The sequence below is a fragment of the Gossypium arboreum genome, chromosome 11 (assembly GCF_025698485.1).
Source record: "Gossypium arboreum isolate Shixiya-1 chromosome 11, ASM2569848v2, whole genome shotgun sequence".
Classification (NCBI taxonomy): Eukaryota; Viridiplantae; Streptophyta; class Magnoliopsida; order Malvales; family Malvaceae; genus Gossypium; species Gossypium arboreum.
The window spans coordinates 116,634,943-116,779,121 of NC_069080.1; the positions used below are offsets into that span (position 1 = coordinate 116,634,943).

Below are 144,179 nucleotides of genomic sequence, written 5' to 3' on the forward strand. Positions count from 1 at the left end.
CACGGCCATGTATCGCCACACGGCCTCTACACAGGCAGTCCACACGCCTGTGTAGCGTCAACAGTTTCAGTTTTGACTTTCACCGAAATTCGATTTCTGTGCAATCGTAGTACACACCTAGTATCGTTTAGAAGCTAATACAACCACGAGCACTCCAGAACCTAATATTAGACATTACGCCACTTCGTTAGTCATTTAAACTGAGTTACTAAAGACGGACAATTCCAGAAAGTTACCGATAACCTTACCTTTAACGAACAACGGCAGTTCCTCGTTGATTAGAACACCGTTTTAGCAACCCACAGCACTTTGGTTGTCTTCTAAACAAAAGAACAGTCTCTTAACAACCCCATAATCAATAATGAGACCCAAAAGTATCCTTACACTTACCAAATTCGCACCAACCGCAGAGATGAGTACTGATAAAGGAAAACACCCAAAAACCAATACTAAAAAGGAGTAAAAACGGCAGCAACAAGGGATTTTTGACTGGGAAAGAAAAAGAAAAGAAAAGAATATGGATAAGGGAAAAAATTACAGAGAAATATCGGTAAATGGAAAAGACTAAAATCTTGATAACTTCCTTATCCCAATCCCTTAATTTTCTCCACAAACGTCTTCACTATCAGCATTATAGTCCATCTCAAACTCTCACATGGCACAAGCAACAAAATAAATCATTTGCGCGTGCAGGTATTTGAACTCCATACCTCCCTCACTCCAACACACACCTTAACCACCAGACCAGCAGGCCCATTCTGATATAGTCCTACTAGCATTTAAACTTAAGCCCACTGAACAAGAGTAAGGCTTTATTCAACAAAATACCAAAATTTTCCAAACCTAAGGCTTGAACTTGGGACCTCTCATACACACCCAAAACCCACAACCACTGAAGCAGATACAGATTTTTGTGTCATATTCAAGCAGGATCAAAAACATAAATTTCAGGGCATTACAACTCTACCCTCCTAAAAGAAAATTTCGTCCTCGAAATTTACCTAATTACAAAAGGTGAGGATATTGCTGGCGCATCGAATCCTCCGACTCCAAAGTAGCCTCCTCAGTGCTATGATTTCGCCACAACACATTTACTAAAGGAATAGATTTCCTACGTAGAACTTTAACGTCGCGATCTAGGATCTGAACTAGCTCCTCCTAGAAAGTTAGATCTGGTCTAACCTCAATCTTCTCCACAAGCATAATGTGTGTGGGATTAGAGCGGTAGCGTCTCAACATCGAGAAATGAAACACATCATGAATATGATCTAACTCTGGAGGTAGCTCCAACTGATAGGCGACTGGTCCTACTGGCTTCACAATTCGGTACGGCCCAATAAACCGATGGCTCAGCTTACCCTTGCGACTGAACCTCAGAACCTTCTTCCATGGAAAGACCCTAAGGAAAACCATGTCCCCCACAGAATACTCTATGTCCTTCCTCTTCAGATCAGCATAGGATTTCTGTCTATCAGAAGCCGCTTTCAGACGATCTCGAATCAAGTGGTCTTTATCCTCAGTTTCTGATACCAACTCTATACCTAGAACTCGTCTCTTACCCAACTCGACCAAAGATAAGGAGTGCGACAAGTTACAACCATACAAAGGCCTCATAAGGTGCCATCTCAGATACTAGATCGGTAGTTGTTATTGTGTTTAACTTTGCTAAAGGCAAGTACTCCTCCCAACTGTCTTGGAAGTCGATAATACAACCCCTCAACATGTCCTTTAGTATCTAAATCACCCTCTCTGACTAACCATCCGTCTGAGGATTCTCGAACCCAGAGCCTCATGAAGTTTTCCTCAAAATCGAGACGTAAAACGAGGATCCCTATCAGAAATGATCGAAACAGATACCCCATGCAGCCTTACTACCTCAGAAATGTAAAGCTTGGCCAACTTCTGTAAGGAGAAGTCTGTCCTAACAGGAATGAAATGTGCGGTCTGGGTAAATCGGTTCACGATGACCCAAACAGAATCCTTCTTAGTGGGTGTTAGGGACAACCCACTAATGAAGTCCATCGTTACTCGCTCCTATTTCCACATCGGTATCTTAACCAGCTGTAGCAAACCCGAAGGTAACTAATGTTCAGCCTTAACCTGTTGACAAGTCAAACAGCGAGCAACAAAGTCAGTAACCTCACGTTTCAATCCTGGCCACCAGTACAACTCTCGGAGATCTCGATAGATTTTGTTCCCATCGAGATACATAGCATAAGGGCTACTATGCGCCTCCCTCAAAATCGATAGTCTCAAATCTTCATCATTCGGTACATAGATCTGACCGCGGAAACACAATACCCCATCACTGTTAATCCCAAAATTGGCCGTAGCACCGTCCTCTACCTGATGAAAGCGCAACTCCAAAGACTTACCCCCATTTACTTATCCCTAATCTGATCAACCCAGGTCAGTTTAACTTGAAGTTTTGCCAACAAACTTCCATCGTCAAAGAGACTCAGTCGAGCGAACATCTCTCAGATCGATCACAGCCCTATGACTTAATGCATCGACCACCATATTGGCCTTACCAGGATAATACTCAATAATGCAATCATAATCCTTAAGCAGTTCTACCCATCAACGCTGCCCAAGGTTTAACTCCTTCTGGGTGAGGAGATACTTGAGGTTCTTGTGATCAGTGCAGATGGTACACTTCTTATCGTACAGATAATGCCTCCAGATCTTAAGAGCAAAGACCACTGCTGCCAGTTCCAAATCGTGCGTCATATAATTTTCCTCCTGAATCTTAAGCTATCGAGACGTATATACAACCACCTTACCGTCCTACAACGCAACCCAGACCCACATGGGATGCATCACTATATACTACGAAGTCCTTACCGGGTTTAGGATGAATCAGTACAGGTGTCTAAATTAATACGGTCTTGAGTTTCTCAAAGCTCTCCTGGTGTGCATCAGTCCACACGAAAGGGACTCCCTTTCGTAGTAACTTAGTCATCAGAGCAGCAATCAAAGAAAACCCCTCTACGAATCGACGATAATATCCTACTAGCTCTAAAAAACTACTAATTTTTTACACATTCTTCAGCTGTTTCCATCCCATCACAGCTTTAATCTTACGAGGATCCATTCGAATCCCCTTAGCAGAAACCACATGCCCCAAAAATGTCACTTCACGAAGCCAGAACTCACACTTGCTGAACTTTACATACAACTATTTCTCACGGAGGATCCGCAGAATCACTCTTAAATGCTCGTCGTGCTAGCCCTCAGACTTAAAATACACCAAAATGTTTTCGATGAACACCACCACAAACTGATCCAAGTAAGACTGGAATACACGGTTCGTTAAGTCCATAAATGCCGCTGGTGCATTAGTTAACCCAAAGGGCATAACCAGGAACTCGTAATGCCCATAACGAGTCCTAAAAGATGTCTTATGCACATCGGCCTCATTTACCCTCAATTGATGATAACCTAACTACAGATCAATTTTAGAAAACACTGAAACCCCTCTAAACTGATCAAATAAGTCATCTATCCTCGGACGTGGGTTTTTATTCTTAATCATCAACTTGTTCAACTGATGGTAGTCGATACACATCCTCATCGTACCGTCATTCTTTTTCACAAACAGAACCAGTGCTCCCTATGGAGACACACTGGGATGAATAAACCCATGATTCAACAGTTCCTGAATCTAAGCCTTAAGTTTTGTCAGCTCCTTTGGTGCCATTCGGTAAGGGGCGATAGACACCGGAGCTGTGCCCAAAAACAACTCAATCCCGAATTCTACCTTACGATTTGGAGGTAATCCTGGCAGTTCCTCTGGAAAGACATCTGGAAAGTCCCTCACCGTTCGGATATCCTTAACCGAAGAGTTCTCAGAATCAGCAACACTGATATACGCCAAGTACGCCTCGTACCCCTTCCTTACTAACTTTTCTACCACTAATGCAGATATCACATTAGTCAGATAATCTCGTCGTTCCCTAATCACGATTACCTCGATATCCTCTTTGATTCTCAAAGCAATCTTCTTTTTAGAGCAATCCAGACTTACTCGATGCTTAACCAGCTAGTCTATACCTAAAATCAGATCGAACGCACCAAATGGAACCTCCATTAAATCAGCTAGAAATACAGTCTCTTAGACTTCTAATGGTACGTCTCTAAACAGTTTGTTAACCCCAACAAATTGCCTCAACAGAATCACCGCTGTTATCTCACTATAAGTGCTCTCAAACGATAACCCCAAGGTCTCAGACACCGCACTAACTACGTAAGAGTGTGTAGAGCCTAAATCTATCAATGCATAGTAAGATACATTAAAAATTAATAACGTACCCGTGATGATGTCTAGAGCATCTCCATCCTCTCGGCGATGAGCAGCATAAACCAGTGCAGGCTGCCTCGCCTCAATCAACCCGGCACCTCTGCCCGGTGCTCTTTGTCCTCGGCCCATGCCGTCACTAGCCCTAGCCTGACCTCGGCCCCTAGGTGGGGCAGACCTACCTTTGGCGGGTGTGCAGTCTCCATAGTCAGAGCTTGCATTTGATTAGTCCTCAATGGACAGTCCTTAGCACGATGCTCAGAAGACCCACATCTAAGTCAAGCTCTAATAGACCTCCAACACTCGCTCAGATGGCTTCTATCACAAAGCTGACAAATCGCCACCCCAGTAGGTGCAACAGTAGGCCAAAATATAACGAGCCCATCAGATCTGGCCTTTTTTCTATACCTTATCCTAGCATTCGAAGGCTCTGTACTAGCGCTCAGCGCGCTTAACCTCCTCCGATTTCTTGGCCTTCTCGACCAACACAGCAAACTCACGCTCCCTCTGCGGAGCTATCAGGACCCTCAAGTTATCCCTAAGGCCGTCCTTAAAATGGACACAACGCTCATACTCAGTCGCCACCATGCCTCGCGCATAACGGCTCAGTCTCAGAAATTCAGCCTCATACTCGACCACTGAACGATCTTCTTGAGGAAGATTCAAGAGCTCACACCTCCTAGCGTCGATATAGCTGGCTCGCACATACTTGCCCAAGAAAGCCGTTTTAAACAAATCCCATGTTAACCGATCGGGCTGAGTATCATCCTTAGCCATCAGCTACCACTGATACACTTCATTGTGAAGCAGTGAAACAGCCCTCTTGAGTTTCTGTTCAGCAGAAAAGTCCAAATCATCCATAATACGCAGCTTGGCCTCCATCCAGTACTCAGCTACATTAAGAACAACTTCAGCGATGCCCTTAAATACCTCAGCCCTATTGGACCAGAGTCATTTCGTAACAAACCCACGGCTCCTAGAACTGATGTTGGATCCAGTGACCCTCTCCAAAATCCGCAGCATAGCTTCAGACAGTGCGTCATCTCCAGCTGCACGATCATGAGACTTCGACCCTATATCAGTAACAGGTAAAACCGGCGTCTCGCTAGCTTTCATACTTGGAATCGTATCAAATGCGAAAGACTCAACTTGAGCCCTTCTACGGCCTCAACCTCGACTTCTGGTACCCCGTCCACGAGTACCACGTGTGCTCATTGTAATTTAGAATTAATCTATATTAAAAAATTTATGCAAATTAGTTTACAGTTCGATAGTTGTTATCAGGTATTTTATGCAAAAGAGTTATCAGAGTATTCAGAGTCTGTTATCGTAAATCGCAGTTTACCACGATTTTCAATTTACATTACCTAAAGTGTTTCGGTAGAATCTACTACCTACAGTAGTTTTATAGCATACAATGATGTTTCAAACAAATTCAAACAGAATTCTAAGCATGCTTTCAGACAATTCTAAACAGAGTTTCAGAAACTTACAAGATCGGCGCCGGAGACTCGATGAACCACATACTTAATTAGAGTATTTGAAAAAAATTTGAAAGTAATTCTTGAGAACAAGTTCTGGAACCCAAAATTCACAGCCGAGTTTTGAACCTAGTTCTGATACCACTAAATGTAACACCCCAAACCCGACCTAGACGTTATGGCCGAATGTGACGATGTCATATGAGAATGTTTTTAACCAAACCATTTCGATTCATAAACCATTTCATTTATTATCTTTTACTTATACAGAAAACGTTAAAAAGTCGTATTGTTTGAAAACGTTTCTTTATAGCAGAAGCTTTTGAACCATTTGTTGATTATTATTTTAAGAACCTATTTTTATTTACGAAAAGTCTTAATTTATTTCAAGAAAACCATAATATTGATATTGTAATTTATAGTCCTTTTCGGCAATCCAGAACCTAAATTAAAAGCTGAAAATCCAAATCCAAAGTCACATTAAAACCCCCAAAAGAAATAATGAATAAACCAACGTAAAAAGTCATAACCAAAATGTATGCAGACGTGGTCACCGTCGAGTCCACCACTACACCGATCCTCCTACTGCTGGGGATTACCTGAACAGATAAATAAATAAAGAGGTGAGTTTTGGCAACTCAGTGTGTACATCCCCAGAGTATAGCATGCATACAAACAGATAACATAATACAGTCATAATTCGGGCCTAAGCCTTACAGAATCATGGGGCCCTTGGCCCTCTCAGAAACAGAATTACATACAGTCTTAGGGCCTCAGCCCGTCTCATGCATATCAAATCAGAGTACATAAACATGCCCTCCAACCCTGCACACCAACTCGATCCAACCCGACACACCATGTGGGGATAAAATTGACCCACACATCCTTGCACACCATATATGGGGACAAAATCGATCCATCCATCCCTACACACCATAAGGTACTGCAATGCAGCACATATCATAAGTATGCAGCTTAGCTGCCAGATAGCGGGCTTATGAAGCCCTTCAGTACTTCCTTCACTTCATCAAATGTAGCCCGATGCAATGCATCATACAAAAATGACATACTATAATGCAGAAAAACAGATCATACATTTATTCCAGAACAGATCAGATATTCATGCTAGGTATAACATGCTAAAACATACATCACAACATCACATCTCAGAAATAGGGCTCTAAGTAAAGCTTACCGACCCTAGGACAGGTCATAGTCGACTTGGGCGACCCCTGCAACCTTACAATACATTTTAGAAAGATGGGCTCACACGCCCATGTGACCTGCCCGTGTGCCAATCACGGCCCAGATTGGCCTTGGCCGTGTGGATCACACGGCCTGGCCTAGATTTCCACACGTCCGTGTGGTTCACCCGTGTGGGCCCACACACCCATGTAGCTCACATGGCCCAATTGGTCTAGCCCGTGCCTCACTCACGGCCTAGCCAACCTCACACGCCCGTGTTTGTCGTGCTCGTGTGGCACGTGCACGGCCTGGCTCGTTGATCACACGGTCGTGTATCGCCACACGCCTCCACAAGGATAATCCACACGCCCGTGTGGAGTCAACAATTTCGATTTTGGCTTTCGTCGAAACCCGTTTTCTATGCAATCGAAGTACACACCTTGTATCGTTTCGAAGCTAATGCAACCACGAATACTCTAGAACTTAATATCGAACATTACACCACTTCATTAGTCACTTAAACCGAGTTATTAAAGATGGGTAAATCTAAAAAGTTACCGACGACCTTACTTTTAACGAACAACGACAGTTCCTCGCTGATTAGAACACTATTTTAGTAACCCACAGCACCTTGGTTGTCTCCTAAACAAAAGAACAGTCTCTTAACAACCCCATAATCAATAACTAGACCCAAAAGTATCCCTACACTTACTGAATTCGCACCAACCGCAGATATGGGTACTGATGAAGGAAAACGCCCAAAAACCAATACTAAAAAGGAGTAAAAACGGCAGCAACAAGGGATTTTCGACTGGGAAAGAAAAAAAAAAGGAAAAGAATATGGAGAAAGGGAAAATTGCAGAGAAATTTTGGTAAATGGAAAACATTAAAATCTTAATAACTTCCTTATCCTAATCTTTTAATTTTCTCCATAAACCTCTTCATTATCAGCATTATAGTCCATCTCAAACTCTCACACGGCACAAGCAACAAAATAAATCCATTGCTCGCGCAGGAACTCGAACTCTATACCTCCCTCACGCCAACACACACCTTAACCACCAGACCAGCAGGTCCATTCTGATATAGTCCTACTAGCATTTAAACCTGAGCCCACTGAACAATAGTAAGGCTTTATTCAACAAAATACCAAAATTTTCCAAACTTAAGGCTTGAACTTGGGACCTCTCATACACATCCAGAACCCATAACCACTAAAGCAGATACATATTTTTGTGTCATATTCAAGCAGGATCAAAAACATAAATTTCGGGGCATTACAGAGAAATCGTCCAACAAAGAGGAACTAAAGCCTAGTTTCAGCACAAGTAGATGGCTGCCCAAAAGCAAGCTTTGGGGCATTTAATTGAAGGTCCTTACAGTTAGAAAATAATCAGAAATTAGCCCAACAACTTGTTGTTGAAACCGTCTACCCTATGGTTATTAATAGCCTTGATTTGAATTCAAAATGAGGAGACTAAGTCATCTCCTTCTCCTTGAAATATGATTGGCCATGTGTGATAGAAAAAGAAGGAATTCAAATTCTATTTTTAGCAAAATCTACTCCTTACCTTCACCTCAAAATACCATGCACCTACCACTTCTCAAATCATCCTTCAACATTCCTCTCTCATTCTCACTAGTTTCATCTTAATTCTTTTTCCCTTTTCCCCTTGCACAGTCGTCCATCCCTCCTCCATTCTTTAGCCTCAAAAGCTTGTCAAAAGCACTCATTAGTCGGCTACCCCTTAAACACTTAGCAAACGAAGCGTCATTTAGAATAGATGAGTGACTCAGTTAGAATAGATTCGAAAGGCTGCTGAACTGAGTCAGTTAGAATAGATTTGAAAGGCTGCTGAACTGAGTCAGTCAGCTAAACTGAATAGCGTTTACTCTTTCCTCTTGTTATTATTTTAATCATGTTTGCTTTGAGTTTATTGTTTTTGACATCAACAATGATACTTTAAATCCTATTTGCTAGGATGATTATGTTAATTTAATAAAATTTATTTTATTCATGTTTAACATGTTTAGGCCTCAATCAATCATGTTTTCAATTAATATCATGATGCATTTCTTTCATACGTGATTAGGTGCACTTAGATTAGTTGAGTGATCCCAACCAGACGACGGCTAATAGACACATAATTGAAAAGTGCAATGCTCAATTTAAATCCTTAAACTTGACTAAGTTGAGGTTCATAATATCTTTAATTAGCTCTATTGCCTTGCATAGTTTTTAGGTTTATGTAATTAAACTGTTTTAAACATAAATGTCCCTGTAACCTTACATAAATGCTAAGAAACGCTTAGTTAATATGATCAGTAAAATACATATTTAACTAAGTAAAAGATCTGAGAGGACTTAATTTGGTTTCCAAACTCATGAAAGATCGAGTTACCGTGGAAGTATTTTTGAACATTGTTAAGCATGATAAAGTAAATCGAATTGATTAATATAATTATCCTAGCCCATCTAATGTTGATTGTTTTTGTTGCTAAAGCCATTCATTCATACATTTAGGTAAATTGCATCTAGATTAGAATTGCATAGGAATCAATCTTTGGATCTAATTAATTTTACTTAGTTTAATCATCATCATCAAAATTATTGAGTTTTTTCATCAAATTGTTAATTATAATTTTGAAATTAATCGATTAAGCTTATACAGTCCCTGTGGAGATGATAACTCATTTAACTTACTTATTACTTGAACGACTGTGTACACTTGCATAAACCCCGTTACACAAACCTTTTCATTTTTAGGGTGGGCCATCGAGCTCATGAATAAGTCTACATCGAGGGATAATCCATTATTCTTTTTCTTTTCCTCGATTATCTACAGCTTGATTCAAATCTCGATCAATCTTTAACTCAAAAGTTTGAAAACTCAAACCCTATTCTCACTTCTTTGTTTCGTGAAATGAAGAAGATGATAAGAGAAAATGTTTGTTTTTTTCTTTTTATTTTAACTTATGTAATTTAATTAAAATTAATTAATCATAATTTATTAACTAAAGCTTAATGAATTAATCACTAATCTTAATTAACAAAATTAGTGGAGTACAATGGCCATCCACCACCGTTTGGCCATTTAATAATGGTCTATTTGCTCATTTGGTCTTCCAATTAATTAAAAATTCATAGTGATTAAGTTTTACCACTTTTATAATTTAGTTCTTGTACCTTAATTAATTACCCAAACAAAAAATTAATGGACCAAACTTTAATTAAAGTTTGTACTAACCTCGTAAATATTAAATAATAATATTTAAGAACTCGATCATTGGAAATAGGGTTTCGAAACCACCATTTCTAACACCACTAACTTTCGGGCTGTTACACGAGGTTCATCTTGGTACATAGTGCATAATCCCGTACACAATCCAATCTTATAGCATGTCAATTATATCCAACTCAGCCCAACTAGTAATAGGGAACCCATGTTCTATTTCATTTTAGAATTCAATACATGTACCATTTCTCAATCATATTCATAATCACAATTCAATTCATCATCTATACACATGTATTTCTTATCATACAACATATTTCTATCCAATTTCCATTTCACATAACATAATTAAAGTAATTCATGTTATTTCCCATTTTATTCATTTTAGTCCTCTATATAGATATTCCATATCAAACTCAATCAAAACAATTCATATTATCACTATATACTCACTTCAATGATCAATCATTCAATAAACATACATATACAAGCAAATATTTCTATCCCAAATAAAAAAAAGTACAAACTAGAGTTTCTGAGTCACTCGTCGACAACTCTGGTTTTTCATTTCCCTCTCGAAGGTTTCGCGTCGACGTTAGCTACGTACGATACACAACATAATAAATAATATCAATTTCCATCAATTTACATTCAAACACAAAGTCATGCATATTTTACAATTTATTCAATTTAGTCCCTAAACTCGAGACAAAGATAACTTTCGATCTCAAGCTTTTGATTAAAATCCGATTTCACATTTACTCATTAAGGACCTTCTACTTTCTATTCTTACCACAATTTCATAACAGGTTTGCATTTTATTTAATTTGGTCCATAATATAACAAATCTAACAATCAAGATTGTTTAAGCTTTATAGTTTAGTCATTTTTATAATCTAAGCTTAATTTCTATCAATTTTACACCTAATTCATTCAATTCTCAACAATGGAAACTTATCAAAATCTCACTAATTGAATAAATTGATACATGGGTTAGCTTAATCAAGCTCCCATGAAAAAAAATCTATAAAATCAAAGAAAAATGGATGAGGACTTACTTAAAATCTTGGTCGAATATCAAATAGATGATGACTTTTTCATCTTTTTCCTACTAATTTTACTTATATAATTAGATTAATTTTAATTAAACATAATTAATTACTTTAGTCATGCTCGATTAAACATAAATCCTTAATTAATTTAATTTAGTGACAATCAACATCACATCCGACTATCATCTACTTAAAATTGGTCTATTAGCCATTTTAGTTCCTTGGATAATTGTTATTTAAGCCCCCGAGCTTTTTCCTAATTAAAATTTATAGCGATTAAACTTGTACAATTTAGTTCCTAAGCCTTAATTAACCACATTTTCGCTATTACTTAACCAAATTTTAATATATTTTTATACTAACTCCTTAAATATCTCTATTTAATATTTATAGATGAGATTTCAAATCATATTATTCGATACAATTAAAAATCAGATTGTTACAAGATGAATTATGTATCATCTCCAATTTATAACCAACCACTAAAATTGGATATGAGACTTAAATTAAAATGTTAGAAATAATTGGACAAGATTACACAAGCACATGGTATTTGAAAAATACTTCTAACTAGAAGTGTTTTACTGGAAAAACTGATAAAGTATTTAAATTGTGTGTTTTCCTTTACGAAATTATTGAAAATTTTGTGATAAATAAAAAATACCTTATAATTAAAAGTACTGCACTAAAAAAATCATAATAATAGCTTTTCTATTTTAATTATACAAAATAAAAGCTACCTACAATCTAATAGCCTAAAGTTTGTTACTATTTAAATCCAACAACCACGATTTAAGAAGAAAATGAAATGATTGACGAAAAGTTTGTGTTTGGCAAAAACATGCACTACACAAATTGTCTTGTCAACCAAATCACACTAATTACCTAAATAAAAATTGGGGTATGATATATAAGCATTTTTTTTCAACTGTGATATTAGTCAAAAAATATTCTAACATTTTATTGTATATTTTATGATGTTGATTGTATTTTTATGATGTTGAGTTAACTTTTAATTGGGTTTTAACTTGATTAAAAGAATTATAAAATACCCTTTGATGTATAAATATATTATGTTATTGCGAGGTACTTTTATCTTTTTATTTTTAAATAAAATTAATAAAAATTTACTTATGATTTGATTTAGACTCATACCACCAACACTTTTAAAATAATTTCTTTACAAATTTAACCAAAGTTTTATTTTAATTCTTTTTATACATTTCAATGTTATTGTAGAAATTGTTTCACCCACATTGTTAGTATATATTACATATATGTGTGATAGAATTTTCAGATTAATAATGTCATTGATTAAGTTGGTGTTACTTAATTAATTCGATATCAACTTATGAAAATAACAACGCTATAATAAACAATTATAGTGTATTTAATTATTTATTTTGATGTATTTACCCATTTAAAATTTTTTATTCATAATTTAAACTATTTTTAATTTTAATTTCGTACATATATTATTGTTATTAGTTTTAAATTGATGTTTTATTATTTATTTTTGTTATTTTAAAGGTAGATGTGTATTTTAAATTCGATATTACCACAGTATAGTATTGAAATTTTATGTTATATAATTTTAGAATATTTATATATTTAAATATATTATTGTCGTATATAATATTATTGGATCTTAGGGGAAAGCCTCTAAAACCCTAAAAACAAAATAAACTAATCCGTTTATCAAGACATCTTTTGAACAGTCAAATATCAAAAGTCAATCATCTTACCTTCGTAACTTTCATCCAACGGCTCAGCTTACACGACCCCAGATTAAAATAAATAAAAAAACCTAAAACAAAAAAACAAAAACAAATTATAAACTAAAAATAATAAAAAATAAAAAAATCTGCAGAGATTTTCCTCTTTCTCTCTCTAAAACCTCAAAAATATTGAAAAACCAATGGAACGCAATGAAGCCCAACAACACTACTTCACCACCAACACCTCCACCACTGTCAACACCACTCCGTCACCGACTAATGGCCTTCTGCCGCCAAACGAGAGTGGAGGTTCCCACCACATGGTATACCCTCACTCCGTGCCTTCGGCGGTGATGTCACCCCTGGAGCCTGCGAGGCGGAAGAGAGGGAGGCCTAGGAAGTATGGCACCCCGGAACAGGCGATGGCCGCTAAGAAAACGGCGTCATCGACCTCTAAGGAAAGGAGAGAACATCAGCAGCTGCAGCAGTTGGCTCTTGGTGGCGCCGGTGCTTCGCTTTCCGGGTCTTCTAGGAAATCTCAGTTGGTTGCTTTAGGTAAAAGGTTTATTACTTTTGGTGTATCCTTTTTGGTGAATTTGATGGTTTTGGGTTTGGGAGTTGCAAAATTATTGAAAGTTGAGAGGCTTTTGGTGCATGCGATGGGACACCATTAGCTTTATATACTCTCTAGGTGTTTTTGGAAAAAAAATCAAAATTTCTTCTTCCGGTGCTTTTTTGGTGAAATTCGAGAACCTTTTGTTGCAAATTTGCTGGAATTGGGATTACTTTTTGGTGCATTACGTGAGAAGCGAATGCTTGTTTGCTGTGGTTGGGTTTTTTCTTGTTAACGAAAATTACTTTCTTTGTGGTTCCTATTCGTGCATTTGATGGTTTTGGGAGTGCTTGTGTTGCAAATTTTTTGAATTTGCGTGTGTTTTGGGTGCATTGTTTACGAATCGTTGCCTTTGTTTGCTCTAGGTGTGTGTGCTTTTTGAAAAATATTTTCTACTTTCGTCTATCGTTTTGCCAGTTTAATCATTTCTGGGGAGCTTATTGCAAATTTTTTGAAATTTATTAAGAATTTTTTTGATGTTTTAAATTATGATCCTTTGCCCTCTGTTTGGTTGTTTGGGGTGAACCCCGCTTCCCCATCTACAAATTTATTTTTAGTTGTTTAATTGACAACTTCTAATTTTAAAGAACTTTTAGCTTACGGTTACCTATAGGTTTCTCTATTTGTGTATGGTCATTGTCTTTATAATTTCCTTTGGCTTATTTATTTTGTTCCGTATCTGTTTTTGGTTGTAATATTTTTGAAATTTCTGATAATTTTTGCTGCATTTTTGGGCAGATTTGCATTTCTTTTAAAACCTTTATTTGTGTGGGGAAAAAGAAAAAAAGAAAAAAAATTCAATCCATTTGGAGGACATTTTTTCATTATGTGCAAACCTGATTTTAGATTTCCACATTACTTGGTGGCAGTTCATTCTTCTGTATTCCTTTTTTTCTGTTCCTTTGCGAGGAGCCTTTTTTGTTTAACTTATAACTGCAAAACTGACTTGCATGGTTGCTTTGATTTATTTTTCGAAGCTCCACGGGTTTGCTTTTGGCTAGAAGATGGTATATCTACATGTATCTATGTAGCTTTGGTTTCATAACCAAAATCCAGATCACAGTTGAGTTGTGTGTTCTACATGTTGATTGCTAGTTACTGGTGGTGGATAGTGCCATAGACTGAGCAGATTGGTTAAATAAGAAAAAAAATATGGGACTAATAGAGAAAAGGAAAGAGAAAAATCAATCTTTGAGTCACATGAATAATAGAGAAAAAGAAAATTTCCTTTTTCCTGTTGTCAGTAGGAAACTGGGAATGAGCCTTTTTCTTTTGTTCTTCAATTTGGATGGTAACCTTGTGTCTGTTATTTTTATGTCAAATTCATCAATACACCAGATGACTGTTCTGGCGTACACCTTTTCAAGAATTGTGCAATGTTGAATTAGGACAGATGAATGCATATTTTTAGTTAACCCTCTCCTAGAATATCATTTATATGAATCAAACTTTCGTTTTGTTTCATTTATGAATGTGCTTTTACCCCCACATACATTGTATGTTTCTCGTGGCTGTGTGATGTCTGGTACTTTGGTTCTTTAGTAGGTTTAGTTATCATTTGCTTCTAGTTGGTTCTGAGTTTCAATTAGATGCTTAATTCTTATTCCTGCTTCTTTCTAATTGGTGCAGGCAATGCTGGTCAAGGTTTTACTCCACATGTTATCAATGTAGTTGCAGGAGAGGTATGATGCTTATTACTTTTACAAGTTTTTTTAATATTTTAGATAGTCAGTTCTACACATCCTTGAGTCCTTGAGTCACAGATATTCATGCATACCAATCCTGGTGCTTTTGAATTTATATAATCTGTTGGAACTATTTTCCTGCATTGTCTAATTGTTTCCAAAAGCTGTGCTCTCCTTTTTTGTTAAAGAATTTGGTGTAGTTTTACATTTTTTTCATACCTTGAAGCAAGGTTTTGAGGCATGGTTCGATTTATAAAATGTCCCATTGATTTTGCCTCATCTATTGATAATAACATATTTCAAGTTCAGAATAGCAGTGCTTTAGTAAAGGACTAAATTGTCAAAGAAGAGAAATTTGTAAAATCATCAATGGCAAAAGTCTGTTATGAGAAAGTTTTGTGTGCGACTTTCTGTTTCTGATATGAAATCCTTAAAAACTTTCAAGGTTGTGGTGTTTTACTACAAGCAAGTTGAAGCCAATATAGCCAGTGTGGAAAGTTTCATGAATCCTGAGGATATTTGTGATACTTCCTGTTATGTTTCATTTTTTATTTGGATTTTCCTGTTTATACTTGATAGTTATAAGGGGATGGCAGTTAAGGCATTTTGCATATGCAATAATTTTAAGACATGGCCCTTTTCCCCCCCTTTCTGCATTGATTTTCTCGATCATTTTTCCTATGAAGAGGATAAATGAGTCCTTTTACGTTGAAAAAGTATACTAGTCTTTTGATCAAGCATACTTATTAAATTGGATTTGGTAATTTGTTATCTCAAGAAGAGAGGAAAGGAGGAAAAGGGATTGAGTTCTTTCAGTTCTCTTTCTCTCTCTCTTAGAAATGATTGAGATGAAGCACCAGTATGTGTCTTCACTCATCTGATAACTGATCCAACATAGGAATGGCAATATATGGTGGTTACATTCAGTTAACATCTTTTAGTTTTTGGCAAGTTGAGTTATGCCATTTTTTTTTTTTCTTTTCCTAATGTTTTTGCCGGTAATGGGATGTTGCTGCACATTCCATCTGCCACCTTTGTGAAAGAGTCCCTTATTCATTTGTGCCCCGCTTGCTATTGTTGGTGTTAAATGTAGTGGTTTTGTGCCTGAAACAGTGCCATGAGAGTAGATTTTTCTATTTTAATATTTATGAATTTCATTTACAACAGTAGTCTTATAGTGTTATATTAACTGTGCTAGGTCAAGATGCAGTATTGTTTCTATATGTAAATCAAGTTATTTTGTTCCCTTCTTGACATGATATATGGATCCAAATAGGATGTGGGCCAAAAAATAATGCTATTCATGCAACAAAGCAAGCGAGAATTATGTATATTGTCTGCGTCTGGTACAATCTCTAATGCATCCCTCCGCCAGCCAGCAACATCAGGTGGTAACATTGCTTATGAGGTAACCACTTGTTTCTCCCCTTTTGTTATAATTATTTTATACAAACTAGATAACTCCTTGTTTATTCTTCTGGGATCTTTAAATTGGAACTTCATTTCAAAAATAATAATAATAACACTTATAAGAATATAAATAAAGTTTTGTTAGTAAAACCTGAGTTACTTCTAAATGCTGGGAGAGGATTAGGTTCTATGATCTAAAATGGTTTAGGAAATCTGTTGTTACTTGTCAACAAAAAAAGAATAGCCTAGCTTTTTACTTAAAAGAAATTTATACAATCTAAATAATGGTCTAAAGAATGCTATATAAGTTCAAGTGTTACTGGAAGCTTAGACCTATGCTTCCTTAGGGCACTAGTCCAGTAATATTGGGTTGCTTATAACAAATCATTCTCCTAGTCGGAGAAACGAAAATAAACCAAGCGGTTAGAATCTGTTGTTTGCGTCAGCTGATTATAAGTATGTATACAATTTCTAATGTCAGACATACCTTAGCTATGCCATGTTACTTAGTAACAGGTAAATGTTTTCATGTATGAGATATGGAAACAATTTAATATGATGCCATTGTAATGCCAATATACCTAAAAGGTTCATATCCTTACGTCATTATTGGTTTCCTTTACCACTTTGTCATTGCTCGTATCACTGAGAGAACTTGTGGAAACGTGCTGATCTTTTTATTTTTTGGATAACTAGAATAACATTTTTAGTACTACCAAAAATATGATTTCTTTCCTGGGTGATGATATCAGGGCCGGTTTGAGATCATTTCACTCTCTGGATCTTATGTTCGGACTGAAATTGGCGGGAGGACTGGCGGGCTCAGTGTATGTCTATCAAGTGCAGATGGCCAGATTATTGGAGGAGGAGTTGGTGGACCTCTGAAGGCCGCTGGCCCGGTCCAGGTATTAGTCTTGTTATTATTTAATTTAGGGAAAAAAAGGGGGTATTTGAGCCTAATTCGTTAGCAGGGGATACTTGTATCCATTATTGATTAAGCAAAATAAACATGTGAATTAAAATAAAAAATGTACAATTGATATGAATAAAACTTGTTTAAGCTATCTGTATATGATGGAATTTTATGCTTGGTGTTGGCATGAAAGGAAATAAGAAAGAGAGCTTGCGGATTCTTCTCTTGAAGTAGGTGTTATTGTCCTTTATTTTATGTTGAAGAGACGATAATTTATTGCATCTACAGGTAATTGTTGGTACATTTATGGTTGACAACAAGAAGGATGGTAGTGCTAATGTAAAAGGTGATGCCTCTGGCAGCAAGTTGCCATCGCCAGTTGCAGGAACTTCAGTATCTAATATTGGCTTTCGCCCAGCTTTTGAAGCTTCAGGAAGAAACCCAATTGATGGAAATGATGATCATCAAAGTTTTGGAGGAAGTCATTTCTTGATGCAACCACAGGGCCTGCATTTAGCACCTCGGCCAACAGATTGGAGGACTGGTCTAGATGATAGAACTGGTTTTGAGTTGACAGGTTAGAGTCTTGCACATGCATATATGCATGCACGCTTACACTCATGCGGTAGGAAATACTGAAGCTAAATATCTATTGCAGGAAAGACAGGTCATGGAGCTCATCAATCGCCAGAAAATGGGGACTATGATTAGAAGGGAGATTAGATATTTGTTTTGTCAATGAAGCATCTTTTGTCGTAGGTGTATTTAAGTTACAGCTTTTTACAAGAGCGAATAGAAACAACTCTCCTTGGCCCTTGCACCCGGAGTGTAATATGATATACCTGTACAGGTTGGCCTGATACTCTTTCGTTAGTTGATGCTGATTAGATTATGCACCATAAAGTAAGGAGATGGCTTGTGAAAAAAAATCCTAGTCCTTTGTTTAGTTGTTGAAATGCTTTCTATGGTATTGCTGCTGATAATTTTATTGCATTGTGTTATAAATCCTCACTGTTTGGGGTATGAGGGGACACTGTAGTGATAAAACATAACAGTTGTGCATTTAGTCTTTGAAATTACTGATTGTTGAAAGCCCTTCTAATTAAGTTGTGGTTCCCATGATTATAGAAGATATTTTTGAAAATTTACTGGGAATTGTGGTGTACTTCTCATCATATTCATGCACCCAAGTCAATTGATCTTGCAAGAACAACTACATTTAATAATTTTTTTCTCTTCCCCATTCTTAATCATTGTGTTGGATATTGGGATTTTGTCTCGTGTGAATTTTACCTCAAACTGAGATCATTCGGTGCATGTGAATGTAATAATTGTGCTTTGACAGGTTCTTGTAAAGGGGTATGAAAAAGAAAGAGGGGTTTGTTTCAAAGTAAACAAACAAATCTTTAAGTTGACTTATGCAATGTAATGCAGATTCTGGGACCAAACAATTGCCTAATTTATTTATTTATTTTTATTGTTTCATTTATAGAACATTAGTCTGGATTCTCTATGTTTCATCCCTTAACTATGTCTAAAAATTTTCTGGTTTGCTTAGACATTTTTAACTGCAGATTGCAGCATGCCATGGAGGATTACCCCTCTAACTTGATTTGATCACCTTAATAAACCCCCCTCCCCCTTTTTTTATTGAATAAAATGTGCTAACGAAGAGCATTTAAGTAAGCATATTTTTTCCAATAATTGATGCATGCATGCAGGCCTCCTCTCTCTCTCTCTTTCTTTTTTTAATACGGAAAGGTGTTTATGGGTAGGGTTTTTCTTAAATAAAATATGTTATATGGGAAGGTGTCATATGGGTATGATCTTTTTCTAAAATAAAAAAGTGCTATACTGGTGTATATGGCATGGTTGGGTTCGGCAGGATTTAGGTCTTATATTAATAAATATATGTTTTCCACAGCAACTCTATTTTTTTTCCCAATATATATAAGGAGATAGATTCTTATTTTCACTTTCCTATGTAAAGGAAAAAAAAGAAAATCCCCCCTAGAATTTTATTTAGTAATTGTAAGATTCGGATGGGTAAAATTTTAATAGCTGAATTCATTTTTTAAGTTTAAATATGTAATTAATGCCTGTAGTTTGACAAAACTCAAGATTTAGTTTTGTGCATCAAAAGTTAATTTTTTTATTTAATCATCTTCTAGTTCAATTATTAATACAATTAGTAATTTTCATCAATATTTATCATATTTATTTTTCATCAACTATATATAGGTCATATAAAAGTAATCTAATCAACTTGTGAAGTGTAAATATAAAAAAATTAGTTTTAAAATAATGACTTTAAATCTTTAATTTTACCAAAGTATAAGAAATAATCTATTTTTAAATTAAGATTTTTTCCCTAAAGTTGGTCTTTGGTTATTGTTCGATTTTATGCATGTATCTTTTTTTCAAAAAAATAAAATCATCAAAATAGTAAAAAATTGCAGGAATAAAAAAGGAAATTGTTGGCCAAAAGAAAAGTCCAATGGCTTCAAATTAATAAAAATTAAATGCAGAAGCAGTAATATTAATGTTCTAGTGTCATGGGTTGCGCATGGGAGTCCGCAACCATGACACATCTGCGTAACCCATCAAGAAGGAAGGAGGTCATTTGGCCCAATCGAATTGGTCCGTTGCTTGAAGAGATTGAAGACCCATCTACAAGTTAGACAAATATGGAAACATGATTTTAAAAGATATGATTTTATAATCTTAAAGATCTTAGATATGATATGTAATCTTATAAAATATTATTTTATAAGATTACATATCTTATCTAAGATATGTAATCTTAGAAGATATGTAATCTTAGAAGATATGATTTTATATTCTTAGAGATTTGATTGTAGATACCCTTTAATCATAGCCGTTAATGTATTTGATTTTGTCCTGTTGGATTTGGAGAGGCTCAACTATAAATAGAGACCTCTTCCCTCATTGTAAAGCACTTGAGTTTTGAACAATAAGAATTCTTGAGAGCATTCACTCAAATTTCTCTCTCCCTTGTGTTCTTATTTTCCTTGGCTTGTTCTTGTCTCATTCTTCTTTCATCTTGTTTGGCTTTGAGTTGTGTTTTGGGAAGAATTCTGTTGAATCCTTCTTTTGTGGAAGTTAGGCTGACTTAGGCGTTTTTTTAGAGTAAGAAACTGCCTAAGGCCGCACGGATTGTGAGGCAAGAATCCTAAGTCCGTGACACTAGTAGCAGTTATTGGTATTTTAAGGATTGACAAGTTAAAATTCAATATATTCAGAGAGATCATAATAAAGCTGTAGATCATTTAGTTAAATTGGATGAAAGTAGAGTTAATGCTCGGTTATCTTTGAAGATCCATCTCACTTGGTGTAAAATTTATTGGAGAATGATATCCATCAGTTCATAATAAATAATGATAGAAGATGTTAAGCCTGTATATTTGGACATGGTCTAATTTATTTTTTATCAAAAATAATAATAATAAAATGTTAGGTGTGTTTTAGATCTAAAAAATATCCAATTATAGATTTTTTATACATACTAAGTTGTATCAAAGAAAATCAATTCACGCTTACATCAGCCTCACGTGCGCCACGTGCTTAGTGTTCCATCTTCTAACTCGCTCTGAGTTAATCCGCTGTGTCTCTCTAACTCTCATCAATAACTGCCCTCACCAATAAAGCTCCAACTGTCAATATTGACATGTCACTAAATCATCCAACGTTATTCATCGCTTGATCAAATCTTACCGGACGATCAAATTTAAGAATAAAATTAAGGAATATACATAGGAAAAAAAATACATATACTGTTCTTATTCTTTATCCCTTTCTTTGTTTCTAGTGAAGTTCTTCAAAATATCAAATGAAATTTACTTTTTGAAATTTCACCGTAAATCCGATAATAAAACGTAAGTACACAAATAGTTGACATTATAAGATATATTTTAAATCTTTCTTGGAAGTTAAGTAAATTATATATATTTTAATAAAAAAGTACTATAATAAAAATAAGATTATTTTAGCATGTGTTTGATACAAGTGACACATTTAAAAAAAAATCTCAACAATTAAGTATTATACAATACTAGTGATTAAAAAAAAATCTAAAAATAATGATTTTATTATGTGACTGGGGAAGAAAGGGTGTCTAGGTTCTCTTAACATAGAACTTTGGTCTTTGTGGGGGTCCCTTACTTTTTTAAGCTCCTTTCATTTCTTTTTTTCTTTTTGGGGTTGTGTTTTTCTTGGTTGTTGCTAGTATTTTCTTTAATTAACTTTAAGACAAGTCCTCTCTCTTACTGTGTCCTTGTCCTTCAAGTCGGTTTTTCTAAACATTTCTTTCAATCTAAAGTGCCGAGAGAGAGATTTTATTTTTTCAGTCTTAAAACCATCTGCTAAGGGGTTTCTCTAAACAAGACCTTTTTTTTAGAGTGTTCATTTTTTTGATCTTGCTGAAAAAGAAAAAGAAAAAGTAAAAAAAAAAAAGGTGGGGTATTTGATATTTTCTTGATTGGATTTGGGGAAAAGTGCAGATTTGGTAAAATGGGTAGTGGTTATTTTCACTTGGGAAGTTGAAAGCTATATATATAATATTGGTGTTGATTGAGATTGGTAGTGCTTTTTTTTCTGCCAAAGGTTTGTTCTTTTTAACTTTGCTCTTTGATTCTTTTTCCTTGTTATTTCCATCTTGCTTTTGAGAGAGGTTAACAAAAAGGTTGACCTTTGATTCTTGTTGTTGGTTCCCTCGAAGTTTTTGTTATTCAATTGAAGAAAGTCGCAAGTGTATAAAAAGATCATCTTTTTTTTTTCTCGATTTCTTTCTTCTTTTTCCTTGTGGCTATATAATAAAATCTTGGAGGACTTTCAATAACTACTTCTTGATCGTAGGGGCTGAACAGAAAGGAAATTCTTGAGTTTAGAGCAGGTGGGGGTGTTTTAGATCTTGAAATCTAGGAAAATGATGTTACTTGCTTACATAGAAGAAGCTGTGTAGTTTTAGATCTTGGATTGTGGCATATGGGATTTTATTGTGTTTGCAAAGGAATTGGCTTCAGGAAATGAGTACTAAAGCTTTAAGTTGTAGTTAAAGGAGTTGCCTTTACTATATTTGGTTGAGTACTAAATTTTATATATTGGGGGTGTGGGAAGTTTGACATTTTCCTTGTATGGATTGAACTGGTAGTCACCTGAGGGGGCAATGTTAAGAGCAGTAGCTCTTGGCTTGTTGATTTCTCTTTTTGTGGTCTTGGTTTCTGGCACAGATAATGAGTTAGCGAGTTGTAATTGTGATGATGAGGGTCTTTGGAGTGTACATAGCATTTTAGAGTGCCAGAAGGTGAGTGATTTCTTCATTGCTGTGGCTTATTTTTCGATACCTATTGAACTGCTTTACTTCATTAGTTGTTCGAACGTCCCCTTCAAATGGGTCCTTGTTCAGTTCATAGCCTTTATAGTGCTTTGTGGATTGACTCATCTTCTCAATGGATGGACTTATTATGGTCCCCACTCATTCCAATTGATGCTGTCTCTCACCATTGCCAAATTGCTCACCGCCCTTGTCTCATGTGCCACTGCTATAACACTATTAACTCTGATACCTCTCTTGCTCAAAATAAAAGTGAGGGAGATTTTCTTGAGGCAAAATGTATTGGAGTTAGATCAAGAGGTGGACATGATGAAAAGGAAGAAGGAAGCCAGTTCTCATGTTCGTATGTTAACACAGGAAATCAGGAAATCCTTGGATAAGCATACCATATTGTACACCACTTTGGTTGAGCTTTCTAAGACCCTGGATTTGATCAACTGTGCCGTGTGGATGCCAAATGAGAATGGAACGCATATGAACTTGACTCATGAGTTGAAAGCAAGTTCTTCAAGGAGTAGTTTTCACCAGTCTATTCCGATGAGTGATCCTGATGTGAAGGAGATAAAGGGGAGTGAAGGAGTGAGAATCCTGAGACCAGACTCTGCACTTGGGCTAGCAAGTGGTACTGGATCAGAAGAGGCAGGTGCTGTTGCAGCAATCAGGATGCCAATGCTTCAAGGTTATAATTTTAAAGGGGGAACACCAGAATTGGTGGAGACTTGCTATGCCATTCTGGTATTGGTTCTTCCAAGCGCGAACTCAAGGAATTGGAGCTATCCAGAAATGGAGATTGTTGAAGTGGTTGCTGATCAGGTAGCTGTAGCTCTATCCCATGCTGCAGTTCTTGAAGAATCTCAACGAATGAGAGAAAAATTGAGTCAGCAAAATCATGTATTGCAGCAGGAAAGAAAGAATGCAATGATGGCCAGCCAAGCAAGGAACTCTTTTCAGAAAGTAATGAGTAATGGTATGAAGAGACCAATGCACTCAATTTTAGGCTTACTTTCAGTGTTTCAAGATGAGAACATGAACTTCAAGCAGAAGACTATTGTTGACACATTGGTTAAAACAAGCAGCGTCCTTTCAACTTTGATAAATGACGTGATGGAGATTTCAGCGAAAGATAATGGAAGGTTCCTGCTAGATATGAGGCCTTTTAGCTTACATTCCATGATTAAAGAAGCTTGTTGCCTTGCCAAATGTTTATCTGTCTATAAAGGCTTTGATTTTGAAGTTGGTGTTCAGAGCTCTTTGCCTGACCAAGTGATTGGTGATGAGAGGAGGACTTTTCAAGTGATTTTGCATATGGTTGGCTATCTACTGGACATCAATAGTGGAGGAGAAACGGTCTTATTCCGGGTTCTACAGGATGTTGGTAGCCAGGATAAGGACAAAATAAATGTATGGAGATCAAGCACACAAGATAATTACCTGCACTTAAAGATTGAAATTGATATTCGTGGGGGGAGTTCTGTGGCTGATGCATCAGTCTCAACCAAAAATTTCTCTGGTGAGAAGCGGAATAAGGATGAAATCAAGGAGAGCTTGAACTTTACGATGTGTAAAAAGCTTGTGCAGGTGAATATTAGAGTCCTTTTTCTATTTTCTATTCTTGATTTTATACCTTGATTTGGCTACCACTGCATTTTGCATGGAGTTTGAAGTAACCATGCATCCAATGAGATGAAATTAATAGATTATTTGTGTTGCCTGTGTATGATCATTTGTTGCTGAAATCTTTCAAGAGATGTGAAAGATTTCCAGCTATTTTACTGCATTTTTCATTTTGATCCCCAAGTCTTTCATGGGACATGATTTGCGGACATGGCAAAGACAGTATAAAAACTCTTGTATGAATGTGGCAACTGCTTTTAGCCTTTTAAGCTGTTTGTGCAATTGATTTTCAAGTTCTGTACATTTAGTGTCTTGAGCTGTTTGCTCAGAGCCGTTGCGGTAAGTTGTTTGTTTCATCAAGCTCCCTTCATTTGGTTTAGGTAACTCTAAAAGGTCTGGATTGGATACAGAAAATCAAGTGAAATAGTAGCTTTTGCCTTTAAGCTTTCTCTAGGGTCAGCTAGAGTTATAATGTGGTCTCAAGAATTCAATTGTGGATATCTTTAGCATTCAATCATATTTTTAAGGACTAAACTTAGACTTTCTATTAACAGAAAATAGAGCATACTTTCCTTTTAGTTGACTGATGCCATTTGACAATATTGACACCATATATAGAGAAAAGGGATTTATATAACAATTCTTTGAAATAGTTTAATGTCAATGGTAGGGTATATAGAAATTTTGAAAGGGATTGTTCTTTGAGCTACGCTGATGTGCTTGAAGCTGTTTTCTGATTCTTTATGTTAATAATGTGTTTGTCTGTCTCTACCTGTTGTCCTTTAACCATTCTTTCCTTCTACGTAAATAGAAGTATGATGACCTTTGCATTACTTGTATTAATTGTAGATGATTTGTTGGGTGTATGCAGATGATGCAAGGTAATGTCTGGATATCAACAAACTCTGTGGGCTTTGCACAGAGTATGACACTTCTTCTCAGGTTTCAAATCCAGTCATATGTCCAAAGAACCATGTTCGCAGCTGGAAACTCTGAGCGATCAAATTCCTACTCCAGGTTCAGAGGTCTACGAGTTCTACTAGCTGATGACGATGATATAAACAGGACTGTGACCAAGAAGCTGCTAGAAAAGCTGGGTTGTGAAGTGACAGCTGTTTCTTCTGGCTTTGAATGCCTTAGTGCAGTAAGTCATGCTGAAAATTCTTTCAGGATTGTTGTTTTGGATCTTCATATGCCTGAAATGGACGGATTCGAAGTGGCAATGCGGATCCGTAAGTTTCGCAGCCGTAATTGGCCATTGATTATAGCCTTGACAGCTAGTGCTGAGGATCATGTGCGGGAGAGATGCCTACAAATAGGAATGAATGCAATCCTTCAGAAACCTGTTTTATTGCAAGGAATGGCAGACGAGCTTCAAAGAGTTTTGCAACGGACAGGGGAAGGGATTTGAGGAGCCGCTCATACTTTAGGCCAATGGAGACTGTATACTTATTCAACCCCGGGTAGGCAGGACAGGCCTTTTGATACTTGGCCTGCCGGTATGAGGTAGTCGGTCAAGTTTTCTGCCATCAGTTACCTATTTGATTTCCTTACATGTTCGCAAACAGCTTGCTGTCCACCTGGTTAGAGCAGAGAGATCTTCAACATAGCATTTGCATTCTGCCATTCCATGGTATACCAACATGTAGGCATTAAATTTTGCTAACCATTTTGCTCATTGAACTTCATTACCAGAATTTCATGGAATGACTGGGGGTAAAATTACTTGTACACTTATTTAATACCAAAATCAAAGTTAGTGTGAGATTTATGAAACTGAAAACGTATGGAGATTAATGTATACTGTCAATTCCTTTTCTTTCTATTTCATACAGTATATCAGCAGTGTACCATGCTATGATGATAAATTGAATTTCTGAGCCTGGAATATCTTTGAAGGTTTCTCAAGCTGCTATCATTCATATGTTCAACTTCAATCTTTCTTTTCCCATTGATGCATGCTATTGTGATATCACTGCTGTTGAATATGATCTAGAAATGGTTGATGTTTGTTTGTTTTCACCCATTACTGTGATATCCATGGGTGCTCTGAAACCCTGGCTTCATATGCTATCACTGGTGCGTATACAGCATTTGACGGCTAAAAGATTTGGCATTTTAGTCTGTCCTCGTGATTCAGTTTTAGAACAACTTGTCAATGTTATAAACCTTGGCATCTGAGCATGCAAGCTGAAGCACCAATTTTGGAGCATAAATTCGAGGGACAGGATGCTGAAAACCCCCATAGAAAAATTCTTTTACCAATTCTACATGCTGTCCCCAGTCTCCACAAATTTGTTCACACAAGTACCATCAACCCCTCAAACCAATCCCAAAGGATCTTTAAATTTATACAAATGCATAAAAAATCCGGTAAGAATACAAATATCATTTCTCCAAGGACTGTACCTAAAAGTAAACCTGTTGAAAGTGGGAAATGTGTGGTTTATTAGTTAATTATTTACTTTACTCTTAAATCTGTGCGGGTTTAGGTTGTTTGATTCAATCGATTATTGTTAGAAGGTAGATTAATTTATTTTATCATATATATTCATAAAAAGAAATAAATGTTTTAACAATGCAATGTTAAAATTTTTGGTTGGGTTGATGTCACGATTCAACTTAACATCAATAAAAATAAAAGTTATTCCTTTTACAAAGTAAATTATATTACTATGAGAATATTGTCTTTTATAAATCAACAAAATTCACAATGTTAATATTTAACACTAAGTTTTAAATATTAAACTTTATCCTTTCAATCAAAGCTTTATTTAGCTTGTATATGAATTGTTAATAAATATATTTATTAAATAATTCTTTTCCCATATTATGCATGTGTATAATTTGGAGATATCAAATTTGAGCCCCAACATGTGTAATATAATGTGAATTGGAACATAAAATTCTTAAGTTTAAAGTTGATAATATGTAGGATTATTGGTTTATAATCTATAGAAAGAAATTTTAAGGGGTTCAAGTTGACTGGTAGCGAACAGTTCATTTGAGATCATCAACTCAACATGTTTTCTTTTCTGTTTTGTTGACAAACATAAATTGAACATGATGGTTCATATGAAATCCGAGTTTAGTTAAGGTAAACTACAAAAATAGTTATTTTTGTTTGTCTCAAGTAACATTTTAGTTATTATGTTTGAAATGTTACGTTTTAGCCACTTATGTTATTATTTTGTTACGAAGTGATTAATCTTCCGTTAAGTTCTGTTATCTCCCTAACGATAACCCTACGTGGCAGTCCAACTAGATTTTATAGTAAATGAAAGTTGGTAATATTGTAAAGTTGTTTTTAATACTCGATTTTATAACAAGCAAACACCTGGAACAAGAAAGTCCAAATTTTGCCCTCAACATTTGCACATTTTTGCATGTAAGTCCTTATACAATTTACATTTGTAACCCGGAGGACTTATGAGTATAGTTGTTAATGCATACTTTACATGGCTAAATTGTCTGTTAATAGTAAATCAAATGCATAATTTAGTTGGATGATGTATGTATTAACAGATGAACTTAAAATCTAGTTAGACTGTCACGTAGGATTACTGTTAGGGAGATAACGGAATTTAACGGAAGAGTGATCACTTCTTAACAAAATAATAACATAAGTGACTAAAACGTAACATTTCAAACATAAGTGACTAAAATGTAACCTGAGGCAAATAAAAGTGACTATTTTTACAATTTACCCGTTTAGTTAATGTTCTGTTTTTTACTTGTAACCTAAAGAAAGATAATTGAATTGCAGAGGGCCCAAGTTGGGCTGGAGGCGAACATTTAATTTGAGACCATCATCAACCCACCATGTTTTTTTCTTAATAAACATATACCCAACATGTTGGTGGTTTGAGAACTCAAAACTTTGATCCGACTAGACATTTTCGAAGACAAATAAATGAGTGCATCGGCGGCTGAAGCTTCAGAGTACCATTCCAAAGACTTCAACTGGGACACACTTCGACTAGAAATAGAAAACGACCCTTCTCTTAACTACCATGTTCTCCCTTTTGTATCCCCACAACCAGAACAACAACTTACAAAAGATCCCATAAAAGCATGGAAAAGTTTCCACATTCAACATTCTTCTGGCAAATTTTTCAAGGTTTGTCTATAACCCTCCACCCCCCCTCCCCCCAAAAAAAAAAAAAAAAAAAAATCCAATCTTTCCTTCATTCTTTTTCTGGGTATTCTGTTGCTTTTTAGTTCTTTGTTGTGTAAGCTTAAATGGGTACTATGTTTGATACAGGAGAGGAGGTACTTGTTAAAAGAATTTCCAGAGCTGGTTTCTTGTGGAGATGGTTGTAAGGTTTTGGAGGTTGGGTGTGGAAATGGCAGTACTGCCCTTCCTATATTGCGGTAACCCCTAAATTATCTTCGTTTTTAATTTTTTTTGGTTGTTATAATTTAAATAAAATTTGATAGTTGTACTATATTCTTAACTGTCTAGTGCAGTGAAAAATGATGTTTCGTTGTGTTGATGATATGAGAAAAGCGTTGGTTTTCTTTAGTAATTATATTAAAGAAAGATTAATGGTTTTCGAATATTGTTGAAAGTATGGATTTAACAACGGACTAATATTGTCTACTTTTAACTTGTTTCGTCTTAGGTAGCTGCTAATCTTAATTAATCACTTTGGTTTTGTTCTACCATCCAGTTAGAAGTGAACTATATTCTGCAAAAGTTTATATCATTATTCAGGATAAGAGCCTGAGAGAACTTTAGATGATATTTATGAAAGTTGAGATTGTTTGCTTTGAGCTTTTGTTGTGAAGATTAATATTGAAGTATTGAGAAATTGTAGATGGACAGTAATATCAAATAATGTTGAATTTTCGTTTCTTGTACTTATACCTTCAATACATTTATCCAGTGGCAACGAGAAAATTATTCTATACGCATGCGATTGTAGCAATGAGACCCTACAGAGAGCAAAAGAGTTCGTAGCTGCTAGTAATGTAGCATCAGTTGAGAATCGTTTCAGGCCATTCTATTGTGATTTTGCAACAACGGGATTTCCAAAGTGGTTAGCTTGTGCTAATTGCAGAGAAAATCTTGGACAAAAGGACCAAATTTGTGTTTCAGGTAGCTATCTCTCCTGTGTCTTACATTGCTTTGCTTCCAATTATTGGCTTTTCTTATATCATGGCCTTAATATCTCGCTTTTTCTTCCCAGATGTTGGAGAAGAAAGAACCCTTGAAACTGGTTCATGGTCAATGGAAGAAAGAAGCTGTTGCGTTGGTGGTGTTGACTTTGTTACCTTGGTATGCATATTGTATTTCATGAATTCCTTGATAGTCAATGTTTATAGAAATCTTAATTTTCTTGGAAATGTAGGAAAATAATTTACTGCATAGTTCATGCTTGAAAGTTATCACGGTGATTAGGTGATGCAGGTGCTTTATCATCAATATTTTATTATTTTCAGTTTTGTTTCAGTTTATTTTATAATATATAGTTTTCAAGTTTTAGATATATTAGTTTTCTTCAGGGTTAAGTCTAGGGTTAAGACTAAAATTTTAGTTGCAAGAATGTCTAGTAACTTTACTTTTAAAAAAGTCTATTGCAAATATGCTGTAACAAATTTACAGCCATAGCATTATTATTATTATTTTGAATTAATATAAAGGAAACTGAATGTTTTTTTTTAAACCCCAAGTTTTTTAGAGTTCCAACTTCTAACTAGTTTTACAGTCATAAATCCTAATTCTCTTGTTTGCTACTGTTTTCTTCACTAAACCACATCAATTTTGGCATTAGAGCCTAATTAGATCCTAGGGATTATATTAGTATTTGCTTTTAAGCCATGGTTGGATGCATTAGAGATCGAGGAAGAGGAAATCAGTGTTGAGAAATGAAATTAGCTACAATACGTCATGCGATTGAAGAATTTTCGCATGCAGTTTATGCTTGGCTGTGATAGAAAGAAGTGGAACCCTGATGGGGATTCTGGAAGCTACCGACAACCAGTTTGACATACTGGAAGGTAGTCTCACTGATTAATCTGATTTCAATGACGAAGAAAACCCCTTTCATGACATAGGAGCTGCCAACCTTGTGGTATGAGGTGGACGGAAGGATCGATTGGTGCATGCCTTTGAATTAAGCGAGGGTGGAATTAATGTTAAAGTTGCTGATTTTCTTGACAAGATGCATGTGGAAGAACAAGAGTATGATTTATTATATCTTATTTATGATGAGTATCCTGAGGAAAGTGAAGAAGGAAAGCCTGCGGTTGTGTAAAGAATGACAACCACAATCTCAAAAGAAGGGGGAGGATTGGAAGCGAATTGGAAATCTCCTAGTATGTCAAAGGACACAACGTCAGATGATGATTCTGGAGTAAGGAAAACTGACAGGAAAACTTGAAGACAAGTTATTGTGTGTGGGGAGTTACTTGCACTCAACCTGAAAGCTGTTTGTGAAAATAGAGTTCTAGTGGTTTCTAGAGAAGATCAGTTGCTGGTGGATGAAATTCATGAAAGAGGTAAGAATGAGGAATAGATTGTGTTAGATAATAAATATATTGGTGACCAGCTGGTGGAAGTCAATGTAGCCAAGGATCAAAATAAAGGGGAAGCATTACAATACAAAATCATATTTAAAATGAGGCTATTTTGGGAGTCAGATGATGTTGTAAAGGATCCAATGCTTGTACAACTTTCTTATTTTCAATTACAACATGATTACATTGTGGGCTATTATCCTGCTGGAAGAGATGATGCTATGCAATTGTCTACACTACAGATCTTACCTGAGATTGGATTTGTTGGTAGCCTTGAATTGTGCATTGACTGGAATACTCTCCTACACAAATATCTTTAGAGACAAATTACAATTACTTGAACAAGATGAGATTGGGAATTGGATGTTTTCTTGTTACCATTCAATGAAACATCTTACAAAAGATGATGCAAGTCAAAAGTTTTTACTTTTGTGGACACTTCTTATAGGATTTCAATTTCTTTTCATGTTTGCAAAATTAATGATCCAATTGAACTTCTACATGGACAGATAATTTTGGTTATCAACAAGAATGGGGTTTATTTTTTTTTCATGCTGTTCCTAAGGAGTATTTACAATCATTTCAATTAAGAGACTCGTTGCAGTTTGGCAGCAGCAATACTTCTGTATTTTTCAAGATGTGAGTTTCTGTTGTTCGTCAATATTCCAACTTCAAACTAAACAAGGGGGTGGAATTTGTGCTGTTATTCGGGCTGCTTTTATTAGAGAAGACGATGATGAAGTTAGGTTAGGGAACAAAGCCAAAAGGGAACATGGCTGAAGCTTAAAGAAGATTCGATTTTGCATTATGGGAACGATACTTGGAGCAATATATGCCTGTATATGCTGTTTCATCTTCACTTGCTTGCTTAATTGATTTGAAGTCATCCATTAGAAACTCAACCACCAATTTCCAGCATTGTCCACTTCTGAGTATAACTTACTGGCCTGTATCAAAAACTGACCTGTCTCTTGAAAGGAACTTGATTGTTGTGATCTACAATTCTTCGGGATGGAAAAGAGAGGATGTAATACATTTTATTTTTGTTAATGAAGATGTTATCGATCATGATTATTAGGGAAGAGTATTTGAATCACAGCTTGTTCCAACATTAGATGCTTATATGTACCTAAGCTATTATGCTATAGCTTATTTAGGATCTGGATCAACATGAATCGAAGCTGATAGTGTAAAAAAATCTTCAAGAGTTGAAAGGGCATCTATAAATGCGAAAAGAACAGCAGAAACTGCTCTTTTGCAGCAAAATAAACCGACTTCCAGTGTGGAAGCTGATACAACAGGTGGTTCTTCACTGAGCTCCTATGCTTTGCCAAAGCTGGAAATATCTACTTCTCCATCTAAAACTATACATTTAAGAAAGGTGATACTGTTAAGTTTGTAGGTACCACATCACCTTTTGGACTTTCCTCTCCACAACTACTTTAAGGAGGCCAATGACTGGTGTTCAGAGCAAAGTAGTCCTTGCTTTTGAAGCAAATGGTTCCTCAAAATTTGGGGTCAAGTATGACAGATCTGTTCTCTAGAGCAATGACCTTGGTGATCTTTGTGAAGAAGATCCTGGTTTCTTCTGTGTTGCTAATTCATTGTGCTTGGATAGTTTTGGAGGTGCAATTGACAAGCTAGTTGTTAATGAACATTTTGAGGTTGCATTGAATGAAAGAAAAGGCAGTCCCTTGATACTGTTTGTGATGGACATAGAGAAGTCTAGAGCTGGAAATATAGATAGGAGACTCACTACAGCAAAAACAGACATGGGAGATCTTATATCAATGTTGAATCAAGAAGTTGCAGTTAGACAATTCCTTGCAACATAGTTCAAGGATTTGGAAGTGGAACTTGAAACCACTAGAGAACTGTGAGAACATGCAGCAAGTTGTTTTGTTTGAAAGAGAGGTTTAGTCAAATACAGTGGGATTTGGAGTTACTTCAAAAGCAATGTTCGGAGATGGATTTCAAATTAGAATGAACAAGACAAAAGGGCACAGGTTGAACCAACAAAGTTATTAAATCATGAAGAACTACAAAGAGCTGGTACATTGATGCTGAAAGTGGTGAAAGTTTTCTCACCGGAGCTGAATTTTCCAAGCCAGGGAGAATGATGCAGAAGCTTTATTATTTATATTGTTTTTCTTGAGGGTTAACTCTAGGGTTAAGAGTAAACTTTATTTGTAAAAAGGTCTAGTAACATTTCTTGCAAGAGAGTCTATTATAAATATGCTGTAACAGATTTACAGCTATAGCATTATTATTTTCTGAATTAGTATAAAGAAACTAGAGGTTTTTTTAAACCCTAAGTTCTTTGGAGTTCCAACTTCTTCCTAACTAGTTTTATAACCCTAATTATCTTGTTTACTGCTGTTTTCTCCCCTAAACCACATTATTAGGTACAACATCCAATAATTATTAGTAAACGATGGGGAAAAAATGAAAGAGGATTGTAACCTACTATGCTGGAAGGGTAAGAGTGTAAGCTTCTAAAGTGAAGATAGTGCTTCAGGATGTGTAACAGGAAACTAGCCTGGAAAACAAGGCATGCCATCATTTAGAAGTGGTTGAGTGTATTCTTCACCTCTTCGTTTAAATTGGTGCTAGATTGACGTGTTTTGGTACAGAGTGTCATGGTTAGTCTACAAATTGAATACATGGTTTAGGTAGTGGTGGTAGAATTTCACTTATGTTTTGTTCTTCTAGCATTTCAAATAGCTGCGAATTGCATTGATTTTCCAATTTCCTTTCCTTTGCAAGTCCCTTTTTTTTCTGCAATATTCATCCCCCCTCCCCGCAAAAAAAAAAAAAAAAAAGCATTATCCTGAAATTATTATACTATATGAAAAATAGATATAAAATACTATTGAGTCTACTATATATGGATTTTGATATGTTTTCTCTGCTACATAATGTGTCAGATATTCACTCTATCGGCAGTACCGCCCCAAATAATGCCAACAGCCCTGCGAGAGTGTTTTTCTGTCTTAAAACCGGGCGGCATGCTCTTATTTAGGGACTATGGTATTAATCAACAAATCACAATGCTACTGCTTTCAGTTTTTGTAAAATGCTTGACTGTAGTTTCTCATCAGACCTTGTATTTCTAGCTAAATTTAGTGCTTTTGAAAAGAATAAAAGGTTGTTTCCAGAATCAGTTTACAAAAGTTTCAGTTTGATGGAATCCAGGTCTCTATGATATGACAATGCTGAGATTTGAACCGGACCAAAGAGTTGGGTTCAGGGAATACATGCGTGCAGATGGCACCCGTTCATATTTTTTCTGTTTAGATACTGCCAAAAATCTCTTCAATTGTGCTGGCTTCATCGAGGTACAAAATTGGGTATTGGGAAAAATTTTAAGTTTGTACTTCTTATAACCTGGATTTGTGCGTAAGATATAAGTTGCTTCACCACCATTGGTTTGACTTTTACTGCATAAATCTCACTCTGGAATGGTTTCTAGCGCATTTGTGTGTGGTTTGCCTGATTCTTTACATCAAAGAGAGAACGAAACCTTCTTGGAATTTATAGATTTATATTTTATAACTACTTTGTCATATTTGAAGATAGAAACTCTCAAGAAGTTCGCGGTTAATTTGACTGCTAGTGGTGTTGAATGTTAAATTATTTGCACTTGCAGCTAGAGATTGAATATTGTTGTGTGAAGTCAGTGAATCGCCGAAACGGGAAGAGCATGCAAAGAGTATGGGTACACGGTAAATTCCAGAAGCCCACATAAATTTATTGGTCAGCAGCACTACTTAAGGTACGGTTGGAAGAGGGCTTCTTTTTTTCGGTGAATGACTAGATGTGCATATTTTTCTCTCCATATAGCTTACGGTGACAGATTTTTGTCTTATCAGAATGCCAACAAAAGAAAATTGCTGATGGTCGGCTTACAATTTCATGTAGAGGACATTGTACAATGAATGGAAAATTGCTATTCAATAATCATTTTTCCCATAAGACATCCTAAACAGTTATCACAGCTCTAAGCCTGCGGAATGGTATCATTCAGTCCGATCGCATGGAGAAGAACAAAAGATGGAAGTTATTTGGACCTTCAGCGTATCATAGAACTAATGTTTTGTACTGTTAATTTATGTCAACTAAATAAGTCCTTGGTCCAGACAAGTCCGATTTTAGGGCCTTGGACACATATATGTACTGTCATAATCATTTCAATAACCCTAATCTTGATCATTCCTCTTGAATATCTGTCAAGATGGAATAGGTTAGTGAATGCTAAGCTTAGACTTTCGCATGTAGCATACTGCATAGATACATGCTATCATCTTCAACTATGTAGATACATGAATATGGTGATGCAGAATTGAATTTGGTTTGTTTCTCACTCATCGTTTGTATATTCAAAGGCCCTTGACCAATAATCCAGGAGGCCTTACAGTTTGCGTTTACTTATATCCGCTGGCCATGCCGTTTACGACTCACATTGTTAAGAAATAGGTTAGCAAATACTGGCTACCTTTGGAGGTCGGTCAAGTAATTTTTGGAGCAGGCACACCGTGTAGAATTCTCTTTCATTTCTAGCAAGCGAATGGGAAAGATAAATACTTTCATAAAATTAGCATCAGAATATATGTTGCGGTTGAATCATTACAGGTTGTGTGTGAATAAACTTCTTGCTAAATTGTGGAAATGAGTGCAGAAAACTCAGCATTCCTCTATATATAGGATTTGGCAGGGTATGCTACTTACTGGTAATGCTTCCATTTGATCATGATTTCTCTCTTGGTCTAGCTTTCAGTGGTTTCGTTCTTCAGCATGTTGCTTCTGTAACCATAAAAACTGTTAAATTATAAGTCTCACTGGTTAATTATTTTAATGTTTAGGTCAACGTTATTAAATGTTTTTAATACTGAAAACAAATGAAAATGTAGAAAATATTAAATGTTCCCAACCAACAAAAATATTGTCTCCTTTTCTTTGTAGCAGTTCACTCATATTAAATACTTCACTTTCATTATTGACATGTCAAGACTCAAGATGAATGCATATAGAGAATGTGGCAAGTTAACCTTAGTTTCATGCATAAAACAAGATATGAATGTCCCATCACTCTCTTCCCTCAAAAGAAAATGCATATATGCAGGGGAGGGGTTGATGGGGCATTCATATCTTGTATCATGCATGAGATTAAGGTCAACTTGCCACCATCTCTATATGCATGCATCTAGAGCCCTGATGTCAATAATTGAATAAAGTCTTTAATATGTTGCGCGTAGTCTTGTCCCATGCATTTATTTTTGTATTGTGTGCATAACGCCTTCTTAAGTTTTGACCATGGATTCTTTTTGCATATGTTTGTTTAAACTTGAAAGAGAAACGTATGAGTGCTAAGTTTAGAAATGTACATGGCAAACTCAAAGAAGCATTGGACAGTGTTCACGCTAACCCCAAAATCCAGGCGGAATTTTAGGGTTTCTAGCCGCTAAGATGTTCACATCATGATACATGTGGTAGGCAAAATCTTAATCAGTCAGATTGTCAACTAGATCTGGTTTCTGGAGTGGGACCCTTTTCCTTGAAATTGGTACCAATAGCCCATCTTTTGTCTTCTTCTACAATTGTCCATTTCTGCACTCTTATCTTTTATTGTAAATTTACTGAAAATGGAAAAATATCAATATGCCCCCTTACTTTTTGATATATATGTTAACGGTCCCCCACTCCCCCTTCTGCCTGCATTCAATTATTTCCGGCATGCATAATGATAAGCAGAGCTCCACAATTCCAGCTTATCAAGCAACAGTAATTTGGAGACTGCAAGAGCAAAAGATTGAAATCGCATCCTTTACTTGTGCAGACGTTGGTAAGGTTTAATATGCCATTATTGTTCCAATATGATGGTTTTGATTCAGTTCTGTAGAAGTTCATAAATATATATATATATATCTTGAATGAAACCTGCTTATTACTGTAAAATATTGGTTTTTGTTTTGTTTTAATTAATTGTTCGTCTCTCTTTTCTTCGTATTTCTAATGGAAGTGAGATGGTATTTAAATGAAGATTGTATGCCCACATGCAACACATGTAGCTTTCTAAGGTTTAAAATCCGGGATTGAAGAGCCATATGAACTTCCCTTTTGACTTTTCTAAGTTTTAGTTGAGAAAACTGCTAAACATTAAGATCAAGACAAAATGGATATTTATTTGTTGTAGATCACTTGCCATATAGCACCCTAAATGCTAACAAATGAAAATTAAACTAATCTAGCTTAATTGTTGATGTGCATAATAGGATTGAAGAGAACATTTATGGCTCATAAACCGATAGTCGGTCACCGAATTAAAAAGGCCTTCCTCCTACTTATCAATATGGACTATGAAAAATTAATTATTATGACGGTTATCAAATATTAGTTTTACATATATGTGATAGCCTCTCTAGTGCCTTAACCTTAAGGTTTGGCATCCCCCAGCTGCATAATCATCCATGTATCAGGATTTAGTGATCCATAATCTGCTGAAGTAATCAACAGTAGGGGAGAGAAAACAACTTCATAGTTATTGACTTCAAAATTCTGACTGTATTGAGCTATAGATGGAAAGAATCTTGTAGGAAGTGAATATGAAAGTACCTTCACATTGCAAACTCCAACATGATCTGATCCCATCATTGAATTCATACAAATATATGGGTCCCATCGTGCAACCCTCTAATTAAAACTAGAACTAAGAAACTTTGGAGAAAAACATAAATGACTCATTTAACATCTAGAGAATGCTAGTAACTACAAAAATTATAGCTGTCCCCTTGTTTTGTACATTAGTTGAAGACGTCTCGATAAAATCATAACCGCAGTCCTTTCTTTCCTTTCATTTTCTGTTTTTGTTTAGCAACAATCTTTAGCCTCCATACATGAGGAGTTGATGAATCATTTATTTGAATCTTCCATCCGTGTACGGATACTGAAGATTGCTGTTCAATAAAAATGACAGGTTGTAGCTTGGTGAGCGGTTGTCACGTTTGGCTCTTACTTTGAGTAGACTCTTCTTTAGTTTTAACTTGCTTTTCTAGTTTGCAAGTTCCCTTCAGGAGATGAATGTTGGTAGCTGGTGACCATTTTATAATTTAACGATTGCATCACGAATAATGATCATCAGGGAACTGAAACAAGTGAGTGCATTAAAGTACTCCTGCTTTAGTAGACTATGTTAAAATGGCCATCAATGGGATGAACGTGGTGTTATTTGATTGGAAAATCGAAATAATTTGAGATTATCTAAACGGATAGGAGGTGCAACCTTTTGAAAGTTAGGTCAAATGGCACCTAATTCGCTGAGAACGCCATGTACCCCACGGCAGGTACATGCAACGAATAAAATAATTCAGCATTTTAGACCTGGAAAGTGAACTTGCTCTCAAATTTCAATTGCTGATGCATGATTCTCCATTATCAATATATAAATTAATCGTTAGCAATTATACAGATTAGGCTTTATTTGGGTGGACCACATTTCCATAATATCGATTTTCCGGATTCCCTCTTAAAAGTATTATAGTTTAATTACCTTGTTCAACTTTTAAGAAGAGCCAGGGCTGCAAACATTGGTAAAACTACACTCAGAAAGACAACTAGGGCAGATAAAGGAATAGCTATTTGTTGTTTGGCTTTAGTTGAAGGTTATTTTAATAAAAAAATTCATTATTAAATCCAACGTGGGTTCCACCACTCTCACTGCTTTGCCATTAGAATGTTGTGCAAGTAACTAGGTGAAATTACTAAGGTGTTCATTAACAATGTCATCATCATGTGAATCCATGTGAAGAGGGTCCTTGATGTTTGCTAAAACTCTAGAATCCTTTTGACTGTTTAGAAAACCAGCCTTTTTATGGACATCATGCTGATCTTTTGCCATTAACTTGATTTAATACCTTCCTTTACCTTAATAGATTGAATAGGATGAGGATGATGACTGTGCAGCCCTTGTTGTATACTTTCAAGTTAATCCATCAGCCAAAGCTTAAGATTCTTGTAGCTGGAGGACAAATTCAAAAACCCGATTTCTGAAGATTCTTGCTGCTGGAGGACAAATTCAAAAACGTTACTTCAAGAAACTGGATTCTAGTTTCATTTTATTACATATCTATGTATAACATCTTTAACATTGTTCCGTCATATCGAAATCATTCACATTCATGGTCCTAAAAATTTATGCCAATACAACTGTTTCGGAATTTATCATTACTTCTGAGTCTGACATTTGCTCATGTTGTAGATGAAAGGGTTGCATGAAATCCATGGTTTAAATTCTGCAGCTATGCCAGTAAAGATGGAAATATACCTAAATGAGCATCTGGAACTTAAGGAGCAACGACTGTGATCGAACTTTTTATCGATCTAGTTAGTTTTAAGTCTCATGATGCTTTCGTTTCTTACTTCTGCAAATGTGAATACTGAAAAACAGTAGTCTTACATGTAGTAATGCCTTGAAAGATGCTGTTTTGTGCAAGATTCAATGCACATTCCATCATGTTTTCATATTTTTTAAAGAATGTTTGATTTGCTGCCATTTGTGTTCCTTCTGCAGACTGCCATTTAATTTCACTGCTGCACTTGGAATTATTTTAAAGGTAAGCCAAGAAGCATGGCAAAACTCATGAAACTTAACGTTACCCCCAGTTTAGTTGATTCATTTATGGACCTTTCAAAAGGGTGTTAATTAGGTGGATGAAAGGGTTTGGATTTTAGCATTTGTAGTTGTTTTTTTTCTCAGATTTCGATTTACATGTGTATACATATGAAAAAAAACTCAAGGTTCAAGAATGATGCACAAAAATTAAAAAAATAATGGTGAGTACGAGAATTTGCATAGCACATGGCATGGCATGAAGCCAAGAACCATTCTTGCTTTCGCACTTCCCAGCCGAAAGCACCCCATTTCATTGCATTTCATATAATATTGGCGGAATAAGAGAGGTAATACTAATAGTTGAATTGTATTTTATTTGTTATACTTAAAAATTGGTAAATTTGTGTATGTATATTAGATTAAAAGGTAATTGATTTTTATGTTAAAATTTTATTTATTTTTGTTGTTAAATTGACTTTTATATATTAATATAAATTTACTTTTTATCTAATGTACATGAATTGATTTATCCTTTTTTAATAAATGTGATAAAATATAATTTTACTTTTATATAAAAACTTTCATACGACTATTATTGAATTAACGATATTCTAATATTATATTTATTCAATTAAATTAATACTTAATAAAAGTATTACTCATGAATTAAATTAATACTTAATTAATTAAAAACCAATTTAATTAAAATTTTGCCTATAGCTTACCTCATTACCTAGTTTGAGGCACAAACATGATAACTACTAATTTTACTTTTCTTCCAAAACTTATTAAATCCAGCAGAAAATAAAATTAATTCATGCAATCATCTTAAAAAAAAAAAGTATTTGATATATTTAAACTTTCAATTTCACATTTATGATCCTTTTATTTTATATAAGTAATAATAACTTTATGTAAACAAAAGTTAATTGAAATGATCAGGATGAAATAGGTAATTAATAAAAATTAGGTGATATTGCTGTTATCAACTGTTTGAATTGATAGATGATGTATAAATGTTAAATAAATTCTCAAGTACCAACATCCCCTCACCTAAATTACATCAAACCAAACATAAGTAAAATCAACATGAAAAAGAGAAGCAATCTTGTAAAATGGAGGTATGTTTTTGAAGTTGAGCTTTAGCTCCCAGTCAATCATTTTATGTCTTTTTAGTTGATTATGAAGGAAGTAGGAACAGAAAATGCATATAGTCGTATAAAATGCAGACAAATCCTTCGGAACAGAAAATTGATATTAAAATCATGACATTAACTATAGCTAATTAAATTCCTTCCTCTTCTGCAACATAGTAGTAAAAATATGGAATTCAAACCATTTTTGACATAAAATGATCCAAAAACAATTAATTGAAAATATTCGAGTATGTGAAAAAAGAAATGAATTGTATGCTTGTGAATTGCAATGAAAATGGAGGTTTTTTTTTTTTTAAATAATTCATGGAAAAATTCACTAAATATATAATTAATGATATACCTTTTTATGCTGTCTTATGATCTAACAAAGAAAGAAAGAAGAGATGAAAGGAAGTTCGTAAGAAACTAAACATCATCTTATTATGCAAAGTAATGAAAGTGAAAGCATATATCTAAATCTCTCACAAGCAATGTTTTTTCTTTTTCTACTCTACTTTCTCTTATGTTTACTGATATGGTGGCCTTCCACCATGTGCCCAACCATAAGCCTCATGGTTCAACTGTCCACCGTTAGGAACCAAATTTGGTGGCAAATTATTATAAACTTGCAACCCTGGAGCATCACCACCACCGCCACCTATTCCGCCTTGTTGATGTCCTCCACTTCCACTTCCACTTCCAATCCCTGGTGGGGATCCACCGCTTCCACCACCACCACCACCAAGCTGACCTTGAGCTCCACCAGCTCCTTCTTCTTCCTCCTCCAAAGGCAGCCTCTCATATGTAGCGTTAGAAAACGTTGCTGCTATAACCATGACAGGCCCTGATGCCATCAGTGACCCTACTACACTACCTCCAACAACCTGTCCTTGACCACCGGCTAGGTATATAGTTAACCCGGTTGACCCTGGAGGAGCTGGACCAGGCAGAAACGCACCAGTTAAAGACAAAATCTCGAACCTACCATGAAGAGCTATCACTGCACCAGGAGCTGAAGGTTGTCTGAGTGTAACGTTAGTGACGGTTCCACTCCCACTAAGAACTGAAACCCCTCTTTGTCTCCTCCTTGCAAACTGAGCTAGGGTTTCAGCTACATCAGAACCATTAGCTATTTCCATAACGTGACTCCTCAGTGCATTAGGGCTATCCCTGGTGACAAAGATAGGTGGTTTGGGCTTGTTTTTGGAGCCTGCTGGTCGACCTCGGGGACGACGAGTGGAGACTTCTACGGCACCTTCTCTGGGTTCATCGCTATGCTCTTTGTCTTCTTCTTCTTCTCCGGTTCCTCCACTGCCCGTTTCTCCATTGTTTGCCATGGATATACCCAGATCTGGTTTCTTCATTGGAGATGATGAAGTAGCTGATGTTTCCATTCCCTGTAGCCCTACTTGCCCCGCCCACCATAGATTAGCCATGGTTTTCAAGTTTTTGAGCTCACGAAAAGAAAGAAAAAAAGATTATAAACAAAGCAATAGAAAACTGGGTTTGGATCTTGTTTTGGGTAGTGATACGACCGAATCAAGGCTTTGAACAACAAGAGAACAGATGGAAGAATTCAACTCTCTAGAAAAGTTGGCCGAGAGAGAGAGAAAGAGAGAGAAACTAGTGGTAAGCAAGCAAGTATGATAACCGATCAAAGCTAAGGAATTGCTAAGGGCACGAAATGAAACCCGAAAAAGTATATATTTTTATTTCCTTCTTGTTTAATTATGCCCCTATCTCTATACTCTTTCAATCTTTTTATATTTAGTACTTATGCTATCCAATTGATAATGTCATTAATGAATTTGCTTAATATGTAATATTTTAATATTTAAAAGTTTTATTTTATTTAAGTATTAAAGTTTAATTGGTAACATATATTTAAAATTTAACAAAAGTTAATTTAACTTTAATTTTTAAATCAAACTAGTAGAGAGATTGAATTTATTAAATTAAGTGAACTAAAATTTAAATATTTAAAAATACAAGGATTAGGGGTACAATTAGACTTTTTGATGTGTAGTAAGTACAAGTTCCTTTTTAAAAATTTCCAAGAAATTTGTTGGATTTATATTTGCCTTGGTTTTGGGGGTGTGGACTGTCAAGGCCTTGGGGAGCTATGGTTTCTTTGTATTTTCAATGAAAAAACTTTTTCTTTGGAAAATTTAATGGGAGGGAGTGATGGGAAAATTTAGGGTTTATTTTATTTTGTTGGAAGGTGAGAAAGTGGGGTGCACGTCTTACTTCTTGCTCTTGTCCCGACGTTACATGTACTTCATTTATGTTATAAGAATTTTTTAAAATTTTTTATATGATTTTATGAACATAAAAAAAATTAAAAATAAAATAAAATATATTCCTTCAAAAAAATATATATATCTTTTTATCTACGACCCTACTTGAATTCGAATACTATATATTATTAACACATGCAAACATATATGTCATTCCATGCTGAAAATGATATATAGATAAATAGACCATCATATATAGTAGCAAATTTGACAAGTTTTTAGTTGTAAACATATATACTAAGATTGCTTAGGATTCTCATTATTGTAACAAAACATGTAATTTAAAATGTGTAAATTCTAAAGAATATCATATTTATTTTTATAGTTTATAAAAGTTGTACTCCTACTTAATATTTATTTTCAATTTTAGATAATCTAAAATTATGATTTTTAAAAAATTAATTATATAGAATCCTCTATTAATTAAAAAAGTAAACAAATATAAAATACTTGACATTATTCCAAAAATTAGTATTAATAATAGTTGCAAAACCCTCTTTGCATGACCATCCTTTTTACCAGCCCATTCGAAGCTTACTCTAATTGCACTCAACACATCAACCTTTTTTTATGGAATACGGATATCTTCATTCTTTTTCATGTTCCATCAAAATACTTGAATTTCATGAAATCATCTAAGTTCAGAATTGCATATATGTTTTTTTGCAACCTTAATTTTTAATTAAAAGGGTTAATGTTAAATTTAACCTTCTAAACACCTAATGCTCTTCTTGGATATACACACTAATCAATAAATTAACTGGTTACACTTGTTTTTTTGCAACAAGTTCATTGTAGAGAATAGTCAAAGCATGATGTTGTAATTAATAATTAATATTATCAAGTAGCTGGGTTTTGATTAATTTATAAATAAAGGTTTCCAAACGATTATTTTAAGATTATTTTTTAAAAGGTAAGATATTATTCATAATACATTATATTAAAAGTTATATAACCGATAAATTTATTCAACACATTCCAGTCCATTGAGTAGAAATATAATTATATTTCCGATACATGATAAGCTACTACCTAGTCGTTTAACAGGTTGAGTAGTTGAACCTTCACTAGGAACTATATATTATTTTAATTAATCTCATAATTGATAGAATAAAATAATTATTCATGTTGATAGGAATATGTGGCAACATGAGAGAAGGGGAAAATATCAATTTTATTTAAAAGATGATAAATTCTAATCTACTTCAAGAAACAATGCACCCATGCTTTGGGTGTAAGCTTTTCATAGTACCATATTGGAGAGGAGAAAGGAATTGAAAGTGTTTAAATCCATATCACTTGGCATTGCTTTAATTGTTTTGTTTGGTATAAAGAATAGAAAAAGAATGATGATGTAAAGTTTGTTAATCAAGTGGTTAAGATATGTTGGTGATTGACTTGATTAAGCAACGAATAAGTAAAAATAGTAGAAGAAATTGAGAAATTGAATATACAAATTTAACGTGAAAAAATCGCTCCAAAGAGGATAAAAAATCACGGGTAAATATAATTTTACTATAATGGTAAAAGAACGAAGAGTATAAAAGATGGAGATAAAACTAAACTCTAAAAACTAAAAAACAAAGAACCCTCAAAACATAAACATAATATTCTCCAAAAATGTTATGAGTTCTAATATCTAATGGATGTATTTTCTAAGGTTATAAAAGAGTCTATTTATAAGCTAAATTTGTTGGTCAAATAAATTATGCTAACAAATGCTAAATATATTATACTAATAAATACTAAATCTTCTAGAAAGAAAAAATATATTTTGTTTAACTTGACTTGCAAGCAATCTCTTATTTGACTAAAATATGAGGCATACTTAACAAATCTCCACATTGACTCGTATTTCCACAACGTCATCTTTACCAAAGCCCCTACCCCGGGCCCATCTTGAACTATACAGGGAATTAACTAAGTCGGATCTATGCTTTGAAGCTGGAAGACGTCTAGCCTTCAACTTGTGCACTGCCAAATCAAACCTAACCTGGGTCTAATTTTCATGAACATAAAGTCCTAACTTTTTAAAACCTACATCCAAAAGAGAACCTCTTTTCAACAAAACAGTCATACATTTTTCCTCCTATAACCAAGTTGCCTCCACTCCAAATGAGTTGACTTCGACTTCGTAACGAACGAGGGACATCTGATTTCACCGGTCATTGTAGAACCTTCCAGAATATAAAAGCTGTGTAACAACCCAATTTTCAATGGAATCGGAAACAGTGATTCGAGTTCACTAAAATCTGATAAGTGAGTTTGAAAATTTTATTATTTAGTGTTTATGAGCCAATTGTGAATTTAGGAAAGCTATGAAATAGTGATTTGTGCTTTAGAAATAATTATTAGGTTAATTAGTCTTGAAAACGAGGTATCGAGACCTCGATTTTATAAACCGAGTTGTAAATATTTTTATAAATGTTTACGGAGTGTCATTGGGTTAGTATTAAAGTTTTGTTAGGAAATTTTAACGTTTTAATAGTTAATTAATTAAAAAGGACAAATTGAAAAAGTGTAAAATTTGCTAAAGTGATTAAATAGCACAAATGCTAAATAAGAGAGGACCAAAAAGGCAATTAGACCTCCATTAGAAGTCTTAGACGGAACAAGTAGGAAAAAATCAGGAAATTGAATGAAATAAGGGCAAAATTAAAAATTTTGTAAATTAACCAAATAAAACAAAGACTAAATTGAATTTCTAAACATTTCTTCATCAATCTTCAGCCAAAAACAGCCATAGAAGAGCCCTTAGAGCTGGTTTTTCATATTTTTACTCCATGTGAGTTTAATTCTTGCTTTTTGCTTGAAATTTTTATGTTTTTGAGACTTTTACAACTAGGTCCAACTATATGTTTCATTTGTTTTTGATTTCATGGGTATTTTGAAAGTTACCATTAATGAGTGTTGTATATTTATGATGAATTAAAATGGAATTGAAGCTCTAATTTTGTTATGTGATGATTTTATTGAGTGATTTAAATAGAAATTAATTTTTAGGACTAAATTGTGAAGAATAAAAGAATTAGAGTTTTTTATTGAATTTCTATGAATCAAAGGCTAAAAAATAGCTTATAATGATGGAATAACTTGTTAATTGAGAAAAATTAACTCAATTGATGGGTTAATTGATCAGGAACTAAATTGTAAAAACTGAAAAGGTTGGGTGAATGTGTAAATTCAAAAATTGAAAGGCATAAATTGTTAAGTGAATTAGAGTTGAATTTGATGTTGATGAATGGAAAATTTTATATTATAGATCAAGAACCCGAAGATAAACGTGGAAAAGAGAAATTAACAGATTAGTCCCTGAATTTCTACAACTTCTACAAACTACCTTAGGTAAGTTCATATGGTTGAACTTTCATGATTAATTGTTAATTTAGGAATGATATAATGTATTATTTCATATTTTGTTATTGAATTATGATTATTGTAAATATATGAAATAATGTATTATTTCATATTTTGTTATTGAGTACAATCGTCTCATGACACAAGATGAATTGATGAATAAGACCATGGTTGGACCATGGCAATGTTTAAATATAAGACCATAGCTAAGCTATGGCATCTTAATGATAAGACCATAACTGGGTATGGTACTACGAGTGTAAGACCATGGTAGGGCCATGGCAATATATGTGTAAGACCATAGTTGGACTATGGCATCAATAAAATGATGTACTCAAATTCGTAAGACGTTTTCTAATTTGAAAAAGATTGGTAAGTGTAATGTGATACTAATGTGATAGAATTTAAATAGTTATTGATATTGAGCTCAATCAAGGGAATTCATCATTTGAAGTTGTGAATGGTAGGAATCATTAATGAAATGTTTGTTTAATGATATATATATGTTATAGTATGTTCGGTAAGATTTATTTTAAAACCAATGAACTTACTAAGCTTCATTAAGCTTACTTGTGTCATCGAATGTTCTTTGTCGATTTTCAATAAGTTTGGAGGATCGGATCAACACATCGAGCAACACTATCTAGATTACTCCGGTAGACTTTTTTATACATCTTATGGTTTATATGGCATGTATAGGGCTGAATTAGAAAATTGCTAAACTTGCAACATGGTTATGAATGATATATATGTATATGTTTGTATGCATGTATTTAGTAGTAGTTTTTAGTAATCAATGAATGGAGTATTATGGTAAGTTTATGCAAATAAGTCTTGTGATTACATATTATGTTTAAGACATGGTTTTTGCTTGTATTGGTTGCTTGGTTGGGATATATTGATGTATATCAATGTTGTGTGTAGGTTAATATTAAAAAGGATGAGAAAAGTGGCCATAAAATGGCTTATTTTTGTCTACACGGGCATGTGTCTCATCCATGTGTGACATATGGCTTGGCACATGGGCATGTGTTCGGCCATGTGTCCCTTACACCTTGAAATTTCAAAAACAGAATGCTCAGGTTTTTGCACACGGCCTGGCACACAGGCGTGTGACCCCTGCACTTAGCATACGACCTAGCACACAGACGTGTGATTGGCCGTGTGTCACAAGTCAGAGAATTACACGGGTAAGGACACAGGCTGGGACATGGCCGTGTGTCTCATTTTGAATGTCTACATGGCCTAAGACACGAGCGTGTCTCCTGGTTGTGTGAACCACACATGATTTGGCCACACGGGCGTGTGTCCCCTGCTCCTAAGAAAAATTTTGAGATTTTGGAAAAAAATTCTTGAGTGTTCAGTTTCGTCTCGATTCATTTCTAAAGTGTATATTGGGCCTCAATGGCCCATCTAAGAGACAATATGAGTGTTTTATGATTGATTCTTGATATGAATAATATTGGTTGTGAAATGTCTGTAATTAATCTATAAAGTCTGGTAACGTTCCGTAGCTCTATTTCGGCGACAGATAAGGGTTAAGGGTGTTACATTTATTGGTATCAGAGCTTTGGTTTAGCCAATTCTCAGAATGAATGTAACGTGTAAAGTGCCTAGAAATACATGCCATATAAATCTGTGATAGTGTGATGTGTATGATCCGATCTAATTTTTATTTTTCTTATAGATTGTAAAGATGTCTGATAGATCCGAACATACTGAACATGATGAAGCTAATATCATAGTACAAACATTTGAACGTGGGACAAGTAATAATGTCTCAATTTCTCCGGTGCAAGAATAGGAACTCAAAAATATGTTTTATGGGTTTATGAATCAATGGTTTAATGAGTTGATGCAAAAATGAAATCAGGCTTAGCAACCTCCCCTCCTTACTGTACCATCTGTAGCACCCCTGGTTGTACCTCCAGCTATTTCTGTAACTGAATCAAGTAAGCGTACTCCGGTAGAAAAACTTAAAAAGTTTGGGGCTAAAGAATTTCGGGGCAAGTCAGATGATGATCCCCTCAAAGCTGAGTATTGGCTTTGGAATACAGTTAGAGTTTTTGAAGAAATGGCTTGTCCTCTATATGATTATTTGAGATGTGTTGTTTTCTTACTGAAAGAGGAAGCATATAATTGGTGGATGACCATTGTGGTTATGGCACCGAAAGAGAAAATCACTTGGGAATTTTTCCAGAATAAATTTAAAAAGAAATATGTCAGTAAGAGGTATCTGGATAAAAAGAAGAGAGAATTTCTTGACTTACGTCAAGGAAATTGAATAGTAGCTAAATACGAGAGAGAATTCGTATACCTCAGTAGATATATTTGAGAAATTGTATCAACCAAAGAAGAAATATGTATTTGGTTTGAGGAAAGGTTAAATGATGAAATCAGAATGATGATTAGGGGTACAGAGATACGGGAATATGTTGTTCTGTCAGATCGTGCTCAAAAAATGGAAGAGGTGTATAATAGAAAAATGCAGCGGGAGAGAAAGAATAAAGAATCCTATAAGAGAAGCTATTCCAAATCATTTTCAGCATTTCTGGCTAAAAATTCTATAGATGATTTCAATCGACCCAATTCAATGCCGGAAAGATCAAGTAAGAATAAGGTGACTCAATAGGATTTTGGGGTAACTATTAAACCTACAGCTAGAGTGGGCAGTGTACAGAATGCTCCCAGGCCTAGATGCAAATATTGTGGGAAAAATCACTCTGGTGAATGTAGGGGCAAGACATGAGCTTGTTATAAGTGCGAGGCTGCTGACCATTTTATTCGAGATTGTCCTCAACTGTTAGAAGATGAGTGAGAACAAAAAGAAAAGCGATTAGCCACTTCTCAAAAAAGTAAACGTTCGAGTCAAAGCAGTGCTACTAGGACTGCTCATTCGTGTATGAGAGATTCAGCTGCCCGGACAAAGGCTAGGGCACCTGCACGTACTTATGCTATCCGTGCAAGAGAGGAAGCAACAACTCTAGATGTAATTGCTGGTACTTTCTATCTTTTTCATTTTACTGTATATGCATTGATTGCCCCTGAGTCTATGCATTCTTATGTTTGCATTGCATTAGCATCAGAAAAGAAATTGTCTGTTGAACCTACTAATTGTGATGTTCAAGTCACTAATCCATTAGGCCAAAGTGTAATAGTTAATTTAGTATGTCGTGACTGTCCACTGAAAATAAAAGTTTGTGAATTCCTTACTGATTTGATGTTACTATCCTTTCAGGAATTTGATGGTATTCTGGGAATGGATTGGTTGACAAAGCATGATGCTATGGTAAATTGTAAAGAAAAACGGATTGATCTAAAATGTCAGACATGAGAGATGATTACTATTGAGGCTGCAAATTCGAAAAAAATTGTCAGAATTATTTCAGCTTTTTCAGCTCAGAGATTAATGCGGAAAGGTAATAAGGCATTTTTGCTTACATTCTTGATACTCGGGGTTCTGAATCGAAGTTAGAACGGTTACCAGTAGTTAATGAATTTACTGATGTGTTTCTTAAGGAATTGTCAGGTATACCACCAGATCGTGAGGTTGAGTCTGTAGTTGATGTAATTCTAGAAACAACTCTGATATCAATAACACCGTATAGAATGACACCTACCAAATTAAGGGAATTAAAGACACAGTTGCAAGAGTTATTAGACAAATGATTCATCAGACCGAGTATGTCTCCTTGGGGTGCACCTATCTTATTTGTGAAAAAGAAATATGGTTCTTTGAGACTGTGCATAGACTACAAACAGTTGAACAAGGTCACAATTAAAAATAAATATCCTTTACCTTGTATTGACGACTTGTTTGACCAACTAAAAGGCGTTGTAGTATTTTCAAAGATAGACCTCAGATCCGAGCATTATCAGGTGAAAGTTAAAGAATGTGATGTGCCGAAGACTGCTTTCAGAAGTCGGTATGGTCATTATGAGTTTTTGGTAATACTTTTTAGTTTAACTAATGCTCCTGCTACTTTTATAGATTTAATGAATCAAATTTTCCAATTATATTTGGATAGATTTGTGGTTGTGTTTATTGATGATATACTGATCTATTCTAAGATAGAATTCGAACATGCACAACACTTGATAATTGTATTACAGACTTTGAGGGAGAAACAATTGTATGCAAAGTTCAGTAAATGCGAATTTTGGCTTCACGAGGTTGGATTTTTAGGTCATATTGTATTAGTCGATGAAATTTGAGTTGATTTGAGTAAAGTTTCTATAGTGGTGAATTGGAAAACTCCAAAGAATATAACAGAAGTGCGAAGTTTTTTGGGCTTAACAGGATATTATCTCCACTTTGTCTAAAACTTTTCGATGATTGCTTTATCGATGACTCGATTGTTACAAAAAATGTTGAATTTGTTTGGTCTGGCCAGTGTCAACAGAGCTTTGATCAGTTGAAGAAAATGTTAACAGAAGCTCCGGTTTTGACTCAGCCAGAATAAGGTGTGCTATATACTGTATATAGTGACTCATCTCTAAATAGATTGGGTTGTGTTTTAATGTAGTCAGGAAAAATAGTGGCTTATGCTTCTTGGCAGTTAAAACCATATGAGAGGAATTCTCCCACATATGATCCGGAGTTGGCTGCAATTGTATTTGCTTTGAAAATCTAGAGGCATTATTTATATGGTGAAAAATGTTATGTGTACACATATCATAAAAGCTTGAAGTATTTGATGACTTAGAAAAAGTTGAACTTGAGACAGAGACGGTGGTTAGAGTTGTTGAAGGATTATGATTTTGTTATTGATTATCACCCGGGAAAGGCAAACTTGGTTGCTGACGCACTCAATCAAAAGTCATATTTGTTTGCACTTCGGGCGATAAACACTCATTTGTCTCTTAATGAAGATGGTTCTGTAATAACAGAATTAAGAACAAAACCTTTATTCCTTCAACAGATTCGGGAGTTGCAAGACGATGACCCAAAATTAGTGTTGAAAACACAGATGGTTCGGGACAATTTAAGTTCAGAATATAGCATTGATGATAGCAATATGTTACATTATCGCAATAGAATTTGTGTTCTGAATAATTCAGATCTGAAAAATGATATTCTTTCTAAAGCTCATAGTAGCATGTATCCCATTCATCTGGGTAGCACAAAAATGTATTGTGATTTGAAAAGAATGTATTGGTGACCGGGTATGATATCGAAAATTTGTGAGTTTGCAGCAAAGTGTTTGATTTGTTAGCAAGTCAAAGTAGAACATCAGGTACCAATGGGTTGGTTACATCCTGTCATGATTCCTGAATGGAAATGGGGGCATTTCACGATGGATTTTGCATTTGGGTTACTTATGACTCTGAGAAAGAAAGATTCGATTTGGGTAATTATGGATAAATTGACTAAGTCAACACATTTTATTCCAGTTAGAACAAACTTTTCACTTGAGAAGTTAGCAGAATTGTATATGTTTGAGATTGTAAGACTACATGGGGTTCCCACATTTATTATTTTAGATCGAGATCTGAGGTTCACATCGAGGTTTTGGAATAAAATACAAAGATCGTTGGGTACTAAGCTAAATTTCAGCATAACATTTCATCCTCAGACTGATGGGTAATTAGAACGAGTGATTCGGACTCTAGAAGACATGTTGAGATATTGTATACTTGAGTTTGGAGATAGTTGGGAAAGGTATTTCCCCTTGGCCGAATTTGCATATAATAATAGTTATTAGTCCAACATAAAAATGGCACCGTTTGAAGCTCTTTACAGAAGAAAATGTAAAACTCCATTGTATTGGTCTAAATTTTGTGAATCCAAGTTAGCTGGAGTCGACTTGATCCGAGAAACTGAATAAAAGCTCGAACCATCCGGGACAGTTTGAAAGCTACTTCAGACCGTCAGAAATCATATGCAGATTTGAAAAGAAGAGATATAGAATTTGCGGTTGGCGAACGAGTGTTCTTAAAAGTTTTACTGTGGAAGAAAGAGTTACGGTTTGGCAAAAAAGGGAAACAGATTCCAAGATTTGTTGGACCGTATAAGATAATCGAAAGAATTGGCCCTGTGGCTTATCAATTAGCTTTACTTCCAGAACTTGAGAAAATTCATAATATGTTCCATGTATCCATGTTGAGATGTTACAAATCAGATCCTTCACACATGATTCCTCATAATGAAATTAAGTTACAACATGATATGACGTATTCAGAAGAATCGGTGAAGATTTTGGCTCGAGAGGTTAAAAAATTACAGAATAAACGAGTATTGTAACACCCCTCACCCGTATTCAATACCGGAATAGGGTTACGGTGTAACGACCCAAATTCCAGTGGTGTCGGAATAGTAATTCGAGATTGCTAAATCTAAAAAATGAGTAGAAAATATTGATAATTTAATGAAAATAAGTTATATGTGAAGTTAGAAAAATGATTGAAATAGTGAATAGTATTTATTATATAAAAACTAAATAATTTAGAAGTGAAAAATGAGGTATCGAGACCTCAAAATATTAAACCGAGCCATAAATATTTTATAAATATTTATCGAGTGTTAGTAAGTTAGTATTAAAGTTTCGTCAAGAAATTTTAAGGTTTCGGTAGTTAATTGGGTAAAAAGGACTAAATTGAATTAAGTGTAAAATTGTGAAATGTGATTAAATAGCTCTAGTAATAATTAAAGGAGGACTAAATAGGCAATTAAACACCTATTATTGGTCTGGACGGCATGTGTGTGCAGGAAATATTGAAATTAGGTGTGAAAAAGGGATAAAATTGCAAAAGAAGTAAAATTGAATAGTTAAAAAATGGGATGTAATTGGAAATCTAGAGATTTCTTCAATTTTCTTCATCCTCTTCAGCTAAAAACAGCCATTAAAGAAACCTTAAAGCTGGTTTTTCATATTTTTACTACAAGTAAGTTCAAATCTTGATTATTTCTTGAAATTTTTATGTTTTTGGGACTTCTACAACTAGGTCCTATTATCTAATTCATTAGTTTTTGATTTCATGGTTGATTTTGAAAGTTTCCATAAATAAGTGCTGGAAGTTTATGATGATTTAGCATGGAATTAAAGCTTTAATTTGTTTATATGTTGATTTTATTAAAAGAATTATATAGAAAGTGAATTTTGGGGACCTAATTGTAAAAGAGCTTGAAATTAGGGTTTTATGTGAAATTTGAAATTTAAATGGTTTTAAAGTAACATAAAATGTTTAAGAAAAGTGTTAATTGAGAAGAAAATGTTCTATTGATGAGTTAATTGGTTAGGGACCAAATTGTGAAATTGTGAAATTTGGGGTAAAAGTGTAATTTTATAAAATTAAAATGAATGCTAATTAATGAATGATTTTGCAATTATAGATCAAGAGATTGAAGTGAATCGTGGAAAGGAGAAAATAGTCGAATAATTTTCTCGAACTTCTACAACTATTGCGAATTACCTCAGGTAAGTTCATGTGGCTAAATTTTAGTGATCATTGTTATTCTTATGAATTTTATAATGAGTTATACTATATGATTATGATAAAACCATGAACAATGTAAAAATATGAAATTCAAGAAATGATCAAATTGAATGAAACATCGGACTGAGTACTTCTGTCAAGTGACAAACGATGAATTATGGAAAAAGACCATGTTTGGACCATGGAAACAAGTGATAAGCGATATTTGTATAAGACCATAGCTGGGCTATGGCATCAAAAAACAAAGGATAAGTGATTTCCGTATAAGACCATAGCTGGGCTATGGCTTCAGATTAATGTGATACAAGTGATCCGTATAAGACCATAGCTGGGCTATGGCATCGGAAAATAATGATAAGTGCTCCCGTGTAAGACCATATCCGGGATGTGGCGTCGGTATGATATATGACTTGTGTAAGACCATGGATGGGTCATGGCTTCGAAAAGTGAAACGTGATCATATGTAAGTCCATAGTTTTACTATGGGAAAGTGAAGACGAAGTACTCAATTTCGTATAGTTTCTTAATTTGAAAAGAGATGGTAAACGATAAATGGGCCCATAAGAATGAAGCTTAAGTGTGAATAATATTAAATGGAATTAACTTGGTTTGTGAATGACAGGAGAAATTAGTAAATTTTAAAATATACAAATGCTTTTCCATATTTGGTAAGTTTACATTCTAAGCCTATGAACTTATTAAGCTTTCACAAGCTTACTTGAATGTGTTTGACATGTCTTGTAGATTAACGTGGAGTTGGAGGATCGGATCATCACCAAGAATCACACTATCCACACGTTCTCCGGTAGTTTTTGGATTATTATCTTTTGATTTATATGGCATGTATAAGTATTTAGTTGGATAAAGTTATAGATGGTTAAAGTATACAAAAGGGATGATATATGTGTATGAAACTAGTTTAATGGTTAACTAGTAGTGTGTTAATACATAATGCATGTTTTGGGCATAAAATGATTGATTGGTTGGTTGGAATTAGTATAATTGTGTTTAAATGCAGGTAATGGATGAATGGGTGAGAAAAGTGGCAAAAAACGGCCTATTTTCGTCCACAAGGGTAAACACACGGGCGTGTGTCTAGGCCGTGTGTGACACACGGTAAGCCCACGAGCGTGTGATATGACTGTTTTTCCCCTGTATCCTTAAATATGAAGTCAGGATAGTACACGGGCCAAAGACACGGCCGTGTGTCTTGGTCGTGTGAAGAACACGGGTTTTAAGAACGGTCGTGTGTCAAAATTGTGTGAAAATGGCTGAAAAACGGTGAAAATCAATTTACCACACGGTCTAGTCACATAGGCGTGTGCCCAAGCCGTGTGCCCCTTTGATACTTAAGAAAATACAAGTTAGAATTTACACGGGTTGGCCACACGGTCATGGGATCCCCACAGGCTGGCCACATGCCCATGTCTCAGGCCACACGGGCGTGTGCGCCTATCTTCAAGGAAAAAATTCCAACATTGCCATTTAACCCTGAACCACTTCCAAAGCATGTATTGGGCCCCATAGGCCCATATTAGGGACTTTGTGGTAAAATTTGAAAAGAATTGACGTGGAATGCAAAATTTATGACTCAGTTTTGTATAAATGTTAGTGTATAAGTCTGATAATGCCTCGTAACCTTATTTCGGTAACGGATACGAGTTAGGGGTGTTACATACGAAGCATTACAGGGCATATTATTCAATTAAACATACATTTCACATACATTTTCAAATTTCATGTAATCATCATTCACATTGTCCCTAATACGAGCCTATGAGCCCCAAAATATACATTAGGAGTGGTTTGGGACTAAATCGATAACTCAAAAAAATTGGCAACACTTAGAATTTTTTTGCAAAATACAGGGGACACACGCCCATGTGCCCGGTCGTGTGTCTCACACGGCCGTGTGAACATTCAAGATGGGATCACATGGCCGTGTCCAGCCCGTGTCTGACCTCGTGTAACTCTTTGACTTTGGTCACATGGCCAACCACATGCCCGTGTGCCCTTCGAAATGGCCACACACGCCTATGTGCCAGGCCATGCCAAACCTGGAGGGTATACTGACTTATGCCACACGGCCAAGTCACACGCCCGTGTGCTGGGCCATGTGGAGCATACTGACTTGATTTCTAATTAAATACCAGGGGACACACGGCCGTGTAACGTGACTGTGTGTCACACAAAGCTGAGACACACACCCATGTCTTTGCCCGTGTGGACAAAAATAGGCAATTTACCAAGCCATCTTGCCACTGAAATTTGCATACACCTACACCAAACCAAATGGAACCAAACATGACATAAATAAGCATTCATCCAATCTCAAATAAGTTTAATTCATGCCATTTCAATACCAACAACCCAAGGTACACAAATACCACAATGTGCCATTCAATTTCATACCAAACCTTACTTTCACAAATCATCAATGTGGATACTTCCAAGTATGCATCATTTTGCCTAAACTCATAAGCATACCAATTCTCAAATATCAACCATTTACCACAATCATTTGCGTAACAATTATCAACACAAGACAAAGGCCATTTACACATATAAATATAACCAAATCAACCAAAATAAGCCAACTCTCATGGCTATATACAAAACCAAACACTAAACATTTACAAGCCAATCCAAATGGTTAAATTCATTACCAAACTATATACCAAAATAACCAAAGCTCTTATACATGCCATATATCCCAAAAACATAGTTTCGAAAGTACCAAAGTGATATCTTGATAGTGTGATGAGGTCTCCAACGATTACCAAACCTGAGCTAGCTTTGATTTCACTATAAAACACGGAAAAATAAACAATGTAAGCTATAAAGCTTAGTAAGCTCGTATGAAATAATAAGAAAAACTCACCGTTCAATTACCATTCAATAATATGAACATAACATAGTACAAAAGATTTAATCACAATGTTAACATATACTCAAACACATAATTCACCATGAACTCATCACTTCCATAGATTCAATGCTTATATAGTTTCCGTACATACCTGTACTGATACATATCTATTTCTTATCATTTCATATCTACAATATACCCATCAAACCATTCAGAATAATATTGGATACCTGGGAATCTCGCACCCTAAGTGACACATACATAGCCAAAGCTATCACAATCTCATATCATATATAATACTCACTCTCGAGCTATTAACGGGTCTGCTTACACAAGCTGACGGTCATGACGAAGCTACATAGTGCTGCTCACACAAGCTGACAAGAATCCGTAACACATACTAGATAACTCAGCCACTGGTAGTACGTACGGACCAACACCCAAATCACATAACCCCTAATGACATGTCATTCATATCCTAATCTGTTCCTAAGGTTCAACTGGGATTTCTCATTTGTCGAATCGTCGTTGAACATATCGGCAAGGTTGTATACACAATTTATTCAATATTAAATCATTTAAAACACAATTATAATAATGCTTATTAACATACGAACTTAACTCGATTGCAAAAAGGGCGAAATAAATTGATTAGTCCGACACTTTGTTTTTCTCCTGATCTAAATGCGAATTTAATTTTTCTTGATCTAAATGTAGTCAAAATTAACTTATTTAATTATAATTATATTCAATTTAGTCCAAAATACACATTAAATCAACTTTACATTTTTACCCCAAATATTTCAAAATTTTTACAATTTAGTCCTTATCTCTTAAAAATACAAATTCATGCAATTCAACCTATACCCATACTAGCCGAATTTAAATTAAGTCCCTAGCAGCCCATATTTTTCATTTATTTCACAATTCAACCACAAAATTTCAATATTTCTCAATTAAATCCCTAAATGACAATTTTGTCAAAAATTACTTTACAAATGTTGTTTATCTAGCAACAAGCATACATTGTCTATCATAAAACATCAAAATATACGTATATTCATCAATGGAAAAACCCTAAAACTTTAACAGTTTTGCAAATTAGCCCCTAGGCTACTAGATTAAACTGCAACAATTTCAAAAATATAGAAATCATTAAAAATGGGACAAAAATGAACTTACATGCACTAGAAAACCTGACCAAACCTTCAAGCATCATCCATGGAGTTTATTTAGGTCTAATTTTAGTTAGGAGGAAGATGGACAAAGAAAATTTGGTTTTATTTTACATAATTTTAATTTATAAGTAATTTACTTATTTAACCTTAATTAAATAACCTTCCAAGCCATTAAAAGATGTCCATATTTGTTCACTAACTTTATAAATGGTCTAATTACAACATAATGACCTCCAATTTAAGGTTCTATAGCTATTAGAAACCTTTAGCTAATAGAACACAAGTTTTATACTTTACGCGATTTAGTCATTTTTATCAAATTAAACACTCAAACGATAAAATTTCTTAACGAAATTTTCAAAAAATCATATTATCATTCTTTAAACATTAAAATAATGATAAAATAATTATTTTGACCTTGGATTTGTGGTCCCGAAACTACTATTCCAATTTGACTAAAAACGGACTGTTACAAGTATTGTTAGTTAAAGTGTTGTGGCATCGTCATGGTTCGGAGGAGGCAACCTGGGAAACTAAAAAATCAATGAGATCATAGTATCCAAACTTATTCTCAAGTAACAAATTTTGAGGACGAAATTTCCTAAAGGGGGGAGAGTTGTAATAGCCCAATTTTCAGTGGGTTCGGAAACAGTGATTCGAGATCACTAAAATCTGATAAGTGAGTTTGAAAATTTTATTTTTTAGTGTTTATGAGCCAATTGTGAATTTAGGAAAGCTATGAAATAATGATTTGTGCTTTAGAAATAATTATTAGGTTAATTAGTCTCGAAAACGAGGTATCGAGACCTCAATTTCATAAAACAAGCCATAAATATTTTTATAAATATTTACAGAGTGTAATTGGGTTAGTATTAAATTTTTGTTTGGAAATTTTAACGTTTTAATAGTTAATTAATTAAAAAGGACTAAATTGAAAAAGGTGTAAAATTTGCTAAAGTGATTAAATAGCACAAGTGCTAAATAAGAGAGGACCAAAAAGAAAATTAAACCCCGATTAGAAGACTTAGATGGCACAAGTAGGAAAAAAAATCAGGAAATTGGATGAAATAAGGGCAAAATTGGAAATTTTGTAAAGTAACTAAATAAAACAAAGACCAAACTGAATTTCTAGACATTTCTTCATCAATCTTCAGCCAAAAACAGCTATAGAAAATCCCTTAGAGATGGTGTTTCCTATTTTTACTCCATGTGAGTTTAATTCTTGCTCTTTTCTTGAAATTTTTATGTTTTTGAGACTTTTACAACTAGGTCCAACTATATGTTTCATTTGCTTTTGATTTCATGGGTATTTTGAAAGTTACCATTAATGAGTGTTGTATATTTATGATGAATTAACATGGAATTGAAGCTCTAATTTTGTTATGTGATGATTTTATTGAGTGATTTTAATAGAAATTGATTTTTAGGACTAAATTGTGAAGAATAAAAGAATTAGACTTTTTAGTGAATTTATATGAATAAAAGGTTTAAAAATATCTTATAATGATGGAATAACTTGTTAATTGAAAAAACTTAACTCAATTGATGGGTTAATTGATCAGGGACTAAATTGTAAAAATTGAAAATATTAGGGTAAATGTGTAAATTCAAAAATTGAAAGGCATAAATTGTTAAGTGAATTAGAATTGAATTTTAAGCTGATTAATGGAAAATTTTATATTATAGATTAAGAACCCGAATATAAACGTGGAAAACAGAAATCAAAATATTGGTCCTTGAATTTCTACAACTTCTACAAACTACCCTAGGTAAGTTCATATGGTTGAACTTTCATGATTAATTGTTAATTTAAGAACGATATATTGTATTATTTCATATTTTTGTTATTGAATTATGATTATTGTAAATATATGAAAATTGAATTGAAAGTTCAAATTAAGTGGAACACAAGATTAAGTACGATCGTCTCGTGACACAAGATGAATTGATGGATAAGACCATGGTTGGACCATGGCAATGTTTAAATGTAAGACCATATCTGGGCTATGGCATCCTAATGATAAGACCATAACTGGGTTATGGCACTATGAGTGTAAGACCATGGTCGGGCCATGGCAATATATGTGTAAGACCATAGTTGGACTATGGCATCAATAAAACGATGTACTCAAATCCGTAAGACGTTCTCTAATTTGACAAAGATTGGTAAGTGTAATGTGGTACTAATGTGATAGAATTTAAGTAGTTATTGATATTGAGCTCAATTAAGGGAATTCATCATTTGAAGTTGTGAATGGAAGGAATCGCTAATAAAATGCTTGTTTAATGATATGTATGTTATAGTATGTTCGGTAAGATTTATTTTAAAACCAATGAACTTACTAAGCTTCATTAAGCTTATTGTGTCATCAAATGTTCTTTGTAGATTTGTAAGAAGTTTGGAGGATCGGATCAACACATTGAGTCACACTATCTAGATTACTTCGGTAGAATTTGTTTTACATCTTACGGTTTATATGGCATGTATAGGGTTGGTTTAGAAAAGAGTTAAACTTGTAACATGGTTGTAAATGATATATATGTATATGTTTGTATGCATGTATTTAGTAGTAGTTTTTAGTAATCAATGAATGGAGTATTATGGTAATTTTATGCAAATAAGTCTTGTGATTACATATTATGTTTAAGACATGATTTTTGCTTGTATTGGTTGCTTGGTTGGTATATATTAGTGTATATCAATGTTGTGTGCAGGTTAATATTAAAAAGGGTAAGAAAAATGACTTAAAATGGCTTATTTTTTTCCACACAGGCAAAGACATTGGCGTGTGTCTCAACCGTATGTGACACACGGCCTGGCACATGGGCATGTGGTCCGGCCATGTGTCCCTTGCACCTTAAAATTTCAAAACAGAATGCCCAAGTTTTTGCACATGGCCTGGCACATATGCCTAAGTTTTTGCACATGGCCTGCCACATGGGCATGTGACCCCTACACTTAGCATACAACCTAGCACATGGGCGTGTGATTGGCCATATTTCACAAGTCAGAGAGTTACACGGGTAAGGACACGGGCCGGGACACAACCACGTGTCTCATTTTGAATACCTATACGGCCTAAGACACGGGTGTGTATCCCTTGCTCCTAATAAAAATTTTGAGATTTTGGGAAAAATTTCTTGAGTGTTTGGTTTAGTCCTAATTCGCTTCTAAAGTGTATATTAGGCCTCGAGGGCCCATTTAAAGGAAATATGAGTGTTTTATGATTGATTCTTGATATGAATAATAAAGGTTGTAAAATGTCTGTAATTAATCTATAAAGTCCAGTAATGCTCGGTAGCCCTGTTCCGACGGCGAATAAGGGTTAGGGGTGTTATAGGTTGTCGGTCATTTTACCTTTTAACAAAATGACAGCCCCACGAGACACCTTAATGCTGCTCGACTCAATGTTGATTTTGCAACCTTTCAAGTCTAAAATATTCAAATAGACGAAATTCTTTCGTAAATCAGGTACATACCTAACATCTAAAAGTGTTCTAATCGTCCTATCGTGCATCCTAATTTTAACAGTATCAATACTAATTACCTTATTGGATGAATCGTTTCCTATGTGCACAACTCCACATTCAACCAAACTATATGTGGAGAACCATTCTCTATTGGGACACTTGTGGAAAGAACATCCTGAATCTAGGATCCACTCGGACGTAAGCTTGGAGCTTTCACTTGTTGACACTAACAAGAAATCACCACCACTTTTATTGGCTAAATTAGCACTAGCTACATCTTTCTTGATACTCTCAGTAGCATTTTTATTTCGCAATTTATAACAATCTGCTTTGACGTGACCTAACTTTTTACAATAGCGACACCTTTTGTCTCGCTTCTTTGATGCTACAAAAATAGAAGCTTGCCTATCTGCTTTGCTATCCGAACCAAACTCATTTTTGAGTTTTTTTTTTTTACTCAAAAAATGACCCTTTACATCTTTGAACGAGAGTTTGTCTCTGCCATAAATCAGGGTCTCCTTGAAAGACTTGTATGTAGGGGGTAAAGAACACAATAATAATATAGCCTGATCTTCATCGTCAATGTGAACCTCAACATTATTTAAATCATTTAAAATGGTAATGAATTGACTGATGTGATATCTAAGAAAATCACCTTTATTCATGCAAAATGTAAATAGACGTTGTGTCAATACTAAACAATTAGCTAGAGACTTAGTTCCATAAAGAATTTCTAACATTTTCCACAAGGCGAATGAGGTCTTCTCCATCAATACCTCCTGCAATACCCTATTAACGAGGCACAACTAGATTGCAGACATGGTCTTTTCATCTAGCTCTTCCCATTCTGGCTGATCTAGATTCTTGAGCTTTTTCCCAATAACGACCTTCTTCAGGCCGATTTGAACTAGAAGGTCATCATCCAAACTTGCCACAAATTGAAATTGTGACACCATCGAATTTCTCAATGTCAAACCTTGTTGTTGTCATCTCTGAACTGGTTGATCTACGAAAATTGAACTAACTCTAATACCACTTGTTGGTAATCGACCTGATTAAACAAAGAACAAGTAAAAATAGCATAATAAATTGAGAAATTAAACACACAAATTTAAGGTGAAAAAACCCCTTCAAAGAGGATAAAAAAACCACAGGTAAAGATAATTTTACTATAATGGTAAAATAACGAAGAGTACAAAAGATGGAGATAAAACTAAATCCCCAAAACCCAAAAACAAAAAACCCTCAAGACATAAACACAAAATTCTCCAATAGTATTATGAGTTTTAATCTCTAATGGGGTGTATTTTTCTAAGGTTGTAAAAGCCTATTTATAAGCTAAATTCATAGGTCAAATAAATTATGCTAATAAATGCTAAATATATTATACTAATAAATACTAAATCTTCTAGAAAAAAATATATATCTTGTTTAATTAACTTGACTTGCAAGCAATCTCTTATTTGACTGAAATATGAGGCATACTCAACAAGATACAATAATAGGTTTTTGTAACACCCCTAACCCGTATCTATCGCCGGGCTAGGGTTAAGAGGTATTACCGAATATATTAGATTATTTAGCAATCAAAATTCATACATCATTATTTCATAATAAAAAATCAACATAAAGTCCCTTTCTTAGGTCAACGAGACCTTAAACATACATTAAAAAGAGGTCGGGACTAAACCGAACACATACAAAAAATTTTCTGAAACTTAATATTTTTCAAAGTTACGGAGGTCAATGCCTGTGTGGTCAGGCCGTGTGCCTCACATGGCATTAGCCACGCCCATGTGTCTAGGCCATGGCAAAACAGAACATACATGCTGACTTATCCACACGGCCGAAAGACACCCCCGTGTGTCTAGCCCGTGGTCGAAACTGACTTGGCCACACGGCCTAACACACGCCCGTATGTGCGCTACTGTGTGATCTGCCCAGGCTTACTTCGAAATAGCCCTCGAGCAACACGGCAGAGACACATGCCCGTGTCTCTGCTCGTGTGGGCACAAAATAGGCCATTTACAAGGCCAAAATAACACCCAATTTGAGTCTCCATACAAGCATCATTCAAGCATCAATATACCATATTTTCAGCTAATTTCAATCTCAAAACATACACCATTCAAGTCATGTAATCGTCAATCTATTTCATGCTCAAAATCTATACCAAAAATACCAAAATCATAAGCCAAATTCATTCAATCATACATTACCAACATCTCAATTTCTTATCTATCTTCATGCCAAACTTATACCAAAATTAACAATTAAGCACATACCAAATTGACCATTTCATTTAGTCATTCATATGCATCAAATCATACTATTTTCTCATTGCATAAACCATAACAAAACCAAACCATATTCACATTCATTATCAGGTCATATCACTAGGCAGAACATATATTTACATCTCTAAACATATTCACATACTTCTAACTTATACATGCCACATAACCAAATCTCAAAACATCATTTACCGAATGATAAACGAATAGTGTAATGACGTCTCCATCGACTTCCAACCCGATCAGATCTCCGAATATCTATAAACATAGGAAAAATACACAGAATAAGCTTTGAGAGCTTAGTAAGCCATAAGCAAATAAATTTTCACAAGATCATATATATAATTCAACTTGAATACGCCAAATTTAGTTAACTTCATACATATATTCAATCACCTATCTTATATAATCCAACGTCACCACATTAAGTGACTTCATTAGGTTTATTTATCGGTGAACATTTAAACCATGCTTTCAATTTCAAATAACGGCCATTAGACCATTCATATAAATTAAGCTTGCACAATTTCATTACATATCCAATCGAAACATGGTCATTTATTACCTTTTATACATAGAAATATACCAATTTCTTTTTATGCATTTCAAAACCCGAATAACCATAACAAATACACATCCAAACCATGTTCCATTTTTCATAATTCTCATGTCCGAAACATAGGATAAAAATTTCATATAACGAGCATATATAACACATCGTTCATTGTCATATATTTCACATATCGTCATTTGAATCATACTCACATTTCATATACAAATCACATGTACCTGAATCATATATGGCAAAACACAATTGTAATTCCATATTTCTCATATAATTCATTTTATCATAGTTCACTTGCTAGTATCCACACCTCATTTTCACATAGATTATATCTCAACTAATCATAATCATTCTCACTTTCATTGCTTAATTTCATATACATCGCAACATACCTGATTCAGATGCACATTCATATACTCATTTATTTCTCGGAATGTCCATTGAACCGTTCAAAATCAATAAGGATACTCAAATAGCACATAAGCTCGTACAATGCCAATGTCCCAGACGTGGTCTTACATGTAATCAATATCGATGCCACTGTCCCAGATATGGTCTTACACGAAATTAAATATGATGTTGATGTCCTAGACATGGTCTTATATGTAATCTTTAATCGATGTCAGTGTCCCAGACACGGTCTTATACGATATCTCAAGTCGATGCCAACGTCCCAGATGTGGTCTTACATGAAATTATATCTCAGAATCCTATGTCATGGCATATGTATCCTCTACTATTCCTATGGTTCGTACGGGGCTTTCAAATGTCATAATTCTATCGATTCAAGCTCGTAACTAGTTCTTCAACTCCCAATTCAATTTGACATATACACATATATTTATTATAATTCAATTCAGTACATATAACACATATACAATTGAATTTAACAACATTTATTTACTTATGAACTTACTTCGTACTAACACGAACGGACTGGAATGACTATTCTATAATTTTTGACTTTCCCCGATCCAATTCCAATTTTCTCATTTCTTAATCTAATTCAATACAAATTCAACTTATTTAATCACATATTCAATCAAATTCATCTAAAAACACATAAATAGGTTAATTTCACTTTTGCCCCATATTTTACATTTTTTGCAATTTAGTCCCTATTTCAAAAAACACAAAATATTCACAATTTAGTCCCTAGCAGCCTATTCCTTTCATTTATTTCACATTTTAACCCCTCAAAATATCATTTTCACAACTTAGCCCAAATTACTCAATTTCATCAAAAATTCAAAGACAAAACTTAGTTTCATCAATGGCATAACTCATAATCATCAACAAAATCAGAAATTGAGACATAGGCTTGATAGTATGTAGAGCAACGATTACAAAAACATAGAAATTATCAAAAATCGAACAAAAACGGACCTTTAATCAATCTTGGAAGTAGCCAAACCCTAAAACACCAGGTAAGCTTTCTTTTCTTTCTTAATATTAGGCCAACAATAGGATAATGAAGTCAATTTTTTATTTTATTTTATTTAATACATAATAATTATACTAATTACTATTATATCCTTAATGAATTTCATTTATAAACATAAAATAAATAGCTATAATGGGCCACTTACACCTCAAATGGTCTATTAACACTATAAGGACCTCACAATTAAGAAGACATAGCAAATAAGTACTTTAACAAATAGAAGGCCACTTTTACATTTTACGCGATTAAGTCCTTTTATCAAATTGAGCACACATTTGATTAAATTTTCATACGAAATTTTCACACATACTAATTCACATATAATAAGCACGAAAAATACTATTAAAATATTTTTTGACTTGAATTCGTGGTCCCGAAACCACTGTTCCGACTAGGGTCTAAACCGGGCTGTTACAGTTTCGTACTTTATAACTTAATCATTAGAATGGAATTCTCTATACCAAGCAAAGCCCTAACACTTAGCGTTATTTGAGAGGCCAAGTGCTATGGTGATGGTAGCCTTGTGTATTGGATGGGACGGTTTGATTTTGGATTAGATTAACTTGATTAGAGCTAGTTTCAAGTTTAAGTTATTTCAAATTCAAGTTCTTTTGGGTTTTGACGATTTTGGTTTAGAGTTTGAGATTTTCAAATTGTGTCATTACAAAATTGGATCGTTTGAGATTTTGGTCATTTCAAATTCAGATAATTTCATATTACTTCTCTAGGTATTATGGGTTTGAGTTGTTTCAGTTTCATGTGATTTCAAATATGAATAATTTTGGGTTCAAGTTTGGGTTTGATCAACTTTGGTTCAAGATAGGCTAATTCGGATTGTTGATTTTTTATGATCAAATTGAATTGGAAGAGGTTTGCATTAATTGGATCTATTTTTCATATTCAAATTAAAATTGCACATGTCTTGATGGATGTATATTTTAAGTGAGTTTAATATGTTTAGTATTAGTCTTTACTTGAATGGAGTGATGGTTAAAGCTCTTGCTAGGTACTTATTTAGTACAAATTTGAACTATATTACCCTCATTCCTTACCCCTTAATGTTGTATAAAAAAATTTCTATATTAGTGTTAGTAATTTTGGACATAATACCTATTAATACAAATGTGATTTTTTCTTTAACTTAAGCGGGCAAGACCCTAACTACCCTAATGATTACATAGCAATAGTTTAAAAAGCTATCGCTCTATTTAGATATTTTTGTAATATTGGCATAACACTTAGAGGTGGTGTATCAAATATAATATTGGATAAACTAAATTTATCATGTACCTTGTTTTTTAACTCAGAAAATATAATTTTATTGCTCCATAATTATTGTTCTAGAACTAAAAAAATGGCTCCAAAATTGTCTTTATTACCAACATGTGCCTTATTTTTTTAACAAAAAAAGTATCTTATTAGTTGTTAGGATTTCGACCCGATTAAGCAGCAAACAAGTAAAATAGCGGAATAAATTAAGAAATTGAACACACAAATTTAACGTGGAAAAACTCCTCCAAAGAGGATAAAAAACCACGGGCAAAAATAATTTTACTATAATGGCAAAAGAACGAAGAGTACAAAAGATGGAGATAAAAATTGAACCCCCAAAACCCGAAAACAAAGAACCCACAAAACGTAAACACAAAATTATCTAAATGTGTTATAAGTTCTAATGGGAATATTTTTCTAAGGTTGTAAAAGAGCCTATTTATATGCTAAATTCATAGATCAAATAATAATAAAATAATCTAAACTAATTAGTATTTGATTGAAACAAGTAAACAGAGTTTAACTGAAAGATTATTTCTCAAATTTGACTGAAAATAGGAGTCATATTTAACAAATCTCCACCTTGACTCATATTTTCACAACGCCATCTTTGCCAAAGCCCGCCACGAGCCTATCTTGAACTGTGTAGGGAATTAACTGAGTCGAATTTGTGCTTAGAAACTGGAAGACTTCTAGCCTTCAACTTGTACACTGCCAAATCAAAACTAACCCAGGTCTGATTTTCACGAACACAGTGCCCTAACTTTTCAAAACCTGCATTTAAAAGAGAACCTCTCTTCAACGAAACAGTCATACCTTTTTCCCTCCTATGACCAAGTTGTCTCCGCTCCAAACAAGTTGACTTCAACTCCGTAACGGACGAGGGACGTCCGATTTCACCGGTCACTGTATAACCTTCCAGAATATAAAGACCGCCGGTTCTTTTACCTTTTAACAAAACGAGAGCTCCACGAAATACTTTAATGTTGCTCGACTCGATGTTGATTTTGCATCCTTTCAAGTCTAAAATACTTAAGGAGATGAGATTCTTTCATAAATCAGGTACATACCTGACATCTGAGAGTGTCCTAATCGTCCCATTGTGCATCTTAATTTTAACAGTACCAATACCAATTACCTTACTAGATGAATCATTTCCCATGCACACAACTCTACCTTCAATCGAACTGTATGTGGAGAACCATTCTCTATTGGGACACATGTGGAAAGAACATCCTGAATTTAGGATCCACTCGGACGTGAGCTTGGTGTTAACTCTTGTTGACACTAACAAGAAATCATCACCATTTTCATCGGCCAAATTAGCACCAGCTACATCTTCCTCGTTACTCTCAGCAGCTTTTTTATTTCGCAGTTTATAACAATCTGCTTTGATGTGGCCTAACTTTTTACAATAGCGACACCTTTTATCTCGTTTCTTTGATGCTACCAAAACGGAAGCTTGCCTATCTGTCTTGCTATCCAAATGAAACTCATTGTCGAGTTTGTCTCTACTCAAAAAATAACCCTTCACATCTTGGAATGAGAGTTTGTCTCTGCCATAAATTAGGGTCTCCTTGAAAGACTTGTATGAAGGGAGTAAATAGCACAATAATAGCATAGCCTGATCTTTATCGTCAATATGAACTTCAACATTCTTTAAATCATTTCAAAGAGTAATAAATTGACTGATGTGATCTCTAAGAAGCTCACCTTCGTTCATGCGAAACGTAAATAGACGTTGTTTCAACACTAAACGATTAGCCAGAGACTTAGTCGCATAAAGAGTTTCTAACCTTTTCCACAAGGCGGATGAGGTTTTCTTTATCAATACCTCCTGTAATACCGTATTTGCGAGGCACAACTAGATTGCAGACAAAGCCTTTTCATCAAGCTCTTCCCATTCTGTTTTATTTAGATTCTCAGGCTTTTTCCCGGTAACAACCTTTTTCAAGCCTGATTGAACTAGAATTGCCATCATTCAAACTTACCACAGTTTGAAATTTGTCTCACCATCGAACTTCTCAATTTCAAACCTTGTTGTTGCCATCTCTGAACGGGCTGATCTATGAAAATTGAACTAGCTCTGATACCAGTTGTTAGGATTTCGACCCGATAAGTAGCGAACAAGTAAAATAGCGGAATAAATTGAGAAATTGAACACATAAATTTAACGTGGAAAAACCCCTCCAAAGAGGATAAAAAACCACGGGCAAAGATAATTTCACTATAATGGTAAAAGAACAAAGAGTACAAAAGATGGAGATAAAAATAAACCCCAAAAACCCGAAAACAAAGAACCCACAAAACGTAAACACAAAATTATCTAAATGTGTTATGAGTTCTAATCTCTAATGGGAGTATTTTTCTAAGGTTGTAAAAGAGCCTATTTATAGGCTAAATTCATAGGTCAAATAATAATAAAATAATCTAAACTAATCAGTATTTGATTGAAACAAGTAAACAGAGTTTAACTGAAAGATTATTTATCAAATTTGACTGAAAATAGGAGTCATATTTAACATTAGTTATAGAATTAAGTTTAAAGGCAAATTGTTCTTAGTAAAGAAATGGGAAACCAAATAAAATGGAATAGACTTGGGTTGGGTTGGTTTAGGGTCAAGTTCTTCAAAAGAATTTGGGGTCGGGATTAGAGTGTATCTTTTCTTCTTAGGTCGGGATTTGGGTTGTGATAGCCATGCATCGGGTATGGGTTAGGGTGGGCAAAAATTTGACCTACAATTTTGCTTATTTCTTCACTACAATCAATAATCATTTGCACCACCAGCAAATTGTTGCATTCGAGTAGGACTTTTTTTGTATCCTACTTCTTAAGTAATGTCGAGATTATCATATATTGCCTATAGCTTTACTTGTAAAATAGTACAAGTACCCAAATATCGACAAAATCCATCAATTCAATGTCTACAACTGTCATGGAATACTCTCTCTGTTGTAGCATGATGATTACTAGTATCCATTAGTCCATGGCAATTGATCTTTATTTTGCCCTTTTCTAGTATCTTGTTGGGATTTTGTGCTATTGGTGCAGTGATTTCGTCATTATGCTTATAATTTTTTGAACAAATTGAAAAAATACAATTCTATATTTTTATTATTATCTTTTTTTGTATAATTTGTTCTCAATGGTTTTTGCACGAAAAACAAATTGAATAAAGAAAATATTAGATCATTGATTACCTAAGATTTAACTAATAATAAGTTACACCATAGGGATAAATTATTATGTGGGAATACAACTTATATTAATAGGTAATCTAATTACTCCATAGTTTGAGGAATTAAAAACGAGCAATTGATTCAAGACACTATGATGTTGTCTATCAAGTCTAATTGAGGAGATACCTTACCTTGGGTATTGGAGGAGATGTCTCTCTAAAAGATAGAGACATAAATGTGATCGTTTGGATTGACAATATATCGGACAAGATCCAAGTTGAATTTATCCTAGATTTGTTTATGGATTTATTCACTTGTAACGTTCATAGTGTAACTTACCTTAGTCTTGAGTAAGTGATTGACTATGTGTATGTAACTCATATACTTTGATATATTGAAAGTTTGTGCTCAGTTGGTATCAGAGTAAAAAATTAGTATGTTGGGTATATGACTTGTGCATGACATGGTTTCACCTACAATAGTAGAATTCATAGCTCATTTAAAGAGTAAATGATATCCTCTCACTAGCATTATATGACTTAAGAGATAAAATAGGATCATATTGGGTGAATGGATTTAACCCAATGAAATTAAGGATATCATATAATGGTAACATACTAATGATACGAGACAAAAAAATCTAAGTTGCTTTTGTAATGATATATAATGAGGAGTTTAGTCATGGTACTTTTAGTGTATTGACTCCATTACTAAATAATGTTGTAATTAATAGACAAAGAGTTGGAACTTAATTACAAATTATTTAAGTCCTAATTATATATGTTCGATTGGTCCTAATTCCGCTAGCTCAGTGCAACCTTGTATGATTTCAAATAAGAACCGATACGATAAATGAATGAAAACGTAAGAAGAGAAATAGATTGCATGAATTACTAACTGCAATAAATGGATTTTCTTAAAAGGGACAAGATATGGCTTAGAATTTAATTTAATTTCTTTGGATTGTTATTTAATTGATTGTAATTAAATAATTGAAGTTCAAACTAAAATAACTAGCCATCGCAAGTTTTATTAGACATGACAATTTATTTACTTATAGATTCTAATACGGTAAAAATCGTAATAACTTTGTTGAGATTAGAATTGGTTTAAGGAAAATAATTCAATAGAAATATTTAATTTTAAATTAATTAGATAAATAATATTTTGGAATAAAAACTAATTATTGGGTTGGTAAATATATACAATTGTTTTAATTTAATTTAAAATTAGATTGTACATATAATTGCACTTAATGCATGAAAAAGCCCAACAAACTTATATGTAATAGGGGTGGGCAACACACTAGGAATCTTAGAGTGTCTCTACACAGTCCTAGAGGAACTCCGGATTTTCTATTAAAATATTATTCTTCCCTCTCTTCTTGTTCTAGTAGAGGTCTTGTGATTTTCCCCATATATAGAGACTATGAGGTAACTAAAAATACACATAATTGATATGTGGATACTCTATCGAAATTTAGGGACAATTTATTTAGCTGTAAATAACTTTTATTTTTTATGAATACTTGTGATAGAGAATTTCGATTTTGGTTCTTTATAGAGAAAGTGAACTTTCCCCACTAGAAAGTTTTAGTTTTCATTCTGTGTTCGGTTCATGATAAAAGTTGACTCTCTTAGAATTAAAGTGTACGAGAATAGTGGAGAAGATTATTGAGTCAAAAGCCATGATTTGATAGAACTCCTTAAGCGGAAACATAAGTATAAAATTTGATAAAACTTATTGCTGTAGATATCACCACAAAGGTTCAGTTTTATGAAAATTTTTATAATACTATCGTGCAATAGAACACTTTTCATAAATAATTGTTCCAACACCTTTTCCATCCAACCACAACTATGCTTCTATAATCTATCACTTGTTTTGTTTTAAAAGTCGTCATAATCCTTCTTGACCAAGCTAGACTTTGAGTAATTATAGTAAAAGTATAAATTACCAATCGAGATAATTTACGTGTTTTCCTTTGCTTATGGGTCTCATAGATAGTTCCTTAACCACCATCAATTATTCGTTATTCTCGCTTTCAAACATGATCACTGCTCCTTCCTGACTAGTTCATTCTACAACATCTCACTACTTTCCTCCAATGGTAATATCCTTGGAAATGCCTCATTCAAATGACCATAAGCATCACAACAAAAATAAATATACGACAAGCTTTCATACACTCTTTGTAAAAAGTTATCTTCACTTTAGAAATCAACCATTTACATAGATACATGAACATTGCCAATATAACATAATGGCCTCTCAATCTTCTTTTTATCTTAGCATCAACTTGAATAACCTTACCAATAGTCTCCCCAATAGTGCTTAAAAAGCTTCTTTTTTTTTTTTTATAGAACTCACTAAAGAGATCCGATAGTCTAATCTAAACAAACATTATAAGGTTGTGATTGTAAAGTGGAGAATGATAGAGACTATGTTGAATAGTGAGAAAATGACCAAAGATAACCTAAGGCCCCTTTAATAGTACCTTATCATAATCCATCATGGAACTCAATCTCGCCATATAATCATCGTTTTCCAAATCCATAACCTACACTATTTTGCATAGGTTTTCCAACGCTAAGATTCAATTTGAGAGCATGTTATAACTAATTCTCCTAACCAATTGCTTGATGATTACTATCTAAGACATGCTCTTTTCAATCTCAAAACTTGGATTGACGGAACACCAACCACTATCCCAATTATTCACTGTCGACTAACTCTCTATCCTTGCCAATCCCATTCACATAAGTGATTCTACCCCTTAATATTGAATTCATTAAAGTATCCTCGAATGATGCCTTCTTACCCTCTAATGGCTCCATTATCGATTCTCTATTATCAAGAGGATTTTTTGTTTATTTTCGAAACTTATTCATAGTCCTATCGGTACCATCTAGTGGCAAAGCCTTCCTTCCGAAATCTTGAAAGTCTCTTTCAATCTCCATTTCCAAGCTTCTTTACCTTTTTTTTTTTTTTTGGTCAAAGGTCTAAAATACAAATGTGATATTTTTAACTAATGAACACCAAAATAATAAATATGATATAGTATATTTAAACATGATTAATGTAACATGTTTAATAAGCATATCATATAAATATGTAGAGATATTTAAGTTTTAGAAAAGAGGCTTATAAGTTGATTGTAAGGGTGAATAAAAAATAAAAGCTTAGTGGGTTATGCCTATATAAACCTAAAACGCAAATGGGCTAAAAGGATGGTATTGGTTCCATTTACATATCAAAATCCAAGCCCAGTAGAGAATTACTTTAATTTTTCATTATCCTACCAAAAGGAAAACGAGGAATACTAGTTACTACTGAACAAAGATAATACCCCTTTTTATTTCTTTTTAGAGGGGGAAGAAAGAAAAGGGAAAACTTTCCCCTACATAGTTTCCTTTTCTACAAAACTAAAATTCTTGAAAGCTCCCAGTTATACAAACAGCACCAAACGTTCGAAGAAAGAAACAATTGGTGATTAGTTGAGAGAAAATGGGTGACAATCTATTTGAAGGGTTACCACCTCCATCTCATCACCAGCAACTACAAGGAAAAGAAAATGAAGAAGAAGAGGGGAAAGAAGGCAATCAAATTAGTTTCTCTTTGAAGACAAGTAGTAGCAGCAATAACAAGGAAGCTTCTCCAAAACCAGTTCTTAAAAGTGCTCTTAAGAGACCTAAGCCTACTGAATCTAACCCTGAAGGTGAACCCTACCTACAATTTGCACAATTCTTCTTCTTTTTCCCTTTTCTTTCTTTTCTGGGTTCGTATAATTTTATGTCTTTGATTTGATTTTGAATTCTTGTTGTTGCAATTTTCCTTATTTTGAAGTGGAATTTGACATGGGCTTTGCTTTTTGGATGGAATGAGACTTTTTTGTGATAATTTTGGGATTTTGCAGCAATTTTCAGTTTAAAATTTCGTTTTTTTAGTGGGGTAAATTTATTTCCGGGGTTAGGGGTTATTGGGGCTTGAACTTTTTAGAGTAATTTTGTTCTTATGCATGAGGTTAATATGCATTGCAGTTTGGAAGAAATTGCTTTGGGAATGATACTTAAGTATGGCCTTGGCTATTGTGAACATTCACTTACCTTGTTATTTTATTCTTTGGTATATGAGAAACTAGGAGCAAACAGAGATGAAATTTTGAGTTCCTGTGTTTAGTTGTTTCGAAAATTGAAATGGAAAGGAAGAATTGTAGTTGGGAGGTTGATTTGACTATATTTAATGACTTAAGATAGGTTCTAGTCTTATGTATACGGCGGTGTATGCACTTTATGATTTGGTCTTTTTCTTTTTTATCTGAATGATAAAATAGTACATGAAAATGGTTTCATTTTCATTCGGGTGAAAGGAGGACGAGGTCAGGAGAATGAAGAAACTGGCTTTTTGTGTCATAATATTTTAAATATATTTATATGAGACTTGGATATTGAAATGATTTGTTTTGGCATAATATAACTCAAAGGGAAAGTTCTTGTATGCTATTTTTGTTTGTTAGTTTTACGATTTTGCTACTTGACAACTTCTCCCTAGAAGCCTTTTTTTGGCTGAACTCTCTTTGCAAGTAGCTGATTATTTATGCATTGTATTACCCAGCTGCTGTACAAGAAAAGCGCTTGAGATTTAAGATGACAACAGATGCCTCAGAGACACAAGTTATTGAGGCAATGCAGAAGATTGCGTCACATATCAAGAACCCCACCAAGTTTTCTAAGGCTTCAAAGCTTGCCATACAGTTGATACAGGCTGGAAGTGTGAAGGGGGGGACTAGTGAACATTTTTTTGCTATATTGGAGGCTGCAATGTCATCCACAACTTCTTGTACTGATCCTTCAGTACGAGGTGATTATCATTCACTGTTCTCAGCAGCACAAGATGCAGCTGAGGTATGATTTTTGTTTGCATTACAAATATAAGGCTTTCTCCCTTGAATATTTTCTTACTTTATCTTTCCTTGCAGTGCCTAAACAAGAGGCAGAAGAACCAACTGACTGTATGGACATTTAGGGCGGTGATGGCAAATGACTTTCTAACTGATGACAGCTTTGTGGTACTTACTTTATTTTTACTTTTAGTATGTTTTGTTGCAATAGTACTGTCATTCATGAGTTATTCCTTTTTCTGAGTACATCATGTTGACAAACATAGAGACAATTATATGCTGTGATGCTGGTGTACGGTATTTTTTTTGGTTGGGGGGGGGCAAAAGTGGGGATATTGTAACAGTTTAAATGGTGTTGTAGTGTATTTTTTAGCATTAGTGAAAAGCAGATATTGTAAACATCATGAGTTTTCCATAGTGAAGGTTGTTTGCTTGACTAAAATGCTTTTCGACAATACTGTTTAAACTGATTCCTTTTTCTTAGTCGTACAAAATATGTTACTGATGGTGTCTTTATATGTTGTTTCTGAACATTATAGTTTTCGAAAACAGCTAGTAAATTAAAAGATGCAATATGTAGTCTTCCATTTGCGACTGAGGATGATGACATAGATGAAGCTGCTACCCTGAAAGATGAGACTGAAACTGGTAATGATGAAGATGACAAGAAACAAACTATAGTTGAGTCAGCTGAAGAAAATAACAAGGATGAGTCAGATCCTTTTGGACTTGATGCTCTGATTCCTAGTTCTGGCAAAAAAGATGATAGAGCAAAAGGAAGGAAAGATGTGGCAACCAAGAGCAGGAAAGATGATGAGGAGGACACTAAGATATTTCTCAAGTCAAAGAGAGAAGCCTTGATTTCTTGTTTAGAAATTGCTGCTCGACGTTATAAAACACCATGGTAAGCGTTCACTGTTTGCTGCTGCTAATTAAAGGATAAGAAACTCTGCTTTTATATAGTTGCTTGTGTTGAGTTTTATTTAGTAGATTAATTGCATGTTGTATTCTTCTTAGGTGCCAGACAGTTATAGACATCTTGGTAAAACATGCATTTGACAATGTAGCAAGGTTTACATCTCAACAAAGGGATGCCATTGAAAAACTATGGGCTTCTGTTCGGGAGCAACAAATACGTAGGAAGCAAGGGAAATCAGTAACTGGGAAACTTGACGTGAATGCTTTTGAATGGCTTCAGCAGAAATATTCTACTGAGAAGATCAGCATTCGGCATTCTGTTGGTGCTAGTGGAGACCGTCGATGTCAACAGTGGCTTGGTTAATCACTTTTTTTTTTCATGTTCTCAAGGAGTATTGTGATCCAACTCTTATCCAGAAAACAAGTTGAAACCGTTGATTGAACATCTGTTCATCCGAATGTAATACTCTTCAAGCGTGTAATATTTTGAAGGAGACAATTCAGAATACTTGTTTCTTCTCAACATTTTCCCTTCATCTGGTTTAATTCTTCAAAAATAGCCTTAATTTATTCTGGGATGATTGTTGATGAAACACAATGGGTTTAAGACCCTAGTCATTTGGTTATGCTTCCAAGTCGTTGAAAGAAGGGTCTAAGGTCTGAAACTGACAAATCTTTGATATTCTTCACTTCACCATATGTGGCGAAAGTAATAATATTCACTTTCTAGCTGATTAATATTACTGCAGTAATCTCAGGAAGGTAACAATTGAAACTTGGAAGGAAGATAATCAACTGCTGATCTAATGATGCTGGTTTAAGCAACAGGTAAAAATGAAGAGTGAGAGAGAGAATTTTAATCCTTTTCATTAACTTTTAACTGTGGATATCCTCACTGTGTTCTTAGAACATACATACACAACTAGGGTGCTACCAGTAATCTCCACAGGAACAGGTTCCGTCTCTGAAGTGGTGAAAGCGCTTTCGATCACGTACTATTATTACTCTCTGATATATTTTAGACAGCAGCTTAGTTGCAGTGTGACAGTCTTTACAAACTCTCAGATTTTTTACAACCTGAATTGGAGTGCCTGGAGCTGTGCTAATGAGGCCAAAAGCGATAGCCAATTTTTCGCTGTGATAATTGAGTGCCGTTTCTTTCTCTTCCTCATCTATATTTCTTAAGACAGCAGAAGTGTCTGCCATGTACCCTGCCTCCTTTAGCTTGTTTCCCATCTCAGACACCATATCATTTATCTTTTCTATTTCTGGGTGTGCTTTATCTCCCATTATGAACTCATAAACATATCCATTTACTTCGATACAGCTGAGCCCTGGTTCTTTTCTCATTCCCTTGTTCTTCATTGCTTTTCTCACCTCTGCAACGTCATTCCACCTATTTGCCACTGCATATATATTTGAAATAGAAACATTATAACCACAGTTTTGAGGTTCCAGGTAAACAAGTTGCCTAGCAGCCATTTCCCCTAATACAGTGTTGTGGTGAAGCTTGCATGCAGCAAGAAGAGCACTCCATATAATGGAGTTTGCCCTTATAGGCAAGCTTTTGATAATCCCATAGGCCTCATCAAGCAGTCCTGCTCGACCAAGAAGATCCACCATACAACCATAGTGTTCAATCTTAGGAACCAATGCAAATGCATGAACCATTTTCTCAAAAATTAACTTCCCTTCTTCCACCAATCCTGCATGGCTACAAGCATTTAGAAGTCCAATAAATGTGATATCATTTGGCCTAGCACCCTCTCTTTCCATCTCGGAGAATAGCTCCAAAGCCTCCTTACCGCATCCATGCATTCCTAATCCTGCCATCATCGTATTCCACATACCAATATCTCTATCTTTAACTTCCCTGAACAGTTTCCAAGCCCCATCAATGTCTCCACACTTGGCATACATTTCCAATAGTGCGGTTTTTAATATTGTATCCATTTCAACAGCTTGCCTGTCTATGACAGTATGAATCCATTTACCCATATCAAGGGCTCCAGTCTCTGCACAAAGTGAAAGCATCGTAGTCATTGTTACTTGGTTAGGTCTCAACCCATATTCCATCATCTTGACAAAAAGATCAAAAGCCTGATCTATGCAATGTTTTTGTGCATGAGCTGCAATCATAGCACTCCAGATCATAACATCTTTGTCTTTAACTGAGTCAAAAACTGCTCTAGCATTCCTTATCTCTCCACATTTCCCATACATATCAACCAGAGCAGTAGCAAGAGCCAGAGACAAACAAATCCCGTTTCTCAAAATATAAACGTGTAATTGTTTTCCCAGTTCTAAAGCCCCCACAAAACTACACTCTACAACTAAACACAGCAAAGTAATCTCGTTTGGCTTTATCCTTTCTTCAATCATTCTAGCAAAAAGCTTCATTCCCTCTTCTAATTTATAGCAATGAATATATCCGGCTATCATAGCAGTCCATGAAACAACAGTTTTCTGGTTCAATCCATTGAAAAGCAGTCTTGCAGAAGCTAAATTTCCACTTTTTGCATACATATGAATGAAAGCAGTAGTTAACTGAACACTCATTTTCTCAAGATTCCTTGTAACATAAGCATGCATTGCTTTTCCCATTTCAACATCCATGAGGTCTGCAAATAAAGTAATCATGCTAATCATGGCAACTTCACTAGGTCTTATCTGTAAAATTTGCATCTTTCTTATCATCTCCAATGCTTCCATGTAGAATTTGCTTCTAACATAGCATCTAATCATTGTACTCCAAGAAACAGCATCTCTTTCATACATATTATCAAACAACAGTCTGGCAGAGACAACACTGTCACATTCACTATACATTTGTATCAAAGCATTACTTACAAAAACATCTTCAGTCAATCCATTCTTCACAGAAAAACCATGTATTTCTTTGCCCAATTGGGTGTTTGAAACAAAACTACAAGCTTTCAGTACTGCAGGGACCATGAAGTTATCAACTTCATAATCCATTCTTCTCAAATAAGTATAGATGTCAAGTGCACTGTGGGGTTGGCTGTTTTTCGTGTAAGATGTAATAAGGAAATTGAATTGTGCTGAAGGGATGAACTTGGTTACATTGAAGTGAGTTTTCACCGTTAGAGCATGGGTTTGCCTGGTTTGTTCAAGGGTGGGTTGAAGAAAAGTTTCAGATTTTGGAATTTGGATGAATTTGATTGTTGAAGCCAAGGCAGAAGGAGAAGAAAGTGACGGTTTCTCTGTTGCAGCTACTTTCATCATGTCCATGGCGTTTTGTTATCTTAACAAATAAAATATCTGGTTTGCAAAACTTCAGTTCTTTTTCCCACTGATAGTTCGCACTATGCTGTTTTGTTCTTTTCATAGAATTTTAGAGGTTTTCAAGCTTCCCCTTCGGCCCAAAATTATGTGGGCCGAAGTACACCTAATATCTCCACTAAAACCCTGAAATTCTCCCATCCTTTCATGGTTCTCTGCTATAGGGTTTCACATAAACCCCCTAATTCTTCAATCTTCCTTGTGCAGAACTCCAAGCCCTAAATATCAGCAAAAGACAACATTTTCATGTTCTACCTTAGTGTTTTGCTTGATTTTTATGGTCATATAGCACATATCGAAGGCTTGCAGGTGACTTTTATTGTGAGCTCAAAAGTTGTGCAACATCATAAATATCATCCCCTTCAACAAAAAAAAAAAAAAATCTGATATTTCTGATAAATATTAAAGGTGCTCATGGGCCGGGTTTTTGTAAGGTATTTAGATCATTTTTCTAAATTCAAGTTCAATTCGGATAAAAAATGGGCTTATTTTTTCTCAAGGCTAGCCAGATTTAAAAAAAGTAAATCTGAAGTCGACTCGATCCACCCATATTTAATTTTTTAGATTAATTTTTATTTAAAATTAAAATTTTTAAAGAATATAATACACTAAACGCATTAAAAAGATTAAAATAAAAGTTTTGTAACATATTAAAATATATTATATTAAAAAATACTACCACAAATATAATAAATCTTTTATTATATAAAAAATACAAATAAATATAATAAATATTTTATCGTATTAAAATAAATTTTATATTTTAGGTTGAATTATTTTGTTGGGAATTTCTTTTAGGTATTGGACAACGGAAATAATTGTTATTAGATTAACAATTTAGTATAAATATTAATATAATTCAGTTGAGTCAAGCTTAAACCCAAAAATCTTATTTAAACCCGACTCATAAAAAAAACGATGATCGTATTTTATCTAAATCTTCTCCTAATAAATAATGATTCCCGGCTTTTAATGGATGGATGATGACGTTTTCTTAATACCCATTTGCTAGTCTATGGTTATTAGAATGAGGTGTGGATTTGTTTTGTTAATTTGATGAGGTTTTCAAGTTCCAGTCCAAGAAATGGGCATTTTCAATTTCATTATAACCTTTTGTTTAATTTAGCAACTTCTTTTCTGTTAAAATCGTTCATAAAAAATATAGACTTAATTGTTCTGTGGTGTTTTACTTTCTACAAATTTTGTGCCTTAGCCGGCTATGTATTTCACCGAAAATGATTTCCATAAAAATTCATTGTTTTTTTTTTTTTTTTGAAAAACTAATGTTTTGGAAAATTCTGAGTAAAATCATTTTTCAATGTTTAATAATGATTAAATTACTTAAAAGGCCCTTTTCCATGCATATTTACGAAAATAGACCGATTATACCATTATTTATTGGAAAAGGTTAATTTTTACACAATGCGCCTATGTGGTCGCTTTTTAGGGAGAAAAAGTCAGAAAATCGCTTCTTTGAGGAAGCGTTTTTCGCCACGTCAACAAAACGCATCCACGTGAAAGAGTTTTGTTGACGTGGCAAAAAACGCTTCCTCAAGGGAGTGATTTTCTGGCCGATTTTTAAATTCCAACGTTAAAAAAGAGAGTATAAAACCCCCACCACTCCTATTATTTCATATATAAATTCTTAACAATTTAGCAAAAACTCTTTACAATTTCTCCCTAAAACTCTCAAATTTCTCATTAAATTTAGAAAATTATAAATAGTTATTTACTTTTAATTTTTTCTAAATTAGTATTATTTTTTATAATTTCAAAAATATCTGATTGTGTTAGCAATGGTCGGGATTTAATTAGTCTCGATTATAAACATATCTCCGTCGAACAAATGAAAATGGTAACTGTTTGTTTTAAACTTTGAATATTTTTAACATTTTTTCATTTTAATTAATTTTAATTTTTAATATTATTTAATATTTTTTCATTTATGTAATTTTAATTTGAATATTATTTAATTTTTTCATTTATGTAATTTTAATTAATTTTTATTTTATAATTTTTATAACAGTATGTAAATCGGGCGTTATAATGTTATATTCGTATCATGTCTGGTCCGCCATCACCGTTGATAGAAAATTACTTGAGGGAAGCAGGTTTTTAGCACGCGATCATTATAGGTCGGGGGTGCAAGTTGGACCCAAAACTTATCAGCGCATTAATAGAGAGGTGGAGACCGGAGACGCACACATTCTATCTTCCATGCAGAGAGTGTACTATCACTTTGGAGAATGTCCAGTTACAATTAGGACTGCCGGTGGATAGGGCCACAGTCATCGGGTCCGTTCAATCTGCTGATTGGGGAGCCATATGCTACGATCTTTTGGGTGCTATTCCGGATAATATTTACGGAGGTCGGATCGAGATAGGCTGGTTACGAGACACATTCCAGGAGTCGGGGAATGATTCGACTGAATTAGAAAGAATATGATATGCTCGGGCATACATCCTTGAGATGATTGGAGGTTATTTGATGCTGGACTTGTCACAAAACCTTGTACATCTGAGGTGGTTGCTGAAACTCATTGATTTGAGAGCAGTTGGCGAACTTAGTTGGGGGTCTGCCGTGTTGGCAACATTGTACCGGGAGTGCGGGGCGACGCCACCAAATAAAGTCAAAATTAGAGGTTGCCTATCACTACTACAATCATGGGTTTGGTTTCGCTTTCTATTTTTACATCCTCAAGTGAACCACCAATATACATTCCCACTCATAACAAGGTAAAATTTTTATTTGATTTTACAATTATTCCATAAATTTAAAATAAAATTGTATGCTGACAATTTATTTAATTAGGTGGAACCATCCGGCGAGTTATGTTGGAATACCTACTGCTCTTGATGATATAATGCTTCTATTAGACCAATAGTCGGAAGCGCAAGTAAGTATTAAATAATATATATACATAAAATAGTCGTTTCATATTTAGTATTTAGTATTTAGTATTTAGTATTTTGTATATAACTAATATTTTTATCCCATTTATATAGTTTCAATGGACACGATATGAGGATCCGACAATACGGGCAGTAATTCCGGAGGAATTCTTTTAAAATATGAACATTTGGCATGTTAAGGTCCCATTGGTAAACTATTCTATTGTCGAGATGCACCAGACTGATAGAGTGTTGCAACAATTTAGATTCCGACAACCGATTCTTGAGGAACCTGAGGTGCTCGATGAGCAGCACAAAATCGACTTACGTCTAACGAATACGAGTTAGCCGTTATTCTGGTAGGAATATATCGAAATTTGGGAAAATCAGTATGATCATATACCTGATCGTGAACTGATCACCGTCCTAAAGTTAGCGTGCACCTTGGATTACATGCCATGGTTTAGGATCTATGACAAGCTATATTTGCTATCGGAAGAGCAGAGGCGTTGGTAAATCCGTATAGAAAGGGAACGACAGGGCCCTTTAAATCTAATAAGAAGGGACGATGGGACGGGCCCATCAACAGTGCTCACACAATCACCGGGCCCAATACCTCAACCAACGACACCCAAATCATAGCCCCTTCAGATTATGCCAGGTGCGTATCCTAGCCCTTATATGTTTCCTTCTCCCAGTCCTAAGCCAGGTTGGAATGCATGGCCTGGTGTATCTCCTTTTTCAATGACTATGACTTAATTGATGATATATAGGCCATCGTCATCAGAAGGATCTCCCGGGGCACCGTCAACGAGCTCATTGCATTACCATTCCCCATCGCCTTATGGGATTCAAATACCTCTGCCGTGGGTGATACAAACACCTCCACATTCTTTATTCTACCAAGGTGGGTCATCTTCTCAACACTCACAACTAGAGCAACCACAACCCCCACCGGAGCAATCAAGGAGAAATCCAGGGCGTAATCGTCGTCCACCCCTATGTGGCACTAATTCCGACCATTATATACATTGATTTTTTTTAAATATATTTGTAGAAATTATTTCCATATTGTTTCATTTAATAAAAAATAGTTATTTTTATATTTTAATAGTAAATTAATTTTATAATTTTAATAAAATATAAGTTCTTTTGGATAAGGCAGAATAGAAATAATGCAACATCGTTTCATGACAGCAATTATAAACTATTTCGATTTGGACGTGATCGAATTATATGACCTGGGTTCTTACACCATCCACACAACTTTTGTTGGTTCGTTCTTTCTCGGATATCTGTATTATTACGTATTCTACTCAAGCAAGATCGATCTTTTGGTTTGCAACGCAATTCTCTATCCGGTAACAACTTAAATGGAACAAGCGATATAGACATCAATTTACGTTCATCTGGGACTGGTGGGAATACGCGTCTCTACACATTGTACATGTTTTCTACTTTCTACACTTCGTCGACATATCTCATAGGATCCAAATGAAGATCCTGACAAGCTGCAATTGCATGAGCGCATGGATAACGAAGTGCGTCAAAAGTCCCACAGTCGCAAGTCATATTTATCAAGTGTACATGATATTGCCTGTCAGTAATACATTGAGTCGGTCTGTCAAACTCTGTCACATGAAACCATAGGTTGTCACGATCATGACACATAGTGTGAATCGTGTTGGCCCGCGCCTTTGCCTTGTTAATTTCTTGCAATACCTTCCGTAACCATACATGGCCTCCCTACATTTGATCTTTATAACTCGCTACTCGTTTTGGAAATAGTGCCACCAAACAAAAATATGTCTTTCGCACAACCGAGGTTATTGGTAAATGATGCATTCCTTTTAGAACAGAATTTATGCATTCAACGAGGTTTGTGGTCATATGACCATATCGTAGGCCACTGTCGTATGCTTGTGTCCACTGTTCGAAGGGTGTGTTACAGAGGTAATCTGCGCCTTGATCATTAACTAAACACAAAATCCCCAACATCTCATAAAAATGGTCCTTATTGATCTCGTACCCTTCCAATATAAGTTGATAGCAAAAATTGCATATCAATATTCCATTCAGAATAAATTGAATATTACAACCAAAAATATATTAATAGAGATTAAATATCCATGTTGGTCACTTGCTTTCATTTAGTCGTAAACCGATATTGCCCGTAGTAGTTGGACGCAACGTGCTTTAGACGATACCGATGGTGTATGCAATCCCATAGGCTTCCATGTCACTCAATTGCAGCTAGTATTCCAGTGCCCGATCCGATATAACGCAAATATCAAGTTGGAGACATACATGCCACCTTAACCTAGAAAGAAAGAAATCCCAATCATCAGCTGACTCACCTAATGTTATTGCAAACACAATTAGAAGGATTCTCCCACCGCCATCCTGTGCCACAGCTAGCAATAACCGATGGATATATCTACCATACATAAATGTACCGTCAATCTGTACCAATGACTTGTAGTACACAAATGCATCCCGACATTGCTTAAAGCTCTAGAACAGACGTTTGAACACTTGGCGTCCACGGAGCAATCGGTCGTTGTAATACGTAGGGACCATTTCAAGGTCTGTTATGTATCTTGGGATGTACCTCTCTAGCACCTGACACCACTGTCAAACCTAATTATATGAAGCATCCCACCCACTATGCATATTTTTCAACGCCTTTTGCTTAGCAATCCAAGCCTTGCGATAAGAGGGCGTGTACCTCATTTGGCTATGAATACTGGCAATTATGCATGACAAAGAAGTCCTGGGATTCGCCTTCAAAATTGGTAGTATTAAGCAAGCTATCATGCCTGAATCCATCTTGGGATGATATTATAAAACACCTGTCAACGAAGTACGTTAAATAATGCAACATTAAGTAATAATATTATTATTCAAAACCCTAAACACTTAGTGATACTGTACCGACGACACATGTATGTGGACCTTTGTATTTTTTTATCTCCCACAAGCCTATCTTTTTCCTTAAAGAAATCATTATTTTCCATGAACATGTACCGTCTTGCACTGCACATTTGGCCTCAAACTTCTCGGATTTAAACTTAACCATGTTGTAGTTAACCCCGGGATTGATGCTATGTTGTTTCAAAGCACCAAGAAAACTATCCTTACTGGAAAACTTCTTACCAACTTCCAAATCACCAAAATCCAATGTCGAACCTGTACAATCACGCATTCTATGTGGTAGATCTGGAAACTCCAACGTATCATATGTCAATATATCGACATTATGCATGTGGGCTGGAGGCGAGTACGTCCTAAATTGCGGATCTTCTTCTTTTTCATCTGAACCTCTTTCAACGTTTTCAGGTTTGGATGGAACAGACTCCGGTTCAGAAAAAAATGCAACTTCTGCGTCACCGGTGCCAGGCTCTCGAGGTGGATCCACATCGGACTCATCATCCAACCTACCATCATCTACAATGTACGAGGTCCCATCGCCGGTGGACGTCATAGGGAGTATATTATCCCTTATTGTATACGTTTTGTAACATCCCCAATCATATATGGATTGTCAACCACTAAAAGTTGATGTTGTTCCCCAATACGTATTTTCAGCACCAAACATCAACCCATCGATGTGCATATCCCATCCATTAACCAAGTGTCATGCAGGAGTTATGTTTTCCATACTGCCACCAAACACGGGTGCTTCTGTGTTCTGTCTCCCACTAACAGAGTGTCGGGTAGGGGTCGTGTATTCCTCTCTAACAACAGTTGATATTGAAGTCGCAAATGTTTCATTTGGCAATGAAAATTGAACATATAACTCAAGATAGGGTGACCCACTATCAAGATGAGTTTGCACCATCGCCTCAAAGCTACTAACACATTTGATATCAAATGAGTCATATGTCACGGGATCAATCGAAGCACAAAATCGATACTTAATAGAAGAAACCCTACTTAGAGTCGTTCCGAAGATTTTGTGCCCAATTCTTTTACGAAATTCTATAAAATCTATACTCTAGTTAAAAGCCATTCGCGCTGTGTTCTCTAATAAAAAAACAACGTCTTTCTCAGTGTCACGGACCTCACCATCATAGTAAATAACAACACTAATACGTACATTCATCTTCAGTTTCTATTCTGCTTAGCCTCTTTAATTTTTCTTGCTGAAACTTATGCAACCTGAGAATGATATTTGCCTCCTTTATAGCCTAAGGCCAAGCATGAACTATGTAGAAAAAGAGCGTACACATTGGAGCTTTTTTTTAGAAATTTTGCTGACATTGCATCCTACTTGAAGCGTTTTTGACACTATTTGTTCAGAAACGTCTTTTCAAAATTATTTTTTCAGGAACAACTGTAGCAAAAGAGCGTCCATGTAGGAGCTTTTTTTTTTGTATTTTTGCTGACATTGCATCCTACTTGAAGCGTTTTTGACACTATTTGTTCAGAAACGTCTTCTCAAAAATTATTTTTTTAGGAACTACTGTAGAAAAAGAGTGTCCACCTGGGAATTTTTTTCAGAAATTTTGCTGACATTTCATCTTGCTTGAAGCATTTTTGACACTATTTGTTCAGAAACGTCTTCTCAAAATTATTTTTTAGGAACTACTGTAGCAAAAGAGCGTCTACGTGGAAGCTTTTTTCTGTATTTTTGCTGACAGTGCATCCTGCTTGAAGCGTTTTTGACACTATTTGTTCAAAAACGTTTTCTCAAAATTATTTTTTCAGGGTAAAAATAGTCAATTTTGTTAAAAAAAAACACAATGTTATTTTTAAAAAACTAAACCCTAATTTAATTAATTTTAACCCTAAACCTAATTTAATTCATTTAAAATCCTAACATTCTAATTTACTTAATCTATTTAAAAACATAAGCCCTAATTTGATAAACCTAAAACCCTAATTTAATTTATTTTAAACCCTAACTTAATTTATTTAAAATCTTAAAACCCAAATTTAATTAATTTTAACTAAAAAATATAAACCCTAATTTAATAAACCCAAAAACCTAAATTAATTTATTTTAAACTGTAACTTAATTTATTTAAAACCTTGAAACCCTAATTTAATTAATTTTAACCAAAAATATAAACCCTAATTTAATAAATCAAACACTAATTTAATTTATTTTAAACCCTAACTTAATTTATTTAAAACCCTAAAACCCCAATTTACTTAATCTATTTAAAAACATAAACCCTAATTTAATAAACCCTAAACCCTAATTAATTTATTATAAACGCTAACTTAATTTATTTAAAATCCTAGAACCATAATTTACTTAATTTATTTAAAATCCTAGAACCATAATTTACTTAATCTATTTAAATTCAAAACCTTAAGCGCTAGTTTATTTAAAACTCTAACTTAATTTATTTACAAACCATTAACCCTAATTTAAATAAATTTTATAAAATAACACTAAATCATGATTTATTTTAAAACTACTAAAACCCTAACTTGTTTTAACAAAAACATAAATACTAAACCCTAACTTATTTTATCAAAACCCTAAACCTAAAACCCTAAAAAATCATAGGGACTAAACATGCAAATATCCCTAACATCTAAAAACACAGAGTAAATCGCTCATTTGAGGAAGCATTTTTTACCACGTCAGCAAAACGCTTCCACGAAAGCGCATTTTTAGCTGACTTGGTGAAAAACGTTTATTCAATGGAGCAATTTCATGACTTTTTTCCCCCCAAAACGAGGCCACATAGGTGCGTTTTGTAAAAATCAGCCATTTCCGGTAAATAATAGTATAATCGGCTCATTTCCGTAAATATGCATGGAAAAGGACCTTTTTAAGTAATTTAGTCTTTATTAATTTTTAAAAAAAACTGTTTTCAAGAAGATATACGCAACTTAGATTATATTTATTATAAAATATATAATAATAACTTAATTTTAAGTTTTATATATATATAGAGTGAATAGTGAGATATTGAAGCTTGAATGGATAAATGAAATTAAATATTATTTAAACAAATACTAGTATACTATATAATATTTATTATTAAATAAAATATTAAAAATATTTTGAAATTTAAAATTATTATTAATGTTAAAATTTATTATGAAAATGGAATTGTAATATTAAATAATTTTATTAAAAATAAAAAATATTGGTTATGTTAATAATTTATTATATTATTAAATGTAAATATGTATGTTTAATAATATAAGCATATGAGAAAATATTTGATGCACTATTGGAGGAGGTTTTAGACTCCACAAGTTAACCATGTATGTTTAATGATATTAAAATTATGAGAAAATATTTGGTGTACTGTTAGTAAAGGTTTTATACTCCACAAGTAAACAAGTGTTCTATAGGTGTATAACAAAATATTTTTTTAAAAGACACATAGTAATTTTTAAGACTGTTTATGGAATAAAAAAAGTACATTGGTGTACCAAATACTAATCCAAAATTATAATATTAACAATATTAAAAATTATGATAAATTGCACCATTAGTCACCTAACTATTAGAGTGTTTCTGTTTTGGTCATTAAACTACGAAAGCTTTCAATTTTGTCATTAATGTTTTTGATTGATTATTTTTTGGTCACTCTTTGTTAAAAAAGTTAACGGAAATGATGATGTAGTCCTTTTTGATTTGGTATAATAAAACATTTATTCCTCAAATTTTACGTATTCTATCAATTTAGTCTTATTTCTAAATAATTCAATAAATTCAGCCCTCCACATTTACAAATCCTATCAATTTGGTCATAATTTTAAAACTAAATAAAAATAAAAATATTGAAAAATTATAGACCATATTTATAATTTAGTCAAAAAGCATTATAGAAAAATATGTTGGATGAGAATAATAGCAAAATACCCAAGAAAACGGAAAGAAAGGATTTAACTAAAGTTAGGAAATGAGATTAAAAAAATTAAGCCTAATTTTTGACAAAATTGTGAATCAATCAAGTCAAATCCTAAACCTTATACCACAAATTAAGAAGCCAAAACTATGATGTTGATTCAATAAACCCTACATAGGAACAAAGACAAATTGAATGCTTTGGACCAAGTAATTGAACTTCTTCCAAGCCATGATTTGGAAGATTGAATAAACCCCCCAAGTATTCCACTTAACACCAAAATCAATTCACACAACTATTCTAAATTGTGTAGCTTGCTTCATTGACGCTACAAAGCTAGAATTTCCATCACTCATATCTTTCAATTTTTTTTTTTTTTTGTAATTTCCTCGTTACTTGTTGACTAAATTTGGCTAACAGTGAAAAGGGGGGAGCAAGACCAAGTGAATTCATTAGACAGTCTTGGTCTTGGAATCAAACTAATTAATCTATCTCGAAAATTAATGCATTCCCGTAAAATTGGGTACCATTAAATATGTTTTTTTCTTCTCAGAAATATATTCATTAGAATGAGTTTAGTAAATAAATTTTTATACTCTATAAACTCATTAAAAGGTGGACACTAACAACGAATTTTAAAATTATTATATAATTAAAGTGAGGATTGAATCTTCAATCACTTGTTAAAATAAAAAAAATCTTTATCATTTTATTTAATTCTCGTAATTGAAGGCTATTAAGCATATTAAATTATGTATTGGAGACAAATATTTAGTATTTCAAAAATAAAAATTTAGATAGCAACGTGAGTTAAGTTACATTTGGTGGTGTAATTGAGGTGTTGTACTTAAAGGTGAGCATGGGTCAGGTTGGGCCGGGCCGGGCTCAATTAAAATTTTAGGCCTGTTTGTTAGGGCTTAAAATTTTGTCTAAGCCCGACCCGGATAAAAATACCAAAATTCAGGTTCGACTCGGCCCGCCCATATTAATTTTTATATTATTTTTATATAATTTAATATATATTTATAATGCATCAAAAATACTAAAAATATCAAAATAAATATTTTCAACAAATTGAAAATAATTTTTAAAAATATATATACTTAAATAACACTAAGATAGATGCAACTTAACAATCAAATATCTCTAAAATAATAACAAAATTAACAAATGTCTTTAAAATAATAACAAAATTAACAATAAAATAAATTTTATACAAATCCAAACAATAATAACAAAATAGTAGTAATATAATAGTAAAATGGTAGCAAAATAAGGAGAAAATAATATTTAAAAAAACCAAATTTTTTTTTCTTTTAGTGTATTTGGGCCGGGCTGGGCCGGGTCGAGTTCGGGCTAAAAATACCTTACCCGAGGCCCGGCCCATTTTTTAAACGGGCCTTATTATTTTACCCAAGCCTATTTTTTGAGTCTATATTTTTACTTAAATCTTTCCAAATTTCGGACGGACTTTCAGGCCAGACCGGACGGCTCGGCCTATGATCAGTTCTAGTTTTACCTCATCTCTCCTTTTTTTCAACTAAACGTAGTCAATACTTGAGAATGAAAACGGCATGCTTTGAGAGCAAGTGCCGGTCGTTGGGACATTAACTTATTTCGACCGTAATTTCGCTGACTTTATCAAATGTTATTGACAAGAAAACAATAATTGAAGACTAAAGTAATGTTAATAATTTCTTACCTTAAATTAAAAATAAAATACTTTTAGTCAGTAAAGAATCTTAGCATTTAATGCTGAGGCTCTAAATTGTGGAATAAAAAAAAGGTAAACCTTATACAACATATTTTTCTACAATGCTTTTTGACTAGACTGATTGCAAAGTAGTATGCTTTGGTATTATTCTCATCCCACCCACGTATATACATAGAGGTGCTCATTACTTGGATTGGCTTTAATCAAAATTTTAGTTTAATTTGCTAGGTCTGATTTGACTCGATTTGAAAAGTGGATTTAAAATTTTATTCAAATTCGATTTAAATAAAAATACTAAAATTTGGGTTTGTTCCAACCACTTTGTATTAATTTTATATAATCTTTATAAAAGTATACTACATCAAAATGCTAAAAATATTAAAATAAATATTTCTCAATAAATAAAAATATTTATATGTATATTTAAATAACATTACGATAGTTGCAATTTAACAAGCAAATGCATTTAAAATAATAACAAAATTAACAATAAAATAAGAGTTATACAATAACAACAAAATAATAACAATATAATAGTGAAACTGTAAAGTAATGAAAAATAACAAAAAAAGCAATAAAACAATAAAAATAACAAGAAAACAGTAAAAAAGAACAACAATTTCTTTTTGCATATTCAGGCCAGGTTGGGCTGGACTGGGCTCAGGTAAAAAAGCTTTACTCAAAGCCTGATCCATTTTCTTTTATCCAAGCCTATTTTTCGAACCTATATTTTTACCTAAACCTTTTCACTTTTCAGGCGGGTCGGGAACAGGTCTATATATACTATATATAATACATATAATAATTATTTTGGTTTTAAAATCTCTTCTCGATTTCTTTCTACTTTCCTGGGTATACTGCTGTTATTCTCACGCAACATCTTTTTGTATAATGCTTTTGAGTAAATTATAAATTTGTTTATATTTTTAAAATTTTCTTTTAGTTTTAAATTATAAAAATGTATTTGACGATTAGATTGATAGAATTTGTAAATGTGGAAGGTTAAATTTATTGAATTATTTAGGATTAGAATCAAATGGATAAAATGTGTAATTGTTGAGGAGTAAATGTATTATTTTGCCAATTTGAAAAGATCATGTATCATTTTCGTTAATGCTTTAACTATGGGGGACTTAAACAAAAATGATAGAGAATGTTTGTGACAAAATTAAAAGTTTTTATAGTTTAGTGACTAAAACGAAACATACTAGTAGTTGAGTGATTAATGTTGAATTTAACCTAAAAGTTATAATATTTGATATCAATATTTTAAAGTGTACTTTTTTTATATTCTACAAACAATTTTGAAAATTTGGTAAATGTCTTTTTATTATTAGTAATATTTTACTATATCCTTATAGAATATTTTTCAATCCTAGACCTTGTTTGTGGATAGGGGTGAGCGTTCGGTCAAATTGAATGAAAAAATTTAAGTTAATCGAGTTGATGAATCTTATTTTATTATCCTAACTCGATTTGAAATTTTCTCGTTTCTAATTAAGTGAGATGAAATTCTAATCGAATCGAATTTATTTATTCAAGTTAAATTTGAAAAAATGATTTTGGTGTTTTTTATTTTTATGTAATTCTTTTAAAACAATATTTTTCTTTAAAGTTTTTAAATATGACCATACAAAAAAAATTGAAGTGAACAAATAAAAGCAATTGATGAAAAAGAATTGAGGATTTTGATTTTTGGGGGTAAAGGGGGAGAAATTGATATTTGGTTTATTCGAATTATTCGAGTTATTTGAATTTGAAAGCTTAACTTAATTCGAGCTCAAAATTCAAAAAAAAAATCGAGTTTACTCAATTAACTTGATTTGAATAATTCTGATGGGCGTCAAAACCACCAAATATAAATTTCTACGACAAGATAACACTAAATAGTATTATAAAGTAGTATGGTCGAATCCACAGGGATTGGTTATCCAATTTCATCTTTTCTCGTGACCAGAATTACTGTCGCTATCATAGTCGTGCCCACGACCTGTGTAGCAATGCTAAAAAATGAAAAAGGGGGTTTTAGTTTATAAGATAATAAAATAAATATGTAATGTAATAAAATGAAAACAAATTCGAAATTGCAAAAAAAAATTAATAAAATAAAATAAATGGGTAACTAAAACATTTTAAAGCTTATCCTTAGCATCGGTACACCTCGAACTTGAACCGATCCTTGAAACAAGGTTTTTCCTTCCAACCGATAAGTTGGTTATAGCAATCGAGGACACCTTAAACCACCAGCTTTTCCTCTTGTAGTTAGTTCCGGTGCATCCGGCAAATCGGCCATTATCGAATTTCTAACCATGTGGCACATGCTCGTAATTTAAGACTTTGACAACTTTGTGATCTGAAAAGCCCAACTCGAATCAACGGCCTCAACCATGTGGGTCGTTTAAATTCGATCATTGTCTCCCTTGATGGAATCCAACTAGCTTTTCCTACCTGAACACGCCAATTTGTTCGCAAGATTTTGAATACGACATGGCTGGCTCAACTTCCCAACTATACGCCAAACGATTCCAACCCAACACACGCTTTTTGAATTGAAATTGAATCAACTTTTAGGGATGAATTTGTACTATCCCATATACCGGAGAGATAACGAATATCGAATTGCAAAATATTTATTGTGGGTTCATATCTCATGATTATTTTGTTGAAGCAGTAACCGGACTAAGGCTAAAAAGAGGTTTAGTCAATCATGAAAAGAATCATGCTTGAAAAAAATGGTTTAAATGAAATTGTGGAAAGTGGAAAAGAGGGGCTTGGAAGGCAAATAAGCCAAAAGAAAAAAAATTGAAACTACAGAATAGAACAGACACAATAAGGGAAAAAAAAAAGAATTTTGTTTAATTGCCAGGAGCCAAATGTGTGTTTAATTGGCTGTAGTCACTAGGTATTTATACACACTTCTAGTGCTAAAATTTAGCTAGATTTTTTCTAAATATTATCACTGAATAAATCAAAAAATTAAAAATCAAATTTAACTAGAGATTAAATTTAAACTAATTATAGAATTTTAACAATATAAAATCCTCGAATATTTATCCAACCACTTTTTTTTTTTAAATCTTCAACTCTTTAATCTTTATCCAACCATCTTTAAATCTTCAATCTTTCAATCAAGCTCTCCTCTTTAATTTTTATTCCAATTTAACCTATTTTTTGTAAGATTTTGAATTCAGCACACTAACTTCATTACTGATAAGAAAAACTCAAATTTACTAGCATTTTATTTGATAATTAGCCAAAAATAAATATATTAAAAATACAAATTTATCTTGCTATCAAATTCCCCCTACTTAGCTAGTGCTTGTCCTCAAGCATGATATCCACTAAAAATAACTCGTCAATCATTTTCAAAATCAAAACTCCTTTCCTAGTCAAGCATACTGCAAACAATTAGGTGAGTAAAAAATAAACAATTGCTAAACTCAATCAATAAGCATTTTATAAAATCTCGAACAATATGTCAAATTTAACTATTTTACTCGATTTAGGCTTAATCAAATATGCAAAACGATCATGTCCAATATATACTTTTATTTATATATTTTATTATTTTTTTCAAATGTAGTCAAGTCTTTTGTCGTAAAGTGATATGACAACCCAAGCACCTCACCCCGGTTACTCAACTTGACACGTTCTCTTTATTTATTTATTTTTTAACGAATTCGAGACATAATCAAACCTTTTAATGCGAAACGAGATGACAACCCAAGCAACTCATCCCAATTACTCAATTTCACATGTCCTTAATCGATTTATTTCTCCTTTCTTAAGGTAGCTCGGTTAGCGGAGTGTTATAAGTTTCGGTTTGTCACCAAACATTTTGACGCGAAATGAGATGACAATCCAAGCACCTCATCCCGGTTACTTATTTTGGTCACATTTTCAAATATTCACTCTTAACCAAGCTATTAGAAAATTTATTTATTTATTTAAACGAGTAATTCCACTAGGCAAGTCGAAAAGAGTAAACAATTTTCATGAAATATTGACTAGAGCATAACATTTTCAATTCTGCAAAATATTCATTGATCAATCAAACGATAGTTATTCATGATTCACCCACTTATTTAAATAAACTAAACATAAGAATTAGAGGTTTATTTCTGAAACGAATAAAGAAATTATTCTTAGCAAAACACATGCAAAGAAGAAAGTATGTCATGACCCCCCCACTTAGCCCACATTGCCCACAATGTGCAAAAAAAATAATAAAAGTTGAGGCAAAGTGTACTCCCCGTGTATATTTAATGAGTCGGAAGACGGTGTAAGTGACTGCTTTGTAGTATGTTGAGGATGCTTGAGATGTTGGCTTCCATTGTTCCAAGGCGAGCTTCAATGTGATGAAGTCGTTCATCTATAGTAGAAGGTGGTTGCTCCTCTTGTTCTCTAGTAGCCGGATTGCGTCTTCATCCATGCTCCTGGAAAATAACACGATCAAACAAATTAAAATAATACTTTATTTAATTCTCAAACTAAACTAGAATTTAAAATTAAATTAAATAAATAAAAATAAATGTGGGTTGCCTCTAATAAAGCTTTTTTGTTTAACATTGTTAGCTCGATGACCTAAAGATTTAGTCATTTGGCTCTTCGAAAAATAATTCTTCCCCCACGTGTACTTGAAAATTCTTGTAAAAGTGTTTTAACCTTTGACCATTGACTTTAAAACATTTCTCGGATTCCTCACTTTTAATTTCAATTGCGCCATGAGGAAATAGTTTAGTAATAACAAAACAACCAAACCATTTGGTTCAAAGTTTACCTGCAAAAATCCTCAGTGCAGGGTTGTAAAGTAACATTTTTTGACCAATTAAAAATTGTTTGCAAGATATTTTTTGGTCATGAAATGCCTAGGTTTTTTCTTTATAAATTTGGGCATTTTCATATGCGTCACATCGGATCTCTTTAAGCTCTTGAATGTTTAATTTTTGATAATTACCTACGGCGTCCAACTCCATGTTGCATCTTTTTACCGCCCAAAATATGAGTTCGTAGAGGGACATTTCTATGGGTCCCTTGTAAGCAGTGTGGTATGCCTACAATGCATCTTTTAAATGTAAGCTCTAGTCCTTTCGATCTGGTTTCATGGTCTTCTCGAAAATCGATTTTATTTCGCGGCTCAAAACTTTCGCTAGATCTTTTTTTGTGGGTGATAAGCCGTGGCCACACGTTGTGTCACCCCATACTTTTTCAATAGAGTATCAATTACCTTGTTGTAAAAATGAGTTCCTCGATCTCTGATTAATGCTCTTGGTATGCCAAACTTGGAAAAGATAGAGTTCACTAGAAAATTCACTACAGTTTTAGCGTTGGCATGACAGGTAGCTTTAACTTCTACCCATTTAGATATGTAATCTACAGCTAGAATAACGTAAACATTATTGAATGATAAAACAAACGGTCCCATGAAATCGATGCCCTATACATCAAAACTTTTGCATACATGTATAGGTGTTACGGGCATCTCATTCTTTCAACTGAAATTCCCCACTTTTTGGCATTTTTCGCAAGTTTTGTAAAATAAATAAGCATCACAAAATATGTGTGGCCAAAACAATACACATTCAAGAATCTTATATGCAGTGCGTTTAGGTCCGAAATGCCTTCCACAATCATAAGAATGAGAAAAAGATAGGATAAATTGTACGTCGATTTCTGTGACACATCGTCAAATTACTTGATCGTAATACTGTTTCTATAGGTATGGGTCATCCCAAATATAGTGTCGCGAGTACCTCTTGATTTTGTCTTTTTCATAACATGATAAGTTGGAAAACACAATACTTATAGTGAGGTAATTTACCATATCTACAAACCATGGGTAAATTGTCTGTGCTGATAGTAGATTTTCATCTGGTGAGTCATCTTTAAGAGCAGTGTCGTCTTTTGGAAAAGCAATTTGACTCAAATGATCAACTACTAATTTCTCACTTCCTTTCTTATTCTTAATCTCAAGATTGAATCCATCGAATCAGCCTAGGCTTTGCCTTCTTTTTTCTGATATTATATTTCAACGCTGCATGGTCAGAAAAACGATAACTTTAGTGCCTAATAAATATGGTCTAAATTTTTCCAAAGCAAAAACAATGACTAATTATTCTTTTTCAGTAGTTGAGTAATTTCTTTCAGCATCTAATGTTTTAGAGGTGTAAGATATGAAGTGGGGTTCTTTCCCAATTCTTTGCCCAAAGATAGCTCCTACACTTTGGTCGCTTACATTGTACATGAGCTCAAAAAGGTAATCCTAATTTGGTGGCTATACTATATGAGCTGAAACAAGCTTTTGTTTGAGAGTGTCGAACGCGTCTTTGAATGCTTGATCAAATTCGAACACTTTATCTTTTTGCAAGAGATTGTAGAGCGATCGCGAAATCTTAGAAAAGTCCTTAATAAAGTGCCTGTAAAAACTTGTATTACTAAGAAAAAAATGAATTTCCCTCACAGTTATGGGGTATGGAAGTGAGTTGATAACATCAATTTTGGCCTTATTGACCACGATCCTTTCAGCACAAACAATATGTCTTAAACTTAATCCTTTATTTACCATAAAATGACATTTTTCATAATTAAGAATTAGATTAAATTCTAGGCATTTTTCCAAAATTGTAACGAGGTTTGACAGATATTCATTGAAAGAATTATGATATACTGTGAAATCATCCATAAATACCTTAATTATTTTCTCAACATAGTCAAAAAATATACTTATCATACATTTTTGGAATGTGGCGGGCGCATTGCAAAGTCCAAATGACATCCGTCTATAGGCAAACATGCCAAAGAGACATGTAAACGTTGTTTTCTCTTGGTCCTTTGGTGCTATTGGAATTTGGAAAAAAACCTAAATAACCATCAAGACAACAATAATGAGTTTTTCCCGCTAAACGTTCTAATATTTGATAAATAAAAAAGAGTGAAAAGTGGTCTTTTTGAGTTAAAGAGTTCAATTTCCTGTAATCTATACAGACTCTCTACCTATTTTGGACTCGAGTGAGAACTAAAACTCCTATTGCATTTTGTATTACGGTCATACTAGTTTTCTTAGGTACCATATGAATTAGGCTAACCCAATTACTATCAGAAATTTGATAGATCATTCTGGCGTTTAGTAGCTTTTGAACTTCCTTTTTTGACAACCTCCATCATTGGCAGATTAAGGCATCTTTGAGATTCTTTCTTTAGGCTTGCGTTTTCTTCTATCAGTATTCTATGCATACAAGTTCAGGGACTTAACCCTTTTTATGTCGGTGATCATTCATCCGATTGCCCATTTGTAGTCTCTCAAGATTTGAATTAAATTCTCCTCTTCCAATCCTAAAAGTTTACTGGAAACTATTACTGGCAAAATGTTCTCATTACCTAGGTAGGCATACTTCAAGTGTTTCAGCAATGGTTTAAGCTCTATCTCTAGGGCCTGCAAAATAGAAGGCAATAATTTAGTTTTAGAAGGAGAAAGTTCAAAGTATTTATCTTGGCTTCTAGGAAATTGAGGAGTCTTCAATAGAATAATGGTTTCCCGAATCTGTTCTTTGAATGTCATTAACTCTTTCAATTTATTCATCGTTTTGAAGTCTAAACTCCTGCAAAATATTGTTTGTAACCCATCATCTTCATGATAGTCAAAATGAAATTTCGTTAATGGTTCAATAATATCAACACTAGAAATATTTGACATTGTGTTGGGTTGGCCCATCACCTCATAAACATTAAATTTTACCAATTCACCGTCGAATTCCATAGTGAGGGTTCCATTTCGAACATCAATGTTTGTACGTGTGGTACTTAGGAATGATCTCTCAAGTATAATATCAGAAGTATTTTTTGAGTGATCATCCTCTATATCGATGATGTAAAAGTCTGCAGGAAAAATGAGTCCATTTACCTTTACGAGGACATCTTCCAACACACCTTCTAGATATACACAGGACCTGTCTACTAATTGAATAATCACCCCTGTTTCTTCCAAAGGACCCAGTTTAGAAATTTAAAAATTGATAAAGAAAATACGTTAATAGATGCTCCCAAATCACAGATAACTTCCTTTATGCCAATATTTCCTATTTTGAAGGATATAGAAAACAAAACTTGGTCCTTACATTTAGGCGAGATTTTCCTTTGTAGCATTGCAGAAATGTTTTCTCCCACATTTACCCATTTGTTTCCTTGGAGTTTATTTTTTTCGGTGCACAATTCTTTAAAAAAAATTTACATAACATGGAACCTGTCTAACTGCATCAAGTACAAGAATATTAATTTCTACCTTTCAAAATGTCTCAAGGATTTCTCTCCCTTCTAGTTCCTTTTTAATTTGGATGAGCCTTCTAGGGAATGAGGGTGGTACAATGAATGGTTTTTGTGGTGTCAGCTCCATGGGAGCTGTTAGTTTGAATTTTTGTTCTCCTTGTTCAACATTGTGGTCACGACTCATATCGGGCACTAGTTCTGAATCTGTTCCATCTTTTACGGTCATAGCACTCGTATTTTGATATGGGTTCGGCTCAGTTCGAGATAGTAGTTTTCCTTGGTTCTCCAAACGACTAACTGTGAGTGCTAGTTTACTTATTTGCTGATCCATTTATTAGAAATGGGCTTTAGTCTTTTGTTGGAACTTTTCGGCTCTAACGACTAACCTCTCTACGTAGTTTCAAGAGATGACTTTGGAGGTTGATATTGTTGAGGTGGAGGTAGTCTTGGTAGATATGGTTGATTATATTGAGGTTTCGATCCATAGCTTAAACTTGGGTAGTCATTTCACTCTGCATTGTACGTGTTTGAATATGGATCATAACGCCTTTGAGGTGGTATTGGAAAGTTCCTAACGACATTTTCTTGTGTTATTGTATCCTTAAGTAAAATCAGACATGAGTCGGTAAGATGATCTAGCTTGGTACTAATCCTACACAACCGAGCTAGGTTTGTCTTTCCTACAAGCATATTTTTAACCACATTAGTAAGCTCATTAATCTTATTTACTAAGGAAGGATTACTTAGCTCATAAACCCTTATCGTAGGTTTTATAGATAGTCGATACTGTTGAAAATTCGCAACCATGGCTGAAATTAATTCTCTAGCTTTTTGAAGAGTCATGTTCACAAGTGCCCCTCTATCAGCTGTATCAATCATTTTCATTTCCACAGGGCGTAACCCCTCAAAGAAATACTGTAAGAGCAACTGTTCAGGCAGACCATGTTATGTGTAACTTGTGCACAACTTCTTGTATTGCTCTCAATATTCATAGAGTGACTCTGTTTCTTTTTGTTGTATTCCGACTATATTTCTTTTTAATTTGGCTACTCGAGCTGTTGGGAAAAACCTGTCAAGAAACAACCAAGACATATTAGTCCATGTATTAACAGATCCTAGAGGTAAATAAAACAACCATTCTCTAGTATAGTCGGTTAACGAAAAGGGAAAAGCTCAGAGTTTAATTTGATCCTCATTTACTCCTTCTGGTTTCATGTTTAAACAGACTATGTGGAATTCCTTCAGATAAGTGTAGGGGTTCTTGTTTTTGAAACCGTAAAAAGTAGGTAATAAATAAATTAATCCCAACTTTAACTCGAATGGTTTTCACCCGTTAGATAAATTATGCATAGTGGTTGTTGTTCATTTGGTGCAACAGCAAGTTGGCGTATAGTTTTATCTGCCATTTCGTCTAGTTTGTCGAATGAGAAAATATCTTTAGTGTAAAATCCTACCTCGAAGTTGGGATGTGGTCGTTTACCATGTCGAATATCTTCTCTTTGCAATGTTCGAGCGAACTTCTCTTTTTTTTCGATTCAGATTCTAGAGTCCCCGGTTCTAAACTAGTCATTAAGAAAACAAACAAAAATTAGAAAAAAAATTTCAGTCCTCAACAATGGCGCCAAAATTTGATGGGCGTTGAAACCAAAAATATAAATTCCTACGACAAAATAACACTAAATATTAGTATAGATCAGTAGGATAGAATCCACAGGGACTGGTTATCCAATTTCGCTTTTTCTCGCGACCATAATTATTGTTGTAGTCACAGTCGTGCCCACAACCTGTGCGTAGCAGTGCCGAAAAATGAAAAAGGGTTTTAGTTGATAAAGATAATAAAATAAATATGTAATGTAATAAAATGAAAAAAAAAATTGAAATTACAAAAAAAAAAGCAAATAAAATAAATGGGTAAATACAATATTTTAAAGCTTAGCCTTAGCCTCGATACACCCTGAACTTGAATCGATCCTTGAAAGAAGGTTTTTCCTTCCAACTGATAAGTTGGTTATAGTGATCGAGGACGCATCAAACCACCAACTTTTCCTTTTACAGCGGGTTTCGGTACTACCTGCAAATCTACCCTTGTCAAATTTCTAACTACGTGATGTTTGCCCGTAATTTAAGACTTTGACAACCTTGCGATCTGAAAAGCCCAACTTGAATCAATAACCTCAACTACGCGGGTCGTTTGAATTCGATCACTATCTCCCCTAATGGAATCCGACTAGCTTTTCCTACTTAAACACGCCAATTTGTTCGCGAGATTTTGAATACAACATGACTGACTCAACTTTCCAACTGTACGTCAAACGATTCCAACCCAACGTGCTCTTTTTGAATTGAAATTGAATCAACTTTAAGGGACAAATTTGTACTATCCCATATACCGGAGAGATAATGTATATCGAATTACAAAGTATTTAGTGTGGGTTCATATATCACAATTATTTCATCGAAGTGGTAACCTGACTAAGGCTAAAAAGGGGTTTAGTTAATCATGAAAAGAATCATGTTTGAAAAAAGTGATTTAAATGAAATTGTAGAAAGTGGAAAGGGGAGGGGGCTTGGAAGGTAAATAAGCTAAAAGAAAAAAAATTGAAATTGCAGAATAGAACAGACAGAAGAAGGAAAAAAGAAAGAAAGAATTTTATTTAATTTCCAAGAGCCATTTAATACCCTAAACCCGGTCTAGACGTCCAAACCAAGTTCAGAGAGTTACATCTCCAATACTAAAATTACTACTATCATAATGGAGTTGAAACGAACCATTCATCACATAGTATCCTTCACAACAATTAATTAAACACATAATCTTCACAAATACCATAACATCATAGAATACTGAAATCTTTAATAGTAATGCTTAAAAGAAAAATAAAAGCATGACTGAGCTCTCGCAGCACCGACCCGATCAAGACTGGGAACCACTTGAAATCCAATCAATAAAAAAATGAGTTGTGGACTCATTAATTTCGGTTCAGTTTCAGATCAGACAAGTTACATATATATGCAATTTCAGTTCATATATGGTATAGATCAAATTCAGATGCAACATTTCTATTTTCGTCTGTTATACATTGTCTTTGGCCATCCCAACACACCTTTATAGACATTTAATGTCTAACCAACCCTGCACACCTTTAGAGTGTTCATTGACACTTTCACAGAGACGTAGCCTGGCTTCTAGATTAAGTTGCGACAAGCGTTAGAATCAAAGTAGTACTCATTGTGGCGTAGCCACGATTTCAAAACAGACTTCTTTCCCCTTCACAATATCCCAACACATGCCAATGCAGAACACAAATGCCCTTAACATGTATTCAATCATTCTAACTCATTACACAATTAAACAGGATAGTTCGATATCAGAGTAAGTATTATAGTGTACTTATAATTATGTTACTCACAGATCAGTCTTAGAGTATCAGACAATTCTCATATAATCAAATTCAATTATCTGTACATTAAGGAAGCCAATACCAAGATTAAGTAACATTCACGGCCTCGAAACCAGCTTTTGGGACAGAACCCAGTCACATGCCCATGTGTCTTGCCAGTGTGGTTCTAAAGCATAAACAGTGAGTTACGCGACCTGGACACACGTCTGTGTCCTTGCCCGTGTGACTCACACGGCCTGGGTACACGCCCGTGTCCCTGCTCGTATGGTTTTATACCACAAACAGTAAGTTACACGGCCCAGACACATGCTCGTGTCAACCCTGCACCACTATGGCCACACACGGCCTAAACACACGCCCGTGTCCCTACTCGTGTGACCCTAAATAAGTAAACAGTGATTTACAAGGTTGAATCACACAGCTTCCCACAAGGCCGTGTGGCTCACACGGCTTGGTCACACGCTCGTGTGCTTGACTGTGTGGTGTCGACAGCCACCATTTTTCAGCGACCGAAACTTGCAAAAACTAAGATTTTCGATACGCACCTAGAGATATTTCGAAGAAACTACAACGTAAAAGATCCTCGAAGCCCAAAACAATCATTTAGTAACACAATTTAGCCATTTAATGAACAGATTTTTTCGATTAGTCACTTAATGCCTATGTCAAAAGTTTCGACACGAAACCTTCAACTGACCCATACCGAAACTTCAGCAACAATCACAAAGATTGTCTTATTGCTTTTCTTTGTTGTTAATACTCTCGCCTGATAGGTAAACAAATGATCGTTAATAAGAGATTCTCGTAACTCAGAAAAATACCCCATTCCAAGCAATTTACAAAGCAAAGAAACATCACAGAGATGGTCGTATTAACAGTTACTTACCTGATAGCCTTCTTTGCCAGTGGCTAACAACAAAATTTCCGTTAATCCCGTATTCGCCCGATACTCCTATTAACAAAATAATAAAAATGAAAAAAGAAGAAAAGAAGATAGAAAATGACCAAGAAGAATAATAAAAAAAATGAAGAAGAAGGAACTATCGTTATTTAATTTTCTAACTTCCAAGCAAATTTCTAGCATTTGACAAAAATATTTCCTTATGGGAAACCTTGGGGACTCAAACATGAGACCTAATAGAATACAGACAGATGCTTAACCAGTAAACCAACAAGCTCATTCTTGTCACAATTTCACACTAAATTGAACTTAACTGAGTAACGCGTGATTATGGGTTGATTTCAAAAACAACAAAACTTCTAACAATGCAACTCGAACTTCAAACCTTAAACACAAAAGCAAAGCACATAACCAAAGATACATAAATCTAATTACTGCAGATTTTCACAATTAATTTCTTAAAATTTTGGGGCGTTACAAGCCAAGTGCGTGTTTAATTTTCTGTAGCCACTAGGTATTTATACACACTTCTGACACTAAAATTTAGTTAGATTTTCCCTAAATATTATCACTAAATAAACCAAAATTTTAAGAATCAAATTTAAACTAATTACAAAATTTTAACAATATAAAAAATCCTCGAATCTTTATCCAACCATTTTTTTTAAAAAAATCTTCACCCTTTTATTCTTTATCCAACCATCTTTAAATCTTCAATCTTTCAATCAAGCCCTCCTGTTTGCTTTTTATTCCAATTTAGCCCCTTTTTGTAAGAGTTTGAATTCAACACACCAACTTCATTCCTGATAAGAAAACCTAAATTTAATAGCATTTTATTCGATAATTAGCCAAAAATAAATATATTAAAAATACGAATTTATCTTGCTATCAAATTCAAAATTTGATTTTTTTTTTCTGATTTTTTCGAATCAAATTGAATTTTTCTCACCCTTACATGTGGAGTTTAAAACTTCATTGACAATATACAAAATAATTTCTCCAATAATATTATACTTGATTGAAGTAATTTTTATATAAAATCAAATTATTCTTCAAAGATTATTTTTCGAAAAATTATTTAAGCTTTTCAAAAGACAAAATCAATTTAGATAAAAAAAAAACTTATTTTCCAATGATCTGAATTTTTATGGTCCTTGAAACTGCATTATTGGGCTAGGAGAAAAAATATAGGTTTCGACAATATCAACTCCTTTTAAGATAATGCTTAGAACTATCTATAACCCCTCCTCAACTCATAAATAAGAGGATAATGAGCTTCAACTCACTCGAACCCATGTCCTCCTATATTAACAACAATGCCTATGTCAATCGAGCTAAAGCTCAATCAACAAAAATCAACTTATTGAAACACCACTTATTATGTACTTTTAAAGGGTTTGGCACTCTAATATTTTTTTTATTTTTATATAATATTTTAAAAATAAAACAATTAAATACTAATAGAATATGACATTTGCACGATGTGGATGAAAAAAATTATGTAATAAATTTATAAAAATTGATATGAAAACTAAATATGACTTTGGTTAAAATGATAAAATTTAAGAAAGAAAGATTTTGAGCATTTGAGATCAAACCCCATCATATTCATGTAATTTTCTAAAATTGTATGTAAAAGATAAAAATACCCTTGAATTTATATTTGTTGTTTTATAAAAATTTTAAACTTTTGATAATTTCACAACTAATTAGAATCCTATTGAAAGTACATCAATTCAATGATTTGTGTATGTAATATGTATTTTAATAAAGCTCAATATAAGTATTTGTGTGTGTAATATTTAAATATAAAATTGTCCCTCTTAGTAAAGTCATCTACAAGATTCAAACTTGGGTTTAGAGGTGTAAATGAACAGAACGTCCGATGATCTGTTCGTATAACGTTCTTTTATGTTCGTTTATTAAGCTAAATAAACGGGTATGAACAAAATTTTTATGTTTGTTTAATAAACGAACAAACACAAACAGAGGTGTGCTTGGTTTGTTTATGTTCACGAACAAGCTCATTCATTGGCTCGTTTATAAGCTCTTTTATTGACTCATTTATTTATTAATGATGTTTTCTTATAAAAATATAGAGCTGTAAATGAACAGAGCATTCGATGAACATGTTCGTGTATATGTGTGTGTATTTATTTATTGTTTGTTTATTATTTATTAACATTGTTCGAGAACATGTTCAATTATATGTTCATGAATATGTTCGTGAACATGTTCGCTTAAGTTAAATGAACATGTTCATGAACATTAAACAAACGAACATGAACACACATAATCTTAAATAAACGAACATGAACAAAAATTTGAAATTCTTAATGAACACAAACTGAACATGAACAAACTTAAAAATAAACAGATGAACATGAACATATGTTTATTCGTTCAAGCTCGGTTCATTTACAGCCCCACTTGGATTCTCCTTTTGGGAGTGCAATGTGTCTTACCATTATGACTAACCATTTGTTGATAGAAATTTTTTTATCTTAAAAATTTTATTAGAAAGAAAAGGTTTAATCTAAATCTCTAAATAAATATGTTTTTTTTGAAAACTCCAAATAAACATTCAAATGTATAGAATTGAAGCTGAAGCTACTTTAATCTATCAAAATATGAAAATAATATTAGCAATGTATTTTTCTTCTTTTAACTTACCATATATATAAGGAAGAAAATAAACAGACTATAAATCCTTTTTAACGAAAACTGAAGGTGTAAACAGACTATAAATCCATGTCCTTTTACCATATTTTTGTTTTACCTTACTCTAATTTTAATTTTCTTTCTCTCTTAATTAAAATGGACATGCCGTGGGAGAGGGGCTTACTCCATTGACTTATACTTGACTTGACCTCCTTGTCAAGTTTATTTCTATTAGTCAAAACAATGGAACACCAAACTTTTAACGCAATTAGACAATTCGCTTGAAGTGAGTCAATTGTATGCTTCTTGTGGAAATTTAGGGAGTTGGAGAATATTTTCATTTTAGCTTGCTGTCTATATATACTTGGAGTTGCTAGCAATGGTTGCTACTAAGACATTACAACCATGAGAACTGTTACAATCTCCTTACTTCCACTTTTTCTTGTCATTACGACTTTCTGTTTTGGTTTTTGCAATGGCAATGCCAACGTGCTTTGCATTGAAAGTGAGAGAGAAGCCCTTTTGAAGTTCAAGAATGATCTCATTGATCCTTCAAACAAGCTATCTTCTTGGGTTGAAGGTGGTGATTGCTGTGAATGGATTGGTGTCTTCTGCCATAACTTAACAGGCCACGTCCACAAACTACACTTGGCTGCTCCTTCTTCACCTCCAAGTGATGATGCATCACTTGCTGAAATGGAAGATTACGAAAGATCAAAGCTAGGAGGCAAAATAAATCCTTCTTTGCTCGAGTTGAAGCATCTCAGCATCCTAGACTTGAGCAATAACAATTTTAGCACGCAAACCCTGGAGTTTTTCGGTTTATTGGGGAGTTTAACATATCTTGACCTCTCTCAAGCACAATTCCAGGGAGAAATTCCTCACAGCCTAGGGAATCTCTCAAAGTTGCATTATCTTGATCTTCGAGGTGATAATTGGTGGCCGAAGGATCTCGAAGCGAAAAGTCTTCAATGGGTTTCCGTACTTTTTTCCTTGCAGTACCTTGATTTGAGTCATGTGGATCTTAGTGAAGCAACTGATTGGTTACAGGTAACGTTCAAACATCCTTCTTTGTTAGAGTTGCACTTGTCAGATTGCGATTTAGCAGATGATTCCTCTCCCATCAGTGTTAACTCTTCAAAATCACTAGCTGTTCTTGATCTTTCTTGGAACTTCAACTACTTATCTTCAATTCCTATGTCGATATTCAGTCTTCATGGTCTTGTGTCCATTGATCTTGCTTCCAGCTCTTTGAAAGGCCCAATTCCAGACTACTTCGGGAACATCTCGTTTCTTGAAGTTCTTGATCTTAGTTTCAACAAATTCAATTCATCCATACCTGACTCCTTGTATAGTTTAAACCATCTTCGATTCCTTAGTCTTAGTTTTAATTACTTAGTAGGTAAAATTTCGAGTGCCATCGGAAACTTAAGCTCTCTTATTCGCCTTGATCTTTCGTATAATATGCTGGAGGGAAGATTACCAACCTCTTTGGAAGATCTTTGCAATTTGAAGGAGGTGAATTTGTCATATAATAAAATTGATCAAGACATATCAGAAATCCTACACAGTCTGTCCAGATGTAGTTTGAATTGCCTAGAGTCACTGAATTTGGGAATTAACCACCTTTCTGGCCTTTTACCTGATAAAGTCGGGCAATTTAAGAATTTAGCTTACCTGTCCCTTGCTCAAAACAACATTTCTGGTCCAATACCTATGTCCATAGGAGAGTTATCATGTTTGAAGTCTATTGATGTTTCTGAAAATCAATTAAATGGTACATTTCCTCCAAGTTTTGGACAATTAGCCAATTTAGAAACTCTAAGTTTTGGGCATAATATGCTGGAAGGAGTTGTATCAGAAACCTACTTTTCTAATCTCACGAGGTTGACAACTTTGTTGGCATCCGGAAACATGTTGAGGTTTGAACCAAACTCAAGCTGGGTTCCCTCGTTTCAATGTGAAACTATCGAATTACATCGATGGCATCTTGGCCCAAAGTTTCCCCAGTGGTTAAAGTTCCAAAAGAAATTGTCCGGTTTAGATATTTCTCATGCAGGAATTTCAGATGTCATACCAACTTGGTTTTTGAATATTTCTGCTCAATTTAAATATGTAAATCTTTCCTCTAATCAACTTATTGGAGAGATTCCATACATGAATGTACGAGAGACTCTTGACTTGAGTTCAAACCGATTGACAGGTCCATTGCCAAGAGTATTCCCAACCTTAGAAGATTTAATTTTGTCAAATAATTCATTTTTAGGATTCCTTTCTGAATTTGTTTGCAACTCATCAGAACAGAGATGGATGAGAATTCTTGACATTGATACAAATATTCTCTCCGGAGAAATTCCAGATTGTTGGAATCATTGGCAGCAAGTGACATACTTAAATTTGAGAAACAACAATTTGACAGGGAAAATCCCACTTTCTTTGGGGTATAAAAATCTACAAGTGCTAAACCTTCGAAGCAATAGCATGTCTGGGGAGTTACCATACACATTGCAAAATAGTACGAGTTTGATCATTCTTGATCTTAGTGAAAATTATTTCAGTGGAGGTATACCGGAATGGATTGGTGACAAGCTCTCAAATCTTGTAGTTCTAAGTCTCCGCTCAAATAATTTTGATGGCCATATTCCTCATAAAATTTGTGCTGGTCACTCTCTTCAGAACTTGGACCTTTCTCAGAACAACATTTCAGGAGCTATTCCAAAATGTTTTAATAATTTTAGTGCAATGGCAACAAAAAACAAAAGCTCTGGCGACCTTGAGATTTGGACTACTTTCCAGAGTAATGTATTTCATTTGAGCGCATTATTGGTGCTGAAGGGACGAGAGGATGAATACAGTACCACATTAGGACTTGTTACCAGCATAGATCTTTCAGTTAACAGTCTCACAGGAGAGATCCCCAAAGAAATTGGAAACCTCATCGGACTACGGTCATTAAATTTGTCAAGGAATCTCTTAATAGGAAATATACCAGACATCGTTGGCAAGTTGGAGTTACTGGAGTCTCTTGATTTGTCAATGAATAGACTGCATGGTGAAATCCCTTCAAGTTTCTCTAATTTGAATTTCTTGAATCACTTCAACGTGTCCTACAACAACTTGACAGGACAAATCCCAACGAGCACTCAGCTTCAAAGCTTTGAAAACTCTTCTTACATGAGCAATCATCTTTGTGGTCCTCCGGTCATAAACAACTGCAGCACAAATGGTGTTCCAACTGATGTTACAAATAATGGAGGTAGCAATGAAGGAAGTAATGGGCGGTCTAAAGTGAATTGGCTTTATGTAAGCATAGTTCTTGGCTTTGTAATGGGATTCTGGGCTGTAGTTGCTCCTCTTTGTTTCATTAGGTCTTGGAGGCATGCATATTATCAGAAGCTGGACAATGTTGGTAATAAGCTGTATGTGTTTTGGGCTACTAGGCGCATGTAGTTAGATGTAAAAAAAATGTATAACTAATGTTTGTATGTGTTTGCAGTTAATTATATAGGATTATGATATCAAATTTATCAAACAACACATTTTAAAGGAAATTACATGAATAAATTGATGTAAACCTTTGACTTTAGATTTAATTGATTCATGCATTTCTTTTTGCAAGAATAAATGGAATTTACAGTTTGTATAAATTTTTTCAGGATGAAAGTTTGTTTTGACTCTTAATTGTATTTCATTAATAAAGATGTGATTGAGTTAAAGAGTGCAATTTCATAAGTTTTGTTGGGTGAAAATTATGTATTTAGGGATGGATTGTATTTCGATTTTTTTATTGAAAAAAAATGGATAAATTAGTTTTTGTGTTTCGGAATGTGTAAATTAGTTCATCCATAAAATTTTTTCTATTAAAGGATGATGTGGACATGCTGAAATTTATTTTTATGGGTAAGCTATAAAAATGGTCATCCAACTATGCCTTTTGTTCTATTTTGGTCACTCAACTATTACTTTTTTTGATTTAATCACTATTTTTTTTTGAAATTAAATATTTTAGTCTTCCTGAGTTTATGTGGGCTTTTTTTATTGGTCTAATAACAAAATTAGCCCTCTAATATCTACACATTCTATCAATTTGATCTTAAATATAAAAATTCAACAAATTTAGCTCTCAATATTTACCAAATTTGTCATTTTAATTCTAATTCTAAAAAATTAATAAATTTGACCTCAACATTTACAAAATATATCAATTTAGTCTTAATTCTAATTTAAAAAAATCATTTTAACCCTTTATAACCCATCAACTAACCCACGTGATATATTAAAATAAGAAAAAGAGTCTCTTGCAAAAAAAAAAAACTCTAAAAAGTCGGGATAAACCACAAAAAAATTTAAGATCCAAAAGAAAATAAAAGCATTAAAAATGTTGTTTGTTTGGGTAGTAATGCAACAAATTATTCCAGATAAGTTCTGAATCAACTGATTTGATTTAGTATGATGTCTAAATTATAGTAAAAGAAATTGTTATAAGTGACTTGAAAGAGTGTACTCTTTTTCTTATTTTAACATCTAACATAGGTTAACCAATGGGTTATAAAAGGCTAACAATGAATTTTTAAATATATATATATATTATTTTTACAATTAGGACTAAATTGATATATTTTGTAAATGTTAAGGGTAAGTTTATTGAATTTTTAGAATTAGAACTAAAATGAAAAATTTTGTAAACAATGAGGGCTAAATTTATTGAATTTTTATATTTAGGATAAAATTAATAGAATATGTAAATATTAGAGGGCTAATTTTATTACTACACCAATAAAAAAGGCCACATAAGATCAAAGTAACTAAAATATTTAATTTTGAAAAGTTTAGTGACTAAATCGAAAAAATAAATAGTTGGATAACTAAAATAGAACAAAAGACATAATTAGATGATCATTTTTATAGTTAACCCATATAAAAAACTTTCAGCATGTTCTCATTATCCTTTAATAGATGGACTAATTTGCACGTTTTAAAATGTATAGGGATTAGTTTACCCATTTCTTTAATAGAGAGACTGAAATGCAATCCGTTGTTAAATATGGAGACTTCCATAATACTTTTAATTTCAAATTCTCTCTATTTTATTTTTTACTCAAGCAAGCAAGTATGTATATAATTTATTGAATTCTACATATGCCACGTTGAGTATTTACTCAATAAATATAAATTCTTTAATTTGGAATAGCAATACAAATATTGTGTTTGAACACCTCCGATCATCGTTTCTGCTAAAATACTAATATTTTTATTCACACTTTGTTTCTCGTTTATGGAAGAAGAGGAGACTACTTTTCATCAACTAATCAAAGAAATCTATTATTGAGAGTTAAAACCAAATTACAATCCTAGTGTTCCTTTAATCCCATTTCTTTTTCATTCTATTTATTCATTTTTTTAAAGATTTTGGGTTTTATTAAATTGGGTTTTGGGCTAGGATATTTGCTAATTAACAATAAATATATTTTTTAAAAAAATTGTTGTTTCTAATAACTAAACATACATTCTTGATCTATCCCTAATCAATTTGAAGGTCTAAAGCATCCCTATGAAAATTGGGGAAGAGGCTCCAATCAAATCTTTCTAAAAATGTAAAGTTTTTAATTTATGCAAAAAGTAATAATTTTGTTATAATATTTGGAACCACGTCCAAAGTCAATATGGTCAAATAGTTGTTTAAGTATACATACACTTATTTATGTTCATTTTGGATGTATGTTTTAGGATTTTTATAAATTTATTAATAATATTTATTTTTTGTCATTAAAATATACAAAGATTGGTCAAACCAATAAAAAATCAATCATTTATAAAATTATCTTCAATAGTAAAGTCATTAGCATGACCAATAAAATGATAGGTCTCGAAACTTGGGGCAACAATCAAGGAAGTCATTTCATCAACTTCATCAGTTGCATTCACAGTACACACATTTTGCACCTCATCAATAGTTGGGTTTATAGGGTTGAAACTCCCCCTAAGAGTAAGCGTCACCAATCACCTTGAATCATCAAATCATCACCATGCACTATGCATCACAAGGCAATTTGTTGCTATTATAATCTTCCCCATTTTGGCAAAGATGCCAAAGAAGCTTCTTCTCATTTATGATCTTCTTTAAATCGTTTCAACAGAGTTCATAAATATCCAATAAATTAGTAAGGATTAAGAACAAAACCAAGTGCAATAGTTATAACACCTCGATATCCAACCCAATTGTCTGGCCCGAGCTATAAGGTGTCACATTCATTTCCAGAGCAACTACAATCAAATTACATTTAATTACCAACCGTTAAACATTCAAATATAACTAAAGCATGTGTATAAGATGATACATAACCATTTTTGGGTCTTATACGAACTTACGAAAACTCTTTTACTAACCTGAAGTCATAATAGGACTAAATTGTAAGAAGTTCAAAATTTTGGGTTGACATTGTGACGTAGGGGGTTCCTCGTCACGACACAACTCTCTATTTTGTGCTCATTGTGACCTCTAATGAACGTCTTCCTGACATGATTCTTTGGTTACACCTAGTCACAACGTTGGGAGTACATCGTCGCAACGTAACTCACTATTTTAGAAATGGATCAGTTTGAAACAAGTTTAAAAGACCTATAATAATCATATAACATCTCATTCACAACCAAAACCACATCATTTCAATAGCATACGAGGAAAAACATACCCAAAATGATACTTCAAAGTGACATTAAGTAACTAAGTTCTAAATTTGACCATTTTCAATTCAAATCAACTTAGACTTAGGTATATGCCATTTACAATTGAAATAGTACTTTACAAAATCTGTTGAGTTAGAAATGATAGTCTCAATGTTGGCTTCAATTTTCCTGGAGCTTCGAGAGATACCTAAACCTGCGCATGGAGAAAACAAATCATACAATGAGCAATAGGACTCAGTGGTACTTCCATGATTCAAGATATTACAATTGAGTACCAAAAGCATAACATAAGGCATAGAAACTCAAATGTAACCTACATATATCCATATATATGTACATGAAAATGTGTATAACTCATTAGGTAAGTAAGTTTACTTAAACTTTTAACATTATCAGTCATTTTGAACATTTACTAATAAACTTTCAATTGCATACATAAACAAGGCATTAATTCAATCAATCTATTGTGATTATTTCGTTGCTTACCTTATACTTACCGCTTAATCCGTTTCTGGAGTCTACCAACTCATCCACATTTGGTTTGGCCTCTAAGGCTCGATTCCTTTTTGCTTTGAATAAAAAGATGCTTACTTTCTATTTCAAATTCATATATGCACATATTAAAAAATTCGAGCACCATATTAGTTCATTTCAATATAAACAATCAAACTTATTATTAATCCCTATTAATACAACTTGGACTCGGACGGATACATGGATTGTCTAACCAACACACTGAACTGGTATTGAAGTGCATTAATAGAATAACTAAGTAAGGGAAATTGGCACATAACGTGCATACTAGCGCTCGAAGCACATTCTGGCACACAAAGCGCATACTGACACACGAAGTGCATCCTAGTACGTAAGCGCATAAATTTGTACAAAATCCAATCCAATTCAACCCAACTAGTAGGGTATTAACATTTAATTCATATTTCATATTCACAATTTGTCATCAATCTATCATGTAACTTAACATATTTAAACTCAATTTTATATCAATTATCATATATCAATTAATCACACAACTGTCTATTCTATTCAATTTACTCCCTATTTAGATATATATAATCTCAACATAACAATTCAACCAAAACATTTCATATTATTGCAATGGACTCATCCCAATGACTCATTAGTCGACAATCATATATACAAAATCAAATAATTCTATCTTGAATCATAAAAGCACGAACTAAGGTTTTGCGCGTCACTCGTTGAAGATTTTTGTTTTTCCTTTCACTCTTGGTTGCTCGGTATTGTTGATAGCTACGAATAATCTTAAAACATATCAAATTATCAAATTCCAGCCAAAATAGAATTAAATACTAAATTCTAAATATTTTACAATTTATTCAATTTAGTCCATAGAATTAAGACAAGCATAACTATCAAAGTAGGGCTTCAGATTAAAATCTGATTTTACCAAAACTTATTAGGGACCCTCTATTTATATCATTACCAACAATTCATGTCAGTTTTGCATTGTTTTCAATTTGGTCCATAATGTACAAAACTAACAATTAAGCTTTACAATTTAGTCTTTTTCGTATATTAAGCTTAATTTCTAACAATTTAACACCTAAATTATTCAATTCTTAGCCATGAAAACTTTCCAAAAATTTAACAGTTTTACAAAGTGGTACATGGGTTAGCTAAATCAAGCTTTCATGATTCAATTTCCCTAAAAATTAAAGAAAAATTACTATTAAAATTAATGAAATTCTTCTCTCCTTCCACTAATTTCATATATATATATATACACTTAGTTAAAAGTTAATTAGTTTAAATAATCATGTTTTAGTTAATTTAAACTTTAATTATGTAACAGCCCATTTTCAGTAGTGTCAGAAATAGTGGTTTCGGGACCACAATTCCAATGAGTGAGTTAATATTTAATGCTTATTTAATGTTTATACGATTATTTTAAGATCGTATTAAATTTTTGTTAAGAAATTGTAATGTTTAACTAGTTAATTAAGTAAAAAGGGCTAAACTGAAAATGGAGCAAAAGTTGAATTCTATTAGATAAAAGAGTTAAATAGCTATGAAAATTTTAAACTAGTGGACATAGATAGGAATTAAAACATATTTTAAGATAGTGGATTGTGATGAGAAGGTTTTTGTGTGATTTGAATAGTTTTTAAAGGTTAATTGTGTAATTTAATAATTAAATTATAGGTTTAATAAAAAAAAGATAAAAGAAAATTTAGATTATTTTCTTCATTTCCCTGATCAAAATCAAATACACCATTAGAGAAGGAAACAAGTTTCGACTAGCTTTGGTTTCATTGCATGGTATGTAAAATTGTCCTGTTTTTAATGATTTATATGTTTTTGAGCTTGTTTTAACTTAATCTACTTGGTTCGGGGGTTAATTTGCAAAATAAGTTAAGTTTGGGGGACTTGCTTGGATTGAGTTTGAATTTTTTTGATGTAAATTGGTAGATTAATAAACTTGGTTGTTAAATAAATTTATTTTGTTAAGAGATTTTTAGTGATTTTAATATTAAGTATTAAATTGTTGGAGGTGTGAATCCATTGGTGTTAATGTGAAAATTTTGGTATAAAAATGGGCTGCATAAAATCCCTAGTATAGTATGATTTTGGTTTAAAAATGGTGAAATTGTAAGTTAAGGGTTTAGGGATTAAATTGTTTAAAAGTTAAAATATTAGGAATAAAATTTTAATTAATGGTAAAATGAGTTATAAGCTGGAATTAGTTGTTTTAAGCTATTTGAAATATTTAATTGAATGAAATTCATATTTAGATCAAAGCGCAAATCAACCGGATTTAGATTGAGGAAAAGGCTAAAGTGGTGGAGTAGTCATTGGCCTTGTTTTTTTTTGTTTTTTTTTTATTTTTATTTTCTGCAATTGCTTTGTCGAGGTAAGTTCGTGTTTCATTTTAAAATGTTGCAATTGAATTGATAATATTATTTAATAATTTTATTTTTATATATGTAATTATACTTTAATAGATGAGATTACTATAAATTATGGAAAGGAAAGGATCGAGACCAAAATACCCCACAGTATTACACTTGAAAAGGAAAAGACCATGGTTGAAAGACACCATGGCACCATATCGGTAATTTCGAATTCTTGAAAAGGTTGAAAAGGATATATCTAAAACAAATATCTAATGAAAAGGTTGAAAAGGATATATCCTAAATGGATATCTATGAAAAGGTTGTTACCCTAAAGGGTTAACAAATGAAAAGGATGTGTTGAAAAGGAATTATGGTATGAATCATTTTAATAGAGGTTTATATGTGATTTTGAATTAGTTATGTATTTAGTTACTAACTTGTGATATGTTGTGTATAGGAATAATTATGCATATAGGGATTTTAATGCTTGATAAGTTAATCATGAATTAAATACTTGGTAAGTTTGAGTTCTCTTAGACGAACTTACTAAGCATTGTTTGCTTATGTATTTGTTTTTTTTCCTTTTTTTGTAGGTCATCGAAAGCTCGATTGGTTGGAACATTTTGGAGTCTTATCACACTATCTAAAAATCATTTTGGTAGTTTTTAGTTATTTTGAGCTATGGTTATAAATGGCATATATAGGGTTAATGTCATTTATACTTTTGTGTATTTTGGTTACTTTTGTAAATGGTTGTATGCACATATGGTGTAGTTGTCTTGTTTATACATTAAAAGCTTTATGAAAATGAGCATGTTGGTATGCTTATTATGAATGGTGAAATGGATTGATAATGGTTGACATTAAGTAGCTATTTTACCTAAATTTGGTGATTGAAAAGTGGCATTATAGCTTTGTTCTTAATGGAATTTGTTTTGGTATGAAATGAGATGCCTTTGAATGGCATATTGGTTAGAAGATTTAAGTTAATTGAGTTGGCATGTTATGAATGCTTGAAGTGTGTTAAGGGCCTTTGAGTTTGTGTGCAAATGTTTAGCTTGTTGGGCAAGATTTGGTCTTAAAATGGCTTGTTTTAAGGGTTAACTATGGAGCACACTATAACGACCCAAATTTTAAAGTCATCGAAAAATTGAATTTTTGGGTCATAATTTTCGTAAAATGAATTCGTAAATATTTATTATAAATATTTACGAAGCTAGTAGTGTAGTTAATTAGACTTTGGTTAAGATGAATTAGCTTGAATTAAGGCTAATTTAGTGAAAGGACTAGATTGAATATAGTGTAAAAGTTTAATTGTAGAATAGAGAAAATTCAAGGGATTAAATTAGCAAAAAAGCCTTAAGTGACAAGTGTGTGGTAAGTATAAATACATGTATATTATTTTAATTGATACAAATGTATGAATATATATGTATTTACTTAATATTTAAGAGATAATAATTATAATTAAAATATGATAATAATGATATAATATAATAGTTATAATAAATAAAAAATAAAAACATAAAGAAAAAGGAAAAAGAAGGGCACAAACAGAACAAGGAAGGAAAGAAAGAAAAAGGGAAAGAAAAAGAAAGGAAAAATAGGGTCTTAAGGTTCAAGCTTTAAGTGGTAAGTCAATTTAATCCCTTTTCTTGTAATTTTGGTGTCCATGGAATCCTAGGAAGAAATACTATTTGAGTTATGTTGAAATTTAGAAATTTAATAAATTTTAGATGTTGATTAAGTTGAATAAATAGAAGAATTATTGGTTTAATTGATAGAAATTTAAGTTAAAAGTGGGGAAGGATTAAATTGTAAAGATAGATATAAGTTTTGTTATAGTAGGGATTAAATTGTTTAAATTGTATAATTGATGTTTTATATTGAATATTAAGAGTTGAGACTTGTTTAAAGTAGGTATAAAATGAAATTTATAAGGTTATTTGAAGAAAAGAATGGTTATGGTGGTAGGACCTAATTGGAAATATAGTAAAAGTTACATGGAAATTAAAGAGTGTGTTATTAAATAACATATATTGATAATTTTAAATGTTAAATTTTACGTAGTAAACGCAGCACCTGAAACGTCATCGAAAAAGGGAAAGGAGAAAGTGAACGAGGATATCGAGTAAACTCGAGAATTTCGGTTTGTATTTCTATAAACTATGCTTAATGATTTAATACAATGTAATTGTTATTTTAATAGTTAGAATGTATAATGAATGATATGATGGAAACTATTACTACTTCTGTATTAAAATGAAACAATTTGAATACCTTATTAATAGTGTCGGGCTAGTCGGATACAATTGGTATGTCATAGGATTGGAAGTGTTCAGGGATATTCCGACTGTGTGTCGATGAGACACTATATGTGTCAACTTCTGTGACTATTCCGGATTCGTTCCGAAGAGGTACTTCGTACCTGACTATGACTGTTACTGTTACTATTATTGTTACCCTATGGTGTATTCCAGTTTCGGCCGATGAAACACTGTATATTATCCTCAGTGTGTAGGTTGGATCCGCGTATCTGTTTAGGTCCCAGTTATGTTAATAGGGGTAGATGAAAGTACTGAAGACTGTTTAATATTGATTATGTGACTGTGACTGGTAAACAAGGTTGAAAGATATCGAGTAATAAGAAATATATAAATATATATATGAATTGCTTAACTACATGAAAGAGTTATGAAATGAATGTATAAGGCTTTAGGTTACAATGTATATACATGGTTTATTATTGTTTTAAGTATTAGTTTATAGAAATACTGCTGTGTGTATACTCAGTGTACGGTATGTTTCCTTGTGCAGGACTTGGTACGAAAGAAAGCTAAGGACTTAGCATCCAAGCCAATCCCAGACTCAAAGTGGTGAATACTTTTCTTTTGGTAAAATGGCATGTATCTAGGTTGTTAAGGTGTTATTTTGTACATGATAGTGGATAAACATGAAAGTTGTTGAAGTATGGTATGAAATATGCATATTTTGGAAGTTAAACTTACATGAGTTTGACTAGTATGACAATGTAATATAATTTTGATATGAATTGTGGTACATAATTCTTAAGAGGTATTGAAGTGAATGAATGAATATTTGCTAAGTTTAAATGGCATAATGAATGATATTTGATTTAAGAACTATTAGTAAATGTTTAGGTGTGAATTAGTTGTGTTTAGCATGTGAAAATAGCTTAAAAATGGTCAAAAATCATGTTTTCACACGGCCAAGTCACATGGGCGTGTGCTCAGGCCGTGTGGCTCTCTGTTTATGTCACATGGGTTGTTCCCACGGTCGTGTGTGCAAGTCAGATCTGCCCATGGCCTGGCCCCCCGGCCATTGGAACTCCACGGGCTGGCCACATGGCCATGTCCCAGGCCACACAGACGTGTGCCCCTATCTTAAAGGAAAAAGTTTTAAACTTGCCAGTTTAGTCCTGAACCACTTCTAAAACATGTATTGGGCCCTGTAGGCCCATATTAGGGACTTTATGATGAAATTTGAAAAGAATTGATCTGAAATGTAAAATTTATGGTTCGGTTTTGTATAAATGCTAGTGTATATGTCCAGTAATGCCTCGTAACCCTATTCTGGTGATGGTTTAGGGTTAGGGGGTGTTACATTTAGTGGTATCAGAGCTACTCAGGTTTAATCGATTCTAGGACTAAATCAAGCTCGAAATTGAGTCTAGAGATACATGTCATTATTATGTTAACTTTGAGTCAGGATTGGATGTTGATTTATATATACTAATAAATTAATTCTATTTCATAGTGAGTAAAAGATGTCTAAAGAAAGTATCAAGGGTACCGATCAAGAAATATACAGTAGAGATGAATCCCGTGATGTAAATGAATCTGAATCTGCAACCCTAAGTGTAAACCTGGTAGGTAACCAACCACCGAATACTGGAAGGGATAGTATAGAAATATTTAGAATTATTGCCGAAGCTCTTCAAAGAGCGGTAGGAAGTATGCCTGCTACTATTTCTACCCTTGCTACCCGACGAGCTCCTATAAAGGAATTGCGAAAGTATGGAGCTACAAAATTTCTAGGATCAAAGGGAACTGATTCAACAATAGCTGAAAATTGGCTAGAGACTATCAAGAGAATTTTGAAGCAATTAAAATGCACACCACAGGAAAGTTTAGTATGTGTTTTTTCTCTGTTACAAGAAGAGGCTTACATATGTTGGGAACCAGTGATTCAGAATATACTAGAAGAACAGGTAAACTGAGAATTCTTTCAACGGGAATTTTAGAAGAAGTATTTGGGAGAGACATATATAGAAGACCGGAAACGAGAGTTTTTGATACTGAAATAGAGAGGTATGTCCTTAGTGGATTATGAACGAGAATTTCTTAGACTGAGCAGATATGCAATAGAATTTGTACCGACTGAAGCTGACAGATGCAAGCGATTTCTAGGAGGACTGCGAGATGAATTCCAATTGCAATTAATGCCTCTACGGATTACAGAGTTTGTAGATTTAGTAGAAAGAGCTAAAATGATTGAGCAAGTACTAAGGAAGAGTAAAAAGTCTAAAACTGTCCGTTCAGCTAGAAAACGTCCTGGAACTGCTAGTTCAAGTCTGTAATTCAAACGATCAAGGGAATCTCGTAGTAATGGAAGATTCAATCCAAGATCAGAAAGAGGAGACAGAAGCCGAAAGAGACAAACTACTGTATCTACTGGCAGTATTAGAAGCCCAGCTTAGAATGTTGAAATTCTAGAATGTAAATATTATGGAAACAAACATAGGGAAGAATGTAGAAAGTTAACTGGGGGTTGTTTCCGTTGTAGATCCATTGATCATTTTGTAAAGGACTGCCCGAAGATCGGTAAGGCAGCACCAACGGTATCACAAAAATATGAATCTGTTTCCAGAGGTCGAGGTTCAGGCCGAAGTGGTTCAGTTGCAATAGGTGGAATTAGAAAAGCTAGTGAAAATGCTACACAGCAATCTGAAGTAAGAGCTCCGGCCCGAGCATATGTTATAAGAGCTCGAGACGTGGGGGATGCTCATGATGTAGTGACAGGTGTATTCTTATTACATTTAGACTCTGTTTATGTTTTAATAGATCCAGGATTGTCACATTCATATGCTAATACAAAACTAGTTGAGACGGGAAATTTAAAACTTGAATTGTCTAAAGCAACGATAGAAGTGTCTAGTCCATTGGGGCAAACTATGTTAGTGAATCAGATATGTCGAAGATGTCTATTAATGATTCAGGATAATATTTTTTCTATTGATTTGTTTATTATGCCATTTGGTGATTTTGATATTATACTTGGCATGGACTGGCTATCAGAACATAGAGTAATTTTGGATTGTTATAAAAAGAAATCCACTGTTCAGAATGAAAGTGGTGATCAGATTGAAGTAAATGATATTCGGACTAGTGGGACTGTTCGTGTTATTTCAACAATTAAAGCTAGTAAGCTTCTTTATCAAGGATGTGCTACTTTCTTAGCATATGTTATTAATTCCGATTCAATTGAGAGTTAATGCAGTAAAATCCAAACTGTATGTGAATTTCCCGATGTGTTTCCTAAAGAATTGTCTAGATTACCTCCTGATCGAGAAGTTGAATTTGTGATTGAAGTATACCCAGGTACAGATCCAGTGTCAATACCACCATATCGAATGTCACCTACTGAGTTGAAGGAATTGAAGATACAACTGCAAGACTTATTGGACCGGGGGTTTATATAAACTAGTACATCACCTTCAGGAGCTCCAGTGTTATTCGTTAAAAAGAAAGATGGTTCGATGCGGTTGTGTATTGATTATCGATAGTTGAATAAGGTGATTATCAAGAAAAATTCCCATTTCCTCATATTGATGATTTATTTGATCAATTAAAAGAAGCTTCTGTGTTTTCAAAAAATTGATTTAAGGTTGGGATATTATCAGTTGAAGGTAAAGGAAAGTGATGTACCAAAGACAACATTTCGTACACGGTATGGGCATTATGAATTTTTGGTGATGCCATTTAGGTTAACAAATGCTCCAGCTACTTTTATGGATCTTATGAATCAGATTTTTCAACCGTATTTGGATCAGTTTGTAGTAGTTTTTATTGATGATATTTTAGTATATTCGAAGTCTGAAACTGAACATAAGCAGCATCTTCAAATTGTTTTGCAAATATTGCGAGAAAAACAATTATATGGGAAATTGAGTAAGTGTGAGTTTTGGTTAACGGAGGTTGTATTCCTTGGTCATGTAGTATCAGCAGATGGGATAAGAGTAGATCCAAAGAAGATTGAAGCCATACTTCAGTGGAAAGTTCCTAGAAATGTGTCAAAGGTACGTAGTTTTCTTGGGTTGGCCAGATATTATCGAAGGTTTGTGAATGAATTTTCAAAAATAGCTTTACCGATGACAAATTTACTGCAAAAGAATTTTCCGCTTGTTTGGAGTGAGCAGTGTTAGAAAAGTTTTGAAATGTTGAGGCAAATGTTGACAGAGGCACCAGTATTGACTTTACCAAAGTCGGGAAAAGATTTTTTTTGTGTACAGCGATGCTTCCTTAAATGGTTTCGGGTGTGTACTGGTGCAAAGTGGAAAAGTAATTGCTTATGTTTCGCGAAAATTGAAACCCCATGAACGCAATTATCCGACACATGATTTAGAATTAGCAGCAGTGATATTTTCCTTGAAAATTCGGAGACATTACTTATACGACGAAAAGTGTTATATTTATACTGATCATAAAAGTCTCAAGTATCTTCTGTCACAGAAAGAATTGAATTTGAGACAGCGTCGGTGGATAGAATTTCTAAAAGATTACGATTGTGTTATTGACTATCATCCGGGTAAAGCTAATGTGGTAGCTGACGCATTGAGTAGAAAAGCTGCAACTGAATTAAGAGCAATGTTTGCACGACTCAATATTATTGATGATGGAAGTTTTTTAGCTGAATTGAGAGTAAAACCGGTAATTTTTGATCAAATCAGAACAACACAGTTAGAAGATAAAAAGCTAATGAAAAAGAAAGAGATGGTGCAGAATGATATGATAGAAAATTTTAGCATTGATGAGCATGATTGTTTGAGATATCAGAGTCGACTTTGTATTCCAACTACTTCAGAGTTGAAAGAGTTAATACTTCGAGAAGCACATGACAGTTCTTTTGTATTACATCCCGGAAGAACGAATATGTACCATGATTTACAGAAACTGTATTGGTGGCCAGATATGAAAATAGATATAGTGGAATATGTGGTTAAATGTTTAACATGTCAGCAAGTTAAAGCTAAACATCAGGTTCCGACTGGATTACTTCAGCCTATTAATATTCCTGAATAGAAATGGGACTGCATCACGATGGACTTTATAATCGGGTTACCACTGTCAGCAAGTAAGAAAAATGTTATTTGGGTGATTGTTGATCGGCTCACAAAGTCAGCTCATTTTATAGCAGTCAGAACAGATTGGTCACTTCAAAAGTTGGCAGAAACTTATATCCGGGAAATTGTAAGACTACATGGTATTCCTGTATCAATAATTTCTGACCAGGATCCACGGTTTACATCAAGTTTCTGGAAACAGTTGCATGAGTCTCTTGGTATTCGACTTCATTTTAGTACAGCTTTTCATCCACAGACTAATGGACAGTCAGAACTAGTTATTCAGATTTTAGAAGACATGATCCGAGCTTGTATCATTGATTTTAAATCAAGTTGGGAACTTTATTTACCATTGCCTGAGTTTGTATATAACAATAGTTATCAATCAAGTATTCAAATGGCACCGTATGAAGCTTTGTATGGTCGGAGATGTCGATTAATAATGTGTTGGACGGAACTGAATAAAAAAAAAGTGGTTGGTCCAGAGTTAATTCAAGAAAAGGAAAACACTGTTAGAAAGATTCGAGAACGATTGAAAGCAGCCTTCGATAGGTAGAAATCGTACGCAGAACTGAAACGACGGGACATTAAATACTCAGTTAGAGACAAAGTATTTCTTAAAGTCTCTCCTTGGAAAAAAATTTTGAAATTCGGTCGGAAGGGTAAATTGAGTCCACGATACATTGGACCGTATGAGATTATAGAAAGAATTTGACCGGTGGCATATCGTTTAGCTCTACCTCCTGAATTACAGAAGATTCGTGATGTTTTCCATGTTTTTATGTTAAGAAGATACCAATCAGATCCATCTCATGTGATTTTAACTGAAGATATAGAGATTCGACCTGATGTTAGAATTAAGTGACCCAAATTCTTATTTAAATAAAATACGATGGAAAATAAAATAAAAGTAAAATCCATATAGAACTAGACTTCTTTTATTTTATTTTAGAATAAGGTTTTTAAACCTTATTAAACTCCATCTATTTTATATTGATTAGGATAAGGTGTTTCAATCCTACTAGAATATGGCTTTGCAAGCCTATAAATAGACATAGTCTATTCCTCTTGTATTTGAGTAAAAATTTTTCGACATAGTGAATTTTCTTCTCCTCTGCCTGTGTGGTTTTTTTCGAAAGGGTTTCACGTAAAATTTATGTGTTCTTTATTTTATTTATTTTATTCTATTTTATTTTTCACAAATTGGTATCGAGCTTCCGGGTTATTCATCTCGATCACGGTAATGGCGTCTTTGAAGTATGAAATTCATTGTTGGACCGCAACACCAGATTTGCATTGTGGCAAATTAAGATGCAAGCGATTCTTGCACAGATGGATCTAGAGGATGCCCTGCTAGGATAGATAAGATGCCTTGACATTAACGAGATGAAGAGAAGAAGCGTAAGGATCGAAAGGCATTAACACAATTACATCTGCATTTGTCCAACGAAATTTTGCGAGGATGTGATGAAAGAAAAACCGCCATTGCATTATGGAAGAGGCTAGAACAAATATGTATGTCGAAAACTCTAACAAGCAAGTTGCATATGAAGCGGCGTCTTTATGCTCATCGTTTGGAGGAATGTGCGTCAGACACGAACACTTAACAGTGTTTAAAGAAATTCTCTCAAACTTGGAGGCCATGGAGGTTCGAAGATGATAAGGAAGATCTAGGGTTGATTCTACTTTGTTCGTTGCCCCGTCTTATTCAACCTTTAGAGACACGATTTTATATAGCCATGAGTCTCTCACGGTTGATGAGGTTTATGATTCTTTAACCTCGTATGATAAGATGAAGCATCTTGTGGTTAAACCCAACTCTCAGGGAGAGGGTCTCATTGTTCGTGGGAGACAAGACCGGAATGTTGATGATGATCGTGGTAGAACACAGGAACGGAATCCTCGTGGTAAATCTAAGGGTAGATCGAAATCTTCAAACAGAGGTAAAACTTGCAACTTCGCAAGAAGAAAGGGCACATTAAATCTGAAAGCAATAAGCTACAAAATAAGATTAAAAGGGAGGCTGCGAATCAAAAGGAAAACAAACGAAAAATTTAGGTGAAGTGATGTTGTAGAAGACTACAGCGATGGTGAACTTCTAGTTGCTTCATCAATGATTCTAAAGTAAGCGAGGTGGATACTTGATTCAGCTGCACCTTCCACATGAGTCCCAATCGGGATTGGTTTACAACTTATGAAACGATGATCTGAAGGTGTTGTTTTGATGGGAAATAATGCTTCATGTAAAATCGCGGTGTTGGAACAATTAAAGTTAAGATGTTTGATGGAGTTGTCGAACACTTAGTGACGTGCGGCATGTTCCGAATTGAAAAGAAATTTAATTTCGTTGAGTACTCTTGATTCAAAAGGGCAGATACACAGTGAAAGTGGGGTTTAAAGATTTCAAAGGGTCCTTGTTGTGATGAAAGGGCAAAGAAAGATTGCCAAGTTATATGTTTCTGAGGGTTCTCACATCTTGGTGATGCAATTGCCGCTTCCTCTTCCTTGTCGATGATGATATTACTAAACTTTGGCATATCGCCTAGGGCATATGAGTGAGAATGGCATGGCGAAATTAAGCAAAGAGGACTTCTTAATGGGCAAGGAATTTGCAAACGAATTTCGTGAGCACCGTGTTTTTGGGAAGCAAAAGAGAGTTCGATTCACTAGAGGAATCCATAACACGAAGGAAACGTTGGAGTATATCCATTACGATCTGTGGGGCCGTCCAGAGTGCCTTCGAGAGGTGGAGCTAATTATATGCTAACCTTTATTGATGATTTTTCGAGAAAAGTTTGGGCGTTCTTCACGAAGCGAAAAGCGATGTGTTTTCCACATTTAAGTCTTGGAAAATTATGATTGAAAAAGCAGACGGAAAAGCAGATAAAATACCTCCGTCTGCACAATGGCTTAGAGTTCTATTCGATGAGTTTAATAGATTGTGCAAGTCGGAAGGATCATGAGACACTTGACAGTTCGTCATACTCCACAAAAAAGCGGCGTTGCGAACGAATGAACGAACGATCATGGAGAAGGTTCGATGTATGTTGTCAAATGCCAACTTACCAAGTCATTTTGGGCGAAGCGACCTCTCTTGCATGTTTTTGATCAACCGATCTCCATCCGTTGCCATTGAGAAAAAGACTCCACAAGAGGTATGGTGCGGTAATCCTGCTAATTATTCGATTTAAAGATTTTTGGGTGTCTGCGTATGCTCATGTTGATAATGGAAAATTGGAACCGAGATCCATTAAATCGTTTTCTTGGTTATAAAGTGGTGTAAAAGGCTATAAGTTATGGTGTCTGAAAATAGAAAAGTTGTGATTAGCGAGAGATGTTGTTTTGATGAAACGCTATGCTACCTAACTTATCTCTTAAAGACTCTTCCAATAAAGAAAACCAAAAGCGGTGGAGCATCGATTAATCTGAATCAACTCCTCAAGCCAAGACAAAAATTGAGAATAGAGTTGCTTCTTCACCGCAATACTCTATTGCCAAAAAGCAGGACAAGAAGAGAAATTAAACCTCCAAAGAAGTATGCCGAGGTTGATCTAGTTGCTTATGCTTTAAATGTGGTGAAGATATAGATGCGAATCAAGAGCCATTTAATTATTCTCGAGGCGATTAGTGTGAAGACTCGAGAAAAGTGGATGTTTGCTATGCAAGAGGAGATGGAATCACTCCACAAAAAGCAGAACATGGGATCTTGTAAAACTTCCTAAAGGTAAAAAGGCATTCGTTGTAAATGGGTGTTTAAAAAGAAAGAAGGGACTCGGGAGTTGAAGAACCGGATATAAAGCAAGGCTTGTTGCAAAGGGTTACTGATCAAATTCCGAGTGGACTTCATGATGTGTTCTCTCCAGGTTGTTAAGCATAGTTCGATTCGAGCTTTGCTTGGTATTGTTGCCATGCATGATTTGGAGCTTGAGCGTTAGATGTAAAACGCATTTTGCATGGAGAACTTGAGGAAGATATTTACATGCAACAACCGGAGGGTTTTATAGTCTCGAAAAAGAGGACTATGTTTGCTTGCTGAAAAAGTCCCTTTACGGTTTGAAACAGATCACCAAGACAATGGTACAAGAGGTTTGATTCCTTTATGACTTCTCATGATTTCAAAAGAAGTAGTTTTGACAGTTGTGTCTACTTTAAAAAAAGCAGTGATGGTTCTTTTGTGTATCTACTTCTTTATGTTGATGACATGTTGATAGCGAAAAGATAAAGAGAGATAAGAAAGGTTAAAGCCCAACTAAGTGAAGAATTTGAGATGAAAGATTTAGGACCAGCAAAGAAGATACTTGGTATGGAGATTCTCGAGATAGAAAAGCAAGTAAATTGTACCTAAGTCGGAAGGGGTACATTGAGAAAGTTCTTTGCGAGTTCAATATGCAGAGTGCTAAGCTGTTAGTACTCCTTTAGCGACCCATTTCGGACTTTCATCGGCCTTATCTCCTCAATCGATAATGAGATTGAGTACATGTCACATGTTCCATACTCTAGTGCAGATAGGATCTCTCATGTATGCTATGGTTTGTTCACGTCCGATTTATCATATGCGATCGGTCAGATTAGCGATACATGGCGAATCTCGGTAAAGAACACCGGAAAGCGATTCGGTGGATTTTAAGATACTTACGAGGCACTACTAATGTTTGCTTACAGTTTGGAAGAACTAAAGATGGAGTTATAGGGTATGTTGATGCTGATTTTCTTGGAGACCTTGATAGAAGAAGATCTCTCACGAGTTACGTCTTTACAATCGGAGGTTGTGCAATTAGTTGGAAAGCCACTTTGCAAACTACGATCGCTTTGTCTACCAACAAGTCGAGTACATGGCGATTCTTGAGGCTTGTAAAGAAGCTATTTGGTTGAAGGACTATTTAGTGAACTCAATGAAGACCTTCAAATCAAACGATATTTTGTGACGATCAGTGCCATCTTTCTTACAAAAGATCAAATGTTTCATGAGAGAACAAAACACATTGATATTCGGTATCATTTTGTTCGTGATATTATTGCTCGTGGTGATATTGTTGTGAGCAAAATTAGCACTCATGAAAATCCTACAGATATGATGACTAAGTCACTTCCTATAACCAAGTTTGAGCATTGCTTAGACTTGGTTGGTGTTCATTGTTGAAGTTAAACCCTTAAGGGGTTTTTGGAAGAGGTGAAGAACTTGTTTATTGAAAGTTCGCGATGAAGAACTTGTTCATTGAGAATTTGTGTCAAGGTGGAGATTGTTAGAATTAAGTGACCCAAATTCTTATTTAAATAAAATACGATGGAAAATAAAATAAAAGTAAAATCCATATAGAACTAGACTTCTTTTATTTTATTTTAGAATAAGGTTTTAAACCTTATTAAACTCCATCTATTTTATATTGATTAGGATAAGGTGTTTCAATCCTACTAGAATATGGCTTTGCAAGCCTATAAATAGACATAGTCTATTCCTCTTGTATTTGAGTAAAAATTTTTCGACATAGTGAATTTTCTTCTCCTCTGCCCGTGGTTTTTTTCCCGAAAGGGTTTCCACGTAAAATTTATGTGTTCTTTATTTTTATTTATTTTATTCTATTTTATTTTTCACACCTGATTTGTCATATGAAGAAGAACCGGTTAAGATACTAGCACGTGAAATAAAGGAATTATGTAATAAACAAGTTCCTTTAGTAAAATTATTACGGAGAAGTCATAATATTGAAGAAGCAACGTGGGAATCAGAGGATACAATGAGATCACAGTACCCCCATCGCTTTTCAGGTAAATTTTGAGGACGAAATTTATTAAGGGGGAGAAATGTAACGACCCAAATTTTAAGGTCATTGGAAAATTGAAGTTTCAAGTCATAATTTCCGTAAAATGAATTCGCAAATATTTATTAGAAATATTTACGAAGCTAGTAGTGTAGTTAATTAGACTTTGGTAATTAGCTTGAATTAATGCTAATTTAGTGAAAGGACTAGATTGAATATAGTGTAAAAGTTTAATTGTAGAATAGAGAAAATTTAAGGGATTAAATTAGCAAATAAGCCTTAAGTGACAAGTGTTTGGTAAGTATAAATACATGTGTATTATTTTAATTGGTACAAATGTATGGATATATATGTATTTACTTAATATTTAAGAAATAATAATTATAATTAAAATATAATAATAATGATATAATATAATAGTTATAATAAATAAAAGAAATAAAAACATAAAGAAAAAGGAAAAGAAGGGCACGAACAGAATAGGGAAAGAAAGAAAGAAAAAGCGAAAGAAAAGAAAGGAAAAATAGGGTTTTAAGGTTCAAGCTTTAAGTGGTAAGTCAATTTAATCCATTTTCTTGTAATTTTGGTGTCTATGGAATCCTAGGAAGAAATACTATATGAGTTATGTTGAAATTTAGAAAGTTATTAAATTTTTAGATGTTAATTAAGTTGAATGAATGGAAGAATTATTTGTTTAATTGATAGAAATTCAAGTTAGAAGTGGGAGAAGGATTAAATTGTAAAGATAGATATAAGTTTTGTTATAGTAGGGATTAAATTGTTTAAATTGTAAAATTGATGTTTTATATTGAATATTAAGAATTGGGACTGGTTTAAAGTAGGTATAAAATGAAATTTATAAGGTTATTTAAAGAAAAAGAATGGTTATGGTGGTAGGACCTAATTGGAAATATAGTAAAAGTTATATGGAAATTAAAGAGTGTGTTATTAAATAACATATATTGATAATTTTAAATGTTAAATTTTATGTAGTCAACGTAGCACAGGAAACGTCATCGAAAAAGGGGAAGAAGAAAGTGAACGAGGATATCGAGTAAACTCGAGAATTTCGGTTTGTATTTCTATAAACTATGCTTAATGATTTAATACAATGTAATTGTTATTTTAATAGTTAGAATGTATAATGAATGATATGATGGAAACTGTTACTAATTCTGTATTGAAATGAAACAATTAGAATAACAATGTCGGGCTAGTCGGATACAATTGGTATGCCATAGGATTGGAAGTGTTCAGGGATATCCCGACTGTGTGTCAATGAGATACTATATGTGTCAACTACTGTGACTGTTCCAAATTCGTTTCGAAAAGGTACTTCGTACCTGACTATGACTATTACTGTTACTGTTATTGTTACCCTACGGTGTATTCTAGTTTGGGCCAATGAAACACTATATATTATCCCCGGTGTGTAGGTTGGATCCTCGTATTCGTTTAAGTCCCAGTTATGTTAATGGGGGTAGATGAAAGTACTGAAGACTGTTTACTATTTATTATGTGATTGTGACTGGTAAACAAGGTTGAAAGATATCGAGTAATAAGAAATATATAAATATATATATGAATTGCTTAACTACATGAAAGAGTTATGAAATGAATGTATAAGGCTTTAGGTTACAATATAAATACATGGTTTATTATTGTTTTAAGTATTAGTTTATAGAAATACCACTGAGTGTATACTCAGCGTACGGTATGTTTCCTTGCGCAGGACTAGGTACGAAAGAAAGCTAAGGACTTAGCATCCAAGCCAATCCCAGACTCAAAGTGGTGAATACTTTTCTTTTGGTAAAATGGCATGTATCTAGGTTGTTAAGGTGTTATTTTGTACATGATAGTGGATAACCATGAAGGTTGTTGAAGCATGGCATGAAATATGCGTATTTTGGAAGTTAAACTTACATGAGTTTGACTAGTATGATAATGTAGTATAATTTTGATATGAATTGTGGTACATAATTCTTAATAGGTATTGAAGTGAATGAATGAATATTTGCTAAGTTTGAATGGCATAATGAATGATATTTGATTTAAGAACTATTAGTAAATGTTTGGGTGTGAATTAGTTGTGTTTAGCATGTGAAAATAGCTTAAAAATGGTCAAAAATCATGTTTTCACATGGCCAAGACACATGGGCGTGTGGCTCTCTGTTTATGTCACACGGGTTGTTCCCACGGCTGTGTGTCCAAGTTAGATTTACCCACGGCCTAGCGCCACGGCCATGGGAACCCTACGGGTTGGCCATACGGCCATGTCCCAGGCCACACGGGCGTGTGTCCCTATCTTTAAGGAAAAAGTTCCAAAGTTGCCAGTTTAGTCCCGAACCACTTCTAAAACATGTATTGGGCCCCGTAGGCCCATATTAGGGACTTTATGATGAAATCTGAAAAGAATTAATCTAGAATGTAAAATTTATGGTTCGATTTTGTATAAATGCTAATTTATTTGTTCAGTAATGCCTCGTAACCCTATTCTGGTGACGATTTGGGGTTCGGAGGTGTTACACACACGGTTTGAAACACGGGCTGTCACAAGACCATGTGACACACATGGTGTAATGGTCCAAATTTCAGTTATGTTAGAAATAGTGGTTCGAGACCACCAAATTCGAAAAATAAACTCGTAAATTATATTATTCAATATTTATGAGCCAAATGTAGCTTTTAAAAGATTTTTGAAATAGTAAATTGTGTTTTATAAAGATTTATTTGGTCAAGAAATTGAGAAAAAAAAGTATTGAGATCTCGGTGTTATAAACCGAGCCATAAATATTTTTATAAATATTTACGGAGCATCAATAAGGTAGTTTTAAAATTTCGTTAGAAAATTTTGACGTTTGGGTGATTAATTAAATAAAAAAGACTAAATTGAAAAAGGTGTAAAAGTTGCTAGAAGGATTAAATAGCTCAATTGTCAAATGAGGAAGGACCTAAAGTGAAATAATTCCAAAGGAGATATTTTGGGTAGCAATAGCTGAGAAAAATTAGGAAATGGGTGAAATAAGGGCAAAATTAGAAAATTGCCAAAATTAGCTAAATAAAAATGGGACCAAATTGGGATATCTAGAATTCTTTTCATTTTCTCTTCATTTTCATCAGCTGAAAAATAGCCATGGAAGAGGGTTCAAGCTGGTTTTCATACTCTAGCTTCATGTAAGTTTAATTCTTGCTTTCTCCTTGAAATTTCTAAAATTTTGGACTTTTACAATTGAGTCCAATTTACTATGTCATTAGTTTTTGATTCCATGGCTAATTTTTAAAGTTGCTATGGATGAGTGCTTCAAGCATATGATGAATAAATATAGAATTGAAGCTTTAATTTTGATATATGATGATTTTATCAAGTAAAATTGATGGAAATTAATTTTAGGACCTAATTATGAAAGAGTTTGAAATTAAGGTTTAGTGCTAAAGTTCTGATTTTTAGGGGTTATGAAGTAGTTTAAAATGATAGACTAAAGTATTAATTGAGAAAAATTAGCTCAATTGAGGGGTTAATTGAGCAAAGAATGAATTGTATGAATTGTGAAATTTGGGGTAAAATGGAAATCAACGTTTTGCATTAAAATTGTTTTGGACAGCAGCAGTAGTCTAACTTTAAAAAATCACCAAAAATTGTAAAAATCGAATGAGAGAATGAATAAAGTATGAAATTAAATCTTATTTAGTCTAGTTTCTTATAGAAGAAATGATGTAAGCAATGGAGTTGTAAGTCATGAGATATAATAAATTTTGTGAGACAAGGTCAGAATGATTTTGGATTCCTCTGTTCTGATTTTGGAAAATTATAAAAAATTGAAAAAAATAGTTAGGGGCTTAAATTTATTTTTAGAATCCTGAATGAGTATATTTTCAATAGAAACAAACAGGAACATTATTCGAATCCCGTACGAGGAGGTAATTAATTTTTAGTGAAGAAGGGTCAGAACTGTCAGACAGCAGAACAGGGGTGACTTTAAAGAATAAACTGAACTTATTGGCTAAACCAAAAATTCTAAAAATTTTATGATAAGAAGATATGTAAGTCTAGTTTTAGGGAAAATAGAGGATCTTAATTTGGAGCTCCATAGCGCAAGTTAAAAATAATTTAGTGGCTATAATACGGATGGACAGCTTTGGAATATAAATATAAGTAAATAGTGAAATTATAGATAATGTTACTTATAAGCGTATTATATACATTAAGGATGTGGAATGGAGACGAGGAGGAGGAAAATCTGTGAGTGATTTATGCATAAATTGATCACATGCTCGATTATATTTGGCATGTTAAACTTTGTTAAAATGAAAAATGTTATAAATTCATGTTTGAATTAAATGTTATATATGTTAAAGATTAATTTGAATATTTGATATTGCCTAATAAATGAATATCCGATATTGCTTAGTAAATGTCAAGCCAAATATAAAAAAAAATGTTATAAGTGGAACATGTGTGAAAGAATGTGGTAAGTATTTTCATGGTTATTATTGAGCTCATTCACATGAAACTGTCATTTGAAATTGTGATAGACAAGAAGAAATAGTGAATGGCATGCTTATGTATGGTTATATGTATTTATCTGAAACACAAAAAATTGATGGTTATATATTTGATATACAGAGACATGAGACTATGATATATGAACATGGAATATATTTTATAAATATGTTCGTTCATAATTATAGAATTATGCAACTCAAGTCAACAATTTGTATAAAGATAGTATTTCAAATGATTTGATGAGTAAAGCTCCAATATGAGATAGTCTGAAATCAAGACAAATTGTTATGAAAGCGTATTTAAAATACATAGATATGATTGTTATAAGTTATGTGAATAAATGATGTGTAAAAGTATATGCATATGAGAAATTTAATGAAAGTTGAGCCCATACATGTTTCTTGATATTTATATGAATTATATGACTAACAATGTGATAAGAATAGGTATTAGGGCTAATGATGAATTTGCATAATTATGCTTTGCATAATTATGTTGAATATAGAGAAGCGATAAGTTAATTACCATGTTATACGAATTTATTAAATATTATATGTTTACTTTGTTTTAATTTTTTCCCTAATTAATAATGATTCGATAAGCTCCGGTAATGCTTCGTACCCTATTCCGATGATGGATACAAGTAGTGGGTGTTACACATGGCCTAGATAAATGACCGTGTGTCATTTTTTATTCTAGGTGTAGGGTTCACACGGTCTAGTACATGGTTTGAGACAAGGCTGTGTGTACCAAGTCAGTGAGTTACACAGTCTGGCACATGACCTGCGACATAGCCGTGTGGCCCTGTTTCAAATTTACACATGGGCAGACATACGGACTGGGAAACGACCATGTGGCCCTACTTCAAATGTCAACACAGTCTGGGCTATGTCACACAATTGTGTGACCCTGTTTCCAAAATTTTTAACTTTTTTTTTTCAAATTTTCTGATTTGTTTTAAATTAGTGTCGAACTATTTCTAGGGCCTCGAAGGCTTGATTTAAGGCCCAAATGAGTATGATTGTTAGGTTTCTAATGAGTTTTTTGGTAATTAATAGTAAACGGCATTATTGATCTATTTTGAAGTTAATTGTTTTGATTTGTTCGGTAATGCTCCATAACTCTAATTTGGCAACGGAGACGGGTTAGGGTTGGTACAAATTACTTGAACTAATTAAAATGCATCTTGTTGTCTACTAACATATATATATTTAAAATATGTATATTTGCTAGTTTAGTCATTTGGTTAATTGCTATTTAGGTCATCAAGCCTTAATCTAATTAAAATCTATAGCGATTAGACTTTTACAATTTAGTCCCTGAGTCATAATTACTCACAATTTTAGTTAATTCACTTAACCAAATTTCAATTGGTCAATACTTTAACTTTGTAAATATCTTTAATATATACAGACTCGGTTTAAGAAAACAGGGTCTCGAAACCTTTTTTTTTTGACACCACTAGAAACTAGGTCATTACAACAACAACCAACTCCAAGTTTGAAATTAAAATATGCACAAAGTGAATGCATAAAAAAAATGAAAGACTGCAACTGTTTAGAAAGAGCAACAACCAACAACCAATTTAGTAGCATATTTGTTGATATCATCTTTTCTTTGTGCTAGTTCATAATCTTGTTGTTTTTTCAAACAAGTCTCCTTTAAGAGATATAACCATGCTCGACTATACACTCTCTTTATCAATATGCTTATGTCACGGGGCTAGAACTTTAGTTTCACAATCCGTGCGACCTTCGGTGATTCCTTCGATTCGAATATGCCTAAGTCAGCCTAACTCCCACAAAGTGAGGATTCTTGTAGAATTCCTCTAAGACACTAATTTATATAGCAGAAGCAACTTTAGCCAAAAAAAAGGCTCAAAGAATAGAATAGCCATAGAAAATATTGCACGAAAGGTGTTTCAGTAAATGCTCTCAATTGTATTCTCTCTCAAAGAATACAAAAACAATAGATCCTTTACAATTAAGGGGGAGGCTCTCTATTTATAGTTGAGCTCCCCCAAAACTGAAGGTATAGATCGAATTACATTGACAGACGAGATGAAGCCTATCCCTACAATTAAATGATTTAGAGGATTTACATAATCAAATCATATCTAATCTTAAAAGATATTATTCTACGTAATCTTTTAAGATTAGTTTCCTTATTTACCAAGGTATTCTAACTTTCCATATCTGTATCATTTGGCCACCCAAGCTTCAAATGGACAAGCTTCTCCAATAGTTCTTTGAATTGGGTCAGCTTTTGTGGGTCAAATGATCCCCATATAACTGATATGATAGACCTCCACATCATGCATTTTGTGATATAGTCGTGGGCTTTGAACTGCGGCCCATGACATTTGTTCGTCACATTGTCCATCAAGCATAAACACATTCTCCAAATTAATTTCAAAGGATATAGAGCATGACAAATAAATTGAACATAAAAAATTCAGTATCCAACAAAAACAAGAAGTTGTATAAAGAGATGATCAAATAAACAACAAATCAACATCTACTACTATTCACTACACCATGTCAACTCCTTTGACAAAACATAAACCAACAACTATTAATATTACCTATATCAGTTCGATACAATTGTCGCCACTTTTCCTTAGCCCTACAACATCGACTATGAGAGACTCCTCATCTGAATTTTCCATTAGACTGGACTCAACACTAGGCTTCCTATGCAAGAGTATGTCAGAGACACCCTACATGGCTGAAGATGAATATTGATCAACAGTCTATTTATAAGCTCTCCAACGTGATCAACAACCAGTGTTTTGATAGGCTTGAAACACTCATTTAAAGGTTGATTTTATCCATTAATTATCTTCAGTATTTATCTCATAATAGCCTTCATAAACAAGTTCCCCAACAACTTGAAATACCCCTTAAATAAATCTAACATAGGATTTTATCCATTAATTATCTTCAGTATTTATCTCATAATAGCCTTCATATAAACAAGTTCCCCAACAACTTGAAATACCCCTTAAATAAATCTAACATAGATTTTTAAAAAATAGCACTTGAAATACCCCTTAAATAAATCTAACATAGATTTTTAAAAAATAGCACTTCAATCATAGATTTTTAAAAAATAGCACTTCAATCACTAAGAGATAGAATTCTTTCATGATTATCAAAACACCTCAAGGTATTCGATTGTACTTAATATCCAAGTCAATTCATGTTTTTGTTTTATCAAATATGTCATATTGAAACGAACCAAAATCAGTTTAAACAAAACCTGAACAAGACCCAAAACGATGACCTAAGTAGATAAATAGGTTCATTATAACAAAACATGCAACGAGCAGGTCAAAAACTCTAACAAAAATGATGTTAGCTATTTGTAAAAATAAAAATAAAATTTTAATATATAAAATCAAAATTAATATATAATATTACAGGTCAAAGATTTATCAATAAATTTTGTAGATTTACTTGCATTTAATAAATTTTCGGGTCACCGGTGATGAATTTCAATATCGACACTACTCTTGACTTTTCTATTGTAATTGTTATAATTTCATTAAAAACAAAAAATCAGTTATACCATAATAAATGTGACATCATTTTTCCTTAATTAAGTTTTGAATCCTTTCAAGTTTGAACATTAGAGTGAATCCTTTCAGCATTGGCAGCACCACCCCCACGCCGTCCTTTTGAAAGACGTAAAGCTACTAAAGTGAGAAAACCATATAAATGCTTATCATTATAGCGGTTGAATATTTCAAAAAATAATGCTTTTTAATTACAATGATAATTTATTAAATTTTAATTTAATTGGTTTAGTACGTTTAAATTCATTATTCCTCTTCACATAAATATATAAAAAAAAAAAGAAAGTAAAATTCAATTAGTTTGCTATTGATAACGTTGACTGAAATTATGCATATAGCACACAACTTTGATTCTAAATATCACCTAGAGATTTACAAATTCAAACACACAATATCCCCCAAAAGGAAATGTTCCTTTCTTCTTCACCATCCCAACTGAAATCTGAAAAAATAAAATATTGGTGGATAAACTCAATTATTCACCAATAAGGAGTTGCAGTCTCAGATAAACATAGAAGTTCCTCCAAATAATCTGTTCCTAAATTTTCCAACACCAGTCTATTTTCCTTCTCATCTTTCTTCATCATCTTCTTTTTGCCCGATCGTCTGGTTTTCATGGAGTACTTCTTTTTCATAGTCAAAACAGGCGAGCAGCCTTCTTCAAACCCATAGTTCATTTCTTGAAGTGATTCGTAGACTTTATCCATCGGGAAATTGAGTATGGCCATTGGACCTCGCATTGCCAACGCAGCTTGATCGTAGGCTAAAGCTGCAGACTCTTCTGTATCAAAGGTTCCAAGCCAAACTCTAACACCATTCCTCGTTGAGTCCCTTATCTCAGCTGCATATTTCCCCCATGGCCTCTTCCTAACTCCTCTGTAAGAAATCTCCTTTACCGTCTCCTCTTCGACAGGCTCAGAGTTGACTTCATCATCATCTCTGAAACTAGTGAGAGATGTGGTGTCAAAGGAGTGTGCTTCTGGGGCTTGATTCAAGACTCCCAAAAGAAGCATTTCTTGAGAATCATTTTCATTGAAAGGAAGAGCCTGGTTTCGCGCATAGCTGAATGAAGAGTGTGGTGAGAAATTTTCTTGAGAAATGTGGGAAGAAGATGATTCAGAGGAGAAATGGAGATTTGGGTATTGAAAAAAAGAAGAATCCATGTATGGAAATCAAAGCAGTATAATAAGTAATATCTGAACAAGCTGTGTTTGGTCATAAGAAGGAACTGAAATGAAATTTGAAGGTTAGGGCTATTTATAGTGATGGAGGGAGGGGAGGGAAAGGGCTAACATCATTCAAATATGCTCAAAAGAGGGTAAAATTACATGAACAAATATTGAGTGTCAAACATATCATTATTTGGTCGTTAGTGGAAACCATCCATGGACGTTAATGCACGTGAGTCAAAGGAACTTTTGGTGGGGTGGGGTGGGGCATGGCATGGCGGCCTGGTCAACTTAGAAATTCGTTCTCACTTCATCACCTTCACGATTTCCCTTACCAGATTATATTTCATTTAATTACAACACTTAATAACAGTGATTACACCTTTACGTAGATTAGATGGATCAACATGAATTGATTCTTATATATATTTTCCTTTTTGTGTGGTGATTCATTGTTATATATATATTTGGGATATGTTTAAGGTTAACCTTCTCCATTTTATGAATGATAGTAGATGAATAATCCAAACTTCTTTGTCCGTCTTCCATTGGAATTAAATTTGTGTTTGTATACATGCATAGAGGTCAATTGTTGCACTGATTGGCAGCCTTTGTTTTGGCATAGGATGTGATTTACAAGTTTAAGGTTGTGATATCCAACTCTAAAGTTAATATGTATTCTGCTATTAAAAATATAATATATTTTACTACCTCATTATCTCTTATTAATTTTGTAACATGACTTTTATCAATTTAATAATTTATATTTGAGGAATTGAGTTTTAACTCAATCAACATGTATATTGTTGCCAATGCAAGAGGATATAGGTTTGAGTGCACTGAAGCGCATTATCCTCTTATTTATGGGTTAGAGAGGGATTATAGGTAATTTTAGATATTGTGTAAAAAAAATAGATATGATAGAATTAGCAAAATCAATACTATCATTATTCTACTCCAATAACTAAGTTGTAATTTTTTTTTTAAATACAGACACCCGGTCATTATTTTTTTGTAAAATTTTTACATTTAGAAAGAATTTTTTGGTACAATAAGAAAGATAAAACCATAACTAGACTAGGCGAGGCAAGTCATTCCAGAGTAGTCATCACGCAGCTTTTGAAGAATTTCATCCGGGGTTGCATGTAAATACACCTGTCCAGAGGTCTTAAAAATGCCATTGTTGCCAGTCTATCAGCTATTCGGTTACCCTCTCTAAATACATGTGTAACCCGAATCATCCAAGGATGTTGAAGTATATCTTTAATTGCTTGTATCACGACTGAGTAGTGATACTCAACTGACGCCACTTGAAGGTACTTTACTATGTTTTAGGTTAAAATATGCCATAAGTCCTTATAAATATATTTTTTAAAATTTTAGATTTCAGTCCATGTACTTTGATTTTAAGAAATTTAATCTGTTTACTTTACAAATTTCAAAATTCAAGCCCAACTATTGATACTATTAATTTTTTTGGTTAAATTTATGTTAATTACAACATCGTTATTTTTAATTACATAGCTACCAAGCGAATATTTTTTTTATATTTTAAAGTATCATACGAACAAATTTAACAAAAAAATTGTGTTAACTGTTAAATCTAAATACTGAAATCTAATGAGTAGAGAGACTAAAATCCTAAAAATAAAAGGATATGGACTAAATTCTAAAACTTTGAAACGCATCTGATTTATGACATATTTTACCTATATTTTAAAAGGAAAAGTATTTTTTGAGAAATAGAAATTCCATTAATACTCAAAATTAGGAGTGAAGATAAAAAATTTTCTTGGGTTGACGAAATTAAGTTGTATATTGTTATGAGAGCTAAAATATAAGTTTACAACTTCAATAGTTTATATTTTTATAAAATTTAAAGGATTAAATTAAAATTTTATTATTTTGAAGAGGACACTAAATTAAAATATTGTAAAGAATTAAAGATGAAAGTGAATGTTTGATTTTTAACCGGGGGGTAAGACCCTGACTTCACCCTTGCTCAAAACAGTATTATAGCCTATAAGTTAATAACGTAACAAATTAGAATAGTACAACTTATTAAACAAAAATAAAATGTAGTTGATCAAAGAAAACCAAAATGGAAATGATATTTAAAGTCCCTACTTTTCATTGTTGTAACAGTTGTATGTTATATACATTGTAAAAATTTTTGTAAAGTATAAAGTTATATGAATTGCCAATGACATCATTCTCGCTAAGAATCAACTCTAGTTAATTGTCAAGAGAAAATAAGAAAAGGTAATTGTGGAAAAGATTTAAATGGTAAATTTAGGTTTGTTTTCTAGTCGGAACTCTATATAACCATACCTTTTAACCTCAACTTGATGACTTTCCACTCCTTTTAAAATTTTGTTGATTAATACATATTTTTTATACTTATAATGATTGATAATGGGAAACATGTTCACCAAAAAGGATGATATAAAAAAATCACCACCAATCAGATTTCCCTTCTAGAAATATACATTTCTACTTTAATTTATACTGCTGACTTAAAGCTTTAATCTCATTTCTATGCTATTATGTTCTTGATATATTATTTTATTTTATACCCAAATTTTATTACTCTTTCTCTACTTTTAACTTCTATTTTTATCTACTTTATTATTTTTATTTTTTAGAGTTCAAAACTCATTATTAACCAAAAGTTGTTATTGTAAATGCCCAAATTATCGGGCCCAATACTTAAATAGAAACCCAAACAAATCAAAACCCATTTCCTAACCCCAAACTTAAATAAACCTAACCCCAAAACCTAATTACAAACCAACCCAAATAACTCAGGACCAACTAAGCCTAAAACCCTAAATGCACCAAACAAAAATTTCAAACCCTAGGTGCGCCGCACCTAGGGCCTTCTGTTCGTCTGCCACCTCCTGCCTGCTGCAGCACCGCCCCACCGTCGTCCAAGTTGCGCCCCTGCAAGCATTAAATGAGAGTTGACATAAAGCAGAAATCAAAGCATGTAATGGCTATTTAAAGCCAAATCAAAAAACCATTTGTACATTCGGGATTTTGGTGAAATAATAAACAACATTAGATTTAAAAAAAACACAAGCAAAGATAGAGACTTTAGCAACATCAAAAGCAGGAAACAACCCAAGGAAGAAATCAAAATCAGAAATCGAAAGGTGTTCTAAATTTCCTAAGTTTCGAATCGGTTTCTTTCTTCCCTTTTTTTGCCTTTTTTGTTTATATGGGTGTGCATATATAGATTAAAAACATAAGAAAAAATAATAAAAAAAGGAAGAAAAATCACCTTTTTTTTGAAACTCACGGTGGCCGACACGGTGGCGCACAGCGGTCAGATGATCGGACGGTGGCTGGCCTTGCTGCCGGAAATCGCCCCCTCCCCTCTCTCCTTTTTTTTTTTCCTCTCAGCTGCACAAATGAAATTTTTTAAAGAAATCTGCCTTAAATAGTTGATCAAAACAACGTCGTTTAGGTTAGCCTCATTAAGGCCAAAAATGACGCCGTTTTACGTGACCCGTGCGAGACCTGACCCGACACCTGAGGATCCGTGTGTTTTCGTTACAAATGGGATATTTACGCTCGTAGTCCTTCCCTTTTTTGTGACTTTGCAATTAAGTTTTGATTCCTTTTAAATTCGCCCCGAATTTGTACATGGTTTTCATTTTGGTCTTAGGCGGTGCTGCGCGTTTTAGAGAGAGGGATCATTGCCCGACTTGGTCCCTCCTTTTTGTTCATGCTTTCAAATCGGTCCCTTTCCTCTTTGTTTATTTTTAAATTGGCCCCGAATTCCTTTTTTTTTAAGTTCAATTTAGTCCCTAGTTTAGTTATTTAGCTCATTTATTATTAAATTAGATAATTTTATTATTTTCTTTTACTACTATTTATTATATTTTACTATTATAGTTATTTTTCTACTACTTTGTTATTATTGTACTATTATTATTATTGCCATTAAAATTATATTTGCTTTCTATATTATTCAATTTGTTATATTATTTTCGTATTATTATCATTATTACTATTATTATATTTACTATTATTACTATTATTATTATATATTAGTGTATATCTTTATATATATATATATATATATACTTACATATAGCATTGTTTTCTTTATTACTTTAATTTAATATTTTTATTATATTTGCTTTTGCATTTCTATATTATTATTATTATTATTATTATTATTATTATTATTATTATTATTATTATTATTATTATTATTATTATATAGTAGTGTGTATTTTTATTACATACGTATGTATATATTTATATATAGTAGTATTATTTACTTCACTCTAATATTATTATTATTATTATCATCATTTTGTAATTACTACTACCATTGTATTATGACTACTATTATATTTTCATTACTCATCTATTATATTTCTTATCTATTTATATTTTCATTATTATACTACATCTAGTATTTATTGGTATTTTGCTATTACTATTATTAGCATTAACATTTCTTATGTATTATGTTTTTTAATACTATATTTTTAGTACCATACGTATTGTGTATATTCTTAATACTATATTGTATATATATATATTTTTAATAACTACATTATGTATATATTTCATATATATAATTTTTATATATATATATATATTTAATATTATATTTTTATGTATATATTATGTATATATCTTTAATATTACGTATATATTTTAATATCATACATATCGTTATCATTTTATGCTATTATTATTTAAATTATCATTATAATTATCGTTTTCGTTACCATTTGCCATTTTTATTTTGCCATGTTTTATTCACTTTTATTTATTTATTAATTTACTTATGTGCTCGATCATTTCATTTTCCTCACGCATTGTTTATGTTTACATGTTACTAATCGTGCTCTTATGTTATCCTCTTTTATAATTGCTCATCATTGTCACCCATTATTATACGTTATTATTGATACCATAATTTGCTTTTATATTTTACTATAAATCACATCATGTTCTTTTTGATACCTTAAAATAATTCTTTCATAAAAGTAATATTCCGTATTTGGTAATTCGAGACGATCGTGCCCTAACTTACTGGGTTTCGATTCTTCTTTTTACCTAAATAATGGAATATTCTTTAAAAAATCACAATACGAGTTTTGAAAAATGCTTATTCTCGGAGAAACAAGGTGTTATGCCCTAACTTACCGGGTATGACATTTTGTCACCTCGAAATAAGAATTTGTTTTAAAATAAAGGTGATATTCGGTGTTTGAGAATTCGAGAAAACGTGCCCTAACTTATTGGGTTTCGATTTCTCTCGTTTACTCTAAACAATCGAATACCCTTCTAATAAATTAAAATACGTAAATTTTATATAAAAGGCAAGCTCGCTCTCGAAAATTCAAGATGTTGTGTCCTAACTTACTGGATGTGACATTTCATATTTTGAGACAATAAGGTCTTTAACACTTAAGATTTTTTTTTTTATAAAGAAGGATCGTATTTCAAAAGTCTTTCAAGTTTTCAATCTTCGACATTAAGGCACTAATTAATCAACTAGGTACCAATTTTGGGCGTATCGAAGGTGCTAACCCTTCCTCGTGCGTAACCAACTCCCGAACTCATTTTCTGATTTTTCGTAGACCAAAAAAATTTATTATCGTTTTAGTAAATCTTAACTTTTAGTGATTAATTTAAGGTGACCCGATCACACCTCATCAAAAAGGATTAGTGGCGACTCCTCTATTCGTTTTCATTTTCAAAATCTAAGTCGATTCCCGTTTTAAAAAAAAGGGTTACGACAGCTTGACGACTCCGCTGGGGACCCAAATAAGAGAGTCAAGCCACAAGTTGATTAAATCTTGTCTTTTTATCTAAAATTAGAAATTTGGTTTTGAAATACGATCCTTTCATTGCATTTCATCAGCTATTTTTTATGGTATATGATACAATACCTGTTGCGTTGGTTCGAGTCTTTAAATAGTTTTGCATATTGCATTGCATGACCGCTGTGGTCACACCCCTTTAAGTGGGAGTGAGAAACTACTCCTTCGTGAGGTTTTCACCTCCGTGCAGGATAGTGGATCGCTTTTGGGATACATCCGTACCTATATCTTCGTGAGATTTTCATCTCCGTGCAGCCATAGGGAAATGTTTTCCCCTGAACTGAACTCGGTCTGTATGAGCCTATAATGGGTGAAGATCAAGGAATCTACTGGTTCAGTTACCTTTACTCTAGAACCAAACCCCATGTGGCGAGCCTTAAGAACCACACCCTAGGTAGAGCCATTCCAAAACCCTAGTGGTTACCTGAGCAA

General features: G+C 33.7%; 9 protein-coding genes and 2 long non-coding RNA genes across 16 annotated transcripts; 6 read left to right on the forward strand and 5 right to left on the reverse strand.

Moving 5' to 3' along the window:
* Positions 1 to 1,803: 1,803 nt before the first annotated feature.
* LOC128283945 (uncharacterized) lies at positions 1,804 to 4,503 on the reverse strand. The gene is made up of 5 exons (XM_053021359.1): positions 4,392 to 4,503; positions 4,133 to 4,269; positions 3,761 to 4,000; positions 2,101 to 2,346; positions 1,804 to 1,944 (listed from the first exon to the last, which is right to left on the reverse strand). The coding sequence occupies exons 1-5, from the start codon at positions 4,501 to 4,503 to the stop codon at positions 1,804 to 1,806; spliced, it is 876 nt and encodes a 291-aa protein (XP_052877319.1).
* Positions 4,504 to 13,054: 8,551 nt separating this feature from the next.
* On the forward strand, positions 13,055 to 18,745 carry LOC108470461 (AT-hook motif nuclear-localized protein 14). Its single transcript, XM_017771778.2, has 6 exons — positions 13,055 to 13,524; positions 15,212 to 15,264; positions 16,544 to 16,675; positions 17,430 to 17,582; positions 17,879 to 18,167; positions 18,249 to 18,745. Exons 1-6 carry the CDS (start codon positions 13,170 to 13,172, stop codon positions 18,299 to 18,301), a joined length of 1,035 nt encoding a protein of 344 aa, XP_017627267.1. The 5' UTR covers positions 13,055 to 13,169; the 3' UTR covers positions 18,302 to 18,745.
* A 2,938-nt stretch (positions 18,746 to 21,683) lies between these two features.
* On the forward strand, positions 21,684 to 26,340 carry LOC108473782 (protein EIN4). Of its 3 annotated transcripts, none has more exons than XM_053020795.1 (3): positions 21,684 to 22,213; positions 22,466 to 24,521; positions 25,429 to 26,340. In XM_053020795.1, exons 2-3 carry the CDS (start codon positions 22,776 to 22,778, stop codon positions 25,966 to 25,968), a joined length of 2,286 nt encoding a protein of 761 aa, XP_052876755.1. In that variant the 5' UTR covers positions 21,684 to 22,213; positions 22,466 to 22,775; the 3' UTR covers positions 25,969 to 26,340.
* A 1,980-nt stretch (positions 26,341 to 28,320) lies between these two features.
* Positions 28,321 to 35,442, forward strand: LOC108470688 (uncharacterized). Of its 2 annotated transcripts, none has more exons than XM_053020878.1 (8): positions 28,321 to 28,677; positions 28,822 to 28,931; positions 29,447 to 29,658; positions 29,750 to 29,838; positions 34,007 to 34,109; positions 34,275 to 34,417; positions 34,729 to 34,854; positions 34,936 to 35,442. In XM_053020878.1, the coding sequence occupies exons 1-7, from the start codon at positions 28,471 to 28,473 to the stop codon at positions 34,825 to 34,827; spliced, it is 963 nt and encodes a 320-aa protein (XP_052876838.1). In that variant the 5' UTR covers positions 28,321 to 28,470; the 3' UTR covers positions 34,828 to 34,854; positions 34,936 to 35,442. The 2 variants fall into 2 exon arrangements, with proteins under 2 accessions (XP_052876838.1, XP_017627596.1); XM_017772107.2 differs by having other exon boundaries at positions 34,952 to 35,442.
* Positions 35,443 to 36,673: 1,231 nt separating this feature from the next.
* Positions 36,674 to 39,627, forward strand: LOC108472900 (uncharacterized). Of its 2 annotated transcripts, none has more exons than XR_001869614.2 (2): positions 36,674 to 36,921; positions 39,334 to 39,627. It is a non-coding gene; the product is annotated as an uncharacterized LOC108472900 (long non-coding RNA). The 2 variants fall into 2 exon arrangements; XR_008274702.1 differs by lacking the exon at positions 39,334 to 39,627 and adding an exon at positions 39,008 to 39,292.
* Positions 39,628 to 41,238: 1,611 nt separating this feature from the next.
* On the reverse strand, positions 41,239 to 42,583 carry LOC108472629 (AT-hook motif nuclear-localized protein 19-like). The gene has a single exon (XM_017774177.2). It carries the CDS (start codon positions 42,257 to 42,259, stop codon positions 41,351 to 41,353), a length of 909 nt encoding a protein of 302 aa, XP_017629666.1. The 5' UTR covers positions 42,260 to 42,583; the 3' UTR covers positions 41,239 to 41,350.
* Positions 42,584 to 73,464: 30,881 nt separating this feature from the next.
* Positions 73,465 to 76,653, forward strand: LOC108473982 (uncharacterized). 2 transcript variants are annotated; one of them, XM_053021821.1, is made up of 5 exons: positions 73,465 to 73,965; positions 74,802 to 75,091; positions 75,166 to 75,255; positions 75,627 to 75,991; positions 76,105 to 76,653. In XM_053021821.1, the coding sequence occupies exons 1-5, from the start codon at positions 73,695 to 73,697 to the stop codon at positions 76,367 to 76,369; spliced, it is 1,281 nt and encodes a 426-aa protein (XP_052877781.1). In that variant the 5' UTR covers positions 73,465 to 73,694; the 3' UTR covers positions 76,370 to 76,653. The 2 variants fall into 2 exon arrangements, with proteins under 2 accessions (XP_052877781.1, XP_017631309.1); XM_017775820.2 differs by having other exon boundaries at positions 73,465 to 73,905.
* Positions 76,654 to 76,840: 187 nt separating this feature from the next.
* On the reverse strand, positions 76,841 to 79,669 carry LOC108473981 (pentatricopeptide repeat-containing protein At3g26782, mitochondrial-like). The gene has a single exon (XM_017775819.2). It carries the CDS (start codon positions 79,255 to 79,257, stop codon positions 76,936 to 76,938), a length of 2,322 nt encoding a protein of 773 aa, XP_017631308.1. The 5' UTR covers positions 79,258 to 79,669; the 3' UTR covers positions 76,841 to 76,935.
* Positions 79,670 to 106,227: 26,558 nt separating this feature from the next.
* Positions 106,228 to 109,410, forward strand: LOC108471369 (receptor-like protein EIX2). Its single transcript, XM_017772999.2, has one exon. It carries the CDS (start codon positions 106,366 to 106,368, stop codon positions 109,408 to 109,410), a length of 3,045 nt encoding a protein of 1,014 aa, XP_017628488.1. The 5' UTR covers positions 106,228 to 106,365.
* Positions 109,411 to 137,019: 27,609 nt separating this feature from the next.
* Positions 137,020 to 137,994, reverse strand: LOC108471370 (ethylene-response factor C3-like). Its single transcript, XM_017773000.2, has one exon. It carries the CDS (start codon positions 137,887 to 137,889, stop codon positions 137,206 to 137,208), a length of 684 nt encoding a protein of 227 aa, XP_017628489.1. The 5' UTR covers positions 137,890 to 137,994; the 3' UTR covers positions 137,020 to 137,205.
* A 2,559-nt stretch (positions 137,995 to 140,553) lies between these two features.
* LOC128283618 (uncharacterized) lies at positions 140,554 to 141,308 on the reverse strand. The gene is made up of 2 exons (XR_008274010.1): positions 141,179 to 141,308; positions 140,554 to 140,838 (listed from the first exon to the last, which is right to left on the reverse strand). It is a non-coding gene; the product is annotated as an uncharacterized LOC128283618 (long non-coding RNA).
* Positions 141,309 to 144,179: the final 2,871 nt, after the last annotated feature.

Excerpts from the sequence above, each read along its gene's own strand:
- LOC128283945 (XM_053021359.1), bottom strand. The coding sequence starts at position 4,503 with ATGGAGACTGCACACCCGCCAAAGGTAGGTCTGCCCCACCTAGGGGCC. Across the intron at positions 4,270-4,391 it reads GCACCGGGCAGAGGTGCCGG|ATTTAGGCTCTACACACTCT; the intron begins GTTGATTGAGGC and ends ATGCATTGATAG. Across the intron at positions 4,001-4,132 it reads TTAACAAACTGTTTAGAGAC|ATTGCTTTGAGAATCAAAGA; the intron begins GTACCATTAGAA and ends TCTAAAAAGAAG.
- LOC108470461 (XM_017771778.2), top strand. The coding sequence starts at position 13,170 with ATGGAACGCAATGAAGCCCAACAACACTACTTCACCACCAACACCTCC. Across the intron at positions 15,265-16,543 it reads TCAATGTAGTTGCAGGAGAG|GATGTGGGCCAAAAAATAAT; the intron begins GTATGATGCTTA and ends GGATCCAAATAG. Across the intron at positions 16,676-17,429 it reads GTGGTAACATTGCTTATGAG|GGCCGGTTTGAGATCATTTC; the intron begins GTAACCACTTGT and ends TGATGATATCAG.
- LOC108473782 (XM_053020795.1), top strand. The coding sequence starts at position 22,776 with ATGTTAAGAGCAGTAGCTCTTGGCTTGTTGATTTCTCTTTTTGTGGTC. Across the intron at positions 24,522-25,428 it reads TGTGTAAAAAGCTTGTGCAG|ATGATGCAAGGTAATGTCTG; the intron begins GTGAATATTAGA and ends GGGTGTATGCAG.
- LOC108470688 (XM_053020878.1), top strand. The coding sequence starts at position 28,471 with ATGAGTGCATCGGCGGCTGAAGCTTCAGAGTACCATTCCAAAGACTTC. Across the intron at positions 28,932-29,446 it reads ACTGCCCTTCCTATATTGCG|TGGCAACGAGAAAATTATTC; the intron begins GTAACCCCTAAA and ends ACATTTATCCAG. Across the intron at positions 34,418-34,728 it reads ATTGTGCTGGCTTCATCGAG|CTAGAGATTGAATATTGTTG; the intron begins GTACAAAATTGG and ends TTGCACTTGCAG.
- LOC108472629 (XM_017774177.2), bottom strand. The coding sequence starts at position 42,259 with ATGGCTAATCTATGGTGGGCGGGGCAAGTAGGGCTACAGGGAATGGAA.
- LOC108473982 (XM_053021821.1), top strand. The coding sequence starts at position 73,695 with ATGGGTGACAATCTATTTGAAGGGTTACCACCTCCATCTCATCACCAG. Across the intron at positions 75,092-75,165 it reads CAGCACAAGATGCAGCTGAG|TGCCTAAACAAGAGGCAGAA; the intron begins GTATGATTTTTG and ends CTTTCCTTGCAG. Across the intron at positions 75,992-76,104 it reads CGACGTTATAAAACACCATG|GTGCCAGACAGTTATAGACA; the intron begins GTAAGCGTTCAC and ends TATTCTTCTTAG.
- LOC108473981 (XM_017775819.2), bottom strand. The coding sequence starts at position 79,257 with ATGGACATGATGAAAGTAGCTGCAACAGAGAAACCGTCACTTTCTTCT.
- LOC108471369 (XM_017772999.2), top strand. The coding sequence starts at position 106,366 with ATGAGAACTGTTACAATCTCCTTACTTCCACTTTTTCTTGTCATTACG.
- LOC108471370 (XM_017773000.2), bottom strand. The coding sequence starts at position 137,889 with ATGGATTCTTCTTTTTTTCAATACCCAAATCTCCATTTCTCCTCTGAA.